At 35.1% G+C, this 144,179-nt stretch overlaps 2 protein-coding genes across 2 annotated transcripts; both read right to left on the bottom strand.

Annotated features, from left to right (window-relative positions):
• Window positions 1-10,085: 10,085 nt before the first annotated feature.
• LOC145693416 (sodium channel protein Nach-like) lies at window positions 10,086-24,850 on the bottom strand. Its single transcript, XM_081769431.1, has 4 exons — window positions 24,698-24,850; window positions 17,408-17,532; window positions 11,150-11,252; window positions 10,086-10,418 (listed from the first exon to the last, which is right to left on the bottom strand). The coding sequence occupies exons 1-4, from the start codon at window positions 24,848-24,850 to the stop codon at window positions 10,086-10,088; spliced, it is 714 nt and encodes a 237-aa protein (XP_081625557.1).
• Window positions 24,851-71,051: 46,201 nt separating this feature from the next.
• On the bottom strand, window positions 71,052-130,037 carry LOC145666442 (Kv channel-interacting protein 4-like). Its single transcript, XM_081733672.1, has 6 exons — window positions 129,896-130,037; window positions 107,727-107,924; window positions 105,161-105,352; window positions 89,476-89,549; window positions 74,792-75,004; window positions 71,052-71,336 (listed from the first exon to the last, which is right to left on the bottom strand). Exons 2-6 carry the CDS (start codon window positions 107,875-107,877, stop codon window positions 71,226-71,228), a joined length of 741 nt encoding a protein of 246 aa, XP_081589798.1. The 5' UTR covers window positions 107,878-107,924; window positions 129,896-130,037; the 3' UTR covers window positions 71,052-71,225.
• Window positions 130,038-144,179: the final 14,142 nt, after the last annotated feature.

Genomic DNA, 144,179 nt, shown 5'->3' with positions numbered 1-144,179 from the left:
TGAACTAGCACTCATTGTTGGAAAATCTCGAAATTATAAACAACACCAACCGTTATTTTTGTTTTTTACTTGTAGTACTGTTACCACTGCGCTGATTTCAAAACGGTTTTCACTAAAACTGTCTTCAAAACACAATTAACACCCTTGCATCAAATCCGCTCTCCAAGATGAACCACTCTACCAGAAAAGACCTCTCTCACAGGAGAAAACGTTTTCATATCTACTTTATTGCTTATTTCTTGTTTCTCTCTTTTCTAACAATTAGGTGTAAAATAGCCTAAAATATAATAATCTTTTCTTGTTAATAATATATAATTATACAGTGCTAATATACTTTTGTATAGTATTTATCATAATTCGACTTGTATTCGCCAATGTTTTAATAAACCTTATAAAATATATTAAAAGTAATAAAGAAAAACACAGCTTTCTTACAAGGCTGGATAGTATATTTATTATAAAAAATAAACTAGAAAAGTACGGGAACGGTTTCGGAAGTATAGCACTCCCTTCCTCAGATTTCGCTCTACAACTGAAATCAGAAATAAAATTATATAGCCTACAATAAAGAAATTATTGTATATATTTATTTACTTATTTATTTAGTTAGTTAGTTATTTACTCATTTATTATGTTTTTTATTATTTACTTATGGCTTTCTGCATTTTGTTAATGCTTTTAAAAGGTCACAAGCTTTACAATTTTTTTTATATTTTATTTAGCTCTTCATTTCAAACAGGTGTTTCCAAAGTCTTCTTTTCAAGAATTTTATTGTTAGAAGGCTATTTCCGGCTATTATCAGTTCATAGTTGTTTATGTTGTTACTCACCAATTTAGCCAGGTGAAAGGCAGTTACGCTCGTCCCCGAAGGGAAGATAGTGTTTTTGAAAGAAAAGTGGACTTTTAGTGAGTAGTGATTCCTGGTTGGTGGAAAGAACTAACGATCTCCTTTCTTTATTGTATATAATTTTATTTCTGATTTCAGCTGTAGAGTGTGGTCTGACGAAGGAAGTGCTATACTTCCGAAACTGTTACTTTTCTAGTTTATTTTTTATAATAAATATTCTATCCAGCCTTGTAAGAAAGCTGTGTTTTTCTTTCTTCAAGATGGACACAAGGCAATATTGTCGTAATAAAAATAATATTTTTATACAGTGATCATGGTATTCCTTACCTAGCATTTCAATATCTCCAAACATTACGTCCCGGTAGAATCTCATCTTTGGAAATTCCGAGAACATAAAGGCAAGTATTGGGTACGCCGAACTGAAACAGAATTTCTGCCATTAATGATAAGTTGTTTACAAAATACAAAAAGAATAACCTTCTAAGCTTATTGTATTATTTGATTTTAAAGACGAAACACCTCTGGTAAAGCCACACCGAAATCTATGTCTTGCCACTACCATACTTGATAAGACTTGTGGCATACAGTAAAAGCTCCTTATTCGCGCTTCCTTCATTCGCTGATTAAAAAAATGCTACCCAATTCCTATATTCGCCGCTAAAGATTTCTTTATTTGCGGATCTAATCAGTACGTACATACATAATAATAAAAAGGATTCCAATAGGTATCCAATAGGTATCCTTTGTAAACGCCGTCAAATGGACTAATAAAATGTAAAATACACCTGATTACAACTTTGCCTCAAGTATGTTGTTAAATGATATCGCCGCTGTATTGGTTCGGACTTTGACATAAGCCGCCGTCGCCGCGATCAGTGTTTTTGAGAATGTAAACAAACAGAATGAAAGCAACCTTATTACTCAACTAGCAGCGTTCACCCCGCTTCGCTGCGGTCACCCCGGAACGCAATAAACTTTGTTACTTAGATAATTTTTACTTTTTCGCTTTCAAGTGATATGATAAAAACCATAGAAGATTGCAGTAAATGTTAACATTATATCGCCTGTCATTTATGTTAACCCGCCCCGCTTCGCTGCGGTCACCCCCGAACGCAATAAACTTTGTTACTTAGATAATTTTTACTTTTTCGCTTTCAAGTGATATGATAAAAACCATTATAACGCCTGTCATTTATGTTAACCCGCCGAGTGACACGGTCATGCGGGTTGCATATACATACGTTTATTTTTATACCTATGATGAACTAACAAAGGAGGACACCTGAATGGTCAATTATCTCAAGACACTGGTAATTGAAAATTAAAGTGATATGATAAAAACCATCTAGGGTCCAAATCCTAATAACCCCCCAAAAATAAAAGAAATTGGTTCAGCCGTATTAGCGTGATGAGCGGACAAAGGATTTGTACGTTCTCTTTTATATATATAGATACATAAAGTATATTTTTAAATGCCGCCACATTATTAGACGTTCCGTCCTTTGGTAAGAGCCGCTTTGCGTGTTTTATTGTTTCGTCTTTCCATTCGTTACAAAAATTGTGATCGAATAACACGTCTCTACCGCTGTCTTCCTAATTTATACAGTAATGTCAACTAAAAAATTCAGAAACGAATTTCGACACGAAAAATATCTGTGTTACCGCTTAAAGTGAAAATAGAAGTGCTTGATCGTTTACGTCTTGGAGAGTCGTTTGCATCCATATCACGCTCATTCAATGTCAACGAATCAACTGTACAATCGATAAAATAATCCGAAGAGGTCGTCCGTAGCTTCAACTTCACTGTCAGCGAAAATTGTTCGTGATCCAGCAATAGAAAAATGGAAGTGGCGTTGTCATTATGGATCGAAGACCGCAACCGAAAAAGGGGGTCCCTGAGTTGTCCAATGGTCCTGGAGAAGGCTAAGCGTCTTTACGCTCATTTTAAAGAACCTGATGGTAGTTGTAGTGTTGAATGGACAGATGGAGAATTTCAAGCATCGGAAGGTTGGTTCAATAAATTCAAGTGAGACAATCATTGCATAACATTAAAATCGTTGGAGAGGCTGCATCTGCAGACACTGCTGCAGCAGAACGATATCCAGAAGAATTTGCAAACTTAGTAGCTGATGAAGGATACAAACCTGAGCAAGTATTTAATGCGGATGAAACGGAACTGTTTTGGAATGCCAAACAAAACATTCAGTTCTAAAAACGAAAAGTCTGCTCCTGGATTTAAGGCAGCAAAGGATAGAGTTATCCTGCTGCTATATTCTAATGCATCTGGAGATGTTGTCATTAAACCACTGATGCTTTACAGATCGTTAAATCCTCGGACTTTAAAAAATCAAAACAAGGACGACGTGCCAGTGTTTTGTCGTGCTAATAAGAAAGCGTGGGTTACAAGCGCTATTTTTTGTGACTGGTTCCGGAATTGTATTGTTTCTGAAGTTGAAACTTATTTAAAAAACAGAATTTAGACTTCAAAGCAGTTCTAGTTTTGGACAATGCACCAGGTCATCCTCGCGAACTTGAAACTGTGCATCAAAATATAAAAGTAACATTTTTACCTCCCAACACAATGGCTTTGCTTCAACCTATGGACCAAGGAATAATCCAGGCCTTTAAGCTCTATTGCATTAGACGAATCTTCAAAATCGTATTGGATAGTGTGGAATGTAGTCCTGATATGAATGTTATGGAATGCTGGAAGAAATTTGACATAGCAAAATGCATCGTAAACATAAAAGAATCATTGGAAGAACTGAAGACACACACATTGAAGTCATGCTGGAAAAAACTGTTGCTGCTCTGACTGCGAAAAATGACGAAGAATGTGAGCAAATTCAAACTTTGACTGGAAACATAGCCGAAATTGCGAATGGAATAGGACGAGATGGGTTCGAACAGATAGAATCAAGTGACATTCAGGAATTACTTGAATCGCAAGATGAAGAATTGACTGAAACCGACTGGGAGGAAATGTTAAATTCACAGCCCATTGAAGAAGAGACTTCAACAAGCACTGGAAACATGACATTTAATTTGAAAAATCTTAGTGAAAGTTTAAGAATGGCAACTGAGCTTTATGATTTCTTTATGAAAATTGATCCGTCTATGGAACGAAGTCTTATTTTTAAGAGGCAAATTGCTAATGCCACTGCTGAATATCAGTCTGAATTGAAGGAACTTTTAAAAACTGCGAAGCAAGAAAAAATTACAAAATTCTTCAAACCATTGCCTAAGCCTGAAGATAATAATTAATCAATATGGTCAAAAACTTCAATTGCAGTAAATTGATTTTTATATATATGTATTTGTTTTTTATTTTGTCACCTAGGAACGTTTCCCCTATAATCCCATATAAATTACCATTCCGTATTCACGGTTTCTGTATTCGCGCCATATTTATGGAACATATATCCCGCGAATAAAGAGCTTTTACTGTATTAAAATTCCACTATTGAATTTCGGTTGATAAAACTACGAGGAAAGGTCTGCTTCGTCTGAATGATTTGGATAAAACTCAGACGGGTAGGTCCTTAGGGATAAAGGCCTGTGGGACGTTATAAGAAACAAAATTTAATGGCTTTTGACCGTAAATAAGAACACAACAATTAGACACAAATTTTCTATAAGAAGGAGAACCAAAAGGTTAGACAAAGATAATGTTTCTTGTTTGAAAATAGGTTTACCTTGGCCAGCTTACTGCAGTCCTGTATTATCCATATCGAAGCGGCATCCAGCAGAATTTCCACTTAATGGTACTCGTTAGTTAACTTCGAATAGCCACCAGTACCCTGATATTTAAAACATTTCCGATCTCTCCTTATCACTGTAATACAATATTTTCCTACTATTGTCAACATTCCCTACCCACTGTCTTGAAGAGCAAAATATCGGGGTTTATAAACAAATGCTTAGATCCGCATAACTTCTCAATTTGTTGAATCTTTTGTCACCGTGAAAGGATAATGGGAGTCTCTCTAGTTTATTTCTGATAATGCAATTTTTGCTAACTTTACATTGGTTACTAACACATGTATGAATAAAGATTAGCAAGAAAAAAGTAAAAATAAAAATTTATCTATGACTGCAATATGTTGTGTTTGTTCGACAATATTTGTCTATATTGCATGTCTATATCTGGTTCTACTGTCAATTTCGGGTATAAAACACTCATTGTTCAATGAAAATGTGGCAAAAGTCGCAGTTTAAGTTCAGAAATCATTGACTACTGGCTATATTTGATAAATGTATCTGTATCAGTTCCATTATTGAATTATTCCTAATTAAACAATATCTACGAATCCGGCTTCTTTACAAAAGAAACGAAGGCAACTATCATATTCTATAACCACGATACAGTAAAAATATGTTACAATATAATATATACAAAATCTCTAAATTTCATCAAATATGTATTCGTTTAAAAGTTAAAAGGGCGTTTCAAGATAAATGTCGACGCAAACGTTACAGCAGCATACGTAATATGATTTTCTTTCTCAAAATGTTCTAATTTTTAAAACAATTATCTGAAGGTTAAAAAACACTATTATTGACGCAAAATTTTCTCATACATTATTTTTGTTCATTGTCATTTTCAGAATCTGAAAAGTTTTTCTTTGCCATGTTAGAAATTTATCCAGCTATTTGTTTCCTATTTATCACTTGATCCTATTATGATCTTATTATGTAATATTTTAAGAATTTTAAAAACTTACCCAAAAGCACCAAACACTTCTGTCCGAAAATTATGTTCATCACAAGCTGCTAGACATGTACACTTCTTTCGGGCAGACGTTTCTAAAATATATATATATATATAAATAGTTAGCAAGCGTAACTTCCATATTATTAGTTAGGAGTTTGGTTTAATAAACATAGAAATATAATTGAACCAGTCCAAACCAAGGGAAAATTGACCAAAGCCATACTTTATCCCGTACGTTATGTTTCAGATTTTCTTGACATACACTTTTTATACGTTTTCTTTTGCTATTTGGGAACAGTACTTGAGAACTCCAAAATAAACGTAATAGGTACGTGAGATATCACAAATGCTAACCACAACCAGTGCCAAAGTAATGGCTTGGCTACCAAGGGTGCCCATCAGTGGGGCAAGGTGGGGCCATCGCCCCCCTAAGAGAAAATCGTACTTGGGAATATTGAAAGCCCAATAGAATTTTTACATTAGTTATACCAAAATTTGAAACTATATTTGGAACCTTGCTTATATTTGCCCCCCTTGGAAACCACAACATGGTCGCCCTTGTTGGCTACCTATTGCTACAGCCTTGGTCCATATAAGATACGTAAAGAAAAATTGAAAGTTTCCGATAAAAGGGTTTCTGAAGAGAATTTTCCTAAGTTCAAGTGCCAACACATAGACTGCTATAACTTGATATGTTGCCAGACTGTAAAATGATATTTAATAAATTTGTAAAGGATTCATATCCGACCCTCTCCAATCAAGAAACGAGGCTGAAGCAAAGTGTTTCTCTCAAATTACTCTTGCAGTTTCCAACAGCGCAACATATTGTACATGTATTCTTGTTCACCATTATCTAGTCACCCTTCTTGTATATATAAAGGAAACAACTTGAATATTAAGTGACAAAGTAAAAAAAAGAAAAAGAAAGAAAACATAAAGCTTACTCGTATTACATCTCCATAAATAACCAACGCATTAATTGATGTTAGAACGACGGCACAATTTCACGAGTAATGTAATTAATATTAGTATTTAACTATATCTTGCATGCCTAAGTTTTCTCCTGTTGTCCAATATTGTTCCCGAATGTCGAAAACAAACGAGAAAAGTAATTGCTATGGATAAGATTCGAACCCAAGTCTATTACGAATAAATTGTGAACCTTTGCTATCTTAAATAACTTGGACAAGAAAAGCAAATCACTAAAAAAGCAGGGCTTAGTTTAAAATAATAACTGTCTCAGACAGTGTCTGATGAAGCAAATATGTTCAGCCAGTAGGCAAAACTGTAACACACTTATTAACTTAAAATAAACATTGTATTGTTCAGTGATTTGTTTTCCTTGTTGTTGTCGTTTCACTGTTCTCTGAAAGGAAAAAAATGTTCAACACGGAATAAATGGACTGTAGCTCTTCAACTTCCGTTAATTGAAGTTAAAAGTTAGAAGTGAAAACATAAAGTGAAAAAAAGTTGAATTTTTATATGACTTCAAAATCGGTACGGATTAGAGCACAAAATTTCCCGCCCGTATTCTTTAAACTAAATCATGTTGTCCTGCAGTTATCAACAAAACAAACAAACAAGCAAAATCAAACTCACTCTCAAAATTAAACTACCTCTTGTGATTTTATTTATTTATTTATTTATTTTTATTTTTATTTTTTATTTATTTTTTTGTAAAAGGTCAAATATATGCCCCTTTTTGGAGTTATTAAGGAAACATTTGTTTAAATATCACCAAAAAATCGCATGAGTTGTATTTGAGAAAAAAGTGTCAGAAAATGAAGCACTCACCCTGACTAAACTAGCCTTTGCGGATATGTTAGTAGGAGATAATTTATTCACTATTATAAAGTTAATCATGATTTTTTAATTAAATATGAACAAAATTTCTTAAGTTCCTTTTTGGTAATCGTCCGAAAGAAAAATATCACCAATAACAAAATACCCCTCGGAGACTTTTTCTAGTACAAATGAGTTATGCCATATTATCAGGATGTTAATTAAAGATTTATTCATGTGAACAAACTCAACTGATTCATGATTAGAAAAGATATTCTCAGCTGAACTACAACCCGTTGTAGGTCTATTCAGAAAAAAACTAAGTTATACATTTCAGATGAAAATGGTCTAATACCACATTTCGGCCTCCACTTAGCATTCGGCATGATTTTTGTCTGGTTCTGCTAGATACACCAGTCCCATAGTTCCCCTTTATTGGACGAATTGTCGTTGTGCATGATGTACACATTCAAGTGTCACTCAACCTTGAATCGCAATTGTGATGTAACCCTTATTCTCTAAACAAATGTGTTGCTATCTATTCTCTTTCCTGGTGCTACAATTTTAATGGTGAGCAGGGTATATTTTAAAACCTTCTTACAGTTGATATTTTATCTCCTCTTAAAGAAAATATACAAATCTTATGAAAGAAGAATTACGATACCAAAACCTCATTCCACACGGTAAAGTGCTCCGAAAAGACAATGACCACTCTGTTACAATGTACTTCCCTTTATTGTAGTGGTATAAAAAAATATTGTTGCTAATGTACTTCCGCGTAAGGCACTGTCATATTAAAGAATTTGCTATAGTATATTTTTAAGAAAGTGAATTTAAAAAGAGAAAATATCATACCTTTCATGCGACTGATACAGGACAATCCTCTGACATTGCATGATTGATGTGGACCTAGAGAATACTTAGAAATGTATGTGGCTATCATGCGTGAATAAATAATGTAATCTAATGTTACTGGTTATTTGTTATGAAAAATTATACTTAATCAAAAAAAATATTTTTTGGTGTATTAGATTAAATATAAACCTTAATCACCTTTAAATAAATATTTATAATAATAGATTGACAACCATGGTCAAAATGTGTGTGAGACACAATGGGACCAAGTTTGGTTGAAGATTGTCATTAGGTAACTCATCCATTTCAATCAATTATGAACAATTTCTGCTTTGCGAAGCAAGGCTGCAAGTGCAATGCAACTATTTTTGGGTCTCATGTCGGTGAACCTATAGTTACTATCCCAAGTAACTTTTAAAACGAAATTTAATATTCATAGAGTTATTTTCAAATGCCAGTAACTCCTTCCACAATTGGTATAGGAACATGAAATAAAAAGTATAATGTGCAGACTAGATCAAATAATTCTAAAAGATACTGATTTATGTCCACTGAACCACCCATAGTCTCACTTGGGGCAATGGAAACTTGGAACTTATACTTGTCTTTTTCTAATTTCCCCCTTTGATAGGTCCCTTTCCCTTCTCCTCTGCTTCGTAAAAGGAATTTTGATTCTGATATCTGATAGACATACCATATTGAAGGGAACAAAATGTTCCTTATCAAAACACGGCACCCAAGACTCAGAAAATAAATATATTTTGAGCATCAAACCTTTTTCTTGCGATGAAGATGCTATTCGTCCCCTTACCCCCTTATATTGAAACAAATGAAGGGTATAGGGAGAAGACAATCAAAGTCCATGTTCATACTTTAATTGCTTTTCCTTTTCACGAGAAATTTCGATTCTCTCTCTCTTCCGTATGCCTTTCTTCCTGTCATTACTTTTGTTGGACTATCAATGTTTTTATATGTTTCGATATGTTACAATCTAGCACTCAACTCCTAGAACAGTGTTGTATTACAATCTAAACTTTGATCCAAAAAGTGGACTTTGATTTTTTTCTGAATTCTTCGAATATGTTTCTTTCAATTCAAAATCATGAAAACAGTGAAAGGGATGTATTTACTAGTGAACGAGACCAATAGTATAGACTTTCGAAAAGAAATGCAAAATAAATAAATAATCATTATTACGTTTTAACCAAGATAGACAACGCCAGCTTGAATTTCTTCTAAAGCAAAGCGGACAGGCAAACATTTTTAGGAGCAGATTCTTTTATATACTAAACATACTAGTTTTTTATTACTTGAACTCAGTGTTTCTTCCAGACATAATTTTTGGGGGACACTGCCCCTCTCAGAGCTCTGAGAGTGCCAGCGGATGAGACCGAAATAATACATCTATAATACAATAATAAAAAGAATATTATCAGCAGTGTCCCCCCGAATACCAAATGTGCCTTCCCGGAACATTTTTTGAAAGAACCTCTGCTTGACCCACATTAAAATACAACATGTCAGAGGGCAGTCGAAGGCCGAATAATCTACCCATGAACTCCCACACCCTTATCCTCCTGTAGCTTTGTCATTGATAGTTGCTTGTCCTTTAAGGTAGTTACATGAGGATTAACAATATATAGTTATCCTCAGGTAACCGTCTCAAAGGACAAATGACTATCAATGACAATGCTAGAGGGGGTTAAGGGTGTGGGAGTCTATTGGTAGATCATTAGGCCTTCGATTGCCATCCTCCTTACGCCAGACTATACGTATATCCTTACTTGGACTACTAAAAGTTAAAGTATATCTTAACCACTAATATGTATGTCAAAAAATTAGCTCAGGAAATCTTATAATGTAAAAGATTATTAAGTTATTTAATATCTAAGATTCAAGAATATTCAATAAGCAAATAATGCTGTAATACACACCAAAATTGTAAAATATTTGAGGAGAGCATTTGCATCCGTTCATAATATCTTTGTACTCGCAGTTCAGTTTACAAGCACTTCGAGTGTAAACTTCACTAGTTTCCAACGATACTTCATCTCTAAAATAACAGTTCCTTTGACGGATTGATAATCTCTTCAGACTTGAGGAACTTACGATTGAAAAAAGTTTCACAAAATGTGAAGATCCTTTATTGTTTCTTGAGTATGCATACACATAATGGTTTACTATTTGGTCTGGATATTCATATGGTGAGGTGACGAAAGTCTGAAATAAATAAAAATAAATATTATTTATAAATTTCAGTTATTCTAATTCTCTTGTATGTAAAATATGAGATATATTAATGAAGTGATTGTAATCATGGAGTAGATTATGTTTTTTTTCTGTCATGGTGAACACATAATTTGCCGAATAGGAGTTCAGTGGTAGAGCGCTCACTTCTAGTACGTGGAGTTCCCGGTTCGATTCCAGTTTCAGCGAAAGGGTTTTGTGGTGAACAAATGCCGTTTTCTCGGAGTTTTCCTCCCACCTTCGTTATTTCCAGATTATCATCTGTCTCTCTTAGTCTCGGTGTATAATCGTGAGACTCTAAGCTTTAAAAATATGTGACACTGAAATGTAAAAAGGTGAAATCACACACGTGATGTCACTAGAAAATCTGTCAATTATGTGTTCCAACTTAGATCTTTCTCCATGTCATTTCCACATATGGAGAGCTTAATAGAGAGACATTTGTGAGTATTCGTTTGTATAGTTTTACAATATATATGTTTAGGCTAAGATGTGGTTCCGTCAGCAGAACATTAACTTAAAGAATGCTGGACTGGGATTCACCGTCTCATATTCCAGTTGAATAAATATATCAACATATTCTTTTGGAAGTAATACATGGTACATTTTTGGTTGGTCTGACCTGTTTTCATTTGATCGCCCATCACACATAACTGGATACTCAATTATTCAGAATTTAGAAATACATATTCATTATGACATACCTCAGTTCCCTCCTTGATATTTATTACCAAAATGCGTACTTGATTGTCACTACTCTGTAGTGACTTTTGAAGAACTACCATACTAGCTTTCGCATACCCTTCACTGAAATTATAAAACAAAAATAATGTATTACATTAATTAAAGTTTTACTATAATATGTCTTCTCTTCTGACAATCGTTTTAATTTTATTGTTAATATTATTGTTATTATTATTATCAATTATTTTTAATGTTTATTTCAATGTTACTATTTTTCGTAAGAAACACAAAATTAATTTCCTACTTATTGCTTTAAACCTTTATAGGTAAATACTTGAAACTTACTTGTTTTAGAATGAATTGTATATTACGTTATATTGCCATAATAAATGTAATAATAACTTTATGACACAATGTGATACTTTAATCACCTTACCCATTAAGGATCAATGTAATTATTACCTAAACTACCTTAATCTAGTACTTCTAGTTAAATACTTCTTTTACACAACGTTTGATATTCTTATTCTTTGAAATGTACTTTGTTTTTTGTAACACTAATTAGAGAGTCAGACATAATGTTCAGAGCACAAGGAATAAAAGAACTTATGAATTTCCAAGAAGATTAATACGTCTTAGCCAGAGGAAAGAAGTTGCAATTAGTCAACGAGATAAGTACAATATATTCTGTAAAGTAGATTTTGAAATACAATATGAAAATGTTAAGTATAATCACAATAATAAACATAAAGGATAATTATGATGTGCTTCTGATAGAAATTGGAATTTCAGTTGCATTATAGATTTGGTGTCATTTACATATAAATTAGAGTAAGCTACAGCGGACACACTTGCCATAAATAAACACACTCACACACATATACTTAAGTATACACAATAGACAATACCAGATAAACAAGCGGCCGGCATGAAAATATATATTGCTGAAAGGACAATAAAGAATTTTCCAGTAGCCGCGGCCATGAAGTAGTTAGGTACTATATAAACTTTTTTTCTATGAAGCTGTATCAAAACTTATTACGTTAATTTGCTTCTAAGTTCTACGCTAATATTTCGAAATTTTAAATCAATGAATTTCTTAATTGGGAAACGCAAAAGTAAACGTAGATTGCAGAAATTTCTTATGCATAAGGAAAAAGTGGAAGCGAAACAAAAAAAGGTATAAGCAAACAGAAAGGAAAGATAATTGTTTTAATTATTAATTATACGACATATGCTAAATAAAGGACGTATCACCAAGAATGTTATACCTTTGGCCGGTTGATATTATGATGCCTCCTGCAGAAAGAGACAGCTTTACGCTTTTAAGTCCACATATTAAGCTTAAGTACGTTCGTCACTAATAAATCGAAATATATGCATACAAAAACGTATATTTTGGTCATAAAGAAATGTTTATGACAACAGTAGCTATCAAACATGATGAGAGATTAAAGAAGATAATTTTGTTAGTCCAGAAAGACGTTGTAGAGTCCAAAATAAAGATGGCAATAAAAAGAAATAACTTCAGACTTTTGATGTTCATCACACAACATCCAAAGATGAACCAGACGGTTTACAAGTACTTACACCAAGTAAAGACGTAGTATATTCTACCAAAATTCGGATCCATGTGTTGATAGTAGTTCTCACAGGAAGATATTGAGATCTAATTGAGGAATATCTTCGGTTTACTTCTGAAATTAACTAGATTCCCACTGAATCGAAACTGATACCATGGGTGAGACACTCCAAATTACCCTTTCTGAGAAGGCAAACAGATCAAAAAGTTTCACGGCGGCTCAGTGGCAAACCGTTTACCTCTCATGCGTGATGTACCTAGTTCGATCTCCGGCCGAGTAAATTTGCGGTGGACAACATCGTCTCAGGGTACTCCCGTTTCCTGTTATATTATCATTCACCAATTCTTCCGTCATCATTTACTTGCCTTAGTTATCGTTCTCTTTCGCGTAAAAGGCATAATTGTGCAACGTTAAACTAAAAATATTCATTTCGAATGTTCGTTGGACGTTAAAATCAAATATTCGGAATATATTTGCATCTGGTCAGTTTGGACTAGAGATGCAAAAAAGCCGACTTTTTTGAATCGATGTTTTTTTCACATAAAAAGCCGGCTTTTTTGGGAAAAAACGAGAATTTTGGAAATTTTTGTTTTTTTCATTTTCATGATTTTTCTACCTAAATAGCTTTCTTATAGTATATTCTATAGTTAGATAAGAATTCCATGACCTAAATGCCACATTTCGCTCTAAAATTCACCAGCAAGATAGATGGAGCACATGTTTTACGAATTAAAGCTAACGTGAAGAATGTAGTATTTGAGGACAATTTTAGAGGCTATTTAACTTTATTTTAACTTTTGAGTTATCGACATTTTTTTTCTTCTCGGGATCATTTCAGTTTGTCATCCGTGTTTCATTTTTAAGAGCTTAGTACTCTTCGTTTATATATTTAGCGATAATCTTCCGGATACAACCTCATTGAAGATCATTTTATACTGAGAATCAGTGGCGGATTTAGAAAAGTATTTTGGGAGTTTTTTTCTTACTAATGTTTAGTTTTTCTAAACATTCGTAGTTTCTACTTGACGGGAGCTTAAAGTTTATGAGTAAAGGCATGACTAATAGATATTTCGTTTGTTTTAGACATTAAGTAATTTTGGGAAACAGGCTTCAGTCCGAAAGACCGCCCCTCCCCCCTAACCTTCGCAAAACCGTCACTGCTGGTAATTAGTAATAATAACGATTTAAAAACAATAAGAAAGAAAGTCGGCCAACTCACAGTACACGCACTATTTCTACTTCACATATTGAATGAAGAAAAGCTTTGTCAGAATGGTCGAATGCTGAGTTGAATCCCGGACTTCCCGATAGAAGCGCAAAAGCTCCACTCAGTCATGTTTGTTGTGCAGTTGTATTTATCTTAAGTTAAATATATTCCGTAGTCCTTTTTTTTTTTTGGGTGGTGGTGGGGTGAGGAGAGTTCCATAATGATATTAAAGGTGTGAGCCAAGAACATGATAACTAACAAATTTTCAATTGCTGAGTTATGCAGCACCAGATAGACAGCAACGCATACCGCTTCGTTTAATCCTTCATGTATAGTCTTATGTGAAAAATTAGCTTTCCGACTTTCAAAATGAATTGTGCAGCAGAAAATCTCTAATTTCTTAAAATAGTAAAATTGTGGGTTGCCATGTTCTTGCCTCATACCCTTCATATGTTGAATCCCTCTTGTTAAAAATTCAGAAAACTTGAGGACTGAGTAAACCGTGATGGCGGTTATATAAAACTGTAGGATTTCAAGAATATACAAAACCAAAAGCTCTAGATGTGTAGCCTTTAAGTGTATCATATAAATATAAGTATTTTTCTTATGTTTTATTTTAATTTTATTTGGTTCCAAAAAGAGGGTATAGAATATTTTGAAAAATACTACATAGAATGTTGCTAGTTATTTGTGTATTTTTTTAAAATAAGTATTTACTTTTAGGGTTGGCTGGTTTACACCAGCTAGTTTTTTTCTTTTTTCTTTTTAAATAAACAACTGGTTTAAACCAAAAAAATAAAAAGAACGAAAAATGCGAATCGTGTGAACTTCATGGTGACGTTTCCCCACATCAAACCATCTGCATTAGTTTTATTTCCTTTTCACCTTTTAATCAAGGTGTCCCATGTTAAATTCTCGGTCGAACCACAACCCTTTTTTCATGCGTAAACAAAGTAGTGGTCGGATGTCACTTTAAGCGAAAGTCTTCTTCTTGATAACCTCCGTATTACGTAAGGATGTTAAGCCTGAACATACGAAACGAAACCAAATTGTATATTTCTGCATGCCTGAATGCCTGTTGTTTTATAAAGTAGCCAAGGTTACTTAAATATATTGATAGAAATTGACAAAATTTATCGATTGCCTACGTAGCTTCCAACATTAGCTTAGATTGGACTTTCAATGATATGTACGTACTAAATTTGTAATTTAATACCTCAGTTTTAGCGTACTGATTATGATATGTTGACCTTTAAATTTTACATGCAAAGCAATAACAGGATTTTTCCGTTATTGTGTTACATTTAGAGTAATGACGGAATTTTCCCGATGGCTAGGGTGGGAGTTTCCCAATTTAAGAAATTTACTGACCGGACTTCTTTAAGCTTATGTGACCTCTAGCATAACCCCATTGTTACATAATAACACCAAGGCGAAACAAACTTATTTCTGTCAGTATGTAATATAAATACATAAAGTAAAATATCTAAACCCAAAAAAGCCTGGTTTAAACCAAAAAAAAACCTAGTTTAAACTCCCCCCCAAAAACGGGGTTTTGGCATTTTCAAAAACAAACACGGTTCTTGCCAACCCTGCTTACTTTTGTACGTATGAGGTTAAAAAAATCTTATTATATACATTGGTTAATTCTTTGGAATTCATAATGTAAATATGTTGAGAAGTAAAACTGTTTGAAATATCTTTTCGAAATTCATAGTTTATTTTCGAGGTTTTATATTATTATCGACATCAACCACTAATTAAATGACTTTTTGTGTTATAGAGAAGCGAAACAAAGTCTGGTTTATGAATTTAAAGCCGAATTTTGAAAAAAGCCCAAAATTTCCCAAGCAAAAAAGCGAAGGAGAAAAAACCGAGTTTTTTTCAAAAAAGCCGGTTTTTTTTTTCGAGCCCTTGCATCTCTAGTTTGGACACTTAAAGGATATTCAGGAACGATTCAGGGAATGTGAAAAAGTAATATCCAGGCAGCATTCGAGGAACGCTAGCAGTCTGTAGACTACCAAATGTCATGATAGTTTTGAATTTTAACGACGAAGCACGTCCTGGTATCATAGGATTATGGCTAATGGAATTTTTTATCCACTTGTCGGTTTCTAGTTATTTCAGAGCAAAAGTGGGATGCCATATTATAAATGTATGTAATTCCATGTTATCTTGATTTCATATCAGAAGGACCTGCACAAAAGGGCTAAAATATATGGGCACGAGTCGAAACAGCCTTAGTCAAAACGGTCCCGTGTCAGAAGGACCGGATCAAAGCGGTATTAAAAATAAAATGGACGATTCATAACGGCCTCTGGTCAGAAGGTCCGTGTTTAAATGGTCCTTCAAAGGGAAGCTGCCAAAAAAGGGCATGTGTGACAAAAGGACATACGTAAAAAGGGCCCTGCGTCAAATGGACGCCAGATGAAATGTTATCGCATCAGCAGGACCATTGTCCAAAGATCCCCGTTTCAAAAAGACCACACCTCAGAAGAAACCTGGTCAAACGGATTCCACGTCAAAAGAGCCTGAAACCAAAGTATCAAAAGCGCATATCAGTAAAAAAAAAAAGCGAGAGAAAGAGAGAAAAGAAATTAATTGAAAGTGAAATGAAATCTTCCAGTTTAACGTCCCACGTATATGGCCTTTATACTAAGTAAGAGAGACTATGATTGAAGCAAGTGAATGATGATGGAAGAATTGGTGGAATGCGAAAGTGGGGTAAAGTGCAGGGAGTACTACTGCAAGAAAACCCACAGACACGTTGCTGTCCAATAGAAACTTGTTTTGGGCCGGGGATCGAACTTTTGCTTCACATTGCCTTACTGAGTTGTTCAATAGTGCTTCACAAATTAGTAGGATACAATATGTTGAGCAATTTCTTTACGTGTGATATTCAGCTTCCATTTTCGCAGTTGTTTAACCATATCTAATGGTAGTAAACTTTTCCTTCACGGCGTGAGTCTCTGGTCCGTCCTTTTGAAACTAGACAAAATCCAAAATAATATAACAAGTTATAGATATATTGCTTTGTAATTTGAGTCTGTAAACGATTTGAAATTGCGGTAAACGAGCGCCTGGTGTGGCATTCGATTCATACTCTTTGTTGAACAAGTTACATCTTCCAGTTAAAGTTATAGTTACAGTATCCAGATACAACACATTCCATCTTTCTGAGTTGTACATCCATATTAGAGTAGTTTTGTTCCCTCGTAACGCTGGATCTAGTGATTAGCGCACGTGCATTTTATGCTAGAGATCCCGGGTTCGATTCCCAATTGAAGCGCTTTAAAATTTGAATCCATTATGGTAGTTTGGGTGGTAGGGCAATGTCTTCTAGTCTCGGTACTTGAAAGGGATTCTAATCAACCAAAAATCAGAAATCGATCCTAATACCAATACATGCAACAACATAAATATGCAAGGTAAAACTCGAAATCATTGTAAAATTCAAACACAATTACTATTGGAAGATGATATCTCACCTTGCTATTGTAGGCAACGCCGAATTGTATGTTATACAAGCACCGTACAGGTTATTCAAAAATTCACCTACATATGTTACTCTATTTGCATTGTCTCTAACGATCCACATTGGAAAAGCCCTTATCTATAAATAGAAGAAAAGATAATCTATTTTCTAATCAGCAAATTTGATATATAACGTTATACTTTTTTATACAATATGTGTTTTCTATGGCGTCTTATTTCATTCTATTTATGATTGGATCAATTATTATTTAAATTATGAAATTTATCAGAATTTATACTTGAAGCAGTTATCATTCGAACGTTAAGAAGAGGAAACAACATGCACACTAAATTACAATACAGTGTATTTGAGGTTGAAAAGTTATCGTTAAGAAATGAAATTAGCTCGCAAAACAGTTTTTTTTTGGAATCGTCCAGTTTCGTTTAACTGGGGTTTTGTCATGGAGTATATCAACCAACTCACCTGAATAGACGAGCCCCATCTAGTTGGAGCATGCTAATAAGTGGTGCGTTATCACAGGTGTTAAAATTGTGTACTTACACATCTCACTAGGGAAGGTCGCGGGCTGTTACTCTGACCTCATATCAATACTATATTGAATTGACTCTTTTTTACATATGAAACAATTACACAAAGAGATAAATCCTCGATCACAAGGATGTTTGAATTACGAGTGTTAAACGTTCAAAGTAGAACAGATCTTGCAGGAAGTTGGAAGTAAACATTTCTTGAGAGAAGACGCTTCATTTTTTGTATTTGGTGTTTTCTTGGGTGCCCAGTGTAGTGATAAGGTCAAAACATACGCAGTTTGAAAGATAAGGACACTTTTGGGGGAGGAGTGAAGGGTAATGGCGTCTTACACCTTGAAAATTGAATCTGGTTTGGCACACCGGGTAGATCAGCTAATAAAATGTATGTGCACCCCTCTTTGACTGTATTATCATTCAAATTTAACTTTCCTGTGTGGCTACCTTCAAATTGAACAATGACATTTGTCTTCAAAACGCTTTGCCAGGCGTGCGAAATTCAGTGAAGAATATCGTGTAACTCATAATTAGTCTTCTGATAATCAATATTGTGATGTTCTTGCCTTTTGTAAGTAGTAGTGAGACTAATATTTTCTCAAAAGGCTCTGTCGCCAATGTCTTGTTTCGTCCGGATCAGCTATCCAGCAAAAACTTTGCACTTTGCGCACTGCAACATAGTCTCATATGTGGAAAACAAAAATCATTTTATTGTTAAAATGAAGTTAAACCGACAAATTACCCACTACCAGCTGGCACTGACAGTAAATACGAAGTTTACACTACCGGCATTCATTTATAGTCAATCGCGCACAAATGGCGCTTCAAACAGGCTACGCAGCATCAGAACGGCCGGCCGCGGAACTATCGTCAGTGGTACTCCCAACCCTGTCGGCCTATGCATATGCATTGCGGAAGACGTTGTTTCAAAACATCATTGCTTTCATTTTTTTAAATTTTCAGTGAATTGAAATGCCGATTATGGGGAAATATTGGTCAAATTCCAGGAAATATTTGAAGATATTCAGCAATAAAACAGATCGAAAAATTAAAAATATATATATTAGCGAGAATGTGCGCTCAAAGTTGTAAACAAGGTGGCTTTTTGGGGGGGAAAGAAACCTGATATTTCCATACATCGTCACTAGCCGATTGTTTTCTGGCCACATTTATAGCCGAATATCGTAAAATATTCCCTGAAGTTTGCCACTATTTTCCAACAATCGTCATTAAAATTCGTCGAAAAATTTAACAAGAATTATAAGAATGATCCTAAAAAATGGATCAAAAGACTGCGATCTTGGCCAAGAAATTTAGGAATGATCCAAAAAACGCATCAAAAGATTGCGATCTTGGCCAATAATTAGTTTTGGAATCAGGTGCCACAAAATTTCTGAACGGCCCCTAAATTGAGTTTTCCTATTTTTGACGGGATAAGCATATCATACTGGGTTAAATTAGTTTCGGTTTGGCTACATTATACAGTTCTCCAGATATAAGGCGTACAAGAAAATGTTTGAATAAAATATATTCGATTTTTGGATCAGGGGCCAAAAAATTTTTAACGAGCCTTGAATCGAGTGTTCGTATTTTTTTAAAACGGAATAAGCACATACTGAGTTACGTGATAGTTTGGGTTTGGTTACACTATACGTAGTTCTCCAGAAATGGGTGTACAAAAAATGTTTATTCAAATGAAATATATTGGATTTTCCCTAACAGCATAAGATGTGCTAGGCATGCGCTATTTAGGTGTTCTAAATTCACCTCCCACATTTGATGCATTTGTTGCTTCTTTTTCTAAGCGATTGTGTACTAGAAGCAACAAACGCACCAACTTTATTAGGTGGGAACTGTCTCCGATCATTTGAAAGTGAATATGGAAGAACCAAGAAATAAAGTAAATAGACACTCGTCATTGTGTTATAAAATTACATGGCGAGCAGATTTTATCTGATCCGAAACGGATATCGTTGAGTATACGCGGTTAAAGGAACACTCTGATTAGCTAAATTCAAAAGACGTCAACAATTTATCCCTCTACAAGCGGCATTCTCTTCATCGGTTCCGTCGGAAGAGCACACAGGAAGTAATCCAAAGTTTGATGGTTCGAGCCGACCCTGGGTTACCGGTACACTTATTTTTACTTGTTTAAAGTGTTTTTTAGACTCACCTTAATGTAAACACATTACGCATATAGACGATTTAACATATTTTAAGGCAGTAACTTTGTAGTTCATTGACGCTTACGGCATGTGGACCATACCTAGAACATACTAGGCACATTCCTCAGGTATATGTTAGGCATATGCCTAGGGGCGGACATAGACTGTAACTATCACTTGCCATTCATGTGATTTCTCTCTCAAAGGTACATAAGGCACATACTGGACACATTCTCATATACCTGAGGAACATGATAGGCATATGCCTGCTATGCAATGTGTTGTTAGGGTTTTAGATCAGGGGCCACAAAATTTTCGCACGGCCGCTAAATAGAGTTTTTGTAATTTTTACAGAATAAGCTTATCGTACTGAGTTAAGAGATAGTTTTTGCTTAGCTATACTGTATGTAGTTCTGCAGATAATGAGCAAAAGAAAATGTTTGATTAAATGAAATATACTGCATTTTTTGGATCAGAGGACACAAAACTTTTGAACGGCCCCGAAATCGAGTTTTCGTAATTTGTTTACGGAATAACCACATCATAGTGAGTTAAATAATAGTTTTATTTTGGCTACCCTATAGATACTTCTCCAGATATAATGAGTACAATAGAATATTTGATTAAATGAAATATATTCGATTTTTTTAGATTGGGGCCAAAATTTTTTTGAACGGCCCCTAAATCGAGTTCTCGTATTTCTGGCGGAATAAGAACATCATACTGAGTTAAGTGATAGTTTGGGTTTGGCTACACTATATGTAGTTCCAGACATAATGAGTACAAGACAATATTTGATTGAATGAAATGTATGGGATTTTTTGGATGAGGGGCAGGCCCGTATCCAAGGGAGCTCTACGGGGGAAGGTCCCCCTAAGAGTTTCACAGTAGGGTGCAAATGAACTATAATATGGTGATGAACTATAGTATGGTTGAATCGTGCCCCCCTTACTTCTACCGCCCCCCCTAAATTTTTGGCCTGGCTACCGGCCTGATCAGGGGCAAGAAAATTGAACGGCCCCTAAATCAAGTTTTTGTATAACGGAATAAGCACATCGTACTGGGTTAGTGATACTTTTGGTTTGGCTACATTATATGTAGTTCTCCAAATATAAGGCTTAGAAGATCAAAAAAAAAAAAACGCTAGCGACATGAGATTGAAATAGTCTTCCGCAGTGCATAAGAAGAGGCCGACTGGGTTCTGAGTGCCATTCAGTAGTTCCGCGGCCAAGTGTTCATTGTTCAATTTAAAGGTGGCCACATAGGAAAGTAACGTTTGAATGAGAAAAGTCGGTTAGGGGTAGCAAATTCATTTTATCAGCTTATCGACCCAGTGTGCCAAACAGAACGCAATATACAAGTTGTAAGACTCTGTTACCCTTCACCTCCTCCTTAATAAGTACGCTTATGTTGCAAAATGCGTATGCTTTTACCTCGCCACTATGCTTGGCACTGAAGAAGCCCCCCGATACCAAAAAATAAAGCGTTATCTCAAATAATAGTTACTTCAAAGTTTTTGCAAAATCTGTTCTATTTTGAACTTTAAACGTTCGTAATTCAAACACGCTTTTGATTGAGGATTTCTCTGTTTGCCTAATTGTTTCATATTATGTAAAAAGAAGTCGATTGAGCATAGTAAAGATATGAGGTCAGAGTAACACCCCGCGGCCTTCCCTAGTCAGTGGTATGCGCGGGGCTCGCTGAAAAGCTTTCCCATTTTTTCCTTACTAGTTTCTTGCCGCTTCCTTTCTTCCTAAACACATAACCAGTTTCCAGCAATTGGTTATCCGTCGCCAGACTTTTTTCTCTGTGCAGTTACAGGGAATTTGAATTCAGCAAAGGAAACCCACACTCAACTTTCTGACGCACAGTAAAGACGGCATTTTCCTTAATTGTAAACAAACACAAAGTAAATGCGTCCTAGTAGCATTGCGATATTCCGTTCGCTAGTCATAAAATCCGATTAGTTTCTCTTGCAGCGAAACAAAACAGAGCGCTCTTGTCAGTGTTGGTTGCCGAGATATTTTTATTTTTTATTTATTTTCAATCGGACACGATATATAACTATTTTATAAACACAGAACAGAGAATAATGTTTTATAAATTTAAGGAATTACCTATTTTCTTTATATATATATATATATATATATATATATATATATATATATATATATATATATATATATACCGTATATGCGGGCTACTTGGACCCAATTTTGCAATAAATTCGTTCTTTCGGCCTGTTTTCGTCCACGAAAACTCGAAAGTTATTGGCATAACCGATATTAAGTGAAACTACAAGCTTTGTTGTATATATCGAGGACAGTTTTAATTACATATATTGAAAACAAAGCACAGGCGATTGTTGTAAAAAATGGGTCCAAGTAAGACTGGCGTTCGGGCTACTTGAACCCACCCCCATATTTTCCTACAGAAAACCATTGAAATCTGCTCTGATACTAAGTAGGACGTAGGTGTTCCAAGAACAACACTTTTTATTTACAGGAAACCACAAAGAGAACATGTTAAGAGGTACTATCAAATATAATGACTGTAATAGCTGATTACGTTTTTTTCTATAGCTGCACGAGCCCTATCTATATTAGCAGCGAATCTAGTCGTTGACTGGAGGAGCAGTTTCTAAAATAACTTCACCCAATCTCGACTGGGAAGATTGTCTTAGAAAGCAATGACAGTTCTCCCATGCATGGCTAAATAGGACTTCACAATAAATCTGAAATCAAGTTAATTAACGAGAAATCCGAAATCGCAAACTTTATCAAGATGACTAGCGAAGGCTAATTCTTCTTCTTCAGTGAACACTTTCAGATGGCCCGGATTCTGCCTTGACCTGTTCTTTAATCTTCTTTCTATGGTGGAACGACTTATCTTGAAGTGAGCTTCTGTTTTTTTTTTTTTTTTTTTTTTTTTGCGACATTTTCCTCGACTGAATTGCTGGTAAACATTCTTCAAGCTGTTATGAAAAATCAGCATATTTTCTACCTGCAGGCAATCTTTTATATTGATGTACCATTTTGTACCGGTATCCTTAGGGAAACAATGAAAAGTTTTTACTTGTGTGACACGTGAAAACAGATCTTTATTTTTCATATATAAAGATAACAAAGGATGGGGAGGGATAAAGATAACAAAAGATGTGGTGGGACAAAATGTCCATGTTTTCCATATCATATGTACACACTTCATAAATAATGCAATTACGCACACGTCTTATTGTATATAAGAAAGTTTACCATGTCAGTTTCATTAACCTATATGTAACTACTTATGTGTTTACTTAGCATTGGTTCCACTTCCTTGCAAATAGTGTCCACACATAAAAGTTTGGCGGTCAGTAAATACACTGTTTTCGTCAACGACCTTTCTCACCAATGCTGCTCAATCGTAGCCTACCACAGAATTACTTTCAATGTGTGTACGCCTGCATTTTGATCCTATCTAACGGATCTAACTCTGTACTCACTCATTACTGCATTTTATATGGGACTTTAAACGAGTTTTTGGTATGGGTCCAAGTAGCCCCTTAAGGGTCCAAGTAGCCCGCAATTACGATATATATATATATAGGAAAGAAATATTTACCATTTTCATATATAAACTAGCATAAGCGATTTTTCTTGGGAGTTGATCAATCAGTTAGTCAGTCAGAACTTTTTTATATACAGAGGTTTAGGCGTGTGTTCGAAAAGATAGTAACCCAGAAGAACTAAATTGTTGAACAAAGGCGGTCGAAGTAATAAATTAGTGTTTAAATCCCATCTTCTGACTACTTGCTCGAATTTCCTTTTCACATTTATCTGTATTCAATAATTTGTATCTAAGCGCTTAGCGTACTCGCCTTTGACATGAAAGGCACGGGTTCGATTCCCGACTGTAGCTCATGTGGTTTGGATCCCACGTTAAGCTGTAGGTCGACGTTTCATATAGTCTTGCTGCTGGAAGGGATTATTGTAAAGCGATTGTGTGATAAAACATGCTGTCGTCGAGCATCTTCATTTTGGCAACTCAAAATTCAGGACCTCTTTAGTGAATGATACTTTACGTACCTGAAGGACTAAATTTTTTTAATCTTTTTATATATTTTCTTTCCTGACAATTTACAAAACTTAAGATTTAGTAGTGCATGTATTAAACTAAATTTCAGACACACTTAAGAATCTGGCACTTTCTCTAACCCTGCATTCCTCTCTGCAATGGTTAGCTAATTGTGTCGTGTCGTGTACTTGTACGTGTAATTATGTGTCGTGTACTTGATTTGAAGATGACAATTTGTATACCTACAGATTTTTTTTTTTTTTTTTCAAATTACGTCTTTATCACTGAGATTAAGAATAGCATTACAAATGTGGAAAATGAAAATTTGTCGCATAATTTATGTCACTTACTTAACTGAAGTTGATTTGAGGGCTACGGAAGGGAAAATGTCGGAATTACGCACTCTCCGTCTTCGTAATGTGAGTTCCAAAAAAAAATCAATGTAAAAGATTTTTTAATTAACGTGATAAAAAAAAAATAACTGACGTGTCAAACTATCATGTAATGATGATACAGTAGATTTTGTGTTATACATACCTTGGTCTGAAGATCAGTGATGTTAATGTTACTCAGTGATTTATCTTCTTCATACGTTATCATATTAGGTAATGTTCTTTCACTAAGGTGAGCAACTTCTTTGAAGAACCCTCTATAATATTTCCGTTTCGCTTTACCAATATTGCCAAACATCCTTCACAAATAAAGACAAAATATTAACTATGTGTTTCTTTGTCATTTATTTAATGAATGCAAGACCTCCCTTCACAAACATCTCTGAATAACGAGACTTTTTAAGTTCTGACAGAAAACAACGTGGTATTTAGAGAGAGAATCGCTATTTTACGGACCTCTTAGATATTATCACGGACAGTCTTCTTTCCCACTCAAATTTGAGTACCTCGTCACAATGGGCAGAAATAATTTTCAGTTTATACATATTTAACAGGGAAAATATTTCTTGATTTGTAATAAATTTGCAATTGTCTACAATGAAGTAGACGGAATTTTTCTTTGCTATAGCTAAATGTCTTTGTTATAGGTCGATAGTCTAGTGAAGTGCAGCTCAGAGCAGTTGTGAGCCCAGTTTAATGCTATGTGTTCTTATTGCGTTCGTAGAATCACTGTGCAAATTAAGATAGTTCTACAGGATGTTGCCTGAGAAGAAAATTACCACACATGCTTTTTGCGGTACATTCCCATATAAACACATCCCCTAACAATACTCTTTTTTTTCTTTAAAGGGGATGATTTTCTCCTTCACCCCGCAGTAACTGGAAAATTTGGTTCTTTAACCTCAATAATAACATATTTACATTTCTAACTAATGTAAATGGATTACCACGCGTAATTTTTGGATTATCCACGAAATCGACATGTAACAAGGTTGTCATAGAAGCAAAAATTTTAACACTTCCCAGCTTATACATTTGTAATTCTATTATGTTTACTGTGAAAAACAGGCATCTTTTTACCTTCAAAAATGTTCATATCCATAATATAAGACAAGATTGAGACATATTTGTAATGCATCAAAAATAAGCTAATGGAAGCAAGAAAAACGTGTATATGACTTGTGCTAGATTGTGTAATAAAGAGTTATACTATGTCTCTATGTCTATTTCTCTATGTACTTGAAGAATATGATTAATGTTTCCGTTTTCCATAAGAAGTTATTTATCCTACTTTCTGTAAAATGTTATTACACTATTAAGTAATACCGGTATTTATATAATTCATTAAATGAAGAGTTGATAACAGATACTTGCTCATGAGTACATTCCATGTGTGGTAAAAACGGTTTCCTAATTACGATGTAAGTGATCATTTTTACACACTTTATATCTCTTATTTTATAGTTTTATATTTAGAAAGATGCATAGGTACAATATTAGGTACACCTTCTGCTATTTTATGAATTTTCGTTTTTTATAAGCTAATGAATAAACAGGCGAATAAATGAAATGAAATCTACACCACTATGTAACGAAGAGTTCTCACGGATAATCATTGATTCTCGTTATTAAAAAAATTCATTTTATCACTTTTCCCAAGTACTAGTAAATTTTATCTTCAAAATCCAACATTAACTCCAGTCATTAAAATCTTATGAAGAGAAATGGAGAATCTAGGTGGGTGAAACGAAAACCAGATAAGCCATTTTGGAAAACAAAATAAGATAGAGGAATAATATTAAAGATCATTGAGAAGATAAAATAATCACTGGTTCGTTGTATGAGATGAAATTGTAATATGATGGACACAGTAGAAGATAAACATGGATGAGAAACAGAGTGATTTCAATTAATGAACGTCATTACAGCAGATAATGAGTCTTACTTTATTTGTTTCTTAACATGCCAACTAGAAATCAAAACTACTACTACTACGTGAACCGAGGGCGTACAAATCTTCTACTAGGACTCAGAAGAAAGTTGTTATCTGTAAATCAGAGTACAGGGAAGCTTCTTAATTTGTGGCAAATCTTAACAGAAAACGTACGGTTAACAGACATAATCTAATCAGAAAAGAAAATCCACTGAAATATATTCTCACTCAATCATATACTTACCCTTTCATAATGTATTTTGTACTACTACTCAGAACATTTTTGGGGCAGAGAGTAATGGCAGGTAATGGAATTTGCCATTCGTTAAAATTTCTTTCTATGGTTACAACAACTGGACTGTCCTGAAACTTTCTCCATGATTTATATATCAGTAAAAGTGTCAGAGCAAGACCTACTAGAAATAGGATGATCCACATCAATCTGAAAAGTAATGTAAGATAGATGAGTTTTAAAACTTATATATAGTATGTCAGAAAATTAACAGAACTTTTTTCTTTACAGACAACCACTAGCTCCTTCTATTGAATCAACGAAAAGCCGTATATCTGCTCAACAAAACGAGACCACAATCATGAGAACCGATTATAGCAAGAAAAGTAAGTGTACCTGGTGCCATCTCGCTACAAAAACACGATGGAGCAAAGAACCAATATTAAATTTTGTTTCAAGCTAGATAAAACATTTACGCATACATTGGAAGGGATAAAACAAGTGTATGGTTTTGAGTGTTTATCTTGTACACATGTGTTCGAGTGGTATACGCGGTTCCGGGACATTCGTCAGTCCTTGGAAGACGACCCAAAGCCAGGGAAAACGAAAAATAAAGATCGAGATAAGTTGGTGGAATAAGTGTGTGAAATGATCGCCCACGTTGCGAATTCGACAGTGAGAATTTTGAGCACGACGAAAGGCATGATTCACGAAATTTTGCCAAAAGATTTAAAGAAACGGAAAGTATGTGCTCGATTTGTTCCGCACTCTCAACTAACGACGCAACACTTGCTGAAGTATAACATTGCAAGGACCTGATTAAAACAGCAACATGGAACAGAACATTTCTGAAATCGATTGTAACTGGTGATGAGAGTTGGTGCTTCAAGTACGACCCGCAAACAAAACGCCAAAGTGCTACGTGGAAGTCCCAAGGTTCTCCGAAAGCGAAAAAAAAATGCGTTTTCAAAAGTCATGTGAGAAGACAATATTTATTTGCTTTCACAATTCCAAAGATATTATACTTCGGAAATTCATTCCACAGGGTCAACCTGTTAATGGTGAGTATTATTTGCGTGTTATGGAGCGTTTGTGCAAGCGTATCATTCGCGTAAGGCCCGAGTATTGAGCGCCAGGCAGCTGGTCTTCATTGCATGACAATGCACCATGTCACAGAATCTTCACATTTCGTGACTTTTTGGTTAAAAGTCAAATCTCTGTGCTTCCATATCCTCCGTATTCGCCTGATTTATCGCCATGTGACTATTTCCTATTCCCAAAATTAAAATTGGCCACTAACATTCTATGCCAATGTTACCCACTTCCAGTCTGTCGTGACGAGGGTCATTGAGGCGATTCAGTAAAAGGACGGTTCCTTTACATGTTTTGTTTCCTTTCTTAAATCTAGCTTTTGAAAGGCAAAACTGGAAAAGAAATTATAGCTTCAAGAATTTCTAATAAAGCCGGTGCCAATACATACGAAATCTTTCATTCGAAACGTTATTTACTCACTAATATGACTACGGTCGGAAAACGTACTTATTTCCTTCTCTACGTGAAATTAGTAGCACAGTCCACAGCAGCAGTTGTTAGAAATGCTTTCCAGGAGTAAGATAATTGTCGCGTTAGCTAGAAAACGCAAAATAGAAGAATCTCTTGACGACATTCAGCAATCAAATAACTTAAGATAATTAAGTGTTCTGATGACAGTGATAAAAAAAAACTCTTTTTAACCCAAACGACTATTCAGAAACACTTTCGGATGATAGAAAGGAAAAGCGATGGACTTAAAAGACAAAAGAAGATTAAGCGTCAATTTGCTAATAACATCGAAATAAAGGACAATAGTACAGTTATGGCAAGAAACAAAGAAATGCGCTATAAGGCACCCTTTAAGATTTTTGGAGAACCACACGAACATCTACTTCTAATCAAGATGTTACACGTGATCAAGATCTCTTCAGCAAACTACAAGATATTAGTTTCGAGAAAGAAACGAACAAATCATTTCATGAAGGGAAAGAAAAAAGAGGAAGCAAAGGCGATACCAGAAAAGTACGACAGCAAAGAAAAGAAGCCCAAAACACAGAAGGCAATACACAAAAAGATCAGGAAAATTTATGCAACCGTTAGGAACATACAGAATGAAGTGTAATGAAAAAATAAAAGACGAATACAGAGTAGAAGTACACAAAGACTATTGAAATATGGGAAGCTTCGACAAACGGGTTCTGTACATTTCCAGTTTGATCGATATTCAGGATAAGGCTAATACAAGAATACAGACAAATGATCCTCATGAACACCGACTTAGACAGATAACTGTAAAATAGAATTTAAGTATAAACGGAAAACTTGAGGAAATTTGTAAATCATGTTTTATAAAAACATTCGATGAAACAAAGGCTTTCATTGAAACAGTTTTTCAAAAGAAACGGTCACAATTATCTAGAATTCCAGACCAAGACGTGCGAGGGATGCATCCAGCAGTTTCTAAATTGCCAGATCAGACAACAAAAGCAGTTAGAAGATATATTCTCTCTATACCAACTTACGAGAGTCACTATACTTGAAAAAAATCTGACAAAACGTATTTACCAAGTCACTTTACTTTGTCAGATCTATACAGGAAATACACAAAACAATGTTCAGAGAATCCCGTGAGTCGTAAAATTTACTAGTATATTTTTCATGAATTTAACGTAGCTATTTAAACAAATAAAACCGATACATGCCCTGTATGTGAAATTTCAAATAAGAATGAAGCTCTCAAAAGTAACGATAAATTAATGATGAAAGAAGAATGGGAAAAACACACTGAAAAGGTAGATTTGGCATACGAAGAAAAAAGAAGAGGTAAGGAAATATCAAGGAACAATCCGGATACTCTAACCCTCACTTTCGATCTTCAACAGTTAATTCCTATACCAGTTGTTACTAACTCCATTGCATTCTACAAGAGGCAGCTTTGTACTTACAACTTAACAGTTCATAACTGTAAAACGCAACAGGCGCATAGTTTAATGTGTCATGAAGGGCAGGTTGCAAGAGAAGCCAACGAAATACCATCCTGTATCTACAAGTATTTAATGGGGCTAGAACCTAGTGCACGTAATATAATAATGTACTCTGACTCTTTCCAAGGGTAAAAAAATAGTCATATGGCTGTAATGTACATGATAGCTATCCAAAACAATCCAAATATATTATCCATCGACCACAAATTTTTAATCCCTCGTCACACACATATAAAATGATAATCACGCCTGTTGTTATGTATGGTTGCGAAACATGGTCGCTTATTCTGAGAAAAGAACATAGACTGAAAATATTTGAGAACAAGATCCTGAAACGAATATGTGAATCCAAGAAGAACGGGAATGGGAAATGGCGAAAACTTCATAACAAGGAACTACATAATTTATACGGTTTACCAAATATTGTTAGGGTCATCAAGTCTAGAACGCTTAGGTGGGTAGGTCATGTAGCTAGCATGAAAAAAATTAGAAACGTTTTTAAAGTCTTGACTGGAAGTCCAATCGCAAAACGACCATTAGGAAGACCTAGGCGCAGATGGGAGGGCAATATTAAGATGGATCTCGCAAAAATAGGAATACAAAGTAGAAACTGGGTCCAGTTGGGTAAGGATAGAAGTCAGTGGAGAGCTTTTGTGAACGCAGCATTGAACCTCCGGGTTCCATAAACCATAAAGCTAGTTTTGGCCACACTCATATGGAAAGTGAAATTTCACAGCTTAAATTGAAAAAAAAAAGAAGAACTATGGATTTCCAATACATCATGCACATGATTGGGTCCAATTAGTTCGTGTTACAGACAGGAAAACACCATTCCTTGTTTCAGGAACGTCAACTGCAGACTTCGTTGAGTTCTCATCACTGCTGAAACAGGATTTAATTTTACGAAACACTGACATGGGAGGAGAACTAATTTTTTGGAGAAACATTGAGTGGCTTCATTACGATCAGTAAAATCCTGGCAGTTTTTTTTAAAACACATCTGAACAACGACGGAATTTTCAGAAAGGTCAACTTCAGGAGGAGAGGGAGACAGACAAGAAAGCTTGTACCAAAGGTTTGCTACAATGGACCAAACCCTATATCGGTGGAAAAGAAGAGGGATCTACTTGATCTTTTGCCATTCATTCTCAAGACTTTTTGGAAATAATATAGGAACCTGAAAAACAAGCACAGATGCCCGCAACACTTTGCCTTCACTCTCTCCCTTGAAAAGAGGTAAAGGAATGAAAGAACTCAAGAAACTTATGAGGGGCATATATATTATTAAATCATTGCAACAGGCAACCATATAGAATTGAAATGTTACTTGTCTGGAATGGTTATGTATTAGCAAACGGAACAATAAAATTCAGTATTTCGTTTGTATGATATACGAGCTAGTCAGTTCCGTAACGATATAGCTTGTTTTGGGGCAGGGTTACAACTAATAGGCCAAACAAATCGACATAGTAATCACAACGAATTTAATAAATAGTAACTCTGGAAAAGTGGCTATAAGAATGGCCTCTGCGCTTTACAACCCGCGTTGTAATATAGAGCTGGACAGCCATATCCACACCTCTGTACTTTTACACACGTTAATACTACAATTATAATTATATCCACTATATTAAGGTTCGAAATGTGGATATCAGGAAGCAGAAAATAAGAAATAAAGAAGTTCTGACAAGAGTGAATTAAGAAAGAAGAATACTGAAGTTGATAGAAAAAGGAAAAGAAATTAGTTAAGGCAGTGTCTAAGGATGAATTGCATTATAAGCGATACTTTGGAAATATTAGTTTCGGGAAGGAGAAGAAGAGGAAGAGAAAGGTGTGGGAGACGGAAGGAAAGAAGAAAATAACAGAAATAGCAACTTTGAACATTGTTAGAGGTGGGAAAATATTTCCATGATTTTTAGATGTTACTGGAAATCAGTCAGTCGCAGTACTGGCCGAGTACATTTAAAAATAAAATGAAGTCTTTAGCATCAGTATGTAAATTTCCTCACCGATAGTAGATGAATAATGTAATTACTAAAATACTATAGTTCATGTATAATTATAAAAAGCTAGTTCACAAAATTTCAACTATTACACATATACTTGCATAATGGATCATACCTTTCGCCAATCCATCTAGCCTTTCTCACGACTTCAGGAAGTCCATGAAATGTTGTGTTGGAAAAAACATTTGTTACACATTCAAGCATATTTCAATGTACCACTGTTATTATTGTAGTCTACCTTAATCACATCCGTGCGGAACCTGCAAAAATTGTTACCAAGTTTAAAATACTTAGACTGATATTTTAGATAGAATATTATCCTTTAGTATAACGTCCCATGTTTATGCTCAGAGGCTAAGGGAAACTGGAGAATATTCAGAAAACTCATGTACTCGGTGTTTCTACCAGCAAGTTTATTCGGCGAAACATGGAATCGCAAGAGATCCCACGCACAAGAGGTGAACAATCTAGCAGTGGGCTACGTATGCCTACAATACAAAAAAGTTTAATCTAATACAAAAAAGTTTAATCTAATTACATATAATATAGATTCAGTTGTTTGAGTGCCGGTCATTCTGAGAGTTTCTTGTGGCTAAGCGGTATATACTTTTGACGTGAGAAATCCGTGTTGGATTCTCAGCAAGAGTTCATGTGGTTCCGTTTTCCTCGTTAAGCTGTAAATCCATGCCTCATATAGTCTCGCTGCTGAAAGCGACGTGAAACCCAAAATCAGATCATTCAAATCAACCGTTAATTCAAGTTTTGAAATTACTTTGCCTTAATTAAGAAATAAAATCTGGCGAAACCAAATCACTGTTAATAAATAATAATAAGATTTCCCAAAAATACACAAGAAAGAAGTGAAGCTGTGACAGGTAATGGATTACAGAAACGGTATTTTTGAACCATTGGGAGAAGAAATAAAGAATATAGCAGAAGAAATAAAAACAAATAAGCAATAGGGTAAAGAATACAGAAGAAATAGGTATCATAGAGAAAGTAGGAATACGAAATGATAAAATGTTGATGTTAAGTGTAGATATCAAAGCTGTTTTTCTGTTGAAAAATATATTTTGAAGGTAACGGAGGAAGAAGTGAAAGGTAAGAAAGATAAATGAAAGAAAGGAAAAGTGATAAAAACCTTAAAATTGATATGGAAGAATAGTAAATGAAATGAAATGAAATCTTTGAGTTTTACGTCCCACGGTTATGCCGGTTAGGCTAAAGGAGACGGTGATGATGAGAGATGAGTGAAATGGTGGAATGAAGAAAGTGGGAGGAAACGGGAGAACCCCGAGAAAACCCACGAGCACGGTGTTTGTCCACCACAAAGTTCACTTGGCGGGGGCTGGGATCGAACCCGGGACCCCAAGCACCAGAGGTGAACGCTCTACCACTGAGCCACCGCGCCCCCCATATGGAAGAATAGTGTCTGTACGATAGAGAATAGCTAGTGAGAAGTAAAGAAACTACTAAGTATAGGATCAAGATTAAGCCCAGTATTATCAGAAATTATAATGAAGAATGGAAGCAAAATGTGAGAGAAGAAGGGGAAAATCGGCTATGATTTACAGACATGTGGACGATTGTTTAGAAACTTGGAAAGGAACAAAGAGACAATTTTAACAGTGTGTGAGAAGGATTGAGGATAAAGGAAAAGGAATAAGCCTAGAGGTGAAATTAGAAGAATGCTATGAAATCAATTTGTTGGATATAACAATAAAAATGTAGAAAAGAAATTCAAAAAAACGTGGTACAGAAAAGGATTCCTCAGCAAGTGTGTATTGTCACAGAAGGAGCGAAGTAAATGAAGGGCTTTTATTAGAAATATGAGATAAAAGGATAGAAGGGATCGAGGTGAAAACGAGAAGGGAGAGGATGACAGAGCAATTACATATTTTGTTAATGGAGCATGTATACAATAAAGCAAAATTGAATAAGGAGAGCAAGAAAGAAGAGAGAAGAAAAGAAGTGAGGGAAAGAAAAGAAAAGATGGCTTGGAATGGAAAGCATAGGAGAAAGGATACAAGACCTGAAGTAAATATCATTGGAGAAAAGAGGAGTAAGAATATATAGGAAAGAGATTAGAAGCGTACTAGATTTATTGTAAATGCAGAGAAGAAGCGAAAGTGAAAAAGATAGTAGCATATAAAATTAGATGCAAAGAATACGGAATGATTTAAATAGGATAAACAACAAAGAAGGTAGAAAAATAATTAAAAACCACAAGGACGACGCTACAATGAAGAGGGATAATAATGCAGTATATAAGTATGTGAGAAAACAGAACACGAAATAGACAGGGAAAGTGTGGAAGGACTGCAAAGGGAAAGAAGAAGTGTTATGAACAAAAATGGAAAGAGACGGAATGGATACGAAGAGAAGAGAAAGAGGTACTGATGAATTGAAATAGTGCGTTGAATATCCACGATTTCTGGAGAAAGATTTTGGATAGAGCGTGAAGAAAGATAGCACAAGTGTATTGAATTATTTATAGAGTGACGCAAATGTCCAATTAATATCTTAAGTTTCTAAAACTTGAAAGTTTTATCATTAAAAGTTGAGATCTGTATGTAATTAAAAGTTGTTATAAAAATAAAAGGATCTCATTGGTTCTTAGAAATAATCTCCTCTCATTTTCTGAGATATACAAGCTTAGCTTTAAATTTTATTTCATAGTGTGCCCGATTAAGTTAATAATAGTTTGCCGAAACTGTAACACTATTATTTGTTAAAAGCGATTTGCTTTGATCAGTTTTCACTTTTCAATATTTAATTTATACGTTATCTTATAAATTTAGTACTATTTTACCCTCCCTGCTTATCTACTAGCTAGATCATATGTCTTCAGTGCAAATGATCCCGGGTTTGGTTTCCGGTAGGGAAACGTTGAAATAGTGGGGACTACATCTTAAAATGTAGAAACATGTCCTACAAAGTCTCAGTGTTGAAATGGAATGCTAAACCTGAACAAACAAACCAACATTCCTTTCTTGAGAGCTACAGTTACTTATAATCAATATTTCCTTCTTTATATTCTTCAAATAAATTTTGTTTTACGATTTAAACCAAAATTGTCATTACAAAATATCTTAAATTTTGTTCGTATTGTCTTTAACCTTAACATACAAACTTATCTAAATTTTCCATTGCTTAATAGCTTATAGGCAAAATGATAATAATGTAGTACGTTAGGTAAATATCAACCTCTTACTACTGAATGTCGACATGCATAAAGTAAAATTGTAATACCTTCTGTGTAATTTTTGTTTCCAAACATTGAAATCAGATTGAACTTGACTGTAATAGTTACACATTGCTGAAGCTATGTTTTCATATAATAGAGCTTTGGTCTTACCATATCAAATTACGTTTTCAAAACTGCATTAGACACAAATAGCATTACTACCTAACCAAGAGACAAAAACAGTATCAAGTAGTTTAAACCTGACTACAAAATGCACGAAGTCAACCATATACTCCCCTCTCTTTCATGGTAGGAGAAACACTGTAGAGGGCTAGAGCAAAAATTTAAATTCACAAGCCAGGCTCTGGAACTCAATTGGTCTTGAGCAAACGGTCCATTATGAGCACTAGCCCTGTTGTAAGTGGATAGCGAGCGAAACCTCCAATCACATTAGTGAGCGCGAGCACGAGCGAATATGAGTCCTATTAAGGAGACAGCCAAATAGATCGAGTTAACGCGGGTCGTGTTGATACATTGATAGAAATATGAAGAACTAGAGATGCTCTTTCCTATGTCGCAGTATTGATTCGAGCACTGTCGATTCTAGAGTTCGATTCGAGATATTCTCTCCTAAGATGGCGTATTCTGCAAGTTTCAGTCAGCTATACCTTTTAAAAAATACTACACTTATTAATAATACATAAATGGTGTTCTAGTTATCTACATCTCTGCCACATATTGTATAACTTGTCATGTTTTCAGCTCTCTGCTCTCGTGGTATTTAACTAATCTTAATCCCTCCAATGCTGTAGATGTAAGAGAAGTGGAACTTATGAAAATCTGTGGAAGGGACACTAGAACAAGTACCTAAAAATTACCTTAGATTTTGAACAGTACCAAATGCCAAAACCCTTTACGTTATCCGCTCTACGCTTTACGGCACTAAATTGGAAATTATTATTTTTAAAGGTAAATCGTGGCGCCTATGATTTTTAACTAACAAATTCCACGAAAACAAAAATAATTATATACTATAAACGAAATATCAATGCTCAATTTGGTAGAACTGTCTGCTAAAGCGATCGTGAACCCATTTACAAATATACTTTTTTTGTACAAAATATCAATAAATAACGTGCGATTTGTATGAGAGATAGGACTATTGTTAATTTTAACAGTAAGTAAGAATTATTTTATGCAGTAATTGCCATCATTAGCAATTTCTAACGTAGTCAAACTAGGTCTACTTACTCCACAACCAAACAGTTGCCTTGCCAAGGTTTCATAGGACACTTGTACGTTACATAATTGTGGCAAAATATGCAACAAGGCATAAACATGTAGTTCAATAAATTAACAAACTTAATAGTTTGACAATTCTCTAGGTAGTAGTCTTTACGAGAATATTGACAGTGTAAATGAATCGCTTTCTGTTAAAAGGGCGCATGTGCAATAAAAACATTTTGTCCGAAAATGACAAAAACTGTTTTCGTACGAGAAGGAAAAAATGCCTTATATTTAAACACGTTTCAAGAAACATGTCCTTTTATCACAGATTGTATCATCTACCTCTAAAACTTCTTTAAAATTGTGAAAAATGTTACACATGCCGTTTTAACAGAAACCGATTCAAATACAATGCATATGCCTTTCACCCAATGTTATTGACTGTTACAAGATAAACGAAGAAATAAAATCACTTACATTTGACATATTATGAAATACCAAAGAACGTGAATTAGTTTCGTCCTAACATTTTTCCTGGGAACACAGACAATCAAGAATAAAAAAAGACACATTGCTATGGAATCTTACGTGAAAAACACCTCTTTATCATTTTCCAATATGGCGGATCGATTCGATATATGCGAGTTCGATACCATCAAAGATCTCGAGTCAGGACATTTTTCTAGTTCTTTATATTATCTCAATGTGTTGATAATAGCAGGCCAGGGCTCGATTGAGTGAAACTGAGAAAGCATAAGCCTTCGTGAAACAAGTGTGAGCGAAATCCACTAAGTATAATGAGTCTATGCCCATTTGAGCTAGAGGAAACCCACTTCTGGAACAGAGCACATAAGAAAACTAAAACTAGTAAAAAAGTATAATAGTAATACTTAGCTTAGCTTATTACCAAATCAATAATCGGAACATATTTTGCAAGGTTGTTATAAACTATATATCTACATTCGATAAAATAAAACATCTTATTTGGGATTGCATCACTGGAACACAGCTGAGCAGTTCGAAATGAAGTTTAGAATATTGTTATCACCAACCTGGAACTGGGTTTTTATTATGTAACTTTCATTAAAATGTGTATCTTAAAAGGTCAAAAAATATTTTTTTAAAAATCATTATTTCACGAGCCCGTCAAGTTAAAACACCGTACTTCGGTATATACAATCCTCATTAAATACAAAATGTGTTCCAGTGCTTCTGAAAATTTCGTGGAATGAAAGAAAATAGCATTTTTCATCCCCCCACCCCACTGAAAGCAACATTGTCTGTTGTTTCTGACCCCATCAAGAGGAAACGACTGAACAGTTTCGAAACGATTTTGGAAACATAGTTCATGTCTATTTCGAATTATCTTTTTCTATCATGTAACTTTGATTAAAGATCCTGTCCAAAGGGGGATGTAGGATGTACAAAATGTATGTCAAAAATATAGCATTTTATGATGTATTTCTAAATCCTACTTTAATTTATATTTGCTTGTCATGGGGAAAAGTTGATTTAAATGTTTTCCGTAAATATTTTCTACCCGTGCGAAAAAGGGACATTTCAGCTAGGATCAGTGTAAGATAAATATAGAGAAAGAGATTGAAATGGCTCGCAGCAATCTTGGTAGCAAGACACTTTCTCGACTTGTTTTTGTACAGAACATAATGTATGTAGCCAGCTATCCGCCTTTAACAATCTAGTGTTCTCCAGGTATAAATGTGTATTATAGAAACTACTGAACAATTGAGCCGTTGTGAATCGAATGTTAGAACGGAAAATGAATTTCACCGAGATCGAACACAATACATCATGTTGTTAGGTAGAAGCCTTTTACCAAATACGCCATCACAGATCTGATTAAAGACTATCATTCATCTTTTACAACAATGTTAATAGTATTCGTTTGTAATTTGCCACATATTTATATGATATTGTGATGACAGCATTGTGTAGCTATTGGCTTTTCTAAGGCGGAAAAATCTTATACGCGTAATGTAAAAATTAATTAAACTTACATTTGTTGTTGTTTATCAACGTACACTTGGTTTAGTCCATGTAGTTGACGTCATATTTCATTCAGCAAAAAATATTTAAAAAATATATACGAAAAATATATCTAAATAGAAAGTAGATTTAATTTGTAAATAGTACAATGATAAAATAACTTATATGTGTTCTTAACCAGTCGTGTGTCTCTCATGTGTAGTTAGCGCAAATACGTATTCCGTATCGATTCATTTACACCTGTTTCCACTGTTTTTCGTTGTTTCACAATGACCATATTTCAATGTCGTATATAAATAACTCTTTAGTAGTAGTAAATAACTCTTTAGTTCTGCAACGTTAAAATTTTGTATCCAACATACTAGGATCAATCAGCCTCACAGCTGAAAATTATTGCAACACTCGAGTAAATGATTAATGAATATTTTTGCTTCATTGCAAAGCTCTCTGTTGCTCAATGTATATTAAATAACACGGTTGACATCAACATATCAACTTGTAATTAATATATTTCTGAAAACCAGCTATAAGACATTTCTCATTCAGAGACATGTCCTTTACACTCCTTTTTACCATTTTGTTAAAAGTTACTCTATGATTTACTATCAATGGAGGAATTTAGGCATCTTGCGATACTAAGCAATTTATAGCAGGAGACCCCTCACCTACCAAAACACCAACCTCCATGATAACTGTCCACCAATGAAATCGTCCCCAAATATGTCTGACAGTTTTTCGTTTAAGAAAGGACTTGCTTTATGTTTTAGTAGTACATTTACTTCTTAGTACATAAAGGTATATTTGGGATCAGCAGGTCAGTAGATGACGTCACAGGGCGCTTTCCGATCAGTGTTGAATAAGAACTATTAAGTCATTTTGACATAAAATTTAGGTTTGTTATGTTAGAGTAATAATCTAATGTGCCATACAAAACAAAACGTGACAAGTTATAAAAATAATTTAGAAAACATAATTATAGTAAATGTTATTTTTTCTTTTGCGGCGTAGTCAGCTTATTTAGTCGGAATCTGACGCTGTTCGTCACTTAAGAAATATAGCTATTTCAGGAAACCAAATTTGCAAAAAAAAAAAAGAAAAAGAAAAAAGAAAAAGAAAGAAAGAAAAGAAAGAAAGAAAGAAAGAAAAGCAAAGAAAAAAGCTAATCTTAAAACAGCCAACAGTAATGTCTATGCTTTCGGTTCCCAGGTTATAGGAGGCTCAAATTTTGAGCCTCACTTTTGGATACAAGAACATGTACACCACAATCATTTGATCGCCATTAAGCACGACATAATGGTAGGCTTGACATAATGGTACAACCTCTGTCCAGAAATTTCTGTGAATGTTCCTACATTTTAAATGGATTGTTGTCTTACTTGAAACAACAGTTAGGCCTATTATTCTTCGAAGTAATCTCCGTTAATGGTAATGCACTTGTGTGAACAGCTGTACAGCTGGATCGGAACATTACGTTGGATATCTGAAATTTTCGAAAACCTCTGGTCCTTTAGGACTGCTTTCAATTTGGAGAACAAGAAAATGTCCGGAAGAGACAAGTCTGGAGTGTAAGAGGTTGTTTGGGTGACACAAGTCCCTTGTTGGCACTTGCACTAGAAAGGTAGAGTATGGCCGGGAATTGTCGTGGAACAGGATCCAGTCTCTTGCTTGGAGTACTGGGAGCTTACCCGCTTGTTCCTTTACAGCAGACTTTTCAGTATATCCACGTACACAACGGCATTTAACATGGTCCCCTCAAAGAGAAATTCTTAATGGATGAAACCCTCAGAGTCGAAGAAAACTACAGGTATTGTCTTGATATGGGATCTATTACTTCTAGCCTTCTTGCTTTTCGGCTACCCTGGACCCAGCTACTCAATATGTTAATGCTTGCCTTCAGGGTCGGACCTTAGGTACCAGGGCTTATCGGTCGTGACTATGGTTTTCAATTAATTTGGATCTTGATCTGCCATGTCAATGATGTTTCCACAGGTGTCATGCCGAAGTTGCATTTGTTCCGGCGTCAAAGTGTGGGGCATGAGTTAGGAGCAAGGCTTGCGTTTTCCAATATCCTGTATCACTATGAGATGGTCCGTGTCACAACCAATTCCTACTTCCTTCTTTATCATTCGCACCGTCACACAACAATCCTAGGCCGAAAGTTCCTTCACTTTCTGTACGTTGTCCAAGATGCGTGTATTTGCAGGTCAGCCAGGTCGGGGGCGTGTCCCGCCCTTCTCGGAAACGTTTATACCACTCGTAAGCACACTTCAAGGTGACAGCAATTTCTCCGTAAACTGATGTCGGCATTTCATGAGCCCCTGCTTTTCGAAGTTTGAAAAAGATCAGCATATTCGTTCGCTGCTCGTTTCGCACCCATTTTCCGTTTTGACCGCGCAGGCTCACAGTGGACGACCACATGTGTTAGATGACAAGGCTCTGATACCACCCATCGAAGAGCATAGTAGTCTAACGACTAATGAACTTGAAGAAAATTCCATGTTTCCGGTGAAACATTCAGACTACATCTACACTTCCAAGTATAACAGACATTGGTTGTCGCCACATAACCCTATTCCTCACACCTCAAGTCCGCCTCTGCACACACGAAAGATTATGCTTTCTTTACGGTGGCATTGTCAGAAAGTGTGCATTATGAGGTTCTTCCGGCTGGTCAAACCATCACTGTTGACCTCTACTCTCAGCCATGCATTGATGAATAGCAAGATTGTGCTGTTCCTGCACGACAATAAAAAGCCAAAGGTGGTAAAGAGAACCTGGGAGCCCTTTCAATAACGGCTGAGAGACACTGTGCCATGCACCATATTAACTGGACTTTGCGCCAACAGCTTACCATCTCTTTCATTTCCTCGACAATCACCTACGTGGGAAATCTTTTGTAAAAGCCGTATTCCGCAAGTTTCAGTCAGCTCTATCTTTTAGAAAATACTACACTTACTAATAGTACATACATGGTGTTCTAGTTGTCTACATCTCTGCCACATATTGTATTACTTGTCATGTTTTCAGCGCTCTGTGCTTGTGGTATTTAACTAACCTTAATCCCTCCAATACTGTAGATGTAAGCGAAGTGGAAGTTAAGATAATCTGTGGAAGGGAAACTTAGAACAAGTGCCTAAAAAATACCTTAGATTTTGAACAGTACCAAATGCCAAAACCCTTTATGTTATCCACTCTACGCTTTATGACACTAAATTGGAAATCATTATTTTTAAAGGTAAATCGTGGCGCCTATGATTTTTAACTAACAAATTCCACAAAAACAAAAATAATTATATACTATAAACGAAATATAAATGCTCAATTTGGTAGAACCGTCTGCTAAAGTGAACGTGAACCCTTTTACAAATATACGTTTCTTTTGTACAGAATATCGATAAATAACGTGCGATTTCTATGAGAGATAGGACTATTATTCCCTTTGACAGTAAGTGAGGATTATTTTATGCAGTAATTGCCATCATTAGCAATTTCTAACGTAGTCAAACTAGGTCTACTTACTCCACAACCAAACAGTTGTCTTGCCAAGGTGTCACAGAACTCTTGTGAGTTACATAATTTTTGCAAAATTTGCAACAACGCATAAACATATAGTTCAATAAATTAACAAATTTAATAGCTTGACAATTCTCTTGGTAGTAGTCTTTACGAGAATTCTGACAGTGTAAATGAATCGCTTTCGGTTAAAAGGGCGTATGTGCAATAAAAAAATTTGTCCGGAGATGACCAAAACTGGTTTTTGCGAGACTGAAAAAGAAAAATAAGTTATGTTTATAACACGTTTCTAGAAACACACGCGAAGACCTGGAGAACGCACTCACGAACGCCGAGTAATAATCACCAGTGTATTGTGCAGCTTCAGGAACATTGGAAAAAGGTATTGGATGTTGATGGAGATTACTTCGAAACCTAAAGATACGTACGCCCACTATATTGCTGTTTGTTTATCACTGCAGTAGAACGGCAAGAACGCTTTTCGTTACCTTGTACATCAACACTGTCACTGTTAGTCTCTGATCACGAAAACTAAAGATTCGATATTATTTATGGTTTCATTTATTGTTACATATCACTGCTTCCTATCTTCTAGGGGTTGTAAAGAAGTTTGAAGGTAAACTCAAATGATATCAGACACGTAGTTATTTATTTCAGCTATCCCGTAAGCTATGGATTTCACACTAATATCAATCATTTTTTTATTACACGTATTCCCCTTTCCGAACCCCCAGGGACGTAAGCCCTCTTACCCTCAACAGGGTATCTAATCTTGGACTGAAAGCTCATTAGGGTGCCAGCAATTAAGTCAACGACACGGAAAATTATTGATTTGTCACTAATATATGTTAATTTAGATTATTTTACATAGTCCCTCCGCGAGCATTGGTGGGGCTGAACTTGAACTCAAACCACATCGAAATAGTGACGATTAATCTCAGCAACCTTGAAAGCTATAGATTCCGCATTATTATTGGTCATTTCTAATTTATTTTTTTTAATAAATTACCCGTCCTAAGTATCCCAGGGATTTTTACCAGAACAGTATTCTCTTCCAGGTTGTAAATAATATATATAGTAAGTTTGGTTGAAGTTTTTGCAGGCATTCTAGAGTTATGCTGGAATATCCGTCTATCCATCATATATATATATATGTATATATATATATATATATATATATATATATACGAGGGTCATTCAATAAGTAAAGAGACAAAGTCTATATTTTTAACACTAATCAATTTTTTTTTTTTTTTTTTTTTTTTTTTTTTTGTTTCAGGGGTGTTAGCTGGCAACCTTGGGATATGCTCTGATCTGCTGTTTCGTAATTTTATGTAAACATAACTTCAAAAATATCAATTCATCATGGCAAGTTCTCTAGAAGATTGCACCTTAGAAGAACAGCGCTCAGTCATTAGGTTTTTAGTCGCAGAAGGTGTAAAACCAAGTGAATTTTTTTCTCGAATGTTGAAAAGGTACGGTAACAGTTGTATGAACCGTGCGAATGTGTACAAGTGGGTTGATCGGTTTAAAAGTGGCCGAACAAGGTGATGAATCCCGATGTGGACGTCCAGTGGAAGTTTCTGGTTCTTCGTTGGAATCGAGGATTGACGGACTTGTTCGTGATAACAGAAGAATTACTGTTGAAATGATAGCTGCGGAAGTTCAAGTAAGTGTTGGAACTGTTCACAATGTCATTAGGAACATTTTAAAGTACAGAAAAACGTGTGTCAGATGGGTTCCCAGACGGTGCAAAGGGGTAAATCGAAAGATTTCTTCGCCAAGGGAATTAGGAAGCTGCAAGAAAGATGGGACAAATGCATAACTGTAAAGGGTGATTATATTGAAAAATAGCCTTAGTTTTGAAAGATTGAAATAAATCTTTATTGAGCTATAGCAATTTGTCTCTTTACTTATTGAATGCCCCTCGTATATATATATATATATATATTTATTACCTGAAATGTCCGGGAGAATAAGTGTGTGGTAAATACTTCAATACCCTTCTCCCTTTCGATTTCTAGCGAAAGCTTATGTGGTTCGGATCGACGTTAAGCTGTAGATTCACGTATCATGTACCCTCATGGGAGCTGAACTTGAATTTGGGGCCGCAATGACTCAGTTGTTGAGCGTTCATCTCTGGCGCACGGGTTCCCTGGCTTGACTCCAAGTGAACTTTGTGGTGGACAAATTTCGTATGCGTGGATTTCCTCGGGGTTCTCCCGTTTGCTCCCACTTTCTTCATTCTACCATTTCAGTCATTTCTTATAATCACCGTCTCCTTTAGTGTAGTTGGCATAACCATGGGGCGTAAAATTCAAAGATTTCATTTCATTTCTGAACCTGTATTTAAACGGCACTGGGATTGTCACGATTTACGTAAGTGAACAAGAAAACTAGACCTACGGATTCGACATTACTTTCCATCAATTTCTATCAGTTTTATAACTCATCGTGTCCCACTCCCCCGTAGATGTAGAGGGTCTTCTATTCTTTTCGCACTGCATTCTTTTTCAGATTTAAAATATTATGTGTACCAAGTTCCTTGTAATTGCTCCAGACTTTTCAGAGTTATGCTACAACATGTTTATATTTATGCTCGTTTGGGTTTGGATTTGTGTTTTGTGAGGAAATAAGAAACCCACGATTTTCAGTTAGTAAATTCAAAGCATGGATCATCATAGGAAGTTTATAATATGCTAGGCTCAAATCACTAAATCCTTTGTAGTGCCACTAGAGCTTTCGGCTCTACGTATAAATCAACAGTAGCCATATTAAACATTTTCTCTATTAGACGTATTGTCAATGTTTTCAGATTTATGATACACCGAATAGAGGCGCTCAACAAGAGATTATTAACAAAACCCTTTCAAGAAATTAAAAGAAAATTTACATGTTAAAATAGCATTTTATCTACTAAATGAGTGTTGGCAGAGTCACTGTCACAACTAAATAAGAGGAGAAACATTGGTTAGGAAGCCAGAAATGAATTCCAAAATTTCACATACACGTATTGTGTTGATTTCTAACTTTACCTTTGAAGCTCGCTCAACACCTAGATTAACGTCACCTGTTAAGATGAGTGCAAAAAATTCATATGAGGGTTTTTTACAATTATTATATGTTTATTCCTATATTTTGCAATACTGTCTAATAATACTGTATTTCAATAATACTATATAATACTGTCTAATATTATTGCCATTTTGTTTTAATCATAGTAAGTGTTCAAAGTGTTATGCATGAACCCCGATGCAAAGTTCATATTGTTAAATCAATGTCTGACAAATTCTCATTAAATATGTTTGATTCATATGTTATGTCAGTGATAATGAGACTTATAAATTATTTAGCAGACAAGTTTGCTAATACTATATACAGTAAAACCTGTCTTCAACGGACCCTTTATTAAACGGAAATATTTCACGATCCCATGAATTTTGGAGAACAAAACGTGTAAAACTCCCTTCATTAAGCGGAAACTGTGTTACGCGGACAACGGAAAGAAAAATAAACGTTTAACGGAAAATTCTGAGTTCCGGACTACAGCGTTTAGAAGATGTTTAGACATTCTGTGAGACATATACATTACACTGTTTGCGATAAAATGTTCGTTCTTTTGTTAAATATTTATGGACAGTGTTGACCTTCCAGAACTACTACTCATATTCACCCCCACAAATTACCATTAATTCCCGCAACTTAATCAAGAATCATACGGAATGTCGGAAAAAAGAAAACGAGATAGAGGAAGAAGAGGAATACAATACCGAGTTCCAAGAACAAAGTAGAATAAATACATATCAAGTAGTCCAGTAAAGATAGGATTGAGAAAGGAACAAATTAGTAACAAGCTGAAAATTGGTATGGAAGTAGGGGGATGTGTCAGGAATAACATACTAAAAGTCCCCTAAAATCCCACTGTAGCTTTTCCCGCAATTTTAAAAAATGTCCGCCATCTTTAGACGACGACAAGGAATTTATGGAAATCGTCACCCTTTATGTTTATTCCTCTAACCACCGTTCTAATTATCACAAAGCCATGAATCATATATGGTTGGAAAGCTTGAAAGACAGAAAATCTAAGTAAATAACATATATGCCCATCGTGCTAAATTTCTAGAAGAAGAGGAAGAAGAAAACAGCTTTTTTATTTAAAAAAGATATATTTTCAGAAATCATGAGAAGTTTGCAACACTGACAGTTATTGCACACCAACGAAACACCACCAACTGATGTCCTTGATATTTATCTCGATCATAGCCAACAATGACACAAATCGGTACAATACAAGCCGAGAAAAAAAATATAACTTATGTTACTTTCTGACCTCTTTGTACAAAAGTGCATAAGGTGACATACACTTTCACGGTTCTAGTCACCTTCTTTTATCACATAGGACCAAGAGTTATATATCATTGGAAATCTTAAGAAACGTAAATTCGAACGAGGTAACAGTTATACTAATCAAGCCCAATTTGTGGAAGAAGCGCAAAACTCAAAATTTCGGGACAAAACGTGATTTTCGCAATAAATTCTTTAAAACTTGCAACACTGACAATTATCGTATGTTAACAAAAATCAGTTACCGTTTTCACTATCATCATTATTAATTTACTCCTAAAATGGCCAACGTTTTTTCCAATGGAGTAAGCTTTTATGATACATAGTGTTACATCACTTAAATATAGCACAAAAATCATTTATTGACACCATTAGAAAGTAACAGAAATTGGTAGTATCCTATTCATAGGAAAATAGTAATTCACACACTAAAAATAACTCTCAACTACAATAGTCATTTGAATGTAATTTTTAAAAAATGTCTTGTTTATAACTAGAATGCAATTTTCCTCCTAGTATTCTTCAAATCAACTTAATTTTTACATTACACATTAGTATGCACTTTAAGAACATTCGAACTTATTTTATTAGAAATCGATGAGGTTATCATTATCTCGTTCCTCTCTATGGTCTTCATCATTTGGTTTTGCATTCATGCATCCAATTCCTCGACACTGACATAAATTAGAGCACACAATTCCTGCTTTTCGACAACCGTACATACATTTACAGCCCTTTTTACTGTTACAGGATATTACACGGAGCGGGTTCCTTGGTCATTCTTGCTGATATGAGGATACCTCCTAATGTTGTCCATTCATATTCAGTCGCTCGCATATCATCGAGCAATACCTGGGCTCAAAAAACGTACACTGTCAAAGAATGAATGGAATATACCACTTTTAATGTACACAAACAAAGGTAATGGTCTTTCGGATTTAATCATTCAAGATATAAGATACCTTCGTGTTCTGAATATCCAAACTGAAATCCACCTTGTATACTATGTAACATGGATGATTCTCAAGTGGTTGAAGACACCAACTTGCCCGAATTGGAAGGGATTTATGCAGCTGGTGACAAGCAACAACCATAAGTACCAAGCATATTAAGTAGTAATTCAACCTTTCTTCAATCTTCAGCCAATAAGCATGGATGCTGTATACTCGGCGCTTATGTTTGCCAGCAAAGGATGTGCAGAAAAGAAGCAAAAAAGCGTGCTTAGTCACGTTGGATCAACCTTTGTACTCTAAAGCATGTGACATTGTAGCAGCATGTAGAAATTCTGGTGAATTATCGTCAGTGATTGTTAGACTTGGGGGTTTTCCACACTATAATGTCATTTATGGAAACAGTTGCATATATAATGAAAGGTAGTAGCATTGAAGAACTTAGGTCTTGTGTGTATGCTAGTAACTCCATGCCACAGATAAAACCAGGCCATTCTTATTGCTTGTGCTTTGCGAGCTAATTTTTTTAAAACACAGTTAGCAATTACAATATATACTGTTTATTTAATGAATCAGACGCCATTGAGGAGTTTGAGCGTCGATTGCGAGATGTTTGTATTCCTCTGATGAGTGAAGAAGATATCGATACTGTTGTAGTGGTTCAACATTCAAACATAGTCAATCAAGATTGCAAATGACCTGAAGTTATTCATTGACGCTGCTGCAGAAACAAGCCGTATCTCTAAGTTATTCGCTCTGTACTTTCAGCTTGTAGAAATTATGCGTCTTTTAGTTCGAAAGAACTGGAGACTTGAATCTTCATCTTCACTGCATGTGAGAAATGTTACCATACTTCTATGCAGCTGAGCATCTTTTGTTTGCCAAATACGCACATCTGTACTTACAAGAAATGTTGCGGTTGGAGGATGAAATGGATCTTCATGAGTTTCAGCTATTTACAGGAGACGGTTACTTCACTATTCGTAGAAAAGATATATTTTGGAGTGGCACATGGTCTGATAGGACGATTGAGCAGGTTTTAGCGAGAGCAATGAAGAGCAGCGGTGGACTGACCCATAGGAGAGGCATAACTGAAAAGATAATATCTAGGTGTGTGTCAAGTATGTCAGCAGCGTGCCACTTACGAGAATGTCTTGAAAAATTATTAAACAAAGATAGGCAAGAACTTCACACTGGTCGGCATGTGGACCTGTACTAAAGCAGTCAATCGCGTGATATATTACATCTAAAGAAATTCTTGCGTTGGTTTTGCTAGCATTCTCCATTCGCTTCATATCCGGAGCTCGCGTCCCTAAGCACTGGCATGGTAGGTAATGAAATGGTCAACTGATAAATCTAAGGAAATCGGATTGCCTGATATGGAAGGAATGTTTGAACGGACTTTTGGAAATGTGAAACTTAAACAAAAAGATCCGTATCCGTGATGAGCCACTGGCTGTAAACACCATACTTCAACTGAATCATATGAGTAGAAGTCCGAAAAAGAACTCCAGCAGTGTTTTGCTTACGAGCTTGCACCCTATTTACTTTCTCTTTTCACAGAAATGTCCATGAGAAAAACGAAAAAGTCCGCTTTGTACGACATGTTTGAATGTCGGACAAATTTTAAAACTCAATTTGAAAACACTGTGTACGTTATAGATGGAAGCTGGCTTCTACATCATGTTGTTTGGCCACAAGAACATACCTTGACGTGCACAACTCGTATGTGTCCTATGTACTTACAAACTCAGGAAGGAAAGCAACAATTACTTTTTTTTATGGGTATTGCACTGAAAACTGTATAAAAGCCGCTGAGCTGGAGCAACGTGAGTCAAGGGTTTAATCAGCTTTGGTGTTATTCACAAATGAAACCACATTATTAACAAAAAAAGATAAATTCTTAGGTAATTTCCAAAATAAGGATTGTTTCGCCTGTGAGTTGATGGTTCATTTGACACAAGCTGGAATTCAAACCCAGCAAGCAAGAAGTGATACTGACTCACTTGTAGCTAAAACTGCTGTAGCCAAGTCTTTAAATCCTTGTAAGCACGTAGTGATAATGTTGACATGATGTTGACGCGAGGATGTTGACATTTTAATCATTTTGCTTGAACAAGGTAATAATCAGTACAACATCACATTTCGAAAGCTTGGACGTCTACAAGACGTGAGTAAGGAATTTAGTACTAAGAAGTTGTAAGATACACAGGCAAATATACTAACTGGTTTGCTCAGCTACCATGCTTTAACTAGATGCGACATATCATGTGGTTTGTATCGACAGGGAAAGAAAAAGACATTCTGATTACTTCAAAAACGGGAAGATTTATATCGATCACTTGAAGTTTTGAACCACGATAATGCTAGTGTACAATCTATGAAGCTGGCACATCATTTCTACTAACACACTACGATTCTCCACCAATAGTAACCTTACGGGATGAATTCCAGTATCATTCATACATCCTTGCAGTAAGTCGCTCCCCATTCAGAACGAAATACAATTGGCAAAATTGCCACCCACCAGTGATGCTGCGAAACACCATATCATCAGGTTCAATTATACCGTGGAAATGATTTGCGAGCGACTGAATATGGATGGACAACATTAGGAGGTATTCTCGTACCCAGCAAGAATGACCAAGGAACCCGCTCCGTGTAATATCCTGTAACTGTAAAAAGGGCTGTGAAAGTATGTACGGTTGTCGAGAAGCAGGAATTGTGTGCTCTAATTTATGTCAGTGTCGAGGAATTGGATGCATGAATGCAAAACCAAATGATGAAGACCATAGAGAGGAACGAGATAATGATAACCTCATCGATTTCTAATAAAATAAGTTCGAATGTTCTTAAAGTGCATACTAACGTGTAATGTAAATATTAAGTTGATTTGAAGAATACTAGGAGGAAAATTGCATTCTAGTTATAAACAAGACATTTTTAAAAATTACATTCAAATGACTATTGTAGTTGAGGATTATTTTTAGTGTGTGAATTACGATTTTCCTATGAATAGGATTCTACCAATTTCTGTTACTTTCTAATGGTGTCAATAAATGATTTTTGTGCTATATTTAAGTGATGTAACACTATGTATCATAAAAGCTTACTCCATTGGGAAAAACGTTGGCAATTTTAGGAGTAAATTAATAATGATGATAGTGAAAACGGTAACTGATTTTTGTTAACATACGATAATTGTCAGTGTTGCAAGTTTTAAAGAATTTATTGCGAAAATCACGTTTTGTCCCGAAATTTTGAGTTTTGCGCTTCTTCCACAAATTGGGCTTGATTAGTATAACTGTTACCTCGTTCGAATTTACGTTTCTTAAGATTTCCAATGATATATAACTCTTGGTCCTATGTGATAAAAGAAGGTGACTAGAACCGTGAAAGTGTATGTCACCTTATGCACTTTTGTACAAAGAGGTCAGAAAGTAACATAAGTTATATTTTTTTTCTCGGCTTGTATTGTACCGATTTGTGTCATTGTTGGCTATGATCGAGATAAATATCAAGGACATCAGTTGGTGGTGTTTCGTTGGTGTGCAATAACTGTCAGTGTTGCAAACTTCTCATGATTTCTGAAAATATATCTTTTTTAAATAAAAAAGCTGTTTTCTTCTTCCTCTTCTTCTAGAAATTTAGCACGATGGGCATATATGTTATTTACTTAGATTTTCTGTCTTTCAAGCTTTCCAACCATATATGATTCATGGCTTTGTGATAATTAGAACGGTGGTTAGAGGAATAAACATAAAGGGTGACGATTTCCATAAATTCCTTGTCGTCGTCTAAATATGGCGGACATTTTTCAAAATTGCGGGAAAAGCTACAGTGGGATTTTAGGGGACTTTTAGTATGTTATTCCTGACACATCCCCCAACTTCCATACCAATTTTCAGCTTGTTACTAATTTGTTCCTTTCTTGGCAGAAAAATGGGCTATCTTTACTGGACTAAAGATTCTTTCAGAAGTTGCAAGGAACTGCAAAAATTTGCCTTACGAAAAAATGATTCTGATTCACTTAGTGTAATTTCTCAGGCTAAAGTGTATGCGGAAAGTCAAGCAGCCAAGTACCAATGTACACAAAAGACCCTGCTTGGCTATTAGAAAAATAAAGAAAACGTGTGCGTAGCATATTTTGTATTCATTTTATTTTTTATTTTTTATTTATTTTTTTTTGTGTGTGTATTTATTCGTAGAAGAAAGAAGTAGACTACTGTAATCGAACAATGTACGTACAGCAATATATTTTCTCAGTATGCCCCTTTAGAAGCATTTTTTTTAAGAAAGGAAAGGTCGACCTCCACTAAGCGGAAACCTGACTTTAACGGAAATTTTTGTAAATCCCGTTCGATTCCGCTAAAGACAGATTTCACTGTAATGCTTTAGATCATAATTCACACAGAAATGCACCATTTTGTAGTTACTTCTAGCCTGCTAAATTTCAAAGTAATTTCAGAAAGAGAAGTGTCATATTGCCCTTCGAAAAGCAGCAGTTAAGGATGCCAATAACTTAACACATTTGCAATTCTTCCTTAAGACAATAATACGGAGTTATTGGGAAGAAAAAAATTATGTGAAATTGATCATTAGTGACATAAAAAGTAAACATTCCCGAAATAGAACATGTGCGAAAGAGGATAATGCATCCTTGTTGATATTCATGTCAAACTTTTAATGTTGTTTTAGGATGATGTGTCAAAACTCGTATAAGAGATTCTTTTTCATATTTGATCTACGTAAATCTATAAATTTAATGGATAAAAATATCTCGAAATAAAAGAGTAATTTTTGTATATGCTGGGGAGATGGAAATTGCTAAAACGATATTTGGTATTGTTCATTCTCTACGTAGCAGATAGACCTAACATAAAACTGTAACCAGCGACATATTAGATAAAATAAGTTTATTTATAATACTAAGTCTGGATGCTGATTGACTACACAAGCAATCTACACATACAGAAAGTGGTGGACAAGAACATTTTCTTAGATTTTCTAAATGTTATTCCATTTCTTCCTTATCTCACCGCACCAACCTTTTCACAGACATCCACTTTTATATATTACCTATCTTTTTTAGCATACAGGGCATAATTATAGGACATAAAAGACTGAAAGTTTCATCTCATTTGCAGATTTAAATAATCAACTAAGCAGTTGAGGGTTAAAGGTCGGAGAGAGCAACAAATATATGGATGGAAGCTAAACTAACATAAACTTTTGTTTATGCATTATGCATTTCGCCCCCTTTGGAAACATATTTGCATATTACAGTGTTGTAATATCTATCTATTAAAATGCTACAATATCAATTAAAACCTTTTTTTTAAGGGTTACGGGAATAGGGTAACATAGTGAAATCTTTATTCATCAATTAAGTTTCATCATGCAGAAAATAAGTTCCTACTCCCAGCCATTAGAGGGTTACGCCCTCTCTCTGGCATGGAGTTCAGAGCATCACTATTGAGTTCAAGGTAATGATATATGGGCAAAGTGCAGTAATCATGAACACAAATATTATTAAATGCATAATAAATTAATAAATTGTTTCTGAAAAAATATATAACAGAAAAGTGCAGATATATTATTGAGGTGCTAAGATACTAATAGAAATCACAATACATAATAAATATAATAGAATAAAGAATAATGATGATTATGAAAAATGAGGTGAAGTGCTTACACATCACAAACAGATTAATATTAGTAAGACAGATGCAGGGTTAAATCTTCTGTCCCGGGGCGGCTCGGGACTAATGAACACATTTGGAAGCCCTTGTTAGTGATGAGGATCTCTGTGCTAAGATGGAAAGAGATGAGGAAGATGATGATCAATGACATATACTGCATATATTTCCCTTTCAGCCGCAGGAAGATGTTCGTGTTTCACATACATAGACATGAATATATTTAAAGGTGAGTGTTTGTATCGATATGCTGCGTCGGTAAGTGAGTCGGTGTGAAGTAAATCCAAGAATAGCGGATGGCCTGTTTGGATGCGGGAGGTTATGTACCTAAGGCGGAGTTGTGCGAGATGCTCGGTGATCTTAGGAAAGTCTATATATTCATACGTGAGCCAAGTCGGATATGGAAGTTTAATTCGATATGCCAGTCGAATAGCATGTCGTTCCAGTATGCTAAGCTTTTCATAAAAAGAAACAGAAGCATTGCACCAAGCGGTATGCCCAAAAGTAAGGATCGGACGCAAGAATGCTTTGTAAGTATGAAGCAAAATATCGGCTTTAAGTCCCCAAGTTGTTCCTGTGAGGCGTCGCAAAAGATTTAATCTAAGATTGGCCTTGTCCGTTAGTTTTTTCAAGTGAGCATTCCAGCTGAGCTTTGAATCGAAAACCACGCCTAGATAGGTAGCAGTGGTGGAAGGGCGTACAGGATACCCATCAACAGTTATGCTTAAGAGAGTTGGGTTTCTATGGACTTTGGAACGACATTTAGGCGGTAGAAATACTAGAGCTTGTGTTTTCTCGGAGTTGATCATTAAGTGCCATTTCTTACACCACTTGACGAAATTATCGAGTGTTGTTTGTAAAGCAATGTTAAGCTGATGTACAGTTTTTCCGAGTGCAAGAAAAGCTGTGTCGTCAGCATATTGAAAAATAAAGACGTTGCGTGGTACAGAAGGAATATCGGATGCATAAAGGATATATAATAAAGGACTGAGAGCTGATCCTTGTGGTACACCAGTTAGAGGAAAAATCGGCCAGGAGAGTGCTGTACCAACTGTAACATAAGCTATGCGATTTGAAATGAAAGAATATATTAACCTGAGATAGCACACGGGAAGTTTGAACGACTGCAGTTTTTTAATGAGGCCATAATGCCAAACCTTATCGAACGCCTTCTCTAAATCCATAAGAATAAGACATGATGGTAAAGCTTTGTTATATTGATTAGTAATTATTGTGCTGAGACGAAGTAGCTGGTCATTTATGGAAAATCCAGGACGAAAGCCCGTCTGATGGATAGGCAAGTTGTGTCAAGGTACTTATGGAGTCGGCAAACGACAATTTTTTCCAGTAATTTACTGAATACTGAAGTGAGCTGAATGGGTCTGTAAGAGGATACTGAATGTATAGGTTTATTAGGTTTGTGAAACATGCAAACTTTGGAGACTTTCCAATCTGAAGGGTAGAAACCAGATTTAAGGATGAAATTGTATATTGTTACTAGGAGTAGCAGGAGTGATGGCGGGGCTTCTTTGATGTGTCTGTAAGATATCGAATCGATCCCAGGTGCTGTATTTCTTTTCCGTGCTAGTGCCGTGTGGAGTTCATTGACTGTGATGGGTGAAGTAAGAGGATGATTTGGGTCAATGACGTGCTCCGTGGAAGGTTGTAAGGCAGGAAGACAAGATATATCTGTCCGTTCACAAGGTTTGGAAGCAGCTGATGGTGTGAAAACGGCCTGTAACTGGGCAGCAAATGCATTTGCCTTTTCTGCATCAGAATTGAGAGGAGTACCGTCAGCTATGAGAGGATAGGTTATTGTAGTGCTTTTGCCAACAAGCTGATGAAACCGCTTCCAATAGCGAGAAGGATGAGCTTCCACGGATAAGTTGTTACAAGTTCTTATCCAGTTTCTACGTTTATAAACAACAAGATAGTTACGAACCGCTCTTTGCCATTGATGATGTAGGCCTAAATATGCATCATTTCCGGTTCTATAATATTCTCGAAGATGTTTTCGAGCTTGCTGTATAAGTGGAATGTAGGTTGGCGGTAATTTGGGCCTGTGCGGATGCACTTGTTCTGTTGGAATATGGTCCTGAGCACTAATTTGTATGGCTTTAGTGATAGTTGAAACACATGAAAGCAACTCAGTTTCATTAGTTGGAGGCGTTTCACAATGAAGAATGCGTTCAAGATCCTGCCGGAAAAGAGACCAGTTAGCCTTATCATATCTCGGAACATGACGATGGGCGATTTCTTGGCGTGGACGTTGTCCTCGAGTTAGTGTGAGTTTTACTGGATGGTGATCGCTCCCAATCGAGTCCAAAACTTCTAGCTGACAGTCTGAAAGAAGGTTTAGAGAAGTAATGACAACGTCAGGCGTGGTCTGGCTGATAGGTCTAGTGTGCGAAGGAAGGACATGAAGATGAAGATGGAGATTATTAGTTAGATATTGTTGAAGGTCTGTTTTTTCACGATCACTGCGACTATGTATATTAATGTCTGCCATGATGATAATATTTCGATAGTTATGGGCGATGTATCGGAAATATTCTAGCGGGATAGGTTGACGTGGTCGAATATAAATCGTACTAAAGTTGATGATTATAGGAGGAAAGTATATAGAGTACAGAAGATATTCCGGTAAAGTACTAAAAGCTGGCGGATTATATGACCTAACTGGATATTTTGGAGAAAAGCCTATTGCAACTCCTCCTTGCGCACGAGCCAGGTGATCATGATAGTCATGACGTTGTAGTTGATAGCCGGGAATGCGGGCTGGCATGTTCGGTTTTAAAGCGGTTTCGTTAAGTGCAAATACATTGATATGTTCCTCCAACAACAGTGTTTCTAATAATAGTTTATGCTGTGAAAAAGACCGAATGTTAACAAATAAGAAAGTAATACCCATGAGGAATAATACTATGCAGATTGTATTAAACAGCAGTTTCCAGAGATCCAATGTGAACATGAACATAATTGTTAGAATATGTTGCATGTAGATTGATGTGAAAAATGGATTTTGCGGCTGAGATAATGTGGTGAAGGATATTGGCTCGCTGAAAGGGAAATATATTTTGGAGCACCAAACTAATGTAGCGGAGAAGATCGACTGTTAACGGTGGTAAGATGGATTGGTTAACTTGAGTTGTCGTGTCGGTCGTTTTTAGGGGTACTGTTAGCTCCGGGTGTTCTGGTTTTGGTACTGGTTTCGCTTTGCAACGATAGCTATAGGTAGGATGATCCCCACTGCCACAGGTGTTACATTTAGGGGGTCCTCGTAAGTTGGGACATGCTTTGGTATCATGTAGCCCCGAACAATATCCGCACTTAGATGGATTGGAACAAGCTGCTGTAGTATGGTCATTGTATAGCTGACATTTTTCACAGCGGATAGGTAATGGTCCTTGTGTTTTAGATGGTTCTACACGATGTATTTTCTTGTAAATAGGTGCACCAAAACGTAACAGGTAATCAATAGTATCTTGTTGCTTAGAAAGTACACGAACCATGTACGTCGGACCATTATTATTTCTAATTCGAATGCATTTATCCACTGAAATTCCTTCTTGTTTCAGTTCCTCTTGGATTTCTGCATCGGTGAGTTCTGGAGAGACTCGTCTAATAACGACCGATAGAAATGGCGGTTTTCGAGGTGGTGGAGGTTGTTTTTGCCGTTTATCGGTTAATTTTGTTAGTTTAGCGCTCTTACCGAAGATTTCGTAGGAGGCTTTGTTACGAATAGTAACTCCAAAATTTGGATCTTTAGATTTTAGAATGTAACCGTTGCTAGTTGGAACAATCTGAACCAGAGTATCCCGTACACGTGGAACATATTTCATGATTTGAAGAAAAATCATTTTGGGATTGGTGTACTTCGTGTCGTAATCAGTAAGAATAAAATGATAAAGAGGATCGACATTTGACTGTATTGAGGATGTACCTTGAACCCCAGTAGCAATATTGGTATGTTGCGGATTGAGTTCTACATCCATTGATACCGTTGGGGACCGTGACCGTATGCGTTTCGCTGACTGTGTAGAATCACTAGAAGGATGTCTATCTCTACATACAGATAATACTGGTTGACTTCCCCAAGAAAAGTGCCGAGTTCGGTTAGAAGGTGCAATGGGTGCCGTTTGTTCAGACCGTGTGCCTAGGTTGGTAGAAACTATAGCGGGTAAGCCGAAATGTTTGCCGAGATTCGATTGTCCGTTAGTGTTGCTAGAGTCCGCCATCTTAATGAAACTACCCAGGGCCGAAGCCCAAACGAGGATGAAAAAGATGAACAAGATGATGAGATGAAGTTCCAAAAGCAAGTTTGCCCTTCGAAAGTGAAAACTTCCGTCAACCCTCTAAGTGTTGTATGTGTGCTTTGCTCCCAAATGCGTATTGCAACACTTGTTCCTCGCTGGCACACTAACTAGCACAAGAGAGGTTAGGCTCCTTGATTCAGTACGAATTAAAAGCTACTGAGCTCCATCCTATAACTTTGGCTTTCAAATCTTTCATTTACGGTTATGTGTGATTTCTCGTTTAACAGAGACACACACAACATTTTGAGTGTGTGCACTTTAAATAAATTAGTTAAATACATCCTTTTCATAAAGTTTATGTTTTAAAATTATTGTTCAAAGACCTTGTATTTTATTAAGCCTTCTCTAAAATCAATGCACGTGAACTGTGCTGCCATCTTCCGAGTTCTTTTAAACTATATGTTGTGGACGTTTATATGTTTGTGGTCAATCCTTTCGACAATGATATCTCGGAAATTACAGGCTCTAGAAAGATGAAGTTTTCACTGATCGATTGCAAATTTCATGTCGATTGTCCAGTTCTTATTGAATATTAAAAAAAAACATGGCCACTATTTCTTTATTACATTTTTACGGGTACATTGGAAGTGTTGCAATTAAAAAAACTAAAGCATCACATCCTACGCATTATACATTCCAACAACACACTGTTGTATATAGGGGTTGTATATATCTCAGGTGTTTTTTTCATGGTCAAATAATAATGGAAAAGGAATGATAACTATTTCTCCAGTCTAGGATGAACTTTTATTTTTGGAGTGTTTTGCCGAATAAACACCATATATAACTGACATTTTAATTAATTGTGTATGTAATGTATTTGCTTATTACATACTGCATGCAAGAAGAAAGAAAACACTGGCCATACATGAATTAGAAACTCCAACCAGAAGGAGGCTCAAATCTTGCAGCGAATTGTACAGATGTTGTGAGGAATGAAAAGCAGATTTATGCTCATATAAGAATGATGCGCTGTGTAGAGAGCACAGGTTCAGCTAGTACAAATGTAAAAGCCCCAAAATTATTGTAAATTAACAATATTTAAGTTTTGTATTTTTATGTAAATAATGTAAGGCTGACTTGAGTATAGAACACCAAATTTTTGAATTGAACAGATTAAGTGAGTGTTGTCTCCAAAATCTAAAACGGATTATTGAAACAAGCTCAAAACTCAGTTTATTTTATGATACATCGCCTGAAACTTCTAGTCAAGGAAACGTGAAAAGTATGCGGATTGCATTCCACTGTTTCATATAAAAGGACTCTTTAGTTCAGTGATTCTCATCCGATGTGTAGCACACACTAGTATGTCACCCAAACCCCTAAGTATGTTGCGAAATTTAAGAATTTAAAAATAATGAAGAATTTAATAACAGTTAGTTAAAATCAAGACAGACTGTACCAGTCAACACCTCCAGCGGTAACTCAGTGCTATATAGAGCCATTATAAAAACTAATTGGTTTGAATATTATAATAAATATTATTTATAACTAGCATATATTACCCACTTCGTTGAGTTGAAATGAAAATTTTTAAATGCACAACTATCTCATATGTTTGGTACCCGTGAAATATACTGTTTTCGTTTTTAATGGCATCGATTTAAACTGCATCGGAAAGATCATTGATCATCTCGGCGACGCCGAAAACCATGGATTCGATACTAATATTGGTCATTTTCGATCATTTTATTACTTTCCCTCTACCAAGTTGCGGGGCTGAATTTGGTTTTAAACGGGATTGGAAGTGTCACCGGTCATATCAGCGACCCCGAGAACTATAAATTCAACACTAATATCAGTCATTTTTGAACATTCATATATATACATTGTAACGCACATTAGCAAATAAAAATTCTTAAACAAAAATGCAGTTGCACAGAATAGAATATTAGCTTCAGGTCCTTTAATTCGGGATAATTGTTCAGAATAGGAATCTAGCTCAGCTAAATCGGGGAGAATTATTTTTAGTATTATTATTTTAAAAATGACGTGAATTTATATCACATCGAAAAAGTAAATAATTACTCATCTAAAGTTCAAAATGTCAAATACAAATGTGCTAACTAAGGTTTATATAGTGATTAATTATATAAGAAAAGAAGGTAATTCTTACTGTATGATTTATATATGGTCAAATAGAGTTGAATACAAAAATCTAAGCAAGTGACTTCTCGATACAACTGATAGGAATTGAATTACAACAATCTTCAAAATAGATACAAAAATATTAACCTTATATATATATATTTAACGAACTTACCAATTTACTGTATAAATTGAATAATAGGAGATCTTCCAAAATTCAATAACAAAATACACCACCTTAAATGACCGATTATCACATGTTGATCACAATCAAAATGGTCACTAGTAATGAAACTTACTTCGAAATCCTTTTTCTTACTCAAACACACTTCACGATAAGAAGATATATATATTAACTTCATATTAGGATTTGCTCTATATAACAATTCTGGTAATAACTTCACGATTATTTATACTTGGAATTTTCAAACATTGTAAAGACATTTTCTCCGCCGATTTTTACTTCACTTATTAGGTGATGTTGCACCTTAGCTATTCCGAACTATTATATTTAGCCCAACCCGGAGCTATTCAAACGTAGAACGAGTAGTTCCAAAAATCACCGTTGGCGCTGACAATCAAGCATACTGAGAACGATACTAAGCTTCCTCTCGACAGTAGCTGAAAGCACTACAGGGTAGGAAACTAAACCAAATTATCCGGACTCTCGAGAGACCTTTTTTTTTTAAACTACGGAATAGAGATTTAGATCTCTAACCGTTACACACATCCCTTCGTCCATTTAAAAAATGCAATATTTTTTTTATAATAATAATCTAGTTTCTTAAGTCTAATGTCATTAATGTATAGAAACCTGTAAAGCTAAATGCTATTATGAAGATATATTGTTGTCGAATAATTGTTAATTACTATTTACTACTATAAACTAATCCAAAATAAGAAAACCAAAGGAAATTAAATAAAAGTAAATGCAAAACTTAAACAGAATAGAACTAAAGAAAATTCCCAAATAACTACGTAAAGTAATAATAATCTACTGTATGACAACAATATACATTCATAAATTATAAATACATAACCAAACTACATATCCAAAATTATACAAAATCTGCTCTATACATACATACATATATATATATATATATATATATATATATTGATCTCCTATTTTACAATAAATAATAAGCTGAATAATATGTAATATAAATATATAGAATTTTATCATGGTATATAACTTCACATATAAGTATATATATTTGTCTTATTAACAGTTGACAAATTTAATTCTTTCATTTATTTCAAATCTATATATGTGTGAGTATTAATAGTTATCTTGATGGTAGATTTCTTCAGGTATTTCCAATTTCTCAATGACTAGATGATAAATTATGAGAGTGATGAGCTCATTCATTCCATAACATCCACATAATGAGGCCAAATACATAAATATGGAATAGTCGAATCAGCGACTTTACATCTTCCAATTTACATTAAGATCTTTGTTATTCCTGAAAATAAAAGTACTTTAGTATATGTGCACACATTAATTTAAATTTTTACAACTTAGGAACATACAAATGATAACAATCATACTACAATTCCTAATGACTGAGTTCCGGAACAATACAAATAAATAACATTTATACAAGAATGATATTAATGATTTGACTATATACATATGTAAAAATGAACTATGAAATTATGATGTATTCATATAGAAATATCTACCGATACCATCAATTTTACATTATCTCACTATAACAATTTACAGAATTGTAAACACATATCTTTATGATCGTGGTACCCTAAATTTTCTTTGTTAAAGAGACGTGACATTTCCTAATATCACGCTCGTCCGAATCATTTTGTACCTGGACTGTATTTTTCGTTAACAGCTTAATAACAGTGTATGGCCCTAGCCATCGATGACATAAGCTTTACGTAACCTTATCTGCAAGGGAAGATTGGAATTGGGACTTAATTAATAATTTATCTCCCACTCGATATGATGACACTATTCTGTTTTTGTCGTATAGCTTCTTTCTACGCTGCCATGCTCGTTCCATATTCCGCAAGGCATTCAACCAGATATCTGGATCCCTGTGTCGAACATTAAGTGAATCAACATTCCATTTCACATCTAGTGGATCAAATACTGGATATGTATATACTAATTCCATCGGACTGTGTTTATGTTCTGAGTGGACAGATGTATTCAGAGAAAATTCAATTTCATGAATGCCTTTGTCCCAATGATGTTGCTTCGTTGCAAAGTATGCTTTCATAGAGTCCTTGATCACTCGTATGTAACGTTCACTTGCGTTACTTCCACTGTGGTACGGTGCGATTCTAATATCCCTGATACCGTTTGCATACAAGAAATCCTGGAATCTTGCTGATACGAACACAGAGTGATTGTCATGGCATAAGGCGTGGATAAATCCATGACGACACATCAACTTATATAGCTTATTTATGATTACTTGGCTAGATAAAGTTCTAAAAGGTTCTAAGAAAATTCTTTTTGTAAAAGAATCTACAACAATTAAACAAAATCGGCCCGAACTGGACTGTACGAGTGGTCCAATGACGTCACAGGACCACCTTCCGTTTGGAAACGTCTCATAGGTTGATATCAACTGTCCCATAGGTTTAGTATTCTTACTTTTGGACTTCTGGCACTCAATACAAGAAGTCACATAATCTCGAATTTCTGCTATCATTTCTGGCCACGTATATCTTGCACAGATCTTAGAAGCACATTTGGAAAAACCCAAGTGCGCCCCTGGAAGAATATAAGAGTGGTAGAATTCAATGTTGTTTCTTGATAAACTCCTGGGCAAACAAATCTTGTAAGGGTTCTTCAAAGCTTTAGTACGCTTGCAAAGGATACCCTTTACAAGTTTATATCCCTGAACCTCCTCTCTGTTTTTCAACCTAGCAATTATAGGGCTCAATTCGGGATCCTTTTCTTGATGATCCTTAATAGAAAGTTGTGCATAAGGCATATTCCATATATTAACCATAAATAAGTTAATGACCTCTTCATCTAATGAGGGGTCTTCATTAAAATCTTCGAAATCTTCTATATTGTGTAAACGTGATAAGAAATCTGCAGGTACATTTAAGGACGAAGGTACACTCTTAACTGTAAAGTTAAATTCAAAAAGCCTATATAATAAACTACCATATCTCTTAACTCTTTTCAAGTTCCTAAGAGCATAAGCTAGACCCAAATTATCAATTCTCAACTCAAAGGGTTGATGTAAAAATGTACGAAAACGTTCCATGGTTTCTAAAGCTGCAATGAGTTCAAGAACAAAGATTGGCTTGTTTACATCATACTTTTTAAGTTTCCGAGAATAAAAACTTACAGGAACTAATCTATTTTCAGCATCTAATTGTGAGATAGCGCCTCCTATTGAATGACTTGAGGCATCACTTGAGATAACGAAAGGCTTATTTAGATCCGGTAATTTCAATATTACATGACTTTCAAAACATTCTTTCAATCTCTTAAGAGCTACATCTTGTTCTTCTTTCCACTCAAAGGGAACCTTAGGAGAACGTAGACGACTAATTGGCTCTAAAATTTCTTGAAAATCTGGTATATACCTACTATAATATTGAGCAAAACTACACAAGGCAATCACAGCGCGCCTATTTTTAGGTCTTGGTAGTTTCCTTATTACTTCTAATCGAGCTGGATATAAATACATTTTACCATTTTCTATTATTTGACCTAAATAAGAAATTCGTCGTTGAAAGAAACAATACTTATCTACTGACAACGTTAATCCACTCTGAGCAAGTTTACTCAGGACTACATCTAATGTTTTCATATGTGAAGGAATATCGGAACTGGCAATTACTACATCATCTGCATACCAACTTACTCCTAGATCTTTTAGAGGATACAAAATATCTGTTATCAATTTACTAAGTAGAAAAGATCCAGAGGCAATGCCAAATGGAACATACTTAAACTCAAATAATCCTCTATGCGTGAGGAATGCAGTATATTTATATGAGTCTGGAGCTAATCTTATAGTATGATAAGCTTTCTTTATATCTATTCTAGATAGCACAACACCTTCTGATAATTCTGCTAAGACATCTTCAATACGTGGTGTATATTGAGTATTAACTATTAGTTCTTTATTCAGATCAGTATAGTTGACAACTAGCCTCTTAGAACCATCCCTATTTCCCACTAAAAAGCATGGGAAAGCATACTCACTTGAACTAGGTTGAATAATATTTTGTTCCAATAGTGAATCTAATATTTTGTCTAACTCTCTTTGTGCAACCCTGGACATCGGATATGCCTTATGTCTAATTGGTTTATAATCTTTAAGTTGAATATTATATTGAAAATTAGGAACTTCTCCTACTCTATTACAAAATACACTAGGATACTTTATACTTAACTTTTTTATATATTCATCCAAACTAGGATCTTGTTCTAGGAGAATTGGATCCACTGTCATAGCTGGTGGTCGATCATCGTCCTTCAGGATGTGGAACATTCGGGATGAACACTCTGAATCATTTGTACTGGCAGAAGTACCTAAGTTCAGCTTGGCTGGACTACCGGGAACACTGCTTGGCTTAGCCTCCATCCATATTTCCTGACTTCCAAATAGCTGACTGGAACCTTGGACTGGACTGGCACCATCATGAAAAGCCGCTCCTCCATTTCCACCACTAGTTCTGCTATCATTAGTAGGATCGAGACATCTATTTTCATTGGACCTAAATTGGAATCTCGGATGATGAAGATTTAAAGTAAATGGATCATTATTATTGTCAATACACGATACTGAGTTCGAAAAAGATGCATGTTTGATAAGAGGTTGAAGTTCCAAATCACCATCATTATCTAATAAAGAATTCTTCAAATATATAGAGTTGGCAACACTACACTTCCGAGTAGCAGAAAGTTGATTAAAATCCATCAGATTTTCATTACACAAAGAAGTTTTATGTTCTTCTCTTGAATCATTATCACTGGTGTTTTCTTGCATGAAGATGGCAACACTGTTACTCTTTGAACATGATGGGAGAACATCATGTTCGGATGTTAACTCATGTTCATTCACATCTCTGGATTGTTTAAGTTCCAAATGTAAACGTGGATTTTCATTGTCACTAAGAAAAGGATTAAGTCTGGCAACACTGTGTACCGAACCTAAAGTATGGTCTAAGTCTCCAACCTTCGAAGAAGTTCGATGAGTAAAAGAAGCCCGAAAATTATTTGTACCACTCTCAACTAATGTTGTATTCACTATAGAACTGGCAACACTGCTGTCACTCTGAACTGTAACTCCAGATGTAGCATCTCTTCTCTCCCATAAACCTGTGCATCCCCTTGATTGATGATCACTATGTCCACTTGGAGAAGGTAACACCCAACTACTAGAAGATGTTCTCGGTTCATCTAATGAAGGATGCTGTCCTCTCATCTGTTGATGGTTGGATGCTGGATGGGCCACTGAGGAAGTTAGATCACTATTGATGTGGAGATGTGATGGACCACTGATCCCATCATGAGTACGCAAGATCTTCTTCTTTATATGAGACACTCGTGATTCTCTATCTGATGTGGCAACCCTGTGCTCCATAGACCTATCAACGCGACCATAATAAAGATTAGAGGGATGAGGAATATCTTTATTAAAGGGATTTGAGGATTGAAGATCTCTGGATGCAAGATGTATCTGCTGTCCATTTGGCTCCATCTCCCTCGTAGGGGTGCACTCAGAGGAACCTACCTTAACGGTGCCCCTTACATCATCTTCCTTCCCTAAACACACATATTTATCTTGAATATTCATTAACTCAGAATTCAAAAATACATTTGAAATGTTAACACTGTCACTGAATGTTACTTGTTCCGCACTTTGAGAAACACTATTAATGTCATGTAAATTGTCCGAAGACGAGTTTTCCTTACACTCATACCGTAAAGGTATATTCACTTTTTCTATTCCAAGATATAACTGATTGTTTTCAATATCTACTCGCGCCTTTAACATTTTCAATTCATTTATGCCTATCAAAAATATAGGTTTAAGTTCAGGTACTAAATAAAATTTGAGTCTATATACTTTCTGATATAATCTCACTGGTAACCATACCACACTGTCTAACTTGATTTTCGTATTTCCTACACCAACACCAATAAATTTTTCTGTGAAAATCTTAACCGGTCTTTTCAAAGATCTATTCCATTTTAAAAAGCTCTCTTTATTTACTAGCGAAGCGGAAGCACAACTATCGATGGCGCCACAATTCTGCGTACCTAAAATGTAACCTGTTATAAAAGCCGCCACTAGTTTTCTTAAGTGTGATGTCAAGACACAATTTGCATTATGTTTTTGACTTATATTGTTCTCTGCACTAACTTCTGGCTCTATTCTCAAGGATTGGGATCGAACTGAGGGCCTGTCAGTTTTGAAGCTAGAAGCTTGCCCACTCGCATATTTCTGTCTATCATTATTATTATTAATCGTAGCTCTATTAACACTAACGAATCTACGTCGTAGATCACACTGAGCTACCAGATGCGGACCTAAACATTCAAAACACCTCGCTGTTGTTTTCTTCCCTCGAATTGCAAAGTTCGACCTTTCACGCCTGGCACTTACCAACGAATTATACATGTCAACATTACGCTGGTGAATGCTGTATTTCTTTAATTCTTGCACAAATACTGGTAAAGATAAGGGTGTATTATATCGAAAAACCTCATGTCTGACTACTGGGTTCAAACCCCGCAACAATATGTCTCTCAATTTATCGTCCTGCATACCGCCATAACAAATCGTAAAACTGTCTATCACTTTGTTTACGTATTCCAACACACTTTCTGTAGTCTGTTGTAAACAGTAAATATATTTATCAAAAATATGTCTCTGGCCTATGGGTGTGACTACATTTGTAAAAATAACATTTGCTATGTATATCCAATCATGTGATAACCCTAATTCTCTTAACAATTCAGTATGAAAACCACCACGAGTTTTCCCAATAGATGCCATGAGTATTGCCTCTATCGGATATATGCCTTGCTTGACAATCCGATAAACTGATAACAAAAATTCAAAAATTAATAGGTCGTCACCCCCGTCACATACTGGTATGGATCTACATATATCTGTGAAGTTGTTACTAGTTATATCTACTGTTAACTTGTCAATATTGGTAGAAAAAGGTACTCCAATATTTATAAGTCTACTATTTTCCAATACTGTTGGCTGATTATCGGTAAGAGAAATAAAAGGATTTGTGTTTTTATTTCCTTCTTTTTCTACCAACTTATGAAAACCTGGTTCCATCGGAACAGAAACTGGTTCTTGTCTTATCAATGAATTTTGTTCAATGACGAAAGGATTATGTGCACTTACACACGGTACGGCTGCTGGAGTCGTATCGTCATTGTTTACATTTTGCATCACGTTAGTTCCTGCTTGTCTGTCACCACGCGATGAAGAATAGCTACCAGACGTAACTAACCAAGAATCGCTATAGGTATGCAAGAAAGGATCGGGAGTTGAAAATTCACTCGAACTGTTACTTTCTGTTCGTGGTCTATGACTCCTAATAAAGAGGCCATGGTCACCATTGGAAAACCCGTTTAACCACAAGCCTTCAGGACGACTATTACTGGAAGAACTCCTGTACATTTTATTGAGTTTTTTTTTTTTTTTTTTTTTTTTTTTAAATATACTCCTGCTATCAGAAGGATTACAATTAATAAGGCACAGCTTTTGGATTCGATGCGTACTTAACAACAACAAAACTATGATGTAGAATGCAACGTTTTGTACTTTTCACTTGCTTAGACACTAAATTATTAACTTGAAGTTTACGCGATTTAAAATATGTCTCTTGTATGTAAATATACAAATAGAAACACCTCCTAACTGACCTTCTGACTGCTCTATCTTAACAAGGACACTGATTGCTAATATCATTTATCCTTACGATCATTCTCTTAAATACATTTAAGAAAACTACTCTTATAGCACTTATACAAGGTCTATCCAAAACTTGGTGCTTGTAAGGAAATATAATAGTTCGGAATTTAACTGTGTAACGCACATTAGCAAATAAAAATTCTTAAACAAAAATGCAGTTGCACAGAATAGAATATTAGCTTCAGGTCCTTTAATTCGGGATAATTGTTCAGAATAGGAATCTAGCTCAGCTAAATCGGGGAGAATTATTTTTAGTATTATTATTTTAAAAATGACGTGAATTTATATCACATCGAAAAAGTAAATAATTACTCATCTAAAGTTCAAAATGTCAAATACAAATGTGCTAACTAAGGTTTATATAGTGATTAATTATATAAGAAAAGAAGGTAATTCTTACTGTATGATTTATATATGGTCAAATAGAGTTGAATACAAAAATCTAAGCAAGTGACTTCTCGATACAACTGATAGGAATTGAATTACAACAATCTTCAAAATAGATACAAAAATATTAACCTTATATATATATATTTAACGAACTTACCAATTTACTGTATAAATTGAATAATAGGAGATCTTCCAAAATTCAATAACAAAATACACCACCTTAAATGACCGATTATCACATGTTGATCACAATCAAAATGGTCACTAGTAATGAAACTTACTTCGAAATCCTTTTTCTTACTCAAACACACTTCACGATAAGAAGATATATATATTAACTTCATATTAGGATTTGCTCTATATAACAATTCTGGTAATAACTTCACGATTACTTATACTTGGAATTTTCAAACATTGTAAAGACATTTTCTCCGCCGATTTTTACTTCACTTATTAGGTGATGTTGCACCTTAGCTATTCCGAACTATTATATTTAGCCCAACCCGGAGCTATTCAAACGTAGAACGAGTAGTTCCAAAAATCACCGTTGGCGCTGACAATCAAGCATACTGAGAACGATACTAAGCTTCCTCTCGACAGTAGCTGAAAGCACTACAGGGTAGGAAACTAAACCAAATTATGCGGACTCTCGAGAGACCTTTTTTTTTTTAAACTACGGAATAGAGATTTAGATCTCTAACCGTTACAACATATATATATATATATATATATATATATATATATATATATATATATGTGTGTGTGTGTGTGTGTGTGTGTGTGTGTACAGTATATATATATATATATTTCTCCCTCTCCTAAGTTGCGGGATTGGATTTGAATTTTAACGGGTTCGAAAGTATCACTGTTCATCTAAGCGACCCAAGAAACTGTAAATTCGACAGTCATAGTGGCCATTTTCGATCATTTTTATATATCTCTTTCACCCCTCCCCAAGTGGCGGGGCTGATTTTGAATTTAAACCGGGTCGTAAATGTCACTGTTCATCTGAATGATCACGAAAACTATGGATTAGACACTAATATTGGTCATTTTTGATCATTATTATATACAGCTTCCCCTCAAGCTCCTCCGTACTGCGGCACACGGCATCAGAATTATCACTGTTAATCTTAGCTACTCATAAAACTATGGATTCGACATTAATATTAGTCATTTTTGATGATTTTTAAATGTTTATCCCCCCTCCGCAACGATCAGGGCTGAACTTAGATTGAAACAGCATCAGAAGTGTCACTGTTTCTCTCATCGACCCCGAAAACTATGGATTCAACACTAATATGGATCATTTTCGATTATTTTTAAATTTCTCTCTCCCCCTTCCCTACGCTGCATCGTCAAAGAGAATAAACTAAAGTAATTCCTGCCCCTAAACTCATGTATGTTGAAAATTTGATTGAGATCGGTCGGGTGGTTCAAGAGTGATGAAATCACAAAGGCAGTCATTTTTATTTTTATTTTTTGCATACATATTCTCCCCCTCCCCTACGTTGGCTGCTCCAAGTCAAACGATAAAAACACCCAAGCCCAACCCTCATATATGTTGAACATTTGATCGAGATTTGCTTGGGTGGTTCAAAAATTATTACGTTTCATTAGTTTTTATTTATATCGTTATATCGTCCCCCTCCCCTCACCCTCCCCTAGAAAATACCGTTAAAGTGAAATTACAAAATTGTTTCCAGATCCGAACCTCATGTATCTTGAAATTTTGATTGAGATCGGTCGGATAGTTCAAGAGCTATTATGTTACAAAAGTAGTCACCTTCAGTCTTATATAAATTGATTTTTATATATCTCCCCCTCCTTCTTCTACCCCTACGTTGCTCCGTCAAATTTAAATCATGAAAACAATCCCAGGTATGAACCTCATCTATGTGGAAAATTTGATCAAGATGGGTCGAGTGGTTCAGAAGTTCTTGATTTTTATTTATATTTGTATACCTCCCAGCCACTCATTTCTACCATCAAAGTGGATAGTCTAAAACCAGCCCAACCTCGAACCTCATCCATGTTACAAATTTGATCGAGATCGGTCGGGAGGTTCGGGAGATTTAAGTCACAAATATGATGATTTGCAATTCTATATGCATAGATAAAAATATAAAACAAGTGTGTTGCCATGTCCTGCAAGCTCAGTAAAGTATGTCGTCACTCAAGAAAGGTTGAGAACCACTTGAGGAGTCTACATTAGCTCAACTAGTTTTCAGTTCTACATTTGTCCTTCATTTATAATTACGTAAATCGAGAAGATACGTCAATATTTTTCTCTAGATATTTGTACTTGAATGTGCCTTGCTATGTCAGGACTTCCCCGACTGTCAACTGTCTTTGACTTAATGCTGACGTAGTATTTGAGGTCATGATTGTGCTGGTACTAACCTATACCGTGTGGGTGAGGAATACGTGTTTGGGTAATAGCGTTTTTCTTCTTATTTTTCTTTATCTTTAAAACTTCCATTCTAATGCCCAATAATTGACCTATTTCATCAACCGACATGAAAAGTACTCTAATGAACCTTAAATTTAAGCATGTCAAGGAATCGAACTATACAATTCTTATACTCTAAGACAATAACTGTATATCAAGCATTTGGTGACCAGAAAACACTCATACACACACACACACACGAGAAAGATTATTAAAAAATTACCCAAGGAAAATAAAAATGTGCTAATTATCCATTAATTCTAAAGATTTTGTACACTTGAAATCGAATCCAGAACCACACATGTTCACTAAGATGCTCTACCATGTTATTGTGCGACCCATACCTTTCGTATTTTCTTGTCTAGAAGCTATGTCTGATAAGACATAGAAATAAGTTTTTGGATTGTCTCAGTAATCCGGATTAGAGTTTGAAAACAACTCTAACTTAATCCACTCAATTCAGACAGTTGGTTAAATTATTTACATAAAAATACAAAATTTAATTGTTCATACTTTACAATAACTTCGGGGTTTTAAAATTGTGGTGTATATATAATGTTAATGCACTAGAATGTGCTTAAACGTGCGGGAACATGAGTTGCTACGAAACGATAATGAACTTTATATAGGACCAGTGTTTCTTCCAGACATGTTTCTGGGGGACATGTCTGGAGAACTTCGAGAGTGTCCACCGGAGAAGACCAAAATAATACGTCTATAATATAATAAAAAATAGAATATACCATATGAAAATAATATGTGCTCCTCCGAATACTAAGTGTGCCACCCGGGACATTTTTCTGAAAGAAACACTGCATATGCACATTATTCTGTCAATTATTTCAACACAATTCATTTGTATTCGGTGCCGACTGGAGGATCGAATGGTCTAAGTCATTACTTGGCTGAGTATCCCAAGACTCACTGTCGCGGGTTCGAATTCCACTCGGACCACGTAGGTTATATTTTTTTTTTTCATTATTCATTATCGCCATTTACTTCTCATTGACTCTTCTACTCCAAAGGATAGACTTGTGGGGGAACTAAAACTAAAATATAAAACACAATTCAAATTATATTTACGATTGTGCACCTCTTCTACTGTATTCAGTTGTTGCACTTCTTGCTTCTGTGACTGTGGAATGAAGAAGAAACGAATATACAAAATAAATTTTAAAAAATGGAAAGTTTATTCTGCGAAAAATAAGACATTTTTACAAAGTTAGAAAAGTAACACGTGCGATAGAACCACACTTGTTGTATGAGTATCATCTAAATACTCAAGCAGTAGTGTAAATTTACGTATTTTCGTGTGTATTAAAATTTGCATATTGGATTAAATAATTACGTTAATATTTTGTTGATCAATTTATCATATAGACGAATCAAAAACTTCCAAAGATCTTGATATTTCCTCGTTATGGAGGCAGTATTCGAGAAATTCGTCGAGACTTACGGTGCCATCTTTGTTTTGGTCCATTTGCTGTAAAACAGAGAAATATGAATTTAAATAATAACTATAAATATATGTAATTAATATTATGAAATTATTCAGAAAATAAACATCAATCTATTACAAAGACATTACTTCTTTTACTATAAGATTTCCTCAACAACTAGCATATTACAAGATCTTTTCAATGTTCCTTAATTGTTAAAACATAATTGTATTTTCACGAACACCATGTCCAATGAAATGGGCTATCATTCACAAGTAAAATTAAAGTTTCCACATCAATAAGGAAGCATATAAAAACGTAATGTATAATATGCTATAACGCCGAATTGTATGACAATTTGGTGTAAGTTAGTCGTCAGCCCAGACTGTTTTGAAGACGCTGTTCTGGAAATATTGAGTGATTGTTAACTCCTTCTTTGAACTTAATTGGTTTATAATCGCGATGGTTCGTGTAAGACTCAATAGCTGAGGATCATCCAATTATTAGCAATTGTGAACAATCCAGTAAAACTTCACTTGGTTCGGTCGTTCTTCAGTGTATCAGTATGAAGATCTTATTCTTAAGTACACTGTGAGGGTTGATCTTGCAAATGGTCAACCGCAAATTCAATCCATAGTCAAGGTTCTAAGCTCACGCTAATAGATGTCGCTCATTCTAAACACAGTGTTACATAAGGACGTGAAACATAAAAACTCAGAAAAACTTAACTATTGCTTGTAAAGTTATTAAATGCTCTTTCTTCAATACCTGCTTCCCGACCATATAAGTGTGGTATTGGTGAAAATGTATGTAATTCTTGCATAAATAATTGTTGTTTTAAATATATTATTAAATATCATTAATTTCAATTAAGTTACTTTTGACACATACCCTAAAATGTCAATGCCGCACTTCTGGTTATAACCCGTTCACCCTTTTGAGCAACCCTGCTATAAACCATAAACTTAAATTCATAAAACATAAACTCAATAAAACATGGACACCTATGAAAACTGCATCTATAGTATTCTTGGCATAGAGACGATGGTAGCGCTAGAATATGTTTTATAGGACTTGGGTCCTTTACAATTAGAGCATGTGAGGTTCAATGAAATTTAAGACTTGTGCCGTTTAGAACTAATGTCGGGTCCCAAGCGAAAAAAAAAATGTTTTGTTGAATGGAATGAAAAATTCTAATAGTATCAGTCCTGCTAGTGATCACGTTTATGCATTTGAATTACCAGGTAAGATACCGTGAATTCCGTCTGAATCAAATAAAACAAGAAAACCACTTTAATATAAGATTGAGTGGCAGTAGTCATAGTTGGATTCAGGAGGGGACAGGCACAACTGCTGCAATAGCCCATTGAAAATTTCACTGCTCCTCCCCCTCCACACACACACAGGAGTTCGTCTTATATTCTCCTTGGAGTAGCACTGTAATTCGCAAAACGTAGAAGTACTATTGTCCATTCTCGTTAAACTGAAAAAAGTGAGATACAGCGGAAGAAGACTGAAGTCCAACGACCGGGTAAGCATTAAATAAAAGTTCAGTTTATTTTAGTTTAGAATTCCGTTCAGCAGCGAGGCTATATGGAACGTGGACCTACAGCTTAGTGGTACCCGAACTACATGAGATCCAGCAGGAAATCGGTCCCACGCAAAAGACGCATACGCTATCCATATAGCCATGAGGGAGCTTATTAAATCAAAACAGATGATAAAGTACTTGTTCGCTTACAATAACGAAGTGATATATCTTTATGGAAAATACGAAAATATTGCGAGAATTAAAGGACAAAGTAATGTTATTCTACGTAATAATGATGTAGTTTGTATCGATCACTCTGCTTTAGCTTTAGCAACAATAGCTTTACATACGAATACCTTTAAATAGCAATCTTTGTCGAAGATTGTACTATTATACTAAAAGAAACATTAATAATGAAGCTGTTCTATTTTTAGGAAAATTATCAAATAGAATTCATGATCGTCATGTTAATCACAACCTAATGTCTCGCTATATACGAGATATGAGTCCCATACCTAAGAAAATTATGAATTTCTCACGTGATTGCAGTAAAATGCACAATTAAGTATATGTTTTAGTTTATAAACTTGAACTAATGGATCTCGGTACAACTTACAATCTATGGCTATGAAACATTAGTTGTAGCAATGTTAGTATTTGTTGTGATCATAATTATATTGCTTTCTATGAGTTTAATAGTTCAATGTATAATTCAGTGAAATAGATTGCATGTTGTTTACATAATCTAGTTCACTTAATATTGTATTATTTTTATTCTGTTCTAGATATTGAAGTTTGTTTGAATATTCCGGAAAATATCAAATTACCTCAATTTTAATTGTGCATGTAGATTAGTAGAATAATTACTCCAATTATTAATTCATTGAACTCTCAAAACGAAAACCTAGTTCTTAGTATGATGTGTTGTAGATGGTATGCAATAAGAAATGGAAGGTATTGTAGAAACGGGATACAAATGTGATACCTAGAAAAAGTGTGAGAGAAGCCACCAAGTTACTGATTCATACTTACATATTTTTTTTTCGAATAAGACATTGATAACCGGATTTAATACCCAGCATTTAGTCTAGTTCCCAGGAAATGTAATTATATCATTATAAATGATTATACGTATGTGTTAACTTCACATAAAGTCATATCTTCACTCACATATTTAAAATTTCACCAAACTTTCCAAATATGACTAGGTGATCTAGTTGCCTTAAAGTGTGGCACTTTTAAGACAGGGTCTTACGGAGAGTTCAGGTGAATTCTCGTTACCAAACGGTAATGTGTTAAGTTATACCAAAGAGTTCGGTATATATGAAATCCAGTGCAGATCAAATAGAAAAATAATTTCGTGAACTTAAGAAGATTGTAAATAACAATTTATCCATTTGTGAAGTAGCAACTAAAGTGCTTGCTTTCTGTGCGCGAGATATCGAACTCTATTCCCAGTGAGAGTACTTGACTCGGATATAAATCTGAATAGTATTCGGATCCAACTTGTAGCAGTAGGTGCCACCTTATACGATATAACCTTAATGCTGATAAAACATTAAGTTTCGGAAAGCAATTTATATTTGTGTATATTAGTTCATTTTAGCATGTTTTTATTTATATTTTCCTGTGGTTGTGTAACTTCAAATTTTGAGTTTTTATTCATAATACACAATTTAAATATAATAACACCCTTATATTAAAAAATGTATTCATTTCATTCATGTATGATTTATTTTATATTCTAGAATAATAGGAAGCTACAACATCATTTTGTTGGGTAAAAGCCATGGAATTCAGAAAGAACAAAACGCCACTTACATAAAAAGTCATTCTGGTTAAAATTGTGTACATGTATCGAGAATTGAAACGCCCATCAATCATTCGGCTACACCTAAACATCTCGCTTCTTCATTTTTTATTACCTTATATTTCGTATAAAACAGTCTTCAGAAACTACAAGATTACCTGGAAAACCCTATCCACTTTTTCCCTTATAGTCCCTTCATCAACACAAGGATCAGTAAATTTTCCCATTAGTTCGTATATGGCACTCACAATGTCAGTCATTTCATCGCGGGAGATGTAGCCATCACCATTAATATCATACAGGCGAAATGCCCAGCGGAGCTTTTCCTCCAAGGAGCCACGTGATAACACAGATAATCCTTGAACGAAGTCCTGGAAAAGTAAAATAGTTCATCTAGGATAAAGCGGGCAATCTGAAAAATAAATGAGATCTACATAACTGGAATAGAACAAGCATCGGGCAAGGTAAATCCAGCTCCCATAACAGGGATAGAATATATATCTTGTTACATAAATTTACCTATGTAGCTGAGATAAAAACACATCTTGTGTAATATAGCCAGCAATGAAACAAATAATCTGTAGAGGAAGTACAGTTTTTATAATTAAAATAGAACACATATCATGTATAATAAACTCAACTTTTTAATTGAAATAGAATAAACAACAAAATAATAGACAGAATTTGTAATGTCGCACACGGACATTTATATATATATATACTGCAGGAATCTGAAACATGGGTATTTGGATAAGGCACATACTAGTTCCTAAATAAAGTTTTGACCCGAATACGGTAGGTCCCTTAGTTTTGGAGCTATGAACCTTTAAAGTTCATTCTTTTATGTTTTCGGCAGCCTATAACTCCGAAAGGAAGCATTTGTGCACCCAGGTTAGTCAATACTTTTTGTCTTATCTTGGTGTCAGGAATGACATTCTAAACGTTGTCGGTGTTGTTTTGAAACACCCTGTATAAAACGTATGTACAAAACAAGCAAGATATCGAAGAGTGAGTGATATTTAGATTTCATACCAAAATCTACATCAAATTAGTATTTTATTGTGGATACTTGGAAGTTTAGCAACCACTGACTTTATTATTTATGTTAATATGACCAAGAAAAAAAGGTAAATTTTGTTTTCTTTTTCATAGGTTTCTACATAACATCAGTAAGCTGACAGTAGTGCAGATAGTAGCGAATGTTTTATTTGACTAACTAAAGTCTATGAAACCAAAGCTCACGAAGATCTATGGACAGCCAAACTCATTTTAGTTTACAAATTTCAAACAAACTATGTACAATTTTAGTTTCAGAAAATCCTGGCCATCTTTCTACTTCTTGAAAATCCTATATTGCCGTCAGTAGAACTGAATCAAATGTTAATAATATTTGGCTGTTTATGTGCTATTTAAGTACAATATCTTGAAACCAAGGTACTAGTCTCCTACACACGCTTGTGATAACACGGATTTATATAAAAGCAAGATTGTATAATCCCTACTTCTGAGCCCGAACTTGAGCCATGCGAGCCTTCTTGAGAATGGTATCACTGAGCGCTCACCAGTCCAAATTGCAAAATGACTATCATTGTTCCTTCTCTCTGTGCGTGCTGTCAGATGATCCATCAGATGCTAACACAATTACCCGAAGTTTATTACAATCAGGTTGATTCAACGTTGTATATTACTAATTTATTTGAATTATGAATTAGATTTCTGCGGTTTCTGCATTTGTGGCCATGTCTCATCATGATGAGGATGACGTTCCTCGGCAATCATACTACCCGGAGATATAGGGAAGATATCAGTGGCGGCTGGTACTATATGTTGCATGGTTGTGCAACCGGATATTTTTTTAATACTAAAGATATTTTTAGGTATTAAAGTAGTGTATCAGTAAAAAATAAACCTTTGCTCTTGAGCGCAAGACAGTATTGATGCATTTCTAAAATATTGAATTAAAAAACTGAAAGAAAGAGAGAGATTTACATTTCCAGTTGCAGCGAGCGTTGCCACTGGAAGCAGTAACGTTGAGCATATAGCGGCAAGCGCCTCTCTCTTAACATGGGGTGCCTGCTTGCAGTTGCAGCTCGTTCCGCAACTGGTGTATCGTCAGCTTCTGTAATAGTTACGAATTCCTCCGCTTGGCAGCGCTTGACTCAATTGATAGGGTAACATACAGACGCTTGGAAGAAAGAAGTTATTCACAAAACAAACTCGCAAAGAACAAATACGCGCTTGGTGGTAGTATTGTTTCTTTCTTTCTTAATATCGGGGGAGTTTTGCCCTCCCAAAGTTAGGTGGCTGTGGTTCTAAATATTCATTATGATTAAAACAGAGGAATTATCAAGATATAAAATAATTCTGTATTTTAATTTTGTGCTCGCATCGGTGTAGTTTCTAAGAATGTTTACCGCCTCAAGAACTGTCTCTATCCGTTCTCTTTCAAGCAAGATGTTTTCCTTTTTCCAAGGGGGGGTATTGTCATATTACCAGCCATAAGATTCCACCATGGAACACCAGGAAGTATGTCTAATGAAAAACTGAAGTATAAATGTAGTCAACGGGACTTAATACTGTATTTATGATATTTCTTCCCACTCCACCCAGTTAAGTAATTTGTAATTAATTTCTCATCAATACTTTTTATGGGCATATGTTGAGAATGAATGAAATGTTGGAATGAAGAAAGTGGGAGGAAACACACGTACACGGTGTTCGTCCAACACGAAGCCCACTTGATGCGACCTGGGATCGAACCAGGGGCTGCAAGTCATTTCGAATATAGAAAATAATTTGTGACACTGAAAGAATAATTATCTTACTATGCACAGAAGTGTACATATTATTTTTGTGTTTAAGAGGTTACTTGATTTTGTTTTCACAAAATTTCCAATTTAAAACATCGTTACAGTTAAGAACTGAAATAAAAAAGACACAATAGTCAAACATACATGTAATATGATGTACAGAATGAATGATAAACCAAATCAAATCAAATGAACATTGATAATAGCAGAAATATCTAGTCCTTGCAATCGCAGTTCGTTCTTTTTTTCTACTTTGAGATATATACCTAGCATTCCTAAAAGAGAAATTCCTATATTCAAGATATTTTCAGCATCAAATTCAGTGATTTCGAATTCACGGTTAATTCCCATCGATTGAAAACTAACAAATCATTCCAAATATTAATATTTAGTAAATCATGTCTCAAAGGAGAAAAAGTCCTACCACTGGTCTAATTCCTAGCTCTGTGTCTTTCATGCACATGATCCCGTGTTCGATTTCCGGCGAAAAGCATAAAATAATAATCTCAAACCATTCATTTTCAATAATCATCTGTCTTCTTTAGCCTTTGTTGGAATGTCAAATAATTTTTTTTATTATTATTATTAGTTTCGAAGGAAAACTTCTTAGATTTCATGCTTCTTTATAGTAGAACAGCAGACAGAAATACGTGGTTACTGAAAATGGACTTCTTGTACCTTATATTCATACAAAGAAATGCTAACAAAATGCGTATTGTCGGAAGAGAGACGTGTTTCTGTACCTTAAAGAGAATAAGGCTGAAAATATTTGTGGTAGCGACGCTTTTTATTCAGAAAAAACTTGTCGAGCAGCATTTCAGATTTCAATGAAGTCATAGAAAAATTTGAAGCTCGAAAAGAACGAAGAAAGACCTTTTATTTTAAAATAATGCATAGTTTATTTAATTAAATAATTTTTGTTTGACTGCTTGCTTGAATATATGCAATTTCCTTGCTATTTTTCTTCTTTTGGGGTTAACGCCATCATTCATGACTTACAGGACATACTATATATTCGATTTATCTCTTGTTCAATAACACGAGTATAGAAGTTTTGTAGCTGGGTATATAAGTAGTTTATGAACGTACATTGATAGTGATCGTTTCAAATAAAGAAAATAGCTTATATATTAAATAAATATTAGAGAACATACTTTAATCAATAAATATACAAATATAGCTTTAAAAGACTTTCCTCTTCATATATCCTGAATATTTTTTGGATAGAACTCAAGAACGCTGGGGGAGGGAAACACTTGCGCCTATCTACACATCTTTGATATTGCAACCGGTGCTTCTACAGACTACGAACCGCTACTGTAAGATATGAATGGGGAAGAAAGCGAACAACTTGGGAGTTTCATATTAAGTAACATCGCGATATTTGCCTGACTCGAATGAGAAAACCCCAGGGAAAAGCTCACACAAAATGGCTGACCTGAAAAAATTTTGCACCTTTCTGACCGAGTATCCTCAGCGGATAATCTAATACGGGACCACTCGTACCAAAGGCGAGAGCGCTATTGATTACGTTATTACTTCATTTGAAACAACACGTCACGTGATATTAATTATACATGGTGATAGAAATTAACTTCAGTAAATGGAAAATAATTCTTTAGTGAACAATAAATTACATAGAACAATAAGCTTTGAGTATAGATTTAATCATTTTAGAAGCGTGTCTAAGGCGCCGTCCACATATTATGTAATGTTATTTTTGACCAATTCTTACCCACTCCCTCCCCATTGTCACATTTCTTGAAGCAAAGCTGAACCCCTCCCCTTTTGTTACATAACATTTTTTGATTTTGATTTTTTCACCAATTTGGCTTAGTTTGGGGTTATTACAATAAAAAAATTATTTTTAATTGTAGTACCTTTTATTACACAATGCGTATATTGGAATATATTTGTAGTGTTTTTCCTCAACAAATCAAAGTATTAGAAAATGGTAGTACTGTAATAATATTTTAACCCAATGAGATTGTTTAATTAACCAGTCTTAATTCGTCGAAACTGTCGTTTTCCCAAGGAGATCGCACCCATCATTTTATATCACCGATGATGATAAGCAGAAAATGCTGCTGGAAGATGCAGGTGAAACAGGATCTAAAGAACTGACATCGACTTCTTTTTCCGGGATACAGGATACTTAAGCATCTTCTTTGGACTTTGGACTTCAGTTTATCCCTTTCTAAATTCTTCTGTTCTAAATCAGTGCTAGAATCCGAATAAACTCGATTTCTTCAGAAGTATTCTAATCCAAAAATGAAAAACAAAATCAGTACGAGATGAATATCTAAGAATTAGGTTTTCGATATCTTATTTTGCTCTCCAAATAGTGGATCGTTCCGTCGCGGGAAATATTATTCCACGAAAAAGAGTATCTTCTGTATCACTTGCGAAACCCCTTAGAAGAACAGACTGGATAATGATTCAAATCAAAAGTTTTAAATAATATTCTCAGAAATAGCTATACGAGTGGGAACGTAAAGGCATTTTCAAGCGATGGTTACGATCACTAACAACTAACTCCAGAAAAGTTGAGTTCATTTTCAGTTTAACGTCCCTTTTAACAGCTAGGCAATATGAGATGTGGATCTACTGACTAACGTGGAATCCGAACTACATGAGCTCCCTTTGGGAATCGAAAACTCCAGAAAAGCGTGTGCCGTAAATGCAATGCTGCGATAGCTAGAAAACGGAGTTTTAGTGTATTGTAATACACGCAGGGTTCGTCACATGTCATGCTGGTGTCTAGTAGCATCTTCAAATCCCTTTGCTTGCTTCAATTTATATAGGCTATATATTCGCAATTTCCCAAAACAATAGAAATATTTATTTATTTATTTATTTATTTATTTATAAGGAAGAAAAAACTGATTAAATTATTTGTTTAAAAGATTGCGTATAAACTTGAGAATAAAAATAAAAATGCAAGAAAAATGCGTTACGTAACGAAGACGTAAACACCTTCCTCACCCCTTGCCACACTTCGTAACGCAAGACCGAAACCCCTCTCTCCGTTGGCGCATTACGCAATATGTGGACGACTCCTAAAGCGAACTGCGCTTATAAGATAACAAGGTCATGTGATGAAAATATTTTACAGTTACCATAAATAACATAGACTCTACCTAATACAAAGTATATATATATATATCACTGTCATTGCGACACCTTTATTAAATGCATGCTATATCTAGTCACAGCAATCATTATCATTAGTATTCTGTCATTGATATGTAGGTGACTTGACACACATTCAGAAGTTTCCGTACATTGCCTAATCTAGCTTATTCGTCTTAATATAGAAGTTTTCTATTTTAATATTATTTGTTAAGTCATTGTAATATTTTATCTTGTTTCCTGTATAATATCATATCGTCTAAAATGTTCCTTAGAATGCCTTCTCAAACGACCTCCTAATCAGATTATTTTCACCTTAGTATAGCGTGGTTGCAAATTATTAGACAATTTCAGAACGATGTATTTTCACTAATACTAAACATCAAGACATGATTTTACGTTAATATCCTTTCAAGAGGAAATTTTCAATCTTAATTCTGACTTTAGATCCACTCGTTAAGAGTCCCAGAGTCCCACGTGTAGAGGCCGGTAGATGTTCAAGCGGTGACCCCATTCTTCCCAACCGCTCTCAAGCATATCTAGCGTAATGCTCTCGAAACCTTCTTAATTCTAGCAGTGTTGCTGGAAGTGAAGGGATCTAAATATTGTCCTTGGTGCAACTCCGCAGGAAGAAATCACATACTGTGAGGTTCGGTGAACATGATGACCATATACGCAATGTGTTCTCTTGGCCGTAACAGGAACCATCTATCTTTCTAGCAGGTGTCGATTTAGATGCACCTGGATATGTGTATGTCAATGTGGATAGGCCTCATCTGGTTGCAAAATGAGCCCTTGTTTCTCCTCTTCCATAAGTTGGCATTAACGAACCTTCCAACTTGTTAAAATATACGTTATCCCATCATAGTCTTCTGATTTAAAAAAAAAAATACAAACACACGCCCCTTAGAAATGGCAGAAGACGAGACTTCGATGATTCTCTGCAAAAAATGAAAAAAAAGCAACGTAACATCACATGAAAGATGGCAATAAATTACAATAGGATAACCTCAGACAACGAAGAGATAACTTGAAATTAAAAAAAAAAACAAGTGGGCTTTGTGATGGGCAAGCACCTTGTGCGTGGGTTCTCTTCCACTTTCTTCATTCCGCCATTATCATCCATCTCATCATCTTCCTTAGCCTCGACTCATAATCGTGGCACATTAAATTCCAAATATAATCGAGTGTGTGTGAATAAAACTTCAAACCTCTCTCTTTCCAGTGACACTAACATAATGAATTTCTATTCAGTATTATTGAAAATATAGACTTTGAAATCCATCTAATAATTTGTAATCACCCTGTATAAAATATTGCTTTTTCTTCCTATTCTTTTCCCAATTTTCCCATCAAAACACTATTTTTATACATTCATCTCTAAATCAACATTTCAAAAGTCCCTAACTTCTTTTGTAACTTTAGAGTGACAACAGTAGAGAAGAAAGTGCGGCAGAAGTAAAAAATGTAGAACTAGAGATTTTAACGGATTTATAAGTCTCTAAATGCTGAAAACCGAATTTTTAGGTTTCTCTCTCCGTCTGTACATCCGTTGGTTTCTATGTAAATACTTTATGTTCACTCGTCTAGAAGCCATAGACTTTAAGCTTATATAAGATTCTCAAGGAACATTTCTTGAATTTTCTTCTCACCCGCAAAAATAAAGGTGATTTACATGAATGATGAAAATCAATATTTGCGATTTTCTCAAATCTGGCTCCAACGTTTTTCTTCAACTTTCATAAATGACCGTTTCAGTAAAAACACAATCAGTTATTTTTCTAGGAAAAGTCAAGATACGGTAATTTACTGTTATGAGTTGGTACTTTCTGGACGATTTCTCCAATGACGACACAAGCGAGTTTGCTAATGTTTCATTAATAACCTGATAGTGGCATGACACGTTTCTTCTGGACAGATTCAGAAAGGGTAGTTTCCTCCAGAGAACGAGTTTCGGACAAATTTCTCAAAAACAACTCAGGTGATTTCGCTAATGTTTCTCTAATAACCTGTCAATAGCATGACACGTTTGTCCTGAAAAGATCCATAAGTAGTAGTTTCCTCCAAAAGGTGAATTTCAGAAATTTTTCTCAAAAACGACTAGGTAATTTTGTTCATATTTTATAAATAAATGTTTCATCAATAACCGGAAAATATGACTAACTTTTTCTGAAAAGAATTGACATGGAGTAGTTTACAGTTAGTGTGAATTTATTTTTAGACGACTTTCTCAATAAGGATTTATGGAGCATGCTCCTATTTCGTTAATAACCATTTTTCGCGAAATTACACGCAGGCGGTAATTTACTTGATTTTACAATTTCTTCCAGTATGATTCATGCCATTTGATTGATATATCATAAATAAATATTTTGTTAATAAGCTAATATATGGCATAAGTCATTTCTAATGAGAAAGTCCTGAAAAAGTATTTACTTTTGAGGGTCACTTTCCTTCGGACAACGTTTTCCGAAAATATAGTTTTGTTAGTATTTCATAAATAAATATTTCAATAATAATTGCAGCATAGCATGATTAAGAAATTGGAGCGAGAAAGTTTAGTGTGGTAGCCCATACCTTTTCTTATTGGTTTGATATGGTTTCAGGAACTCATACAACAACATTAGAGAAAACTTTTCATAATTATTTTCCATGATTCATAATTTAGTAACTCACAAAATACGATTATTTTTCTCCAAATCAATCTGACATTAGTGTCTTTGTAGCAACATGTGTGTTCAAACCTGAGGTACTTATCATATCCATTACCAGTTTCTTTTCAAAATAGTTCAGAGATAGACAAATAATATTATTTATTATTATTTCTTTGCGTAATTTCTAGAAAACTCAAAATACTACTTTGTAAACGGACTAATGTCTTTGATGTGGTCTTCGTTCTTGCTTAGTTCATCATCTAAATTAATAAAATCATAATTGAATTGAAGACTTATTATTTTAGAATGTCCAATTTATTGACAACACGAACTGTTCTATTAGCTGTTATTTCTGAATCGTACAGAAATTTTATGATGAATTTTTACTATCGCACAAAACTGTGAAATATGAGCACCACAAGTTACCACTACCACAATATAAGTGCTGCTAATATATATATATATATATATATATATATATATATATATATATATATCTATATATATATATATATATATATATATATATATATATTGGCAAGGGAAAGATACTTGGGTTGGTGCGTGTATCAGACTTCTACAAGTTTGAAGTATGCTTCTAATGATTACCCTGAGTATTAATAGAGTACACATGTGTTAACTTTTTTCTATCCACCAACAATATGAAAGCAAAGACATAAAACGTAATATGTAAAACTTACCACAATGATACATTTTCTTTTCCAGTTCGAAATTGACATAACTTGTGCAAAACGAGCGCAAGGGGTTTGATGGTGCTTTCGTGACGAAATATTAGTCCACCGATGCTTAAAACTGTTTGACGCAATGTGGCATCATCGTAATGGATTTTCTGCACTCGTGACATATTTTTATATACCACGATCGCACACAGCTTGTAGTTTTCATGCTCTCTGTCTACGGCTAGTATTTCAGACTTTCATTAATAATACCACCTAAATATCAAACGCAGTCACTTATTCTGCTTTTTCTACTCAATTCTCATATTAGCTACAGTTCCTTTTCTTGCAATCAATATCATTTTCTTTTTTATTTTCATCGAATGATGTTAAAAATATTTCACGTCTTTTTCGTAATACATGAAATTACATGAATCTTTGCACTCTTGATTGTAATTTGGAATAATAGACATATCGTCTACAAAGCAAATATGTTTAATTCTTCTACCTTCTATTGAGACAACATCTTTCTCGGTCAAGCCCTTCTCCACTCTCTTCTCTAAATACACACTGAATGAAGGTGGTGAACACTTTGCCGAAAATTCTCTCCCAAGTTTACTTCTCCTTATCGCTTCCTATACCTCATTTTGTGACTCAAGTTCTTTATGAGTCAGCCTTAGATCTTTATATTCCATACGAACCTCCTGCAGCATTCCAGTTTACCCTACCCATGACCTTCTCCAACCCGGGATGTACTTGAACCTGAACTCACAAAGTGGGGTTGATGTATACATTTCCTGAAAGCTTGGGTCAAGGTAAGATCAAAACCGGTTACCAAAATTGGGAAGGTCTCATGCATTCCGCTTGAGGGCAGCAGTTTACTCATTTTTATTAAAATCTTTAAGCGTGTCTATAAACTCCATTGTAACCCCGAAAAATCTGAAACGGTGAGACAGATATGAAAACAGAAAAACATATATTTCATCATTTCAAAAGTACAACTTATCAAAGTACAATAAATTGACCCAGGTCCCCCGCAGAGTCCCAGACGGGATCCAACTCATTTTTTTAAATGGAAAGGGGGGTCAACTTGCACATCGTATCAAAGTTGTTAAATGAAAGAAGATAAATCAAGTGTCGACTTTCTACGATAAGCCTTGGAAAATAGTGACGAGTCGAAATATCAACACAATCTTCACTGCAAAGTCTATGGCCACTCGTATGAATTTGAAACGGTAGGATAGGTATAAAAGCAAAAACACAAATATGTTATTATTTCAAAAGTATAATGATTCAAAGTAAACAAATGTTCCAGGTTCCCTCGCAGGGTCCCAGACGGGGTCCAACTCCAAATGAATGGAAAAGGGGTACAAGTTGATTAATCGTATGAAACCTGATGCGAAGTAAAAGATGAAACAAGTCCTGAAAGTCTATGTCCACTCCTATTAATCTAAAACGGTCAGACAGGTGTAAAACAACAAACAAACAAATACTAGAATGTTTCAACATGTTTGTGTTGACATTTTGACCCACCGCCATTTTGCATGGGCTTACCATCAAGAGCCGAGACGTGTTTCATCTTTCACTTCACATCAGATTTTATATGATTACTCAACTTGAACCCCTTTCCAATTTAAACATTTTGACTTGGACCCCGTCTGGGACCCTACGGGGGACCCTGGGACAATTTATTTTTACTTTGATACGTTGTACTTTTCAAATGATGAAAGACATGTTTTCCTGTTTTCATATATGTCTCACCGTTTCAGATTTTTCGGGGTTACAATGGACTTTATTGACACGCTTAAAGATTTTAATAAAAATGAGTAAAGTGCTGCCCCCAATTGGAATGCATCAGACCTCCCCAATTTTGGTAACCGGTTTTGATCTTGCCTTGACGTAAGATTTCAGGAAATACATATATCATCTTACTTTGTGGGTTCAGGTTCAAGTACATCCCTAGTAAGTCAAGAAACAGTATGTATATCGTATTTGTTTCTCGTCAAAAGTATCAGAGTTTATTGTGAGCAAGCCATTGTTCAGCATATAGTTTTCCGTTTAGTATTCTAAACAGAATTTTTGCTGAATACGATATGTGACTAGTAGTTCTATAATCCCTCATTTTTTTCTTTTTTTTTTTTTTTCATTTGCTTCAGTAGCTGCACGAGGCTCGATATAGTAGGGAGCAAAAGGGGAGGCAAGAAAAATTTTGGGATGAGGAGGCAGCCACATTTGTTTTGCGTTAAATATTATTATTATCGGTTGTACATATTATTATTATTATTATTATTATTCAACGGTTGTACATAGAAAAATGAGGGGACGAAGGAGGGGCGAGAAATAATATTGGGGAGGCGGTCGCCCCTCCTCGCCCCTTGTAGCGCCGCCACTGATTTGCTTTCTTAGCCAGTGTAATTGCAACCGTATCTAAGAAATACAACTAGTCTTTCCTTCGCTGTATGTTTTGTTTTTTAAAGATATAGGAAGTTACTTAAATAAATAGGACTTTGTTGTTTAGGATGCCCATCCCTACCAGAGATTAATGCCAACACGTAATGGTGAGTCTCAATCCTATAGAACAAGTTGTTCGGAAGTGTACAACATAAAACCCCAAGCCCCAACCTCTATTTTGGCATCCGCTACGTCATAATACAATTAGACTAAAGAAAGAAACAGCTTGCGTAATTTTGAACGGGTTATCAATCGAGTCTCTTCGTACTAATTTATCTAAAATTCGGCTCAAGCATAGGAAGTAAAAATAGAAAAACCATGGATAAAAATGACTTTGCAAGATTGTGTCATTCGTTCCCATCATTGAATGCAAATATCCTGAGTAGTTTCCAATCATTTTCAAGTACGACTCAATTACGAAAGTAATGTAGAGCGAGAAATTTGACAACAAAGTACGTTACATCTGTTATTTATTCAGTTATGCCTTGTATAAATTGAAGATAATTGTGATGATTCGTACAAAGTTCTGCCTAAGTCGTTGTATTGTAAATATAGTCCGTTTAAAGTACTTTGGCGCTAAAAGCGAGTAGTAGGGATCTCTTGTCGTATGTATAATATGTATACACTTCTCATAATAAACCAGTGATGTGCCGTAAACTATAATTTTACGTCTACGCGATTGTCTACTGTAATCTATACGTAATCTACATTACACCTTTTCCCGTGTAGACTATGTAGACAACCACTATCAAACGTAAGGAACAATTTCGTTGCTCGTTTGTTCATATTTCCAAATTCAGTTCTTTCGCTTCGGTGCAGCGAGCATTTTTGCCGATCCCAAACGTTTCAGCATTCTTGCCAATTTGATGTCGAGAACAGACCCAAACAACCCCTGCGGGGCTTCTAACCCGTTCCTACTACTACTACTACTACTATTACTACAACAACAACTACTACTACTACTACATTAGCTGTGGATCTATATAGTACAAGGGCAACGTACTACTACTACATTTGCTGTGGATCTATATAGTACAAGGGCAAACTTATTTTAATGAAAGAAGTTTAATGAAAATTTAAAAAAAAATATCGTTAAATCACTTTTTGTATATTATTTTTAATCTTATTTTAACGAAAGAAGTGTTATAAAAATTTTAAAAGTAGTAAAAAAAAACTGTCCGTAGGCAGGATTTGAACCCACGCCAAAAGTAATTTCCTCACTAGCATGTTGCGCTAGCCCACTCGGCTACCAGCGCCGACACCAACTACCGTTTACTTTGTGCTATATGTAGATCATGTCTTGTGATATCGTATCTGTATCGACCAATCAGATCAGAGGATATCTGAAACGTTTGGGATCCGCAAATATGCGTGCAGCGAAAGATTAGGGAAACGAGTAACATATAAAAAGTAGAGGAAATTATCTAATCTGTATGTTTGTTCTGCACATACCACACTTCCTTAGATTTTCCACTTCGAGAACTGCTTTTATAATGAAATTTACAAAACTAATTCTCACCTGTGAGCTTTCAGTCTTGAATATGCTGTATTTGCCAATTTTTTCTTCCATATTTTACAAAATGCATAATATTTTTCATTTTCCTTCATCAAGTCGAAACTAAGTATTCGAAAGTTACTATTCGCTGGTCTAGGCATTTTATTTTGTACGCAATTTCGCAAGGTAACGACAAAATAAATATCTTTTATTGTCCACGGTGCCATATTAAATTACGTGTTGTTGACATATTCTACATAGTCTGCGTCGTTTACATTGTCTACGCGTAGACGCACATCTCTGTAATAAACCACCTTATTTACAATACAAATTACAATACAATTCCAATTACAATAATAATATCAGATATATCTCACTCTACATATCACTATCAAAATTACAATACTCCAGTAGGCCATCATCTAATTTTTGAATAGAATTTGTTCATGTATTCTCTTAATTCAAACCATTACACAAACCTTTCGTATTTACACAATCATATAGACATGACTAACCATAGGTATTAACAAAATCATCGGACACATTCTTGTCAGTCCAGGATATAGTATGGCACCAATCTACAACTTAACTTCACAGCAGTAGTAAATGGTGATGTTGATTGCGTCGAATGTGTGTATGTAAAGTTAAGCTTCTTTCGTCGAGCTTATGATGTATGCGAAGCAAGGATCTATATCTTGTCGAAGAGAAAAATTGAGGAGGTGGTGATGACTGTGCTCCAGTAGAGGGCTGTGATAATAATGTGAATTAAAATCAATATGTTCACTTCCCAACTGTGGCTCCACGTTGTGTAGTTGTTAACGCTTTCACTTTTGGTGTGAGCGATTCTGAGTTCGATTCCTAATGGGGACACTAGGTCAGAAAGTTGGATATGTCTTTTCAGACCAGCAATCCTGAGGAAAGTTTTTCTTGAGTTTTCCTCAAGTAAATGCCGGAATGATACCCAACAAAATCCCAGCCGCTTCTTCGTTCCTTTCTTTCGTCCTCCGCTCGGGTACTATGATCGCCGAGGGACGTCATCCCTCACATGTGCAGGCTAAATTGGCCATAGTTGCCGAAAGCCCAGAAATGAAATTCCTAATTCTCTGCCCAAAGAGTTGAGTACTATTGCTGGACAAGGAACAGATGAGACGACAATACCGAACGTTGTGTTGCTGACTGGGTGACTGAGTTTGGCAAGTAGCAAATGAAGTCTGTGGTAATTTACGTATTAGGAAATGGAAATATGATAATACTTTTCTATCATGCTTTGTATCACAGAATGGATCAAACTAAAGATTAAACGCATAGGATTTTAATTGTATGCAGGTGTGGGGTTGCATATAACATTTGACACAATGTTATATTTTTATCCAACATTACTTGAAATAAAACAGTTGAAAACACCGTGCTTACACACAAGCTTACCTTTCTATTTTATTTCATTATAAATTGACTTCTCATATAAGTACAGACTTAAATTAGCTTTTCTCAAGCTGCAACAGAAAAGTCATGCGATTGATTTACCCTGCAGTATATTCCTTTTCTTTTTGTGTCTTTTGTAGAAGAGCTATCCAGAAGAGCTAAAACTTATTACTACATATTTAACAATTACAGAGAACTTACCTCAAAGCTAAGCAAACCGCTATGATCTTGGTCCAGTGAGTTGAAGACATAATGTGCATATTGGCTGGTATTTGCTGAAAATATACGGTACTATATTTTAGCTTTTCCTTTTGAACAATAGGGGTATAGGAGAATTTGACCATTTTCTCTTGTCTAAATATGTGGGAAATTAGTGATTCTATTCCTATTTTAGGATTAAAGAAATAATGGAACAAATTAGAGGTGTAGATTGGAATTTGGAGTAGGATAAGAACTAGAACCAAATACGGATTCACATGCTCAGAATTGAATTGTCGAATTTTCAAATGCACACTTCTCAAAATTAAAATTTACAAAAGGAAAGAGAAATGTTTGCAAATAAGGTTCACTAATAAGTGAGACGAGTTCACTGTGGCACTGAGGAACCTGCAAATTCATTTGCTGCAACAATGTGGCACTTGCTTGTTTTCGTCGGTCCACTGGTGTTTCTATGGCAAATATCGCCCTTCAAGTGAAGGTTTCTTCGTGTAACAGAGGTTGTTATTTAGTTTCTAACTTGAACTTTGTCATAGTTAAAAGCGAGACAACTGCTAAAAGAAACGTTTTATCCATTTCTGTGATTTCACTAAGAACAGACAAAATGTAAATTTAGTAATACAGAAACCGCACCAAGATACTCTCTTACCCTCCGAATCTTGTATTTGTCGGCGTGAAGTATGACTGCTTGTTAATTGGCAAAGTTACCAGATTCACAAATCCAGTTACTTGTTAGTTGATAAGCGTCTTACGATCACATCGTTTCCATCGAACTGACCTTGAATCGGTTCTGTATTTTCTAGGAAACTGTCGTAAGCATCCTTTCTAAACGAATCTTACTTATTTGCATTTCTCCTTCATTGTTCGACTCATGGCTATAATCTTATTTATTTCCGACTAAATGTTTTAACCTTCATCGTGAGATTGATTATAACTCATCTTTTCCTTTCTTTATTAGATTCCAAAGAAAGAGTAAATGAAATCATAATAAAATTACCCAAATTATTATTTTCCTTAATTTCTGCCTTTATTTTCGTAGATTGAAGAAAAGTGGTAATTATATTTAACAATATTGTAATTTTTCACAAAAAGTATATATCTAAGTGTGATTATCATCTGTCTGTAACTTAGTACAGATATACTAAATTTCAATACTACGAACTCCTATTGTGGACTTTTATGGAACTAAAATTTTGGTTAATTGTTACCTGAATTGAAGGGTATAGAACCTGTCTCGGCAAAACATAACAGAACTACATTAAGTTTAAATGTAAGTTAATACTGCCGATATTTCACTAGTAGTATGGTGTAGTATGATGTCAGAGAAAATATTAGGTAAATTTTGTAAATATTTGTGAATTACGTAGTGAAAATTCTTTCGGAGGTTGTGTGTTTGTTAAAATGTAAGCGAATTTTTAAAAGTTCGATATGGGAAGTCTAATATTTAGGCGTCAAATTAAAAATTAAATTGTTGTATGTCTTTAAAAGATTTCACATCCCTGTCCCGAATAAAGTTGTTTTCGAAATAATTGAACAACCTAGTGGAAAATTAGTAACATTCAATTAATGATTTGTTGTTTTCTACCCAACCATTGCATTACAAACAAGCGTTTGTTTTAAAAACGCAGGAATATCAATATAATCAAGCTCGAGCATTTCAAGTGAACATAATCTCTCAGATTATTACAAATGATCTCTCAGATTATTACAAAATGCCCATCTTAGTCGGTTTTTTTTTTATTTTGTAATGTTTACACTTTTTCCACTAAGCTGTTCAATTAATCCTGTTACTGCGTCGAGAGCTCTCTCGTGGCTAAGCGATTACCGTACATGTCTTTGGCGTGGAAGAAATGGGTTCTATTCCCTTTGGTAGCTGGGGGGCGCGGTGGCTCAGTGGTAGAGCGTTCACCTCTGGTGCTTGGGGTCCCGGGTTCGATCCCAGCCCCCGCCAAGTGAACTTTGTGGTGGACAAACACCGTGCTCGTGGGTTTTCTCGGCGTTCTCCCGTTTCCTCCCACTTTCTTCATTCCACCATTTCACTCATCTCTCATCATCACCGTCTCCTTTAGCCTAACCGGCATAATCGTGGGACGTAAAACTTAAAGATTTCATTTTTTCCCTTTGGTAGCTCATGTCCACGTCTCATGTAACCTCACTTCTGAAAGGGGCTCTAAATTGAATATCAAATCAAATCACATCAATTTGACTTAGTCGACTGGAAGGAAACCTCCCTAACAGGGTACTTCAACTATAGTCCATGTATATATTCTTTTTACTCCTTATCTTGGGCTTGTCAAGAAATGTCGACCAAAGTTTTTCGCGCGATTTCCTTTTCACTATACATGGTCCAAAAATATTAGGAAAAAATGTATGGGAGGGTTCAATTCATAGTAAACAGAAGTTATACTAAGTTTGCATTTTACGTTTTTCTCGTGGACTTTTGCAATTTATAAGGTAACATGTATCAGACCACTTATTTTCTTATTGATACAATATATATAGTTGTTGAGCTGTAAAATGTTAGTTTTGGAAAAGATATGAAGTTGCAGTTTCTATATTTTTTCTCATTTAGCTTGCTGTTCAAGACTGACATAGTTTGCTCTAGTAATTTAATAATTCATGTGAATATTCACCATAGTCTGCAGAAACAGGGGTTACAAAATCAAAATTATGTGCGCATGTATGAATGTTCCCTTCTCCGGTATTCTTGAGTCTTATCCAAACATATTTAGGAATTGTTAACAGGAAACTCCATTCAAGTTCAATTTTTTACATTTATTGATTTAAGTACACTCACTAACATTGAATTAATAATACTTCATTTTTTATACAAAATGAATAATCATTATCAATGTACATTTGTACGTTATTTATACATAACTTCTATACCGATGTTATTGAACATTAGATGGAAGTGGTCTACCATCACATTTTACTCGGCATCCGTGACGAGCTGTGGTCGTTCGACCTAATTTATGGGACTGGCACCATTAGATGCATCTATACCATATTCTTCGGTTTTTGGACTTTGCAGTCCTTTTGCACGACGTGTACTTTCAGGGTTGTTTCTTGATCTTTGAAGCTAATAGTTTGCTACCTTTAAATCAGAGGGAGTGGAATTGGCTCACTGCGCGGCCAGACAGAAGGCCTACCAGTTACCTACTGGTCAAGGCAGTCCTGCTAGTAGGCCTACCCTACAAGCTCATCTCCCGCTCCTACTCGCCAGGGATAAACTCACATAGGCTACGGAATCCTACGGTTCACTACAACCCGATGCGGGAGAACCAGGGATTTCCGAGGGTGCTTATCCATCTTGGTCCAACCTACCTCGATACTTTAATGGCTATGATCATTTTCGTAGAGGTACCGCGTACACGTCGAGAAACTCCCGTATTTCATCTCGAATACCTTGGTACGAGTTAAGTCACCATTTAATTTTAAGGTAGATCACTAGGTGTTGTCGGTGCTATGCTAAACACTGCTTGAATAGTGCGGCGTTGCCAAGTAGTGTCAGTGTTTACTGGTGCCAGATAATAAAGGAAGTAATCATAGAATTCTGCTTGGATACTTACTGAATAAATTAGTTTTGAACCCTTACCGCAATTCACAGCTAAGTTCCGCTTCTCGAACTGCAACGTTAGAACCCAAGAATTAAACGTTCAAATTTGGCAACAACGCATTATGGTGTTCTGCGCAAGTTTCTTCTCAAAATTTATTTCCTTAAATGTAAATTAATATTTAAATAAAATATGAAACATAACAGAAAACACGGTCAAACAATATATCTATTTCGTAACAAGATCATTACTTTAAAGTACTTTACACATTCAAATAAACCTTTCATAAAATTGAGCACTTCTAGTAAGATTTAACAGCAAGTAAATCTTGTGTGCTCGTTGTAAAATGAAACATATTTTCTTTTATTTGTTACTTTTTCGATATCAAAAGATATAAACAAATGAAGCAGTGGCTTGTGTTGTAGCTGAAACATAACTTTATCATATAGTACAATATTTATAATATGTAACATTTCATTGCGTAGTAGTTAAGGAAATAAGCTACAATATGTACTGACTCCTGGGTGGTGATCAACCTTAATGTCAGTTCCTATTCCCAGAGAGATTTCCCCCTTTACTGGGATTGACACTTTTCTCGAGTTGTCGTTTGGTCCCTCTCGAGACAGTTAACCGAAATTTCTCTCCGATAGGATCGTCCAAATAATACGAAACTTCTTCTAACTATGGGAAAGATACACCGAATATTACAAGAGCCCATGACTGATATAGATCGTCTGCGAACAGACATGTTCATTTGGAAGTGGTAATCTTTCCTGGTAGTTTCGTCCGAGCAATACGGAACTGTTGCAGCTACGTTGCTTTCCAAACCCACTGATACATGTAGGCCATCGTTGGGAGGGACCACTTCACCCTCCCTCAAGCAATACGAAACTTCCTCTATTTGCAGAAGAGGTACACCGTACATTACCAGAACCAAAGGCTGATTTAGATTGCCTCTCTTTAACCTCCTCAGACCTGAAGGCGAATTTCAGTAGCTGGAGCTACCGGTGGCTATGAATTCATTGTTCAACACTGATGCTAGGAAACCTTCCCAGGTCCGAATGGCATCTCATCTGGATGTCACTTACTTCTATCAACCATCTATTAAATGTTAGTAATACTTTCTCTTTGAAAAGAATTTAACAAATATCTGTAATTGACAACTTACCTCGACTTAATGCTCTGTATTCTCGATAACATGCTACCACCTACAAATATTTTGTTGAAATTTTTCAAATTGACTACGATTCGTTCAAGGTTAGGTAAGACGCCATTCGGAACTGGGGAGGTTGCTCAGCATCAGTATTGAGCAATGAATTCACAGCCAACGGTAGCTCCAGCTACCAAAATTCGCCTTCAGGTCTAAGGAGGTTAAAGATAATGATTGCTCCTCTAGTAGGGACATAGATTCTGCTCCCAGTAAATATTGCCGAAAACCTGGGACGATTGATTGTTTCACCTCCTCTCTTACTCTTGAGATACGAGTGGGTGTTGGTATGGGAATTTCCCATCCCTGACCCAAGAGCACACATGAAACGCTCATTGAGGGCAAAATTACATCTTCCAGTAAGATGAGGATCCGGTCCCTGTGCACACCACTACCCCTCTTTCAAAAGTGTTACGGTATCACGTAATTTTATCTTTCAAACCCAAGAGCACGACCTAGTTGTCCATTTCAGAGGATAGATAAAACCTCACCTCCGCGGAAAGACTACAGTTCTCACTACTTACCTTGATGAAACCGTAAAGAGGTCGCACGCATCCTTCCAGATCCAATGGTATGACTTAGTCGCCCATCTCATAGGATAGCCAAAGCCTGACCTCAGCCGAACAAGTTGACTACTGTCATTAAGGGCCTCGGAACTTTCGACCATACCGGACTACGAGTTTCCTCGCATTTTCCATGATCCTATTACCTCTTCCCAACTCTTAGACCTAGAATTTTACGCGGGTATAGATGCAAAGAAGGAATCTCCTCCCGTTTCTCAGCATGCACTTGGAACCGGTCAGGGATAGGCCGCGATGGTTCAGAGTGTTACGTGTGATGAGATCACATTTTTAAAAAAAAAAAAAAAAAAAAGTTATAATGGCAATGATATCCTAGAAGGTTATGCTTTCAGTACCTACACTTCAGGGTACTAGAGCGACTCTAGCGGAAATCTCTGAAAACACATACGTTCGAATGAGCTGTAGGTAGCTTGAACAGCCATTTCGAAACGATATGTCGAACTGGGCAAGGTTTATCTCTGCTTAATGTGAATCTTTAAACGGTTTTCATGGAAGTGGTTTAGTCGAAATATTAACCTGATATAAATTTCAAGAATTATGTGAAATTGTTAATAGTTATCAAAAAATCAATCTATTAATTTTGTGATAGTTCTAAATTCAATTCCCAAATATCTATAATTGGTGTGATAATATGCAAAGCGTGTTAACAGAGGTTATTCGAAACAGTCCTCCTGAAGGTGTTAGATGGTTGTTCAAAGCATATTTAATTGGGTGAGTGTTAAATCTTGATTATTTAATATTCTCAATATATATATATTGTTAAATTTTTCCTGCAAATCAAATATTAAATTTATATTGGAATTCTAAGGATTACGAGGTATTATATTTATTATATATATTGGATTCATTATCGAAAGTTGTATTCTTGTTGTGATGATTTCATATTTATCAGTCAACTCAGATATATATTTTTGGATTATCAATTTTGCTTAAAAATTGTTGTTATTTCATTAAAGATTTTTCTGTATTGCAAATTTAAATTTTTCAAGAATTTTCTTATAAAATTTATCAAGCTAGAAATTCAGTTACTTTTACTTATCCAAATTACCTTAGTATTTCACAATTTTTTTTTTAATTATAAAAATAATCGCAGTTTTTTGGTAATATTTAAGGGAGTACTAGTTAGAAATTCGCTCTAAATATAGAAAAACTCCCGATAATTCTGCATGGAAATTTTAAATGCTTACTTACAAAATATAGCCGTTATACATAGAAATTACGAATCCCGCACATTTATAATTGTCCTGGTTATTACAACCAGCGGCCCAGGACGGAGCACATAATGGCATGTTACAAACATATCGTTTCGAATCTAACTTCAAAAAAAAAAAGAAGTAAAATACATGCTAAGATTGCGGGGTTTTGTTTGGCAAAATCTGACTAAGGTGGGAAAGTTGTTAAGTAAGCTATTAAATATATGGACATTTTTCAGGATCAATCTGTATATATCTATCTATTTTGAATTACGTTAAGGAGGATATTAAAATTAGTTCAGTTAGGATTGATTAAATGTCAGTATTTTCAGAGTACGTAAAATATATAGCCTATAGCAATAAAACTGTCAATGATTGTTAAAGGGTTGTCGCTTACCGTAAGGTATAGTAATTATTTTCGATATTTAAATTGCATTAGAATAGCTCTTTTTGTTTACTTGGTAATTAATTTGGAATTTAAGGAAGAAAGAAATCAACCACGTTTATTTTTAAATGGATTTGAAAATGGAGATACTGGAATTGTTGTACCGCAGACTGAAGGTCAACGATGGGATTTATCGTATTTAGATTCCGGAAGGGAGTCAAGGTCATTACATATTTCTGCGGTAGATAAACCCAGCGAAATGGATGAGTCATTGTCCATTCCAAGCAACACCACAACTGAGAGTTTGGCAGAAAGTGGAATGTTGGATAACGAGTTCCAACCGCTTATGTCTGTTGATAGTGCTAGTTGTGTCAGAGCAGACACAAATCCGTTTTTTGACCTGAGGCAAACAGCTGACGGAAAAGAAAAAGAAGAAAAGCGTAGTACAAATCCTTTTGTCGATAAAGACTCGATAGTGGCAAAAGAAATGAATGCATGTAGCGAACCTTTGGTTAATAGTTTTATGCCATTCCAAATACGGGCTGATAAGTTAAATGGAAGTGTTTCTAGTAATTTATTTAATGAGAAAATATAGTATATCCCAAGTACAGATGGAACAGACGATATAAAGTTATTTCAATTTTTAGTTGCAGTTCTTAGAATAATTAAATTAAAAATATTCCCGGTTGAGTCTGTTTTGATAGCAGCTTTGAGTAAAGCTGAAGGTCGTTTAAATCAGGAGCTAGTAGCATTGTATGAAATGACTAATAATTGGTTGCAAATATCAGGATATTTGTTTCGTAGATTAATAACTCCTTTAGGTAGGCGAGAACTCATAAATCGTTATGTAAAAGTGATACAAAAACCTAAAGAAAATTTGCTTGAGTATGTTAATAATATTTGTGATGCTTATGAAATATGTTACGGACCTATTAATGATAGTAGATCTAGTGAATTGTTGGATATTATAATGGAGGGGATGCAACCTCAAATTAAATTTTAAATTTATAGATATAGCCATCCAATATCATTAGATGATCTTATGGGTAATATTATGGAATACGAAAAACATCAACGTAATTTAGAAATGTATACCGCACTTGTGAGGAATTCGGAAAAAAGTGAAAATCCGAGAAATAAAATTAAGTGTTATTTTTGTGGTGGACAACATCGCATTGCAAACTGTGCTTCCAACAAACAGTACCTTTTAAATAAACGGTTAATTAAATTGAATATGGATGTGAACTCGGAAAGACGCTCTGCAGCTATTAGTGACCGGTTAAGGGCTCCGACTCAGATTATAGGAACCGGAGTTCAAACTAATGATTTACCTAGTAGTGGGGGTGATAATAACAAACAGTTTAGATATAATAATGGCAATGATAAAAGACGCTTTGCAGGGGATAGTCGACGGTCACGGTTAAAGACTAAAAGTGAGAGGACCGAAGTTCCAGAAAGGGAAGAAACTGTTTTAGAAAGAACATTGTTAGAAGGTGGAAGCAATAATAGTAGTGCGGGATACAACACACATACGAAATATAATGATCGGATGAAGACTCCTATGGAGGGGTTCCGGGCTCGATTCCGAGGGGAACATAATAGTGAACATTTGGGAGAAAAGAATATGGTGTTCAATGTGAATCCTGTGAATATGGGGGAATGTGAAAAAGGAATGCGTAAGCAATATTACGGAAACTTTAAAAACAATGGCGGCTCTAGAGGGAACAGCAGTAAGGATAGCTAACCATTATATAGAGGGGATTTGCATTCTTTTAGTAATTATAAACAAATAGAATATAATAATAAAAGCGAACATAGTATTGATGGGATTAAAATTAGTGCTGATGGAAATAAAAGTGAAAATAGAAAAACTTTCTCATTGGGAACATTGACTGCGGCTTTTGTCGATGCATTTGTCTTAGGTAAAAGTATTAGAGGAGGCTTAGATACTTGTTCTACAGCATCGTTAATTAACAGACAAAGCTTTATTCAATGGAATAGGCAGTTGAACTACCCAGTGAATATATTAAATGAGAAGTTCATTGCTGTAGGTGTTGATAAACAAAAGTTAACACTGGATCAGTGCGTAGTTATACCCATTAAGTTTAAAAATCGTGTTTACAGACTAAAGTTTTTCCTAGTTGAAAATTTAGAACCAGAATTTATACTGGGAATAAATGAATTAAAATTCTTGAAAGCGAACATTGATTTAGTGAATAATAAATTATTTCTCCCTTTGGAAGGAGTGGACATACAGTTACATTATACACTAAATATCAACCCCCCTTGTTTAAATCGAGATACTCGTTCGTGTGATATATTTTACAGTGAACCAGACCATAAGACTTCTAAATTATTCCTGCGTGACTCAGAATTGGTGAAAAGGTCCACAGTTCAGACTTTTGAAACGGATGGGTGTAGACATCCGGGAGATACAGCACAGGGATTTTGCAGTGTTGCCACATCTATTAGTCCATCTTTGGATAGCAGTCCCAACATCCAGTCGGACCAGATGGATAGCCTATTGAGGGTGGATCCTGTTGTATTAGAAGCTAATCCTGAATTACAAGGGTATGTTAACGAGATATTTAGTAAATATCCTTCTGTTTTTTCATCACATGTTGGTAAAATTAAAGACTTTGAATATAAAATCCAGTTAAATAACTACACTCTTATTCGTAAGAAGGCTTACCCGTTATCACGGAGTTCTCAAAGAGAGATGGGTAAAATTCTCGATGAGATGTTAAAGGCCGATTTAATACAACCAAGTAACAGTGATTATGCTTTCCCTTGTTTTTTAGTAAATAATAATGACGGAACAAAGAGCTTAATAGTTAATTATTCTGATTTGAATCGACATCTTTATTTAAATACTCAGTTCACACCAAGGATAGAAGACATATTGTCTGAATTATCTGATGGTAAAATCTTTAGCCATCTTGATATAAGGAAAGCATATTTAACCATACCTTTAACGAAGGAAAGCCGTCATCTAACAGCATTTCTTACGCATAGGGGTTTATATGAATATAAAGTCTTGCCTTTTGGTTTGGCAGCAGGGAGTCATGTATTATCTAAAATATTAACTGACTTATTGTATCCTTTGAAAGATGAAGGGGTTCAATGGTATATGGACGACCTAATTTGCAAAAGTTCAGATATAGAAAGCCATAAGCAATTATTGGAAAAAGTTTTAAGGTTATTGGAAGAAAAAGATTTAACTTTATCCACAAAGAAATGTACCTTTTTTTCAAATAAGATATCATATTTAGGCTATATTATCGAAAAAGGGAAAATGTACATGGACCCTTCAAGGTTAGAAGTAATTAGAAAGTTACCTGCTCCAAAGACAAAAAAAGGATTAATTTCTTTATCGTGTTTTTTACAATACTATGCAAAGTTCGTCCCGCAGTTCCATGAGGTTATGGAACCCATTGAACGTTTAAGGGCGGCTTCTGCTGAATTTGTTTGGTGACCGGAACAACAAAAAGCATTGGAAGATATTAAGGAATTATTTGCCAATCATGTAATGTTAAAATTACCCGATTTAAATAAGAAGATTATTGTCAATACGGATAGCAGTCTCAAAAGTTTAGGGGGAGTCCTACAACAATATGATGATAATAATAACTTTGTACCTGTAGCATTCTATAGTAGACGTCTAAAGAAACATGACTTTAATAAGCCGATTTACTTGCTAGAAATGTTAGCAGCTATAGAAACTATGGAACGTTTTAGTGCTTACTTGTATAAACCTTTTGAATTAAGAATGGATCATTCTGGACTCGTGTATGCCTTGAGGAATATGAAAAGGGTTAAACGTTATGGATCATTGTTATACAGACTATTTGCATTTACGTTTGAGGTAAAATCTATATCCTCTAATATGAATATAACAGCTGATTTTATTTCAAGGTTACATGATCAGAATAATTTTGAGGAAATGGAAACTGAACTTTCTCACTCTGAACAGGTAAATAATTATTGTCTAATTAACCTTTGGAATATGCCTTTTGCTAATATATCAATTAAAGAACATCAATTAAAGGACCCTGAATTAGGTAATATTATTAAGGAATTAAGAGCAAAAAGGGAAGTAGAAGGATATAAATTAATCCAAGGCATATTATGTAAGAAAACAAGAGCCATAAGAAATCCATACAAAGTATGTTTGCCCAAGGAATTAGTTCCTAGTATAATAGAAGTCTTTCATTCAAATATTTTGCCAGGTTCTCATGCTAGTATAAATAAAACTATAGCTAAGATCTGTGCTCGTTTTACATGGAATGGGATATTGAAGGAAATAAAAGATTATGTATCCACTTGTTCGGATTGTCAACTAAATAAGAGCCATAATAGGAAACCAACTGGAAAGCTAGTATCTAAGTATGAGAATGTAGTTAATGGACTTTGGGCAGTAGATTTACTAGGACCACTAATTGAAAGTAAGTCAGGACGTTACTGTTTGATAGTTGTCGATTCCTTTTCTAAAAGAGTATTTTTAGAACCAATTAAGGTCTTGTCTTCACAAAGTGTGATTAATAAGTTATATAAATTAATGTGTAGAAATGGATTTATTTTTAGCATATGTCATGATAATCATTCAATATTTACATCAGCTAAATTCAAAGAATTTCTATATGCAAATGGTATTAAGGATATTAGTATATCCCCTTATCACCCGGCGTCAAATCCTAGTGAAAAATACGTATCCACTATAAAAAATTCATTAAGAATTTATTTTGGAAAGAAACAAAGCTCATGGGATAAAGGATTGTGGGAAATTGAATTTTCTGTCAATAATGCCATCCATGAGGATACGAAATGCAGTCCTATGGATTTAGTATTTAATTATAATGTTTGTAATCCACTGGACATTAAGTGGAAAATAAGTATGTTGGATTTGAATCCTAGGGATCCCGATTTATGGAATCGAGCTTTAGATAACATGGAAAGAGCATGGCAACGTAAAAAGAAAATATACAATCAACGTCGGCTAGATAATGATTATAATGTGGGTGACAAGGTATTAATTAAATCACAAGTATTATCATCAATGAAAGATAAAAGAACAAAATCTTTGTGTGCGAAATGGTGTGGACCATTCGAGATCGAATGTTTTCTGGGTAGGAATACCATAAGAGTTGTTAATGTAGATAATCCCAGAGATATCCGTAAGAGTCATGTTAGTTTGACAAAAAAGTGTAGAGAAAGGAGAGGAAATGCATCATAAATATTAAATATATTAAGCATATTTCTGTACTTAATTCCCAACTTAAGTTAAAAAAAAGGTAGAAATAATTAATCTAGTCAGAATTATATATAAAAAAATCTTACAAACCATCTAGTCAGATAAACATTATATAAGTAGAGATAATATATTAAATTGCTTTTAAAATATTTTAATGTGTTTCTAATATATGTTTTTGTTAGTGTTCCAGATCTGGATGTCTTGTAGCAATGTCCCAAAAATGTTAGTAAAAAATTGTATCTGTCCAAATTCCGCCATGGAAAATTTTATGGAATATATGTAACGAAGCTCAACCAGATGTAACGAAGCTGAAAATTGATCGGAATCATGATGGTGCTATGTTTGATGAGTATTATGAATATTGTTATTATTACTGAATTTAATTTTAAAAAGAAAGTAGGAATACCTCCTGAGAATATATATATAGAAACATATTGAGAATGAATTTCTGTAAAACTTTATGAATAGATAGGGACTATTAGTAATAACTAATACTATTTAACTAACTAGAGTAGTTGGGATTAATAGAATGTTAGGTGGTGTGATTGAATTTATGGGGAAATTTTTTTTCTTTAGTTCAGTTACTTTTTCGTTTGGTATGTAGTGAATAGAGTGAGAGTGATGGTTAGTTAGAATCAGTAGTTTATTAATTAGCTGGTAGAAGTTAATAGTAATAGATACCTAGAAAGATTAACAGAATTTATCTATTCATAATTAAATTTAGAATAATAATACTTTAAAATTATGGTTTAAAATAGAAATAAAAAGTTGTGCCAACTTCTTATAGCCGGGAGGGCGATATTTGTTACGTGTGATGAGATCGCATTTAAAAAAAAAAAAAAAAAGAAAAGTTATAATGGCAATGATATCCTAGAAGGTTATGCTTTCAGTACCTACACTTCAGGGTACTAGAGCGACTCTAGCGGAAATCTCTGAAAACACATACGTTCGAATGAGCTGTAGGTAGCTTGAACAGCCATTTCGAAACGATATGTCGAACTGGGCAAGGTTTATCTCTGCTTAATGTGAATCTGTAAACGGTTTTCATGGAAGTGGTTTAGTCGAAATATTAACCTGATATAAATTTCAAGAATTATGTGAAATTGTTAATAGTTATCAAAAAATCAATCTATTAATTTTGTGATAGTTCTAAATTCAATTCCCAAATATCTATAATTGGTGTGATAATATGCAAAGCGTGTTAACAGAGGTTATTCGAAACAGTCCTCCTGAAGGTGTTAGATGGTTGTTCAAAGCATTTTTAATTGGGTAAGTGTTAAATCTTGATTATTTAATATTCTCAATATATATATATATTGTTAATTTTTTCCTGCAGAACAAATATTAAATTTATATTGGAATTCTAAGGATTACGAGGTATTATATTTATTATATATATTGGATTCATTATCGAAAGTTGTATTCTTGTTGTGATGATTTCATATTTATCAGTCAACTCAGATATATATTTTTGGATTATCAATTTTGCTTAAAAATTGTTGTTATTTCATTAAAGATTTTTCTGTATTGCAAATTTAAATTTTTCAAGAATTTTCTTATAAAATTTACCAAGCTAGAAATTCAGTTACTTTTACTTATCCAAATTACCTTAGTATTTCACAATTTTTTTTAATTATAAAAATAATCGCAGTTTTTTGGTAATATTTAAGCGAGTACTAGTTAGAAATTTGCTCTAAATATGGAAAAACTCCCGCTAAGTCTGCATGGAAATTTTAAATGCTTACTTACAAAATATAGCCGTTATACATAGAAATTACGAATCCCGCACATTTATAATTGTCCTGGTTATTACAACCAGCGGCCCAGGACGGAGCACATAGTGGCATGTTACAAGAGGTATAGCACTCAACTCTGGCCCATAGCATCCCTGCTTCCATTCCAGCTCGTGCCAATTCTGTTTATGTTGGACAAATACCATGTACGTGGACTTTCTTGCGGACTATTTCCCTCCAAACCAATATATGTTTACAGTAAAATAGTTTAGAATGATTGAACCCCTGTTGTGATAACCGCAGTATTTCGTCACGGGCCCTCCTATTACGAAATCTTGGCTACGTGCCTCCTCTGGGCTATGTGTCATCGAAAAATATTATAAGTGGTTTTATATTAGAGGTCTAGAAACAGAAATAAAGTTCATATTCTTTGTTATATTTGAAGAGAACTGTGGAAATTCAGAGCAGTACAGGAGTTACTTAAAGGCTATTTAAGACCAATATGGAATACTTATGAATTTAAATATGTCCGGTCGTGCTGAATCCAAAGTATTAAGTATTGGAAAGTTCAACTTCTCCAGAGAATTGTATCATTGTAAGAAATCTTTGGAAAACCTTTCTAGTTGTTTGTTTATTCGCTGAAATGAAAAAGACTCCCTACAATTGTAAAGTTGTCAAATCCTACGTCATATTTGAAAGTTTTACGTTTTTCTGGCACATTTTACGTTATATGTTTTTATTTTCCCCCTAAAATGACTTCTTCCGTTTTATAATAAGAAGAAACTGATAATCCTTTACACTCTTAAAGTGTGTTTGTTATGCTGTACATACAATGTGTATATCACATATCTTACGCTTATCCCCCTTCAAATAGTAAAACCTTTCCTGTTTTTTTTTTTCTGAAAAGTATTTTCATCCTACATAATTGTCCTATTCTTGTATTATTCTCTAGGAAAGTCGTGGTTAAGATTTATCCAATGGTTAAAATTTGCGTTAACTCCTCGTAGTTATACTGTATAGATAACATGCAAACCTACTGAGCAGACACTGAGATTCGATTCCCGGAGGGAATGCATGTGGTTTGACTGTCATGTTAAGTTCTAGGTCCTTGTCTCATGTAGCCTCGGTTCTGAAATGTATTATAAACTCGAAACCAACCAACCAACCTGTTATTCCGTAAAATAAATGAGCTATTTATCTGAATGTAATTAAGGATATATAACCTTTATTATTATTATTATTATTAGTATTATTAGTATTATTATTATTATTATTATTATTATTATTATTATTATTATTATTATTATTATTATTATTATTGTTGTTGTTGTTGTTGTTGTATGAAGAAAATATATGGTTTTAACATAGGACAAAGACTAGAAGTTTTTTTATTTATTTTCCTAAAGATTGATTTTGTAATTTTACTATCCAATAAGTATGTTTCCCCATTATATTTATGTGACCGTATGGTATAGGACCTAACGCCACTATCATTTAGTAGCATTTAAACGATAAATATTTACTTTAAGGCAATCGATTTTGTAAAAAAAAACTATGTATTAAATTTTCTATTCACTCAAATCTCGCTCCTTTGGTTCGAATTTCCAATGTATACGTATTATAAACTTCTCGTCTCTTATTCTAATTTTCTATTCCTATTACAAAAGAAAATGCAATTTACAACGATAGTGGTTGGAATTATTTCAAAATTTTAATTATCAAAGGAAGACTAAATTTATTTTTAAATTTGAAACTTATCTTACCTCCCTGAGGAAAGAATTGTGAATATATTCCTTTAAATGCATCTTCTCTAACTACTCCTGTAGGACTTTCAGCTTTAAATCCTCGATATAACCTCTTCAATTCAGACTCACTAAATCTTGTTCCTCGACACAGAGATTCTAGACTTTCAGGACGATAACGAGGTGGTGCTTCTAGATCTTCCAACTCTGAATCTGAAAATTAAAAGTGTACATTATGATTGATGAAATTTAAAATGTTGTTTAATCTTTTCTGTGAATGCAAGTTTATTGTTTTTTGGGGGGTTACATATTTAATTCGAATATAATTCTTTACACGAGACATTGCTCCGTCACAGAGCTGGTTTCTTGATATTATAAGTAAAGTATATCCATTAGCAATGTCCTGTTGAACAACCAGGAAGTTTTCCAACTACTGACTCTTTTAGATTAGAGTATTTTGATAGTACTAAAGACCTAGGTCGTGCTCCTTCATTGTGAAACTCGTAGCCCCGTGCAATCTGTGAGCATGAATATGAGTTTGATCAACGCCATAAATGTTTACTTCGTATTAAAACTGACTACTGGCTCGAGACCAGCTTTAAGTATTATATTACGTCTTATACCTTTGTTGCTGAAAAAGAACAGTACGTTTCGATCCACAAATCAATAAACATTTACGTTCTACAATGCAACACACTGAGACTTTCAATGAAGCATGTGGTTAAAGAGTCTGAACAAGATAATCGTCTCCTTTGCTCCACTCCTTGCGGATTGTTGTATGATTTTTACCTATATTGTACTACAGAGTCATTTTTAGAATATGATGAAAATTTGCAGAGTCATTTTTCAAAAAGTCTCATTCAGCAAAATAAACCTTTCTGTGAATTTTCCAACGGAATTGGTTTGTTCATGAAAGATTGAAGCGACTCTGGAGAAAATAATGCCATATAACATTTTCTAAGTTTCGAGTAAACTGGTAAAGAAAGTTCATTCTTTCCATGCAATGCAACGCAATAACATATACCAAACAAGTTTATCCTGCCATCTGCAGATGTATTTCCGGAATTAAACTACTTACACACTATTACGTGATTCGATCCCAATCCATTCTACCTCGTAACTCAATTTCACCGGAAATGACATTTATGAATCAGTACATTTTAATTTCTTATTTAGAATATCGAATAATTTCTTTCATGCAATAATGTAGTAGCTACAGTGATAACGAGATTCCTATGCAATTGTTACAGTGGAATCTGTCTCCGTTTCTAAATACTAGACATAATATGCTAATCTCTCAGTCAGTAGTAATGTTGCCCGACAGAGGAGACGACACAAATTTCGTGACGAGATACATGAGACTTTTTTTTTTTTTTTTTTTTTTTAGACAGAATCACTTTCAGGACACCTTCTCAAGAGAAAACGGCCTCAAATATTGTTTCATGGGCAACCCTCTTCTTCCGCAGATAATACAAACAAATTTATATTTTTTTGACTCAGTTCTCATCTCCATATTCAATCATTTGCGGCCAGCATTATATGCACCTGATGAGTAAACAATCTTTATTTTTTGCTTTCTTCGAATATTGAAACTTTGAAAGCATCATGTAAATCGTTATAATCAACGACTACGCCCTCCTTCATATTGTCAAGCTTTTACAAATACCGTATATCTGTTTACTTAGTACTTCGCTGGAACATTACAACCATTATTTGTTCTCACTTCTGTAATATTACTCCTTATTATTACAGCCTAGTTATTTGTTTTGATAACTTTTATTCGTTGTATTAACAGTGTAACTGAGTTTTCTTTTCGAGTTTTCTTTACTACATTCTTCTATTTGTTCTAGCTCCTTCTTAATCCTTTTCTGATTTTCATTCCTACATAGCACTATTATTATTACTGCACTACTACTACAGGTTTTCTTTGTTGTAATAGGGAGGTAGAGAATTAAGAAATACATCTTACATCTTCTCTCTATTACACCTTCTTCAATTTTGCACATATTTAACTTAATTTCATCCCAAATTTCCTTTACGTTCACATTTTTATATTTTAATTACATCCCCCTTTTATAACTTGTTAATTTTTGTAGTTTTTCCCCTTATACTTCCTTGATATATTATCTTTCTAGTTTAAAAAATTCCACATTCTAAACTAGTCTTTCACTTTCTTCATTTCCTTTTCTAGTAATTCTTTCTTCCTGATTTTCGTAATTTCTTACATTTTTATGCACCCTCGTGTTTACGTGACTGCTTTCAACTTCAGTTCACTATATTTACAATGGTTTAGCGATGTATTACTATGCTACACTAGCGCACACACATTGAAAACTGAAGTTATAATACGCTCAAAACATGTATATCCGCTAGAAATTAATATCACGTAAGATGAATATCATGTTTTGCGTTTAGACCTACAAGAATTATCCGTATGACTTGCTTGACAGTAGAAGAGTTTGCATACGAAAAGTTCGATTTGGTTTTACGAGAAACTTGATTGTTCTACTCTCTTAAATCTATACGTACCTTAAGGAGCAATCACAAAATTGTAAAATTTAAGTTCATTTAGCTATCGTATACTTACCCAAAGCAAATTTCACGCCTGTCCATGCTTGTTTGACAAAATTTAGGACTCGCCTGTAAAGTGAACGTGTGGCTCTCCCTGCCGTTCCAGAAAACCCTTGATGGCGGGGTCGCCCGTGTTTTCCTGAGTGGCTACTCACCATCCCATACATTCTAATCCTTAGACGACCAAGCACTATCTCTCATGGTTTCACGTTACCTGTAATAATAATAGTGAAACTAAGAAAATTTAAAGGTATGTAATTTGTCAGTATTAAAACTTGAACGTTAACCCAAATATTACCCTCCGGAGGAAGCTTTTTGACCTTCGAGACACTTTCTAGCTTGTGAGTATATATTGAGAATCTTTCAGAAATTGATCTCTTACACGAAAACATAAAAAGCAATATACCGATGGACAAATATAAGTGTCCAAATACATTATTGCAAAGTTATAGTCAGCTGAAAAATTGCAGGAATGATAAAATCAAGAATATAACTAGATTGTTTATTGATTGATTTGGAGTTTATTGTCCCATTCAGCACTTAAGTTGTATGATACATAGCTTTAGCGTAGAATTCAAACAATGAGCTTCCACCAAATATCCAACGTGAAACTCCCGGCTCGTATGCTAACAATATAGGCACCAGGGAGCTCTGTCATAATTTTATAATGAAGTATCAGTTCAAGGTCGGCTAGGAAGACTTAGTGATTACTTCAAGCCATAGTTTTCAAGAATGTAAGTACTATATTGGATATGGAGCAAGGCCAGCGATGGGGTTAGCCTGGAAGCACAGAAGGAAATGCATGAGGCTTACCAAGTAACAATGATAAATCATACCGCAAAAGTGGTGCATCCTCCTTATCTACTGAAAATCGATGGAATATACGGCTTAAAATAAGCATTAAGACTACATAAAGAATCTTGGTTTAACATTTCTTTCTAGAGTTTTGATTCATTTCGTACCGTTCCGAAAATTTTCGGTAGGTTCGCAAATATGTATTACTGTGCCCACAACAATTGATTAGTGTTTAGTGCCCCTTGTCAGCACTGAAGCTATATGAGACGTTTCACAGATTGATGTGGAATCCGAACCAGAGCAATGAATTCAAATTTCAAGACTACGAGTACTCCGCCGGGAATTGAACCTGGGAGTTCGTGCACCAAAAGTACGCGAAATAGCCACTCGAGCAGTGCATAGAGTTGTATCCACGTCGCATATATACCAATGACGCTGTCTACGTTGAGGCGAACGATCCTCCCTCTCACTTATTTCAACCCTAAATTATAAGAGAAAATCAAAATACAATGTGTATCAAAATACAATGTGCACGTGTGTGCTATAAAAATCGTGTTTTTAATCAACATTCAGGAAAATATGTTATATGAAGTTGGAAATAACGCACTCCCTCATTTCAGCTGCAAGAAATTGAGATGATTCGAAAGTCTCAAAGAAAGACCGTATTCGACGAAATTGTACTTTTTCGATCACAAGATCCAACTTCTATCAATCAAAAATTTTCTTGTAGACCTTATATCTGCAGAACTACATACAGTGTAACCAAGACCAAACTATCAATTTACTCAGTATGACGCGCTTATTCCGTAGAAAATACGAAACTCGATTTAGAGGCCGTTAAAAAATTTTGTGTTCCCTGATCCAAAAACTAATTATTGGCCAAGATCGCAGTCTTCTGATGCATTTTTTAAAAATCGTTCCTAAAATTCTTGGCCAAGATCACGATATTTTGATCCATTTTAGATCGTTCCTAAAATTCTTGTTTATCAAAGATATCACATAATTTTTATTTTAATCTTTGAGGGTGGCATCACGTGAGTCCCCGTGTTTGATTGAGTTAAACTTGCAAGGTCGTGAATTACATGAAAACCTTGATTATACACATAGATTAAACATAGATCATAAATCAATCATGTCAAAATAAAATAAAATTTATGAAAGTTATCATAGAATCTATTTTTTAAAAACTCGGAAGAGGGAGGAATATAGGTTCCCTCTCTCGTTCTCAATTGATTTTAAGTTATAGAAATGATTGTGATGCCTCAAAAAGTATACGCCATTTTCCATGAAAATCTATTTCTTTTTCAAAAGATATCTCGGATCATATTTTTTTAATGTAAGGGAGAAACAAATAACACATGCCACATTATGGCGATAAATTCACCGCTTATTCTTGATAGATTTTAATCCTAGCATTGGAGATTACTGAAAAGAGGTTAAAAAGATAAAGCAATTCGGGGAGAAGTGACAATAGGGGTGAAGCGAATAGAGTTAAGGTTAATGATATGTGGCCAGTAGTGTACGCAGGAATTTATTTCGGGGGGCAAACTCAATATGAGGGTATTTTATATTAAAATTCCTGGAATTGCCACTAAAATTAGGCTAAATTTACACAAAAGTAGAAATTTCGGGGGTCTGGACCCCCAGGACCCACCCCCTGCATACGTCCCTGTATGTGGCAACAAAGCATAATCGGCGCTGACCTTGCATAGACCCTGTACGTGCAGTATTGAATCTAGGGCTGACGAAGAAGGTAGTGTACACAGGAAAGAAGCAAATTATTGAATACAGCGAGCACGGGCAGCAGGGAAGGTGGGTAGATTTGTAGCCTTTTTTGTTGCTATTGTTGTATGGAACAGTAAGAAACTAGGGCAATTCTTTCCTGGAGTAATCATGTTGTACCCAATACTTCCACAGCAGCATGAGGTGATTATTAGATACGCATGTATATAGATGTGTCTCAATATATTGCTAACATAAAACTACAAAACATGCTTTGAGAAAAGACGACGAGGTGAGGTGAAGTGACTAACATATTTTGGGGTGATGTGAATAGTCCTGTTATTCATTTTATATTGTGTGTATATATGCCTCTCCGAATATTAACACATACCGATCACTTCTTCCTCGGAACATTTTTTTTAACGAAACACTGCTCCAAATCACAGTCTCATATAGGAGAAACCTGGGTTCAAGACCTATTGGAAACACAAATATTGTGCTCTTTCTGTTAAGAAATGAAATGAAAGGAAGCCTTTGAGTTTTACGTCCCACGGTTATGCCGGTTAGGCTAAAGGAGTCGGTGATGATGAGTAATGAATGAAATGGTGGAATGAAGAAAGTGGGAGGAAACGGGAGAACCCCGAGGAAACCCACGCACATGGTGTTTGTCCATCACAAAGTTCACCGCAGCCCTCTTTCTGTTAAGGCCAGACAATTCAATGCCCCCGAGACGATACTTTGAACACAATGTCGGGTTGGTATATCTATTTCCTCAGCATTTATACAACAATAACTTATATACTTTTATATCATGTAGGTGTTCTTCGTTAATTGTATACTCATTAGATAGCAGTCTATATCTTGTTATTTACATTATACCTTGGACACTTGTTCTCACCACTTCACCCCATACGTATATTCACTTCACCCCCACGTATGGGATGATGTGAACTTTCTATGATTAATTTCCTTCTATGCACGTTACTTCAGACACGATATGAACAATACTTATATTTTCAGAATGCAGAAGGTCTGTCCTATACATATATAATTGTCAATCAGCCATGCTACTATTTTTGTGTAAGATTTTTTCACTTTCATGCTTACTATGTTCACTTTCCCCCGAATTACTCGATGCATAATGTTGTATCAAAATCGACTCAGTTTTATATAAGTTATCGTGGAACTCTGCAAAAGTCGAGAGGGAAGGAAATGCCATTGTTTTATTCTTTACTGATTTTAACTCACTGCAAAGGGAATGATCTGGAAACCTCAAAGCAAATGTACGACATAATAGAGTGGGGTGGGGGGACTCTGAACGGCGGGCGACTCTGAACATATTAACGTTTGTCATTTGTTTCCTAAAACCGCTACGTTAAGTTTGGTAGAAAGTGGTGGAATTGGAAGATGTTTCTGTGCTGAGCTAACTATTCGTGCGACGTGAGGAACTCACGTTCGATTTGGAGAGGAAAGCGAAAGAGACAAATACAAATGTAAGGATCAAGTAATAAAATAGCCATACTGTAGTTTGAGACCTTGTGTATATAGTATGAAATTTCTATGAGAGACAGCATACAACCACGTTGTTGATGCATGGAAGTTTGGCGGGAATTTAGTCATGCCTGACTGCTACATGATGACTGGTGCTGCCATCTGTGAAAAATTACGAACACTTAACTGACAACCTGCGTTGTGGGGCTACTCTGAACAGATTTGATGGGGTGACACTGAACACAGCTTTGTATTGCTGTTATGATGTTTTTACTGTACAATTTGTATACAGTGCCTTATCAGGGTTTCATGTTTCATTACAGCTGCCCAGAAACTACAAGAGAGTAAAGAATGGCTCAAAATACGAAAGATGGAATGAGCAAACAATGGCGCAAGCCTTCGAGAAAATTTTTAAAAAATGTCCCTCTGCCAGGCTGCCGAGAAATACGAGATACCCAAGGGCACGTTACACTTGCGGTTGAAATCTGTCATTAGGAGGTCACAAAGAGGTCAGCTCGTGTTTGGGACAGAAGAGGGAGACGAAATGGCAAACTTGTTGCTCAAGGTGGCACGGAAAGCTTTCCCTATAACACCGCAAAATGTAAGAAAAGCCGCATTTGACTACGATGAAAAGAAAGCACTGAAACATCTTTTCGACAGGGAGACGCGATCGGCGGGATTGTTTCTCAAACGAAACCCTGAATTATTATTACGAACCCTGAAACAGCTATCTCTTACAAGTGCAAAAGGTTTCAGCAAGGAAGTTGTCACAGAATATTTTGATTTCCTGCATCAAACCGTAGAAGGCACTGGCTTGGTCAACTCTCCGGAACACATCTACAACGTGGAAGGGACTGACCTTTCTTTCAACAATAAACCAAAGCGTGTTGTGGCAGACAAAGGTTGTTCGCAGTGTTCGTGACATGCGCCGAGAAAGGAGAAAATGTTTCGTTAATTACGTGATGTAATGCTGCAAGCGCTTTCATTTCTCTGTCCTGGGTTATCTGCAATAGGTAACTGGATCCAATGTTCAAGATGCAGCCGTTGGTACCACAGTCTGTGTGAGCACTGGTGACAATGTACTTTTTATATGTGGACGATGCAGAACCAGTGCGTGAGCACATGTCTAGTTCTACGGGGTCTACGTTCCCCAAGGAGTTTTAATACACAGTAGATATATTATTGATTTTGTTTTTATTTTAGTAAATCTCTTCCTTTGTTTTTATTGGACAGATCATACATGCAGATTATTCTTCCCTAAATATATACACGTTTAGTACTTCTGCATAGTTTTAGTGCTTTTTTTAATGTTCAGTGTCACCCCTCCCTTGTTCAGTTTCACCCCTCGATCGTGGGTGACTCTGAACAAAACACACGTGTTCATTTGCACGCACGTAGCATCCATTCTATACCAGATATCACGCAGTGCTTGCACCGAATGTTGAACAAAATATTGGGGTTTCGATTCCATGTAAAGTTTCTTCCATTCGTTGCGAACCGTTTGCTTACAAGGTAAATTACCACGAAATTGTTCAGTGTCCCCCCACCCCACTATACGTATAAATCGAACTTTTTTAAACGAAAATTATCGTGAGTCATATTTTTTGAATTGAAGGAGAGAGAAGAAAAAATATTTCATTCTTGGTAGATTTTAATCCCAAGCTATAGAGATATTCACAATAAAATAAAGAAAACATACTATCATAATCAAATTATTTGTATGTGATTCATACTGCAAAATTACATGTATTTATTTGTCACAAAATAAAATGCATGTTTTTCGAGGGATAGTATCTTGTTCCCCTTGAAACAATGGAAGATATGAGAAAACCAGTTCGCTTAATAAAGTAATTGGCCTTTTTAAAACTTTTAAAAGCTGTAGATCCTAGTAAAATAAGAAAATATATTAAGTTTTCGAATGTAGTTCACACAATACAAAACATACATAGTATAACGAGCAGAGAAAACAGAAAAACTGTCATATGGAAGGCTAAACACAACAAAAACAGACGATATATAACCCTTAACTCTGAATCCATGGGATTTTTCATTTCAATTAGATCACCAATTTTGTGAATATGAGCAACATACTGTATGTTTATTTTTTTTTTTTAATCATCATTCACTTCGTAGCACTTCTTTCTTAGTATGACCTCACAAAGAAAATTTATTTTTAATGTGAAAAAGATTGTTAAAAGCTCAGCTACAACAATTTGCCACCGGTTCGTTTGATAACGACAATCTTTACTATTCCATTCATTGTAGTAATACTGCAACGTGTCTTTGCCTCACATTCTCTCTTTCTCTGTTTACTTGAGTTCAAAGTGGATCTTTTACTATACAACGAAAGGGAAGGGGTGGAGAAACAAGTGTACAAGAGCCCCTATCCTTACCTCTCTGTTTCTAAATAGATTAAAGGCTTAACAAAATTTGTTTTCTCATTATGTTGTTTCCAGTTTATAAATGTGAAATTTAATTCAAGGAATGGTTTTTAATATCTCCACTTCCAATCATTCAACATTTAATCAAAGGCAGAAGGAGAAGTGTAGAGTCAATCCATGCTAAGTAATCGAGAAAAAAGAAAAATTGCCGCTTGATCTTTTCAAAAAAATCTAATTTGTTCATGAATGTTTATCCTATATCAGGGTACTTCAAAACCACAATTATTAATTATTTTTTACAACATCCCATGGCGACGCAGTCAGTGATTATAGCGAGTAAGTGTTCACTGACTTGCGAATGTGGATCAAACGAAAGGAAAACAGTTTCCTGCAAGAGTTGACAGTTAAAACAAGAATAAACAGGATTAAATATCATTGATATAGCAAACAGCAAGAACAAGCAGTACTTACGGACTTTTTTGTCAAGTATGTATTTTGACTTTCCTCGCCTTCTGCTGATGGCGGCATTCTTCACCAGTGCTGCTGTGGGTGTGATAAGACAATGTAACAACTAGAGGAAAGAAACGAGCTTGAGAGCTTTGACTGGACTAACCATTCATCCTACCTTATTTTACTTCACAACCACGAATTTCCAGTTGAATTTGTGAACAAAACACCTCCTAGAGTATGACATCATTACTTAATAATTTGACCCCCTTCTGTTTCAAAACACAAAACGCGCTTTATTGTGTGTTATGGTATACTGAAGGACTAACTATTCCCAAAATTTCAGATTTTTTAGACAGACCCATTGGAGATATTGCACAGTGAAATATGCCAAATTGGTACAATTCCCCAACTTTACGATTTTTTCAGGCCTTTAAGAGCAGCTACAGGTCTGTAAATTATTGTGTGTTAACTTATGACCCCGGACTACATGCACACACAAATTCAAACCTCTACGTCAGTTGTTTCCTCTTCCCAAACATGTCTTCAATGTCCAAAAACGTTGGTACTGTAGGATCTGATTTCATCCCCTTCAAGAGGTTTTAGGCAAAAATGTTCAGAGAAAAAAGTTTTAGCTCTGCACGAGTTGGAAACACCAAGCAATTTTCAATTTGTTAGGACAGATACGTGCTGAGATATTCAAAACAACGTAAACGCCTAAAAACGCAAGGCAAAGAAACGCAAAATGGCGGCAGCCGCTGCGTCGCCATGGGATGTTGTAAAAAATAATTAATTGCGGTTTTGAAGTACCCTGATATAGGATAAACATTCATGAAAAAAATTAGGTTTTTTAGAGATGGTCCAGCGGCACATGCTTGATCACTTAGAATGGATTGACTCTGTAATAAATGTGAAAAATCGTAAATTACAAAATAGGTGCAAGATTTAATGAGCACATGTGTACATGGCTAAAGTAGCAACTTGGGGAAAATTTTACCCTTTTTACCCTTTATACTTCGTATTTTGAATTAATAGATATAGTAAATTTCGATAAAATCGGAAAGTTATACGAGAGTTTTCATAGAATTGAAAGATGGACAACTGCCAATCCAGCTCAAAGCTGACGCTTCCTTCAATAAGGTATTTCCGAAAGAACTTATGTTAGTAATAATATTCCGATTTTTATAAAACATGTGTGTGTCTTGCTTTAGGACTGAAATAGTGATAGAGAAAAAGGAGGATTGCTCGCTTCAACAGTACATAGTATCAATAGTGTACTGTAAATGTGGAGCACATAGGAGCTGAAGATTTGATGACACCTCTTTGGATGTGCAGTACCCCTATTCCAAAAAAGATGCCCGCATTGATTATGACTGTTATGAGCTGAAAAGTTTCTAAGTTCAACTTCGGGTATCTTCCAAAACGGTAAACCAAAGATGACAGCCTTCAAGCCAACCTTAGCAATCGAAAAAAAATCGCTGATGTATTTCTCTTCTTTTAAGTATGATAAAACATGTAGAAACGTTATTAAATACAGAAAAGAAGGAACGTTCATTGAAATAGTAATGATGCACTATTTCGATATCATGTATATATTTCGATACATGTGAGCATATGCTGTTTTTTTCACCTAAGTTTCCATACGTTAAAAAAAATCATTTCCGATAAAAGGAAAGATAGCAAACATAGTTCTAGTGTCCATAGTAGAATGGAAGGATAAAGGAGGTAAAAACAGTGGCATTTGCAACGGATACAAATCCCACTGTCTTCGAAATCCAGTTAAATTTCTTTAGAAGTAGGTCGGCATGGATCTTCATGTTGGCTCATTGGTAAAGCATGCGACTTCCAATTGTGAGTTTAGGTTAAACTTTTTTGTGTGTATTTAATGAAATTGTTCCTCAATGCATGAATAATTCTATAAAATAATTACGTTAAAATAAATCAATTGTATACGTATTCATGCATTCATTTTAAGACATAAGTAATTATTATGTTTAAAATATAACATCTGAAATGTGGTGGGTGTTGACAGAACATTGGAATATTATATGTAAATTTCTAAATTCAAATTAAGTAAAACATGTAAAGGCAATAGATAAGTGCGTGTTGTGTATTTGTCTGCAGCTGTTTGTCACACGAAAGTTAGTTATTATATTTTCATTATAGCATAGTATTTACGTTCTTAGAGATAGTATTATAATTGCTAAATATGAGACATATGTATCCGACGTTTATTTAATTCACTGCTAAAGTTGTGTATTATTATATGCACTTTATTCGTCTAATGCATGATAACAGTTATGCAGAGTAAAATACCCTATATATTTATAATTTAAGTAAAATAGTTTGTTTTACCCTTTCAAAATTATTGCCATTTCGCCTCACGTGGGAGACTGAAACATACGTAATTGTATTTCGTTCAACACTTCTAACCTGAGGTTTTGTAACAGCGATGGTCAAATAGGTACAGTAGGAAGTCATTAGGTCAATTTCAAAAATTCCAGAATGTCAAAATTTTAGAATTTGGGAATTTTGCAATTGTAGAAAGTGAAAACCTCATATTCAAATTATGAAATATGACATAAAAACTGACATGATTGTAGGGAATAAACCGTATAAATCCACACTTTCACTAATTGAATAATGGAAGTAAATGCTTATATTTTCATTACCATTTGCTGTTTTAAGTGTGTTCAAACATTTGTTACATTGAGAGTCTGGAGTTCGAGAATATCTCATGTCTAATACATTTTCTGCACATACGAGTGTCATTGTCATCAAGCGCCGGAAATTCAAAGTTATATTTTTCTAGAATGGGTTTGTGTGTTCATGTTAGCTAGCTGGTAGAGCGAGGTGTTCCCAATCTTCAGGTTTTGAGTTCAAATCCTACAAGGACTTTCCTTTATTAGAAATGCTCAAAATTTGATAAAAAGAGTGGTTGCTACGAGAAATATTTTCAGGATGTTAGGTAACCCTAAAAATGTCATTTTGGGAGTTGGGGTGAGGACACTAATATTGAGTCCAAGACTCTTCTGCATTTATTGCGTGTTCCATTCTTCTGGTCACGGAATCTCTTAAATGGCCTATACATCTATATCCTTCCTTTACCGTTAGCCATGTCTCGGAAACAGGGCTTCACAGGTAATCCCTAGTTCTTGGTGGATCTGCACGAGGCCAACGTCCTTTAGAGTACACTTCATCTCTGCCCACATATTTTTCTTGAAATTGAGGTCTGCTCCACGAGGCGGCCAAACAAGTAAATCAATCTCTCGTGTCGGGCTGCCTTGCGAATCATTCCTAAACCACACAGGAAATATGTATTGGGGACTGGTCTTCATAAATTCGTTTCGCTTCTTTCTTTTACTCCTGGCTAAATAGTTATGTATAAATGTGTGTGTGTGTTTATTTTAGGTATAATAAACGGTTCTGAGAACTCAAAATATTTTAACAACCGGTTCTAGGGAACCGGTGCGAACCGGCTGAATAGCACAACTGGTTGCGATCCACATTCGCATATGCAAATGTGAGACGGTAAATTTTGTATTCGTCTAAAAGTTTTTCCTTCATGCCAGCAGCACCACCACTTTAACCAACATGATGAACATTTTGGAGCGCTATTTGCGTACTACCAGAAAAGTGGGAAGCTTCCCTTAGATATCTAAGCGTTCTTAGTGGGTTTATTAATCTCTCATCTTCCGCTTTGGTAGATACATGAGGACTATCAGGAGGACGTAAATTACCAGTCTGACCTGCAATACCCTATTTCCGAATTCATCGCCTGGCTGTATCGGCCAGTATAACCATTTGCCTGAAAGCTCCAGTTGCAGTATAGGCCTCCAATTCCGATAAGGTAATTACAGCTGAACGTCTGTCCATGATCAGCAATGCTCTGAGCTGTGTACAACAAAGAAACAAATAACAGCTGGTAAGTAGTATGCGGTTGGTTACTTGTGAGAATCGACTTAGTCAACAGTCGCTGAAAGAATCTTAAAATGATGCAAGAAATAAAATAATAATGATACAGTAGTTTTCATAAATGAATTTTCATACGAAGGAAAAGTTGTTTTAACAAAATGAGTTGTTATACTGTCTTTACACGTATAAAAATAAACATTCTGGATCTAAACCTAGAAAACGCATCCAAACGGTTGTTCTGTCACGAAAACAACAGAAGGAAATAAATATAATTCCTTACGCAAGCAGTAAGTTTGTTTTATTATTAGTAATCTAAACCAATATAATCTTCCTTCTCTAAAATCATTATTGGACTATAAAATGTTCAACTCAGCGTGACTAAATCTGGTGATGTTTAAAAAGACAAATCGTGGTCATATTTCTTTGATTGTAAGAAGAGATCATCGTTAAAGCCTTTGATTTATAAAATAGTACCACAGGGACACAGGTTCGAATTCTGGTTCTGTTAAGTATTTTGTCCTACTAGTCAATAAGACAATAGTAATTGCTCTTCATCGAACAACAAAAGTATAGACTTTGCATGCTAGCAAGCTATCTTATGTCCTCAAGCTTCTTAAAAGACATACAAAGTAGTGAAGAATTGGAACTACTGAACAAGACTTTCAGATTACACTGACGTGAATTTCCTTTCTTCTGACGCTGACGTATACAATTATAAGACGATCTTAGCAAAGACAGAACTATTTCCTATGTATTATAACGGATAACTTGTTGGAGTTTTAATCTGTAGATCGAGGTTCGATCTCAGCTAAGCTACGATTTAAAAAGAAAATGTATAGTTATATAAGAGTCATGCCCTGGCTACGAAATGCAAATCATTGGACAACCGAGAGATTAATAAGTATATGTGTTATCATAATGCATCAATGAAATTGTTCAAAGGTTAATCTATTGATTTTCACTTTTCACATTCTATCTTAGATCTTCTCATGTTTGTCTCTTCCTTTAGTTCCCTTTCTTTCTGTGTTTTATTTACTTATGTGTAAAACAGAGAGAAAGAGAGGCGGGGAGGGAAGGATAGCTGTGAGTGTTCCTATATTTTAAGGTATTTCCTTGTGTTTCCACTCTCTTCTATCTCTCTCTCCATCTTTTTCTGTCTCTCTCTCTCTCTCTCTCTCTCTCTCTCTCTCTCTCTCTCTCTCTCTCTGCACATATATACTTGTGTGTGTTGGGTAAAGAAAGAGTATTTACAATGTGATAGAGGAATTAGATAATGTAATATCATTAATACAAACTTAAAAATAAGTATTAATAATGCAATTGCAAGTTAAAGTTGAATTGTTAATATCTTTTGTTTAAATGACGAGATTCGCGAATAGGATGTCTATTATTAGTTTGTGATATGAATCATTGCGTTTCGTATAAGAATAGAAAAACTTAATATTTTTTAAGTTAATTTGAAAGCCTGGTTCTCGATTTGTTAAGCCATCGTTTACGGTCTGCATACGTGCAGAGTTGGGTAAAGAAATGACTAGAAATTAAAATAAGTAAGTGAAAATTAATCGAACAGTACGAAGTACAAGACAAACTATAATAATAAATGTAAGATGGAAGTGGGACTTGGTTGATTTTGGGTTTAACGTCCTATCAGCAGCGAGGATATATGAGACGTGGACCTACTTATTAACCTGGAATCCACACCACATGGGCTCCCATCGGGAGTCGAACCCGGGTCTCTCACGAAAAAGACGCGTACGCTAACCGCTTAACCACAAAAAAGCTGGAAGTGGGACTTGGATAATGAACAGAAGCCAAGTCGCCGTCATGCGTTAATCTTTTAACTTTGAAGTTGTGTAATGTCAGGAAGCAGAAGATAAAAACTCAATGTATGCATATATGTGTAAACTACTATACTGACAAAAAAAATTGTAGGTGGCGTACTTAAAAAGGTAGTTTACCTGCGTAATTCCTGTGGTTTTTGGACTTAACGTACAGCAAACGTATAACTGAAAACGCATGTTTTATAATACTTTTCGTATAAGTGCTCCATCTATACGTACTTTCCGTATGAAACAATATAGGCGGTCTGGATCTCACATACAAATGGACATATATATATATCTAAGGAATGTTACATAGGTATATGCAGGTGATATACGGAAAACTGTTAGATGTCAGAGTAAGCAAAAAGATTCCGTATATTTATACAATATACCGCTGTCCAGAGAACGGATTTTTCTCAGTGTACCTTGCTAATATAGACCAATTGTTAAAGTATACTATACACTAAATTCAGTCTTACTGATGTAAATAATTTTTAAATTTAATTATCCCGATTCGGGTCACATTGACATCAAGGGTGTAATGCTGTATTATTAAACGCGATTATGGCGGCGGGTTAATCTAACTTTAGTTTCTGTTCGATTCCCATTTTCAGATTTTTATCAAACTTCAGCTTCTGTTCAAACGACAGTAACATATTCTTAGCTTCTGCGAGAAAGCAAAACCAACGTTAGAAGAAAAACAGATGAACAAAGATGACTTTAGTGTTCTTTGAAGAGCCAAGAAAGTCCTGCCAACATCTTGCTAATGGCGAAATTTCTTAAAGGCCATACATAAATTCAAAATTCTATTAGAAACATAAGATCTTCGACTATTCCAGTGTCAATAGTAGAGCTTACCTCTGGTGCTATGAGTCGGTGGTTCGATCCCTGCTCATGCCATGTGGGTTTTATTATGGACAAACACTATGTCTGGGGTCTTCTCAAGGTTCTTCATTTTCTGCCACTCTATTCATTCCACCAATTTGTCCCTTCATCATCAAAATTGCTTACAGAACTTAGAAATTATATTCAAATTCAACGATACCGGTCAGGTGTAAATGGTGCAGCAATCTGATAATTACATGATTCTGTGTCACTGAAACAAACATTTTAAGAAACTTACAACCACCATCTAGAAAACCCTCAAAGCTACCGAAACGTTGACACTTGAATAAATTGTATATAACTACATAAAAAGTCAAACTGAACTATCCTGACCCTGTGGTCTAATGACTAACGTCTCGGAATTGGTATTACCCACTGCCTGTCATCTTGACTGACATTTTGAGCGTTCACCTCTGGTGCTTGGGGTCCCGGGTTCGATCCCAGCCCCCGCCAAGTGAATTTTGTGATGAACAAACACCGTGCTCGTGGGTTTTCTCGGGGTTCTCCCATTTCCTCCCACTTTCTTCATTCCACCATTTCACTCATCTCTCATCATCACCATCTCCTTTAGCCTAACCGGCATAACCGTGGGACGTAAAACTTAAAGATTTCATTTCATTTCATTTGACTGACATTTTCAAGGATGATATCATTGTACAGAATATTTATGTAATATCCAGTTTAGATCCGGCATTGAATAACCAAGATGTGGAGTAAAACGGAGCAATAATTCTCACTTTATTTTGTTTCACTACACTCCTAATGTCCTTAACTTTGTTTTCAGGATCATAAGTAATCATCGCAACTCTCTAAAGCAGTATCCTCGAAAGAATACAATCATCAAGAGATTTGTGCTAGTTTGAACCAATAGCTTTCAGAACTCTTTCCAAGGGAGAAAAGCTAAATACACTACAAGAATTCGCAACGATGTGCTCATGTTAGATCAGCAGATTACTGAAAATTAATATCTTTAGATTCCTGGCTCTGATCAGTCATCCAGACTAATGTGCCACGGCACTCTGGTTGATAATTCTTGAAACAAATGCATTTCTAGCGTTTAGGGAAAGGTACCCGATTATCCAATACAGACGTTTCCAGATTTCCATTAAGCACAAAACAACGCAATGCTTAGCACACACATTTATTGTGCTAAAAATCGAATGATGACGTGTGTTCTGGCCAGAGAGTATTTTGAGGTTCTAAGTTAGGGACCAAGTGGAAACACTTTTAGCCCAACCAAATATCGAACCCGACACACTTTGGAAACTCAACCATGAGGAACAGCACAGTCTCTTCTGTGTTTTGGTTTTGCATCAGAACAAACCTTAATTTATGATTCTACTTTTAACACTCTGAAACTATCAGATCTTTTCCGTTCGGCTACCTTTCTCCATTTTAAGTGTCCATTCTAGCTCTTAATTAAAAGACATAAAAACTAATTTCAAATTTGAGTTCATTGACTTTCATTATCGATTAAAATATGGTAACTCTAAAGGTGATTAAATTCAGTTTATTCATTAAGGACTGGTCTACGTGGTCTAGACAGAAAATATTTCAGATCGTGCTTCAGTGCTGACATAAAGAAATAACATTGAAAATCGTAGAGTGGATGTGGGTTACCCGAATTAAATAGCTTTTGCGTTCTTTTACAGTGAGTGTGGATCCGTGTTCAAACTTCATATGAGCCGTAACTTTAGCGTAGTGTTTCCGAGCTAAGTTTACCAGAATCTGTTGGAGCCGTTTTCAGAACCCCACAGAATCGTTAAAGAGCCTATAATTTAATTACTTAATTAGGATGAGAGGAGATTGGGTAATACCACATACACACACAATTCAGATATAAACTCTACTAGAGCGTAATACGAAGTTCGCATTGCATGCGGCAAAGAACTAAAATGTGGAAGAGTGCTAAAGATAAAAATGTTTAAAGAAATTTTTTGTCTAAGGTGAAGGCAAATTTTTGTAGTAAAAACATTCGCAATACAACTATACCTTGTTTCTATATTATCAATAGTTATTTTCCAATTGGTAAGTTTTATTTTATGTATGTCATTGTTCTATTTCAGTTATTCAGATAATTGTCTATACACACACACACACACACACACACATATATATATATATATATATATATATATATATATATATATATATATATATATATATATATATATATATATATATATATATATATATATTCAACTATATATATATTCAACAGATTTTAATATCGCGTGTACATACATACGAGCAGAAATATGCTAATACTTCGCACGGGGAGAACATATTTATGAGGAATATTTGAATCCCCTTCCCCTGAGAACATTTATTTCATGCAAGTTTAATTAAAAAATACAGAATATAATATACTTTTGATATAAATATTGAAGAGCTCTCCTCCATAAAACACATCTCTAATCAAATTGATATGATTAAAAACCCCAGCTTAAAGTGGGTACTGACTATCTTCCAAAGTCATTTCAAACAGGTCAGCCGTTTTTCCAACCCCAAAAAATTAATTCGATACAAATCTGTTATTTTTGACATTTTATTTGTCACTTCACTCCACCCTCTGCAATTGCAAAATTATGGATTGCACACTAATATCAATCGTTTTGCATTATTTTTACATCTCTTTCTCTCCATCTCCCATTTTTTTCAAGATTACTTTTCAAACTCCCACAGTATTTAGTCCATATTAAAAGTAATCCGCCTTATGCAGAGTCGTTTTGACATATGATTAGCTTTATACTAAAGGCCTTGCTACTGCAGGAGACATATGTTAGTCAAACTCTTTAGTATGGCACTACTCATGCGTCACAACGACTCTGCATAAGGCCCAATATGTCTACCAGGTTTGATTAAAACTTCTCCAGAGTTACGCTGGAATATACATTCTTACATATATATCCAAACATACATAGATGTGTGAGAAACATCTCTGGTATTGCTCTTCTATTCCCAATCCAGATATGTTCGTTTATGCCTAAACTTGGGATTAAATGTCATAACGACTGTAATCTAATAGCTTGACGAACCCAAACTATGAATTCGACTCTGATCTCAATCCTTTGTGACATTTTAATTTTCACCCCCTCTCACTCGCATTCCGATGGAGAATGAACTTGGACTGTAACGTTACCGGGATTGTGCGATAAATATTGGTAATCTCAGTGACATCCAGAACTAGAGATTCGACACTAATATTTGCTCTTTTCGATTATTTTTACCTGTAAGCCCCTTCCCACTCCTCAGGGTTGCTAATAGAAGTTAAATGTCAACTTAAATGATATAGAGAGTATTGGCAGTCAACTTAGGAAAGCGTTTCCCAACCTTTTTCAACTTGCGGCACAGTACAGGTGCAACATGAATTCTCGCGGCACACCTATAGAATTATTATTATTATTTGTAAATATAAAATACCGCGGCATTTTTTTCTGTGATTACTGACATCCTTCTCACGGAAAACAAAGCTCGATCACTGGTATTTTCCCGTAATAAATCATTATGCTTATTTTTAATTTTAATTTAAAAATAGAAAACAATTGCAATAGGATATAGGACTCAAGTTTTTAAAAATGCACTTTCTTTCTCGAAAACTATCCAACCTTTCACTACGAAGGAAGATCACTAAATAACGAACGAATAAACAAATATCTTGTACTTTTAAAACACAATTGTAGTTAATTTGTATGCATGTTTGCTTTGCCGAAAGAACTGAATGATATTTTAAAATTTCAAGTTGTGAAATAGTTTGCAACAATAAAGAAGCAATAGTGGTCATAACAATGAAAAAAATACTTTTTTTAATGCAGTGTGAAACTTAGTATGAAAGACCGTATGAAAAGTAACACAATATGAAACTTAAAACTGTAGATTCACAGTAGAGGTTCAGAGTAATGTGAAATACAAATATACCTTTTTCCCTATGTCTTGCAATTTGATTGCTATAGAATTAATAATATTGTCTCGATTTCTTCGCGGCACACCAGCTACCCATTCGCGGCACACCGGTTGGGAAACGCTGACTTAGGACCTCGAGAACTATGGATTCAATTTTCATTTCGCCACTCCCCACTTAGTAGTACTATAGGAGCTGAACTTGTTCTTAAACTCATCGGGAGTGTAGCTATTGATCTCGACGACCCCAAAAACCATGGACATTGCACTAATATCGGTCGTTTTCGATCATGTTATATTTCACCCCTTCTATTCTTTCTAGGTGGGCTAGGAGGTATTACCTTTGCTGGAGGCTGAACGTAAAGGTCATCGAAACTGTTACCAATCAACTTAGAGAACCCTGAAATCTTTGAATGTAACACTAGTACCGGTCATTTTCAAACATTTTTATACGTCACAATTTACTCCCCGGCTGCTAATGGGGACTTAAATCGAACTTAAACGTCATTGGGAGTGTCACTATCTATCTAAGCGACTGTCAAAACTGGAACTAATATCGATCGCTTTCGATCATTTTTGTATGTCCCCCAATTCCTTCAATCCTAGAAGTATTAGGGCGTGTCTTACCCAAACTGGGAGCAGAGCTTGGACTTAGAAGGCACCAAAAGTGTCATCAATTGACTTAGAAATAACCTATGGATACGTCACTAATATCGGCCATTTCTGGTCACTTTCTTATGTCACTACTATTTCACCTAGTGTGTAAAGAGACTTACCCTCATTGGGGTATGAATTTGGACTTAAGGGTCATATTAATTGCCACAATCAGCTCATGGATCCCGAAAACTATGGATTTCACACTATAATCAGTCCTTTTCGACAATTTTTATATGTCTCCACACTTCCACTCCTCTCTAGGTGTACTCTTTTCCAGGCTATAAGTAATATGTATGCGAAGTTTGTTAAAATTGTTTCAGGCATTCTAGAGTTATGCTAGAACATACATACACACACACAAACAAACAAACAAACAAACATCCATTTTTATAAAGAGAGAGGTAAGAGAGAGAGAGCGACCAAAGCCTCACCACTCCCATATACAAAAGCAGTTTACAGTATTAAACTCGAAAACGATGAAAATAAGTTATGCTTTCCTTACTAAAACACAATTTTGTCTACTAAATGGTTTGTGGGGATCGTGCACTTGCTGTGGACATAGCTTTGAGGATATTGAACTTGCTGTCTTGAACCACTATCCGATTTTTGGGTATTCGTCATTAATAACTGCATTTTCTATTTTTACGATTTGATTGTATTTCAAGAACGTACAACCCACCCTGTAATGAGAATATTAAAATGAAATGAAATCTTCCAGTTTACCGTTCCTCCATTATGGCCTTGAGACCAATGGAGGGATTAAGGCAAGTAAATGATGGAATGAGATTGTAGGGGGAAACAGGATTATCCCGAGAAAACCCACGGACACAATAATGTCTACCACAACCTTACTTGTCCGCAGATCGAGCCAGGGACCCCTCGCACCATAGGTGAGCCACTGTGGTCTGTATATTCTGTAATATGATTTTCGTCTGAAGGCTACAAAATATTTATTCATGAAGTACGAGAACAGAAAAATTCTTGAGATACTACTTTATGAATAGTGGTGGAAGTCCGAAAGCAGGACCAGACCATGGTTCGATTTCCAACGCGAGCTCATATAGTAAAGATTCCACGTTAATCTGTAGATTCACTTCTCATATACCCTCGCTGCTGAAAGGAACGCTGAACATCAAATCAAACCAAAGCCAAACCGAAGGCAAGGTCTATTTTTCTCTTTTTCCTTTCTTTTCATTTTTCTTTTTCTTTCTTTTCTTAAATCTTTCATTTTCTTTCATTCTTATAGTACAACACAAATTATGTAGCCATCATTAATAAGCTATAATCTTACTTCTCAATTAACATCTTTTTCAATAAATGTATCTTTAAAAAATGCACTGGAACAGATCACTGCTAATTTATCAAATATTTTCAATATAGTAGATATTACCAGCAAATTCAGCTCACAGGATATAATGTACGACTTACATCCATGGTTGCAAAATATTCCTGAAAGGATCCAATGATGCCTATTCTACTACTACTCAAGGATATTGTAATTTTCATAGCTTCTACAACTTAGCCAAAATTTATGTTGTATATATTTGTTATTTACATGTTTCATACTCTATATGCTAAGATTACGTTTTAGAAAGTATTAAACTCATTACCAATCACAAATGTTCCTATATTTTGTTTTACGTATAAAAAATGGGGATAGAAAACCATGCATATAACAAAAATGAGCTCAACTTTCTGTTTTCATATTATTACAAATACTGTGATAAACAAAATACTGTATAATATTAAAATTTAACATCGTAACTTTGTAAATACGTAATATTACATCACTCTTACAAAATACATTCGTGAAGTGTCCCCCCGGAATTTGTGTAAAATTGATTCAAATGCAAAGTTCTCCACGGCCCAATGTGTATTTTACTAATTTTAGCAGCCCATACCGGTAATTTGCAAAACTGAAATGAAATCTGTGAGTTTTACGTCCCACGGTTATGCCGGTTGACGGTAATGATGAAAAATGAATTAAATGGTGGAATGAAGAAATTTTTTACATGATTTATTGTTGACGAAATGTTCTCTGAACGTACATACATACACAAACGTCAATACGGAAATGGCAGTAACCAAATCTGGTCGTATCTGGATTTACGTTAGGCATTTTGACAGTAATACAACACTTCCTTATTATAGTATAACATGGAAGTAATAACAAGATTATGACACCAATGTTGTAAAGAATTTGTTTATACCTACAGTATTTTTTGAGTTAGAAATTGTTTTGATTTGTCAACATCAAAAAATTAAGCGTAACAGATATTACTCTGAAATATCTATTTGCGAAGTGCCTGGAGGGATTAAACATGCAATATCTTCCAAACGATACAAGCTACGCTAAAATACACTATACCAGTAGATTTCCGAGAAAATTGTACATGAATTTGATGTATCACTTGCACCTATTCCCATTTGAAAAACCAAAAGTTGAATCCAGTATGGCGGATCCAAGATGGCGACCGAGATGGATAACATGTGTCAGAGAAGCAGCAATTTCGACTTGATCCAACTTGTTTTGCATACGTCCAGCAATTTTGTGTCCGAGCGTTATAGTAGTGTATGATGTATGAAGGCCCATAAATATGCAAATTACCGGTGTGGTCCGCTAAAATTAGTCCAATACACATTGGGCTGGGAGAACTTAGCATTTGAACGAATCCCGAGGGGACACTTCGCAAATGTACAAAATTATTGTCGCATATCTATAACTGTCTTCTTGTAAGAATATAATTTGATAATAATTTTGTAGGGTGCTTTTAATATTGATACTATGTGTATAATTATGAAACGAATATTTGTGGTAAACTTCATAGGAAAAGAATAATAAATACGAAAATTAGAATGAGTAAAACAAAATGTTGCTAAATAGACAAAAAAAAATTATTTTCGTTTTATTGTTCTTATTTACTGCTCTTTTGACGTAAAATTTGCCACATACATGTCTTTGCCAATTATTCACATACTAACATTATAAGAAATGCCGGGCGAATTCGTTATCAAATTATATTCCTAGAACAACATATTTATAGACATGCGACAATAATTTTGAACATGAGTGTACGTTTTTAGAAGTATGAGGGGTCACTGTACGTACTAAGGCGAGTACGTGTGTCAGTTAAACTAACAAACAATAGATACATGATGTGGCTTGACAGTATATTTATTTTACATGTATAACCTATCATCTAAATATATTAACAATTTGCTCCATCCGATAAATTATTATTGGCAAAGAACAGCATATCTTTTGATGCCATAAAAACCTTTTTTCTCGAATTTCTTGAAAGCTACGGAAACGAATTTACTGCAAACATCTCGTTTCGTTTAGCGCTACATGATCTATAGACAGATAATTATATATATTATTCTTTGGATAATAGCATAGTTAAAAATTAAAATTTAAGAGTTAATAAGAGTTTTGGTATATATTCCATTAACCATATTGTGTATTATATCATCTTGCTAGTGTGATAATGAAAAAAAAAACTTTATGAGAGTATACCTCAGTGTCAGTTTCATCTCAATAGATGGCATGATTATCGTAAAGTATTAATTTTTAGATTTACAAAAAATCACTTGTTCGATTTTTTCGAAAACTACGCATGAGAATCCATATCATTTTTTGCAACAGAAAGATCATACGTGAAAACGAACATGTTAGCAGAAGACCGTAGAGCATGGAAGCTTCTCAGTTGCAGCAAGTGACCTGTCAATTATGGCAGAATACTTATAATGATGATGATGATATTTTTTCAGCTCAAACCTATCGATTGGTATGTATCTCAACTTTGAATTTTCCTGTTAGATAAATGCTAGTTAAATTGTAGAAATTGAACATTGCCTGGAAAATGTTAAAGTTCAAACCTGTGTTTACAAGATTTCCTATTATTAAATAGTAATATACACAAGTAAATTGTAACTTTACGTAGGTGCTACTTTGGCAAATTACTCAGTGTGAGACTTCCTGAAAACAATGAATAGGCTATTTTAGATGATAATTTTGTTTTGTAACTACTAATGGTTTATGTAATAAATGTTATCATTTAACTCGCGCTTTAAAAAAAAAAAAAAAGAGTTAAAATATGCTTTAACATTCAGCAAACAGCAATTGCTAAATTACCATATTTACCCTAGTTTGTTGTCTTTGGACTTACTTGTCAAATAAGCAGATGATTTTTGATGTATATATGTCTTAACTTCTTTCTTCTCGGAGATCGTGTGAATCCGTTGATGCGAGATCAAGCAAGCCTCTTTGCTCCTTGATTTAAAATGTCGTCAGCGCTTTTCTGCCATCAGCTCTCCATATGAGGCGCCCTAGTGGTTGACTGTAGGGAGGCGCTTCGTTCAGCGTTTTTTTTTTTTTTTTTTTAAGAGCTTAGTGACAAAGGGGGGAAGAAAGGAGAGAAGACAGAAACCGAACGCCAATGACACGGATAAGAGAATAAAAAAAAGAGAGAAAGAAATCATTAAAGCCAAAAGCTTTTCCTTGCTGTTTATCAATTACCTCTTTTTCTCTTTTACTATTGGTCAGTGGTATTTTCCAGAATTAAATTTCCCAGTTGTCGTTACATGAAACAACTAACAAATCTGGTCATATCGGAGAAGAGCAGTGCCAGTAGGCCTAGTCGTATTTTAATTTACACCAAAATGACGCTTTAACCATCAGAAGAGGCGTATTTAAGAAAGTGCAGACTGTTTTCGTCCCGTCGAAAGGAAACTTAAGAGACTTTTAAAAAAAAATCTTTTTTTAATGCAAATTTATTTTGAAAAGCGAAAGCTCATAGTAATAAAATATATCAATTTTGTTTTTCCTTCGTCCATGTGTAAGCAATACTACAAGATTAACCCTTACAGTATAAATCTGGACCGGATCCGACCAACTCCCCAAAACTTCCTAACTCAACATGTATCTGTACGCATTTTTTAATAAAACTATACTTGTTTAACAAGGAAATTATTCATATAGCATGAACATTCAATTTTACACTTCATCTGTACTCTGTCTTTTATAAAATTAATCTAGTTCTATCACTTTTTTCTGAAAATATTTTACAATTACTTATCGGTTACACAGGCACGTAGCCAAGGGGGGTCCGGGGGTCCAACACTGAAAAAATTAAGGAAGGATGAAACAAAACGAAATGAGAAAAAGAAAGATCAGTGTTAAAAATAAAAAAATAAAAACTAAGGAAGCTTTTGGTACTCTTTCGTATGAGAAGATTTGTATTACTTGAAATACATGGTGGTGAAGTGGGTAAGATATCCTGGAAGAGTGAGGAAATTTGAAATTTCTAGAAAAGTTACGGAATTATCAGAATTTCTGCTGCTAGTCAGAGAGATTTCAAGCTTCCGAAAGCATAGTGCGGACATTTTTTTCATAATTTTTCGTCATTGTATCCTTGCAGTATCAAACATGTTATTTCAAAAACAATTTTGTACTCCTCCTTTAACCTGTCATTTGGAACAGACAGTAGTTGAGGAAATAATAAAAACAAAAAGTTATGTGGAAAGAAAGTGCTTTTAACATTTGATTCAACAGAGAAAGGAACGCAGATATTGTAAAATATTTTACAAGGCATTATTGAGTGCTTTTTATAATAATGAATATGTACTTTTTATAATAATTGAGGTCATAATGGAAGGAAAATTGTTATATTTGAATGAGCAGAGGACGAAAGTAAATATTGTAAAATCCTTTTCAATGCTTTTTCTTTATTCTTTTACTCGAGATATCTTCATAGTTTGTTATTAAAATACTTACCAACATATGCTCACTTTATTGTCCTAACAAATGTTGATAATAAAGTAGTTTAGATTGATCGAGCTCCTGGGCCTTCAGAATTTCATGTCACGCCTTCCCCCACCCCCGTTACGAAATCCTGGCTAAAAAAATGAAAATGAAATCTTTGAGTTTTACGTCCCACGGTTATGCCGGTTAGGCTAAAGGAGACGGTGGTGATGAGTAATGAATGAAATGGTGGAATGAAGAAAGTGGGAGGAAACGGGAGAACCCCGACAAAATCCACGCACACGGTGTTTGTCCACCACAAAGTTCACTTGGCGGGGGCTGGGATCGAACCCGGGACCCCAAGCACCAGAGGTGAACTCTCTGCCACTGAGCCACCGCGGCCCCCTCCTGGCTAAAAGAACCAATATATGTTCCACTAAAATAGTTTATAATGATCGAGCCCTTCGTGCGATGACCACTGTATTTCATATCACCCCCCCCCCCCATCCTTCACGAAGTCCTGGCTACGTGCCTGGGTTACAGAATAATCCCCGTTCAATACTACATAGACGTAGTGCCCTGTGGTATTGGACAAGGCCCCCCAAAGTTTGGACTCCCTCCCAACAAAAGTGCCTGTTCCCCACTACACTACATCACTTCTAAAAAAGTTGAGTTGAATTTGAGTTTAACATTCCGTTCAGCAGCGAGGCTATTTGAGACGTGGACCTACTGATTAACGCGGAATACGAACCACATGAGCTCCCAATGGGAATCGAACCCGGGTTCTCCCACGCCAAAGGCGCGTACGCTAACCGCTTACCCACGGAGGAGCTCTCTAAATAAAACTTAATTATAAGATTATGTCACCTGCCAGAGCTAACTAAAGAATCTACATTTATTTATTTATTTATTTATTTATTTGATAATTCAACATTACAACCTGTAGCCCAAATACAACCGTACTATTAATAGAAAATGATTTGCAGTATTAGATACAGCAATAACTGAAATATCCATTCTTCACACTGGTTTATGGAAAATATTTGAATCCTCTTCTTCCTTACAACATTCATTACATTGAAAGTGTAATAATAAATAATATCGAAGATGCTCTACTTTTCGCATAAATATTGAAACACCCTACTACCACAGAATACACCTTAAATCAAATTGATATGATTTTAAAATCCAGCTTGAAGTGGGTACTAACTTTCTTCCAACGATCATTTCGAACAAGTTAGACAATTTCCCGATCCGGAAAACTATGAATTCGACACAAATCTCACTCTATTTTTCACGTCCCCCACCCTACCCTCTGAAAATGGGGATGAACTTGGACTTCAATGGTATTGAGAGAATCACTCTTCATTTCAGTGACCCCGAGAACTATGGATTCGACTCTAATATCGGTCGTTTCTTATTATTTATATGACTGTTCCTCCTACTTCCCCTAAGAGTGATCAAGGGATCTTGTCCCCACTGGGGGCTGAACTTGGACTTACACAGCATCAGGACTCCCACTAATTAACAACACTGGAAACAAATAATTCGACACTAATATCGGTCGATTTCGATATTTTTACGTCACCATTTAACTCTCTTCCTCCTAATTTATGCCAATGAGGACTTAAATCAAACTTAAACAGCATCGGGAGTGCCATTATTTATCTGAGTACAACGATAATGTATATTTTTTTGTGTACTTTTAAGTATAATTTCTATTTACGGGCAAAAGGAGCTATTTAAAAGGCACAAGCTATCAAGAAGGAAAAGAAAAAGAAGAAATTACATAAAGAAATAATTTAAATATTTGTATCCTATCGAGAGATTTTTTTTTAAAATTTGGCTGCTATGACGATTTGTTTATATGTTTAATGTCGTTTCTATGGTGATTGAAAAAGATAGATGTAACGAAGAACCATCTTATGTACTCTTAATGTATAATATTTTCATGTGACAAACAAAATATAAGTTGAAACATAATAATATATATTTGAAGTGCATAACTGTGTTGAGTTATTCTATATAATCTTGTGCATTGCATAAACATTTAGAATCAGGGAATATGTAACGTAGCTGACGCAAGAATTAACGTTACATATTTTATGGTGCCGGAAACCGGGAACCTTGGAGATTAGTTTGAAGTATTAGTAAGCTTTCCCTCAGCATCACGGATTATCTATTGTTTCGTAATAAAAGAAAATTTACAGAAGGCCTACAATGAATGTCAATACCGGAGTTGAAGAAGTTGATATTCCTGGAAGTGAGACTTCAACAGATATAATTAAACTTTTGCAACAGCTCCGACAACAAATGAATTCCATGTCGCAACAGATGGATACTAAGTTGGAACGAGTGACACAAAACTTTGATACCAGATTGGAACAAGTGGCTCAGCAAATAGGACAACAAATGGATTCCAAATTGGACACCAGATTGGAACAAGTAGCTCAGCAAATAGGACAACAAATGGATTAGAAATTGAACACCAGATCGGAACAAGTGGCTCAGCAAATAGGACAACAAATCGATTTCAAATTGGACACCGGGTTGGAACAAGTGACACGACAAATATGACACCAGTTGGATTCCAGATTAGAACAGATAAATATCAAATTGGAAGTAACTGACAATAGGATGGAACAGATTATTCATAGCTTTGCATTAGTGAAAAGTATTGTTGACGTAGTGGAAACCCGTCAACGAACATGCCAATCAAATTCGATGATTGCAGGAAGCAATCCATACTATTAAAGAGAAAATCAGTGCGGTCAACTGTAATCCTGATCCTGCCCTCAATGTTGTGCATGATGAATATAGGAGACCTGAGTTAAGACACTGCGAAGAAGAACCAATTCATCATAAATCTATTCTGACAGGAAGGACACTATCTCAAATACTGAGAATGAAGAAAGAAGATCACCTCACAAGAATCACACGCACCTAAAACGACATCTAAGGTATTTTAATAAAAATAAGAATCGGGTGAAATTCAGCGAAATAAGGTCATTAACTAAATTCAGTAGCAGATCAGAAGACATCCCAGCAAGTACGTTTCTAGATAAATTTGAGGAAGAATGCGAATTAATTGGCATATTGGCATAGGCCAATTTGGCTTGTGTATAGCCCGCTCCCCCCAGTTCTTTGTCACCGGAACTGGAAGTCACTACTACTACTACTACTACTACTGCTACTACTAGTACTACTGCTGCTGCTGCTAATACTACTACTACTACTACTATTGCTACTACTACTGCTACTACTACTACTACTACTGCTGCTACTACTACTACTTATATCGAGAACAGAACCCAACCAACCCCTGCGGGGCTTCTAACCCGTTCCTACTACTACTACTATTGCTACTAACTACCACTACTACTACTACTATTGCTACTAACTACCACTACTACTACTACTACTACTACTACTACTACTACTACTACTTATACTAAAAGAGCTTCCTTACCACAAGATTTACATCTTAAATCTTTATAACATGCGATTCCGATTCATTATGAACTAGTATGAATCGTTAGAATCACTAAGATTCGTTAAAAATCACTGGGAGGAGCGGGCTATACTCAATCCGCCAATTTTCTTAAAATCTTACTGCATATTTTGTTATCACCCTGTTCTGAATGGTATACAGCAATTAGAGGTAGTTTGCGTAACTATTCCGATTTTCAAAATGCATTGTTAGCTAATTTTGAGAACGACTTTGTGTTAGTAAACATGGATGCCCAGATAGGGAATCGACGTTTTGATCCAAAAGTCGATAAAAGCCTTACCGATTTTGTAATTGCAGCGTATAATGACTTGAAACAAATCAATTCTTAGCAGCAGGAGTCACGTATTATCGCATTAGTAAGAATATAACTACCGTTTAAGCTTCAGCAAGTATTCATTTCGTCGCAATGTATAAATTTCAATCATTTAATAATGATTGTTCAAAATTATGAAATTCAAATTAGATTGCAAAGTAATAGTAATAGAAATCAACCTAACTATATAAGTGTTCGAAATATCCGTTAGAGAGGATTGTAATGATAGTACGAGAGGTAATGTTAGATTTACTCGTAACGGCAATACGACAGAACCTAACTTCAGAAGAAATAGAAATAACAATAGTACCGTTTCTAGAAATAATGTAAATAATCGAGCTAATTTCTCACGAACTCCCAGATTTCGTAATAATTACCTAGGTGGTAGAAATTTTCAAAATAGGAAGCGAAGATGTGGTGAGGTAAATGACATACAGGACTGTGCTCAAGATTGTGCTATTGGATGTAACCTAATAGAATCTTTTGGTAATGTAACTTAAGCTAAAAGTTATGGCGTCCGTCAAAGCATACTAAAAATAAAGGGATGCAATTAGTTGAAAAGCTAGTCCCTTCAGAAGTCTTATCTAAGGTTAATATCGATAATATCGAAGCTTCAAATTAATTATTAGTGTAACCAATCCTTTATTGTGTGATTATTCTTTTTGTGATATTAATTGGTTTTTGTTTTCTTTCACTTTGAATATTGTTCTGATTTCATTGTAATCCTCACTTGGCCTGAATTCTATGCAATCACAGCTATGCATTAAATGCAAATATTGTATATCAAGTTTATATTAAATATGCCCGAATAAATTAAATATGTTATATTGTGTCCTAACTTACATCAACTTTGCTGTTAACGAGTATAAATGGAATCGAATTAAAGACTCTATTTAGGACCTAAAAATAACCAACAAACGTACCACATTCTGAATATCTCCTTATCGTCGGTAATTTTATAGATTTAAAAATAAAATTGATTATTGAATAAATATAGAAATATTATTAAGATAAAATGAAAATGATATTTTATAAATTGTAATTTTTATATATACGAGGCTTATTCAAAAGCTAAGGTAACTATTGTATATGAAATGTCTAATGGTCCATGATTCTTTCTTTAATTGTGATCAACGTAAAGAAGTCCCGTAGTTCGGGAGTCATTATACAACGATAATGTATATTTCTTATGTACTTTTAAGTATCATTTCTATTTAAAAGCAAAAGGAGCTATTTAAAAGCACAAGCTATCAAGAAGGAGGAGAAGAAGAAGAAATTACATAAAAAATGATTTAAATATTTGTATTCTATCGAGAGATTTTCTTAATTTGGTTGCTATGACGATTTGTTTATATGTTTAATGTCGTTGCTATGGTAATTGAAAAAAATAGATGTAACGAAGAACCATCTTGTGTACTCTGAATATATAATATTTGAATTAGTTCTAGAAGCGACAGTCGTATTAGTGACAGGAGCTGTTATCTGTCCTATGAGCGACCGATTTATTTACATTGAGATGATGGAAGGTGATATGATTCCTTCTCCTAAAATATGTTTGCCTCTGGCGTTATTAGCTGTGAGACGTACAAATGTCAGTGATACTGTTCTTAAAATATATTATTCCTCAACTGTGAGTGCAAATAAAACTTATCTTAATTGGAGGAAAGTGCAGGATATCGGTTTGGTAAAGGAGTACAAGGAGGACGTTGTATTCAGACTTTATATGAGAATGTGTGCTAGGACTCTCCTATGAATGATAAGCTTCAAGAGTTCTATAACTACTGTGTTGATACATGGTTGGAGAATGCTCATATTAGCATTGAAATGTCGAACTGTTATCGAAAGAGGCATGGAATAAATAATGCAGTTGATGGCTGAAATCATAAGCTTAATACTTTGCTAGGAATGAATGTAAGGGTAAAGTTAGAGGTGTTTGTTAACAAATTGTTTATGTTCAGATGTTTATTTGTAAAGGTATGTAAAGTAAGGGAGGGGACTGAGGTTTTTCCTGTATATATCTCATTAAGGTTTAACTTTTTTTAATTGTTAATTGTTAAGAGTGAATGTTAGTTGTAATTGTGATATAGCTGGAAGAAATGAGACCTCTGGGAACGTAAATTTTTCATAGTACATTTTGTTAGGTTCTAAATCACATTAGCATGAAATAAGTTAAAGAGGGAACCTTATCTTCTTCCATTATCTTAGAATGAACGAATCGGTGACTCATAGGCCAGTTAACAGATGGAATCGGTCGCTCATAGGACAGTTAACAGTTTCTGTCGCGCATAGGACCATCGCAAGTAGGGAGGACACCTAATATTTTAAAGTGGCGAACGAGATATAAGTTGAAACATAATATATATTTGAAGTGCATAACTGTGTTGAGTTGTTCTAGATAATCTTGTGCATTGCATAAACATTTAGAATCAAGGAATAGTAAAGTAGCTGACGCAAGAATTAACGTTACATGAGCGACTCCGAAAACTGTGGATTCAACGTTAATATAAGTCGTTTTCAATTATTTTTATATGTTACAATCTCCCCTCAGGAGTACTAAGGGGACTAATGCTATAGATAGATAGATAGATAGATAGATAGATAGATAGATAGATAGATAGATAGATAGATAGATAGATATAGATATAGATATAAATATACAGGGTGTTAATGAACTATACCGACAAACTGTTAGAGGTGATTCCTCACATCAAAACAAGAGAAAAATCTCATATGAACCTATGGCGAAAAGTGCATACTTTCAGAGCTAGTGATATCCAAAATCGCAAAAAAGCTAAATTTCAAGAGACCCTATTTCGAATTCGAAAGACTGTGAATGGTGGTTCTTATCAGCATAAAGGAAGCCACGCGTGCATAATCCAAAAGTGCATATTTCATCAATTGTCATTAGGTGTAGACGGTATTCCCTACTGGGTGTAATTCCCAGATATGTTCTCAATAGTCTTTTCAGATATACCCTGATTTCAAGAAGGGTCCAAAGGAGGCAGGAGTTAAACCTTGACAACAATGGACATACAAAGCTTCGGAGGGCAGTCGAAAGGGTTAGGAACCGGCAGCTCTATGTTTCTTTGTGTTCGGAATAACGTGTGATGATATGTATTCCGTCACGGTATATTTCACGACTTCTTCACTTATAAGGGTGAAAGAAAACATCGCACCATGCGTTTTCCCGAGTACGAGAAACCGTGTTGCTGACAATCCTTAACACTTCCCACATCACACCAAAGGATTCCGTATTCACTGCTATCTAGGTTTATCATTTGCCTACTTTGGAGCAGTCATAAAGTCAGAGCATATCTCAAAATTCAGTTGATGAAATGTCTGGGTATTTCTCCCTGCAGGGAATAATCTGTACACTCATTGAACATTAATGAAATATGGACTTTTGGATTGCGTATGCGTGACTTCCTTTATGCTGATAAAGGCAACCATCCACAGTGTTTCGAATTTAAAATAGGGCCTGTTGAAATTTGGCTTTTTCGAGATTTTGGACAGCCCTTGCTCTGAAACTATGCACTTTTCGCCATAGGTCAATATGAACTTTTTTATCTTATTTTGATGTGAGGAATCACCTCTTAAAGTTTGTCGGTATTGTTCATTAACACCCTATATATATATATATATATATATATGATGCGTTGGATGGCAAAGTGTCGTAACTAATTTCCGTGAACTTGAGACCATAACATGTTGGATGGCAAAGTTGTGTATCTCAGACCAGACCATAGGCCAAACGATAAGAGCAGAAAGAACCGATTTTGTCTGCTTTTTCTATATCGATTCTAATAAAAGTCTCAACATCTCACAATGTCTCAAAACTGAGTTACGCCATTTTGCCATCCAACGTCTCATATAAAAATTAGCATATGCTTACGCATAGGGGTGCACCCTCGTGGGTGCTCTACCTGGTTCGGCCCCCTTCTCATAAAATATTAGTAAGTCGACATACATTTGTACACTTTCTTAATGAAACTATATTTGTTTGGCAGAGAAATGATTGATATAGTCTACTAAAGATTTGATCTTACATTTCGTCGGAAAACAATCTAGTATGATCACTTTTTCTGTACTTAACACTAACTCATTGCTTTTCAGGTATATAATAACACCGATTCCGTACTCCGTAGACGTCGTGTCTTGTATTGATGGACTCCCCAAACTTTGGATCCTTCCAAAACAAAAATTTCTAGATATGTGCTTGCTCTCGCGGACATCATTTTACCATCTCTTCTTTTTTCTATCCCTTCCTCTTCGTGTGGGATATTGAATACCTGCAAGTAAAGAAACACAGACACACAAATTCATGGCTCTTTGCTCATTAGTTTCAGAGATCTAGTGAATATTTACATTTTAAGATAATAATTACCACCGCTCCTTTCCCCCCTTCCTCGCCGATTTTCAAATATTCTTCCATATTGGGACCTTATGTCTCAGGGCATATACTCTGTAGAAAATTTCAAGTTTCTAGCTTAAGCGGTTTGGCTTAGGTGTTGATAAATCTGTCAATCATAACATCTTCTTATATGGACATTATTATTATTATTATTATTATTATTAGTAGTAGTAGTAGTAGTAGTAGTAGTAGTAGTAGTAGTAGTAGTAGTAGTAGTAGTAGTAGTAGTAGTACCGTATATAATATGACATTAAGATATGACGACGTATAAATTTTCATCAAAGTTTTATAGTTTTAACATTATATGCCCTATAAGACGACTCCCAAACTATCAATGGCCTATGAATTTAGTTTAGATCAGCAATCATGATCTGAATAATAATACTTTGTAGCATTTCAGATCAGTCGCAGTCGGTGGTTGCACACATGAAGTAAAAGCCTCCTTTGGCATTGTTACGTTTCCGCCTAAAGAATCACGTGCCGAACTCAGAACTCACATACCGCACAAAGTATCATTGTGTCGTGTATTCAATTTGTATTATAATTGTAATCAATGTAAAATTTGTAAAGTATGGGCCTAATCACGGAGCTAACGAAAAGACTGAAATATGAAACAAGCTTTAAGTTAAATTCATAAAACAAGCTAAAGAATCGAACAACCATTCTGCAGCAAGCGTTTTCGATGTAACAGAGATGGTGAGAGATTGAAGATAGAATGATGATGATATTTTGAAAATGCCAATGAAAAAATGTTCTATGAAAAAAGGAATAGCTTGCTGGCCAGATTTAGAAAATAACGTTGCAAGATGGATACAAGAACAGAAGCAGAATTGTCCTGTTACAAGAAATATGATTAGAACTTACACGATGAAGTACGCATTGATCAGTCTAGAACAAGGCAAAGAATTTAAAGCAACAGTAGGTTGGTGCAATCATTTCATGACCAGGAAAAATCCTGGTAATACGACAGAAAACAAAAGTTGCGCAGAAATTACCACAAGATCTTGACCATATAATTATGAGTTATCACATGTTTGTTATTGGTTAAAATCTTCATGATAAACTATAGAATTATAGAGAAGGGGGACAGGCGTAAAAACTGTTCGGGTCAGAAGTACGGGCCATAAAAAGACCAGGTATACATAATATTAACATGCGCGTATTAATATCCTCCCCTCCCGGAAAAAAGTCTAAGTTACGGCGCTGGCTTTCATACTCTTCTTCTATAATGAGTACAAGCAATAAACCTGCAACAACAGAGAGAAATAAACCAATGCTGTTCGTGTAATTTTGATGCTACAACCTTCAGAAGACTGTGAATAAACCATTCAAAGATCACATGCATGAACAACAGAATAATTGGATGATTAGTGGCGAATAGTTGTATACGAAAGGTGGAGCTATGCAGACTGCATCACTTGATGTGCTCTGTGATTTCGTGATCAAATCACGGCAAAAAGTGAAGATGGAAATAATGATCAAATCCTTCAAAAAATGTGGAATTTCTAATGCTATGGATGGCACTGAGGACTATTTGTTATGAAATACTGATGACGAAGCGGAAATCGACTCCCAGAGTACAGCATGGGACCCATATGACGAACTTCTCAACAACAAAAGTAAAGATGTATTTAAGGAAGAATGAGAGAATTTTAAATCCATTAGTGAGTGACTTGTTTTATTTTAAAATAGTTCTGATTTATATAAATTTAAATGTTTTTCTTTGCATCTGTCCCATAACACAACTCCGAATTTTAGACTTTTTTTTGTGATTCAACTACCATCTTATCTGCGGAAAGATACGGTATTATTATTATTGTTATTATTACTAAATTTGTTGGGTAACACCCAAATCGTGTGTGTCAATGGGTATTCTATGTATCACACTATTTTAAACATTTCACATCTTCATAAACGTCAGAGATAATTGATTGTTTTGAATTCAACCTTGGAAATTTAAATATTTTAACTTTCTGAGAAAATCTGCTTACAAGGAAACCGATTCAATTGTGACATGAAATTGTAGACGAGCTTATGCGTGAATGAAGTGCTTTTATGAACAATTAAACCCATTAGAGGGAAAAACCCTCGATCTCAACCGTTCTGAGATACAGAGGGGTAAGAAGAAAGCTGGTGCTCTGATATTTTATGGATTCTCGCCTATGTTGCGAGTGAATATGTTTGTAAATGCATTCAAACGTTAAGAAAGATGCACCAGAGCTAACAAAAGTGGTGTTGAATGTTCAGGTGAATGACGTAGCTTTTACCCGGGGCTGAAAATAGAAGAGGCTATTAGGAATAATAAACGCTATTGACACGAAGGACAAAATTGTGTGATATTACTTGCTAATTTTTTATGTCTTTAGTTCGTATAAAATGAGAAAATGTGTTTAAAAAAGTGTAAATAATATTGACAGAGGAACAGAGACATTATTATGTGAACAAAAATACAAGGTCATATTCTGTGCAAAAGCGCTGTAGAGAAACAAATCAAATAATATGAAACATAAACACTAATTGTTGCAAACGTAAGTACGACAATGTGTAGTTGTGTGACATATATTAAAACGCAAAGTATGAATCTATAAACAAAAGTAGTATCTTCCACTTAAAATTCAAAAACCTGTACGCCTTATGTACTGTATATCACATACAGTTCCAATCAGTTAATAACTGTAGAAATTGTAAATGTTTCGAAAGTTCGGACGGCCAATAATTTTTTACATTTTTCATCCTATTTGACTGATAATGCTTTTATTTGATTCAGCGTACCAAGATACATAGATATCTTACACGCCTGTTTCAGGCAAGAATGGAACTCCGGTATTTTCGCCTTCCCCCTCCGAAATATTCTTCCCCTAGAATTTTTATGGACTCTTCGGTTTTGTAACTCTCATATCTAAGGCGACGTATTCTATAGTTTTGTTGATGAATGAATTCTTCATTTTCAAAAGTCTCTGTTACTTGTACTATCGCTATATATTCAAAAATTTGCAAAATATCGCCCTCCTTCTCCTTATTCCTCTATATCTCTGGAACGGTTGAGATCGAAAGTTTTTTACTCTAATGGGTTTAATTGTACACAAAAACACTACGTTTGCGCATAAACTCGTCCACAATTTCGTGTCACACTTGAATCGGTTTCCTTGTTAGTTGGCAATTATCTTACATTTACTATTTCTTTTCTGACTATTGTTTAGTATTTGCATATTGATGTCTTACAAAGTGCTGTATTTCTACCTAAAGATCTTTCACAGCACTGAAAATATTATTATTATTATTATTATTATTATTATTATTATTATTATTATTATTATTATCATTATTATTATTATTATTATTATTATTATTATTATTATTATTATTATTATTATTATTATTATTATTATAGTAAAATAATTATCATCTTGATTTTGCAAAAATAGGGCATCGGGAATTTGCCGGGCTAGAAAAGATGCCAGTTGGTTGTATAAAGGCCCTTAGCGCCCATAACCTGCAAATTACAAAGGGGAAAGCAGGGTGCGAAATCCTGGGAGGGTGAGAGGGAATTCCCCCTAACTTACTATTTTTTGGAAAATAATCCCCCCACTGCAGCAGGTATTTGTCAGAAGTCATACATATTTCTTGAAAATGTAACGTTAATTTTTCTGCAAAATACTTTCAATGGCACACGCACCCCATTAATACACGTTCAACACACTTATCAATATATTTGCAAATATTTCAGTAGCATAAGTATAATGAAAGTCATCGAAGTGCAGTTATCGTTAAGCAAAAATAAAAGTTCAGTGAATAATTAAACTGTACTTTGATCTGGCAACTCTGAAAACAAAATAAAGATAAGATCCGAAGTAGCTATTCTTTTTTGTCCTTCTACTACTAATCTGATCATACTTAGTACAGTGTTATTGACTTCTTGACTGCAACAAAAATGAAACGTAGGAAGAGTGCTAGGAATAACGTAATTACAAAATACTTCAACGTTAATTCTGAGTCAGACAATAAAGTCGCAAACTAAATGGTGACAATTCGCATGTTATCGGTCACTATCGTCGTGTTCGCGCGGTCGCTATCGTGGCTAAGCGGCTGGCATACGCGCCTTTAGATTCAAGTTTCGGCCGAAGCTCACACGGTTCAGATTCTACGTTAATCAGTGGGTCCACGTCTCATATAGCCTTGCTGCTGAAAGGGACGTTAAACTCAAAATCAACTCAACCCGCTATTCATGAACAAAAGTAGTGACGAATGCCGTAGTGGTGAAACGGGTGAAACTGAAAGGAAGTGTTTCAGTGCAAATGTGATGGAAGCTTCTAAAATACATTTATCAGAGAGTTCGTGTAATGGAAGTGATAAAACAATGTCAAGGAAAATGAACCAAATTGCAACATTGTTAGAAGAAGGTCAACTGCCCATGGAATGGAAAAGATTTCAGAATTCGTGGAAGCAAGGCCCATCAGGAAGTCGCGGTCGACAAG

This window comes from Thermobia domestica, chromosome 1 (assembly GCF_964235325.1).
Source record: "Thermobia domestica chromosome 1, izTheDome1.hap1.1, whole genome shotgun sequence".
Lineage (NCBI taxonomy): Eukaryota > Metazoa > Arthropoda > Insecta > Zygentoma > Lepismatidae > Thermobia > Thermobia domestica.
Note: the sequence above shows the minus strand (reverse complement) of the source record. Positions and strands in the feature narration are given on the sequence as shown.

Bases quoted from the DNA above. Each gene is read 5' to 3' on its own strand.
- LOC145693416 (XM_081769431.1), bottom strand. From the start codon at position 24,850: ATGTTTGGCAATATTGGTAAAGCGAAACGGAAATATTATAGAGGGTTC. The intron at 17,533-24,697 runs GTATGTATAACA...TTCTATTTATAG, and splicing joins TCACTGATCTTCAGACCAAG to ATAAGGGCTTTTCCAATGTG. The intron at 11,253-17,407 runs GTGAGATATCAT...TTATAATTTCAG, and splicing joins GCGTTGCCTACAATAGCAAG to TGAAGGGTATGCGAAAGCTA.
- LOC145666442 (XM_081733672.1), bottom strand. From the start codon at position 107,877: ATGTATGGGATGGTGAGTAGCCACTCAGGAAAACACGGGCGACCCCGC. The intron at 75,005-89,475 runs GTAAGTTCTCTG...TTACTTTTCCAG, and splicing joins GCGGTTTGCTTAGCTTTGAG to GACTTCGTTCAAGGATTATC. The intron at 71,337-74,791 runs GTAATCTTGTAG...TCTGTTTTACAG, and splicing joins AAGTGGATAGGGTTTTCCAG to CAAATGGACCAAAACAAAGA.